This window comes from Hyperoodon ampullatus, assembly GCF_949752795.1.
Source record: "Hyperoodon ampullatus genome assembly, chromosome: 12".
Lineage (NCBI taxonomy): Eukaryota > Metazoa > Chordata > Mammalia > Artiodactyla > Ziphiidae > Hyperoodon > Hyperoodon ampullatus.
In genome coordinates, this window is record NC_136925.1 from 17,210,059 (window position 1) to 17,354,237 (window position 144,179).

General features: G+C 37.9%; 1 protein-coding gene across 2 annotated transcripts; it reads right to left on the reverse strand.

Annotated features, from left to right (window-relative positions):
- Positions 1 to 23,654: 23,654 nt before the first annotated feature.
- PHF3 (PHD finger protein 3) lies at positions 23,655 to 118,267 on the reverse strand (the record flags this gene model as incomplete). Of its 2 annotated transcripts, XM_079716665.1 has the most annotated exons (15): positions 23,655 to 26,514; positions 26,737 to 26,932; positions 28,934 to 29,023; positions 31,174 to 31,321; positions 31,830 to 32,025; positions 33,652 to 33,787; positions 34,672 to 34,803; positions 43,547 to 43,663; positions 44,904 to 45,060; positions 45,143 to 45,290; positions 48,156 to 48,339; positions 50,927 to 51,236; positions 56,885 to 58,637; positions 69,062 to 69,223; positions 118,003 to 118,267. In XM_079716665.1, the coding sequence occupies 15 exons, from the start codon at positions 118,244 to 118,246 to the stop codon at positions 24,395 to 24,397; spliced, it is 6,093 nt and encodes a 2,030-aa protein (XP_079572791.1). In that variant the 3' UTR covers positions 23,655 to 24,394. The 2 variants fall into 2 exon arrangements, with proteins under 2 accessions (XP_079572791.1, XP_079572790.1); XM_079716664.1 differs by lacking the exon at positions 69,062 to 69,223 and having other exon boundaries at positions 118,003 to 118,246.
- Between the last annotated feature and the right edge of the window lie 25,912 nt (positions 118,268 to 144,179).

A 144,179-nucleotide genomic window follows, 5' to 3' on the forward strand; every position in this document is an offset into this window, starting at 1 on the left:
AACCCTGAGATAAACTCAATTTGGTTATGACATATCTTTTTTACACAGGGAGTTGGATTCTGTTTGATAGAATTCTATGGCCATGTGTATAAGTGAGATCGCTCTATAATTTTATTTTCTCATACTGACCTTCACAGGGTTTTATATCAAGCTTATTCTATACTCAAAATATGAATCATAGTGTTATCTCCTTCTATATATGTAGACGAGTTTGTGTAAGATGGTAATTATTTTTCTTAAAATAATTTGTAGAACTTGCTAATATAATCATTTTGGCCTGGTGTGTCCTTGTGGGAAAATTTTGATAACTGATACAATTGCTTTTATTCTTATAGGCATATCTGTGTATTTTTAAAAATTCCTCCTTAATTCCATCTTTATAAGCTGTAATTCTTTAGGAATTCATTGATTTCTCTTAAATCTTCAAATTTATTGCTACTAAGCTGTCCATTAGAACCTCTGATTATCTTTTTAATATCTGTAGCATTTAATTTATAGTATAATTTATGTTTTCCTTGAAGAGTTGAATGCTGAAGCTTGGGTTTGGGAAGTTTGACAAATACCCTCAAAGCAAAATCTGGCTTTACCATAATATCTATTTAGCTTCTATTTCCCTTTTTTCACTTTGTTTTTTTTGTTTGTTTGTTTGTTTGGGTTTGGTTTTGTTTTGTTTGTTTTGTCTCTGAGTGTTCTTTCTTTCCACATCATCAATTTATTTAGAAAGATATTTTAAAATAATTTCTCCAAAATTTCTAGTTATTGACTAAAGTCAACAATTAGATTTATTTTAAAGAAACCTTCTGACAGGTATGAGCATAAAGCATTAAAAACTATAGAAGAGAGTTAAGAATGCTGTGATAGGACACTGAAAATGGGAACACAACTATTTGGGCCCCCCGATTTGAGAAGACAACACTGCTGGAGCCTGATCAGAGGTTTTGATGGTGGGGAAGGAACACTGATAAAGGAAAAGGTCTGTCTGCAGCAGTAGCAGTGCACCAACCTGTAACCCACCCACCCTCACTCCCATTAGAGTTTAGGAAATGTCCATGTTTTCCAGTAACTCATACAAACTCGTTCTGACAATCATTTTTAAGAGACTTTACTAATCAATGTCGGTTAATTAAGAGGAAAACACCAACACCCCTCTTTTTGAATAAAGAATTGAGGTTCTCAAAAAAAGGGGACTTCCCTGGTGGTCCAGTGGTTAAGGCTCTGTGCTTCAAATGCAGGGGGCAGGGGTTCGATCCCTGATTGGGGAACTAATATCCCATGTGCCTGATCCCAGGTGCCGTGTGGTGTGCCCCCCCCCCCAAAAAAAAAGAATTGAGGTTCCGGCCGACAGCCTCAGGGCTGGTCAGTGGGAGGGGCAGTTTCAGAAGGGATAGTTTTCTGAGATAAATAATAGCTAAAAATTCAGATGACTTCCAAATTACACAAGTTTCACTCTTGACCATCGCTTTTATGGCCTTATTTATTATAAATAGGACCCCCAAAGAAACGATTAATATTTATATTTACCACTGTTTAACAAACTTGGCATTGACTGGCACCAAACCAGTGGAATCTTGTGAAAAAGAAAGCAGAATGGGCTGATTAGTGAGGTGGAAACACTTGGATTGTAGTGATGCACTATCTGATTTAGGGAATCCATAGATTTCTAAAACAAGCAATATTTTAGTTTTATAAGAAACTGCAAAGCTATTTTCTAGAGTGTCTGTACCATATTACCTTCTCACCAGCATGTGTGAGAGATCACGTTTCTCCACATTCTCACCAGCATTTTGTGTTGTCTTTATTTTTTTTAACTTTAGTTTTTCTGGTAGGTGTATAGTGACATTTTATTGTCCATAAACTCTTTTTAGACTTGTGGGTATACATGACACCCATTGTTTTCAGTTTTGAGGCCTCAGCTGAAACTCTTAGACAACAGGAAACATAACACTGAGAAGTTTCCTGGATTACTTATCTCAAAGAAAGTCAGGCAGACAAGTTTACCTACTAATCAAGCCTCCTAGTTGTCAGATGGAAGGTCAGGGCAGAATCTGTGGGCCGGGTGATATTTTCTAATTGTGCCTATTTGTCTCCCAAGTTATATATCCCCAAATTCAGCATGGGAAAGTGGAGGAGGCTGCAATTAAAAATACTAGAAGAGTCATTTTTACTAAAGATTTTGGAAGACATTGAGGTTTGAAGAAGTACTGATTGGATACTCTTGAAACAAGCATAGAATAAAAAGGAAGAGACATCTCCACACTTCTTCAGAAAAGCCAGCAGTTGAGCTCCAGCCATGATGGGGGAGGTCCCCAGCAGGAAGGTTTTCTGGAGCAGCTGGAAGCCACTGGCTGCAGGCTGAGGCAGCTCTCGTGGGCAGGGTGTGGGGGGTGGTATGAACAGATCTGCATCAAACTTTGTCAACACGTCATCATTTTCTTACTTCAGGTTTTGAAAGTGGTAAAATGCTCTCAAATAGTGCACATCAAAGAAGGAAATATGATAATACCTGAATTACAAATACAGTATATTTCAGCAGCTGCTTTTTTCTTTTTTATTATATTTATTTTCCTTATATCCATACTCTGTATCTTGCTCAGGTTCAAGCATACTTTAATTTTAACTCATCAGTTGAGTTGTCTTTGAATTACCATGGACCTGGGCACATATTATCATTTTTTAATATCAAGTTCAGTTTTAAAGGGAAAAAAACAACCCCATTTCTCTCCTTGTCTTGCTGTTCTAATGTGAGTGAACATATTACCCACTGAATCAGAACACTTTGAAGTCCTATTTATGGCTTCTACCTGTCTCCGTGGGCAGACCCACTCACATCTAAAAGGCATCAAAACTTTTACTACTCTACTTGAGCTGTAAAAATTTAATGTACAAAATCATCGTAATTCAGCACTAAAAGGTATCAACTATTCATGGTTTCAAAAAAGCACAGTCATTTAAAAATAGATCTTCATCTGTCTTATCTATTTAAATAGATCCATCCCTTATCTAAGAACACAGGACATTGAAATTCTTGAACACACAGATTTGAGTTACCAGAATTTCAAGCCATTGAGAGAAATGGGAGGTGCAAGCCTATGTGCAGCACCTCAAGCAAGGTATTTTGAAAACAAAAAAGGCAAGGCCTCATATTAACATCCAGAACATAGAATTTTAACCTAATTAGGATTAGGCTTTGTTATAAACACTTATCTTTTTTGGAATTTTTGTGGTTCTGAAAGTGCTGAAAAATTTCCTATAATCTTCAGCACCAATAATCAGTGGGTTAAGAAATTTACTTCCTAATTCTTAAAGTAAACATAGTACCATAAAAAGCCAATGTTAAATCCTCTTGAAGTGGATGTTATGGTGCAAAATGCAGATTCCCATTCCCCTTTCAAAATGAAGGTACTCACTACCTCAACTGCTGGGAAAATTGCCTGCAGGTAGCTTAAAGCTGAGTCCCTCCCCAGAACTGAAGGGAACTGCCTTGTCCACCCCAGTGACAGCCTGAATCCAATGACTATTTGATGTGTAGGCAATGGGGAGAGGGGTGCCTCAAAGGCCTGGCCACCATGCCTCAATGTGAAGTAACTCTGAAGGGTCATCCCAGCTCCAGAGATCTCATGAAATCAGCTGCCAACTTCTCTCTCCTGCTGCCTTCACCCTCTCACAGGTGTTGTTTCCAAGAGCATTATCCAATAAAACTCCTGTACACAAATCTCCACCTCAGACTCTGTTTCCTAGGAAACCTTCAATCGAAAATGATGCAGGAACCAGCTTGAAGGGGCTCCAACTGGTCAAATGAGTAAGAGTTTGAGAAACAAATTAATTATAATTAATTAATTATATTAATTATAATATTAATGGATTACAACCCACTGAATAAAAATAATGAAACTATACTAATATAAAGGAAGGAAGGAAGGAGGGGAGGAAGGGAGGAAGGGAGGGGGGAAGGAAAGAGAGAAGGAAAGAGGAGAGATCTTCCTTAGGTTTATTTATTAGTAGAATTTCAATTAATCTGTAAAAGGAATGTTACAAATAGGGAATCAACATGTGACAACAATCTCTGGAATGCTGATTCCAGCTGGAGTAGTCAGTGAAGGTGGTAGTTGGCTGAGGAACAGAATCTTGATAAAATCTTGGAATACCTTCCCACAAAATACAAATTAATTGCAAATGGAAATTGAGAATTTAAAGTGAAGAAACCTGTCAAAGACAAATATGTGCAGGCAATCAAAATTAGCATTACCAATAAAAAGATGGGTCTACATTGTGTACCTCTTCATGTGCACAGCATCATTTTTTCGTATTTCCGCAAAGATCTGAATCTGGTCATGTAGAAACATCAGATGAATCTAAGTGGACAGGTATCCTAAGAATGTAAGACCTAGAAAACAGATAAGAACAGAGAAACTGTTCCAGATTGAAGGACTCTGAAGAGACATGACAACCAAGTGCAACACATATTCCTGGAGGGCATCCTGAATCAGCATGGAAATAGCCACTGTTGGGGCAATTGATGACAGTTGAATTGAGTCTGTAAGTTGGATGGTAGTATTGTACCAATGTTGATTTCCTGATTTTGAGGTTTGTGTGCTAATTATATGAGAGAATATCCTTGTTTGGGGAAAATAATCACTGGAATATTTAGAAAGGATGGGGCATCACATCTTTAGATTGCTCTTAAATGTTTCAGAAAAAAGACTAATAATGATAAATGGTGTGTGTGCATGTGTGTGTGTAACAGAGAAGAAAAAAATTCAATAAAATAGAAACAACTGCAGAATATGGGTGAAGGAGATATAGGTGTTCTTTTTATTATGGCCACTTTTCTATAAGTTTACAATTATTTCAAAATAAATTATTAAAAGTTATTTTCCTTTTTGTTTTCATTATATAACTGGGTTTTAAAAAAAAATTTTTTAGCACTTTCAGCACTTTAAGTGTCCTTGTTTCTATTGGACAAAATGATTTTTTAAACACCTCAAAAATAAGCTCAGACACAGCAAAGGTGGTATACACTAAAAAAAAAACAAACAAAAAAAAGCCTCAGAAGTGGAGATTAAACTGATCATCATAAGGCCTAGTGCTATCTGCTACTGATAGGGTTAGCTTGTTTTTCCTCTGAATCATAGCTTTGTACAAATCTATACGTGTGGATGTAATATCATTCCTTGGATATTTATTGAGACTTGTCTTATGGCCCAGTATATAATAAATAGTTGTAAGCGTTTCACATGTTTATTTTGACAAGAATGTGCATTGGGAAGTGCTGTGTTCTTCACATTCATTATATCAAACTAGTTGATTGTGCTGTTTAAATCTTCTATATTTCTTACTGATTTCTGTCACTTGACATTAACTACTGTTAAATACTGAATTCCAGGTCATAATCTCAGCCTAGTCGACTACCGCCTTGAAAGTTTAAAAGGCATCTCAGCTGTCCTGAGCTCCACATCTTCTCCAAAAGATTTGCTCCTCCCACAGTCCCCATCATTTTGGTTAACGGCAACATCATCCTTCCAGTTTCTCAGGGTAAAAAGCTTGCAGTTATCATTGATTCCTCTTCTTCTTCCTTCCCACATGTAATCTTTCAGTAAATCTTGTCAACTCTAACCTTAAAATAGATTTGAAATCTAAACACTTCTTACTACTTCCACTCTATTCTCTGATCCAAGCCACCATCATCTCATACCAGTATTATTGTAATCACTTCTTTGACAGGGAGACCCCTATTTTCACCCTTGCTTTTGTCACTTTCAGTGCAGCAACCAAAGTGATACGGTTAAACTTAAGTCAGATCATGGCACTCCTCTGTTCAAACCTTGCCAGTGATTTCCAATTTCATTCTGTCTAAGCCAAAGTCTTTATGATGGACTTTTGGGCCATCCATGTGTAGACAATTTCCTATGGGTCTCTCAGGTTTCTGCACAATTTTTGAGCACAGGCACTGCTGCTTTTGTTTTGGATTATCTTTCCTAGTATGTTTATGTAAAAAACATCCTTGGAAGATAGACATAGTGACTTCCTTCAGAGCACCACAGCATGCTCACTGCCCATTATAAAAAATTTGTGTCTCTGACCTCAGATTTCCTCTCTAAGTAAACAAAATTTCTGACACTCTGGCTATTGCTAATACTGTAAGGAATAAATTGTCCTTTGTTTCTGACCCAGGAGTTTCGTATTTTCTGCTATCATCCATGATAATTTGGCACACTAACTTATTAGCCTGCCAGCAGATAAAATCTCAGATACTTCACGGTTCTTTACAATGTGATCTGGTCCCCATAACCCCCCTGACCTTGTCCCTTTAAACTCTCCTCTTCTTTATTGCCCTTCAGTCACACCAACGCCTTCCTGTTCCTTGATCATGGCAAGAACCCTCCACGGGGCCTTGCCCTTTTTATTCCCTCCCTCCCCAGTGATCCTCATAGGCCTCTCCTTGAAGCTTTTATTCTAATATCACTTTCCTTGAGCCTACATACACATTCCCTAATTTTTCTTTCTAGGGTGTATCAACATCTAGCATAGTACATGTTTATTTAGTTTGCTCAATATCTCTACCCAAAAAGATGAAAGCACCAGGAATTTTTGTTTGTTTGTTTTACCGTTACACCTCTGACAGTCAGCCAAAATCCTTTAAGTCTACTTCTGGGAACCTAGTGGAAGTCTTAGCACAAACATTTGCCTGTGGTGGGATAAGGAGGGTTGTCAGTGGTTAGCAAGTCTAGAAGATGGAAATCAGGAAGTATTACATTTATGGTTCAAAATACATGTGGAATACCTTCACCATAAACTGATGATTTTCAGGAGTTAGTAGGCATACAAGAAATAATTGGAAATTACTCAATGACTCAGCAGCTGGTATGGCCCTGTCAATTTTCCCCTTCACTCTTTTTTAATCTGTAAAAGAAACAGTTGAGTCATATAGAACTTAGGTATTTTTCCTGTTCTACTCCCTCCTTGAAGCCTGGTAAATAAAAATGTACCTCTTTTTAAATATCTCACACCAATATTTTGAATGTGTGCCATTATTAGAAAATTTACTTCTCCCAGTACTTTCTAAATATGATTGAATGCTTAATTAAATAATAAGCTATTAGAGTCAAGAAAGTCTTCCTCATTATATAAAAAAAGAAATAAGTCTATATTAAGTACCTTTTCAAGACATACAATGCCAGAGCTACTAATAAAATCTATTTCTTTTGATTTTTAGTTCAGTGACCTTTACATATTGTTTCTTACCCGTCACTTTTTTGGAGAAGCACTGGGGGGGGCGATCAGTTGTCTTATCATGAGCTCACATGTGCATAGAGAATTCCTGGTTCTGGCGCTGACCCAGTATCAACAACAGGAGGTTTCAGGAGAAACCTCCTAAGACACAATTCCTGTCCTTGCTGTTTGGAAAGAGGGTGGTCCTCTGATCATGCTGCTCTTGACTGATCTCTCCCATTCCTGAGACCTCCCAGGTGCTCAGTCCAACCAAGGAAAAGTAGTAAAGCCAGATAGGTACCATCACAAAACCTAGTCTGATAGGTGTTTTCTATATATGTTCTTTATTTGGATCAATATTTCCCACAAACTCTTTCTCCAAAAGGAGACAGCAGAGAAAAGGTTATGCAAGATATTAATTTGAAGGTGATGAAAACATATGAAGACCTGGTGCCAATCATGGATCAAAAGGATGAACTATTCATTAATTTAAAAAAATTAGTTATCTGCTTATAAAATAAAGCCTTATCCCTGCTACAAACCATTCATAATAATAAGATCCTGCTAAGGAAATTATCCTACCTCCATTCTATAAAATATCATGCCCACACAAATACAGTCAATTAATCTTTGACAAAAGAGCAACAGCAATACAATGGAAAAAAAGATAGTCTTTCAAACAAGTGGTGTTGAAAAAGCTATATATGCATATGCAAAAAAAAAAGTCTAGACACAGACATTATCCTCTTCTCAAAAATTAACTCAAAATGGATCATATACCTAAATGTAAAATACAAAACTATAAAAGTAGAAGATAGGAGAAAAATCTAAATAACCTTGAAGTTTGGTGATGACTTTAGATGAAACACCACAGGCAGGACCCATGAGAGAAAGAATTAAGTTGGACTTCATTAAAATTAACAACTTCTGCTTTGCAGAGGACTTTCAAAATAATGAGAAGACAAGCCACAGACTGGGAGAAAATATTTGCAAAAACACGTCTGAGAGAGGACTGTTATCCAAATATGCAAAGAGCTTGTAAAACTCACCAACAAGAAAATGAAAAACCCAATTTAAAAATGGGCAAAGGATCTGAACATACACCTCACTAAAGAAGATATACAGATGGAAAATAAGCATAAGCAAAATGATTCGCATCATATGTCATTAAGGAACTGCAAATTAAAACAACTGTGAGATACCACACCTACTAAAACAGCAAAAATCCAAAACACTGACAACACCAAATGCTAGAAGTGGTGTAGAGCAACAGGGATGTTCATGCACTGCTGGCAGGAATTCAACATGATTCAGCTACTTTGGAAGACAGTGGGCAATTTTTACAAAACTAAACATACTCTTACCAATGATCCAGCAATGACACTCCTTGGTATTTAACCAAATGAGTTAAAAACTTATCTCCACACAAAAAACCTGTGCACGGTTGTTTATAGCAGCTTTGTTCATAATTGCTGAAACTTGGAAGCAATCAGGATGTCCTTAAGTCAGTGAATGGGTAAATAAGCTGTTGTTCTTACAGACAGTGGTATATTATTCATCGCTGAAAAGAAATGAGCTATCAAGCCATGAAGACATGGAGGAACCTTAAATACCTATTACTAATTGAAAAAAGCCAATCTGAAAAAGCTACAGACTGTATGATTCCAACTCTATGGCATGCTGGAAAAAGCAAAACTATGAGGACAATAAAAATATCAGTGGTTACCAGGGAGAGGGGAGAAGGGAAGGGTACATAAATGAAGCACAGTAGATTTTTAGGACAGTAAAACTATTCTTTATGATACTATAATGGTAGATACATGTCACTATACATTTGTCAAAATCCACAGAATGTATACTAAGAATGAACACTAAGTAAACCGTGGACTATTTTTAACCAAGTCTATTTTTTAAAATACTGTGCAAGTATTTAAAAGAACCAATAGGCAAAACACGCTAAGGTCAAAGTTTCGTGAAGACAGATTATTGAGTAAAAAAAGGCAAGTATATTACGTACAGTTTATATATAATATTGTTTCATTTATGTGAAATAAATCAGGTACTAGGTATACACACACACTAATTGTATGTGCACTGAAAAACAAGGCCTGGCTATATAATATTCAATAAACTGTTAATAGTGGTTCCTGGGAATTAAGAGAAGAGAAAGAACAATGAAATTTCATCTTTTCACTTTACATTCTTCCGTATTATTTAAATGACTTATAATAAATAGGTATTGCTTTAGTAATACTTAAAAAAATAATTTCAAGAGGACACACTTTTTAAACCTTCTCTGTATTCTTAATATAAACTTTAATTCAGTGTTTATGAAAATATGGTTCAAGTGACACCTAAGTCAGAAATACCTGGATGTTTATTAAAATATACTTCCTAGACCACATCTCAGTTTTAATAATTCAGATGCTCTAGCAATGAGGTACAGGACTTTGCATCCTTAGCAACTACCCCGGGTGATTCTAACCTCTGCCATTCTGAATTGCAATAAGTCAAAGTGAATGATGTATTTGCTTAAAAATCAGCAAATGCCTCTGGGGTAAACACTTACCAGATACCTATCAGCCTAAAAGGGAAAGACAACAGTTAGTACAGGCCTGACCCAGAGGGAGAAAAGACAAAATAACTAGATTAATGGCTCAAGGTAAGTGGTGAACCAGCACACACACTAAGAAGCACTGTCACATTATAAAATGAGAAAGAAAGAAGGAATATAGACTCCGTAAAGAGATAAAAACTGCCAAGTGTTCAGAACTTTCCTTCTTCATCTCATAATTCCCATCTGGTCAGTTATACACAGAAGCAACAAGTAATATCTCAGGGACTATAAATCTGTATAAATGATTCTACTTCAATTCATATTGAAATGAATTTTCTCATGCTTAACCTGAAGTAAAACCCAAGAGTTAGCACTTTCTGCAGAGGTATGGTCCTAAATTAATGCCAAGTAAACTGACATTTATTTCCATTTATATGATCACTTAGGGACTTCCCTGGTGGTCCAGTGGTAAAGAATCCACCTTCCAATTCAGGAAACTCGGGTTTGATCCCTGGTCAGGGAACTAAGATCTCTCATGCTGCAGGGCAACTAAGCCCACTCGCCACAACTATTGAGCTTGCGTACTTCAACGAGAGCTCACGTGCCGCAAACTACAGAGCCCATGCACTCTGGACCCCACACGCCCTGGAGTCCGTGCGCCACAACTAGAGAAGACCACAGGCCTCAACAAAGACCCTGCATGTTGCAACTAAGACCAGACGCAGCCCCAAAAAATAATAGTAATAATAAAGAAAAAATAAAAATTAAAAAAATATATATAATAACTTAAAATATCTCTTGACTTGATTACATTTATATTTTAATCAGATATATAGAAACTGAAGAATAATTCATATAGTGATGCCTTCTATCTTCCCCTATTTGAATCTATTTTAACGTAAGCATTTTTAATGAAAGACATTCCCTAGAATCTCACATTTTTGAGATACGAAAAAGATATTCTCAGAATCTATGCATCTGAAGCCTTTCTATAATGCAACCTGGAGCAGAGGATTTGTGTCACACAGTAAGAAACAAAAGGAGCACAGAAGGTTTTTTTAACTGGCCTCTAGTTAGTGGGATTAGAACAGTTACCAAGGTTCAATGTGTTCAGTTGGAAGCAACTCTTGGAAGGTAAGTTCTTAAATGACAAAACGATGTGAATGTATTGTATTTATGAGAAATACACTTTTGAAATTCAGGTCTTTGTTTTGTTTTGTTTTTTAAGCTTTGTCTATAAGTGATCCATCTTTCAAAAGCCACGAATTATCCTGGATGTCTTTTGCTTCCTTTCCTGTTCGAAAAAAGACACATATTCAATTGCAGTTCCAGCCTCTTACTGCAGATGGCATCCTATTCTATGTTGCCCAACGCTTAAAAGCAGAGTCAGGTAAAGTTGGCAAGATCTTTGCTGGGGAAAAAAAAATATTCTAATGAATTCCTAATAGGCTCTTAAGTGATGTGTCATAGAGTATTTTTTTAAGTCACTTAGTCTATAAAATATGTAAACATTTGATTTTTTTGTTCTATTGTCACTGCAGATGTATGCTTTGAATTGACTCCTAAATATGAAAGTTAGCAAAATAGCAAGAGCTTTGTTAGAATTACAGTTAGCAAAGTCCAAATATAGCATATGTTCAACTTTATAACAATTCCATCAAAAAAAGAGGTTGCCGCTATGCATAATAGTCCTATGTCAAAATGGACAAAATATGCATATAAAAGATAAAGGAAAGGAAGGCATGACTGATACATTCCCAGTAAATCCATCCACATTTATAACTCAAAAAAATCCCTTTAAGTTATTCAGTCATTTAAATAGTAAACCTGGGACCCATGTTCCAAAATAAGTTTATAAAAATGTTTTTTAACTATAAAAAATTGCATAAATTATCATAAAATAATATGAAATAAAAATATTTTAGTATGTTTCAGTTTGAAATTTTGATTTTTGAGTTTTTATTGCTAACTCTTGATTTCCATCTTCATAATATCTTTCTCCAGAACTTTGACAAAGACATTTGCCTATATAGTTACATTTCTACTGCCAAATATTTTTAAATGTTTACATTTGGATTTTCTTTCAACTTGTTTCTCAGAAAATGAAATTTTGGTAATGATAAATAAATCAGTTTATTTTGTTTCAACAGTGAACAAAAATGATGCTCTGATTTTCACAATCTAGTATAAGGAGTTCTTTTAAAGGTGTCTCAATATGCTGCTAAATAATGAGACTCTCAGGGAATTAGACAAAAGTGGTTCCATCTCAAGGCACTGGTAAAATACTTTCAAAATAATTTCAAGGAGAAAAGATGATAATTTCAAAGGAAAAAGATAAATCTCTTAGAAGAGTTTTGTTCTCCTGAGATTTGATATTTGGTTTTAAATGTATGATTGATTTAAATCTCCCCGTGAAAATGCCAAATGGGAGAATCATGTACAAACAGAAAATTTCTATTTTTAAATCAAGAGACATTAAAAGACAATCATATTAAGTTGTATTGCTCATAAAAACTCAAGTTTAACCTTTGTATGATAAGGGCAGAAAATCAAGAGATATTCAGGACTGTGACTGGCCAAGAACGTTGTGCTATCGTTTTATAATCAGTACACTGGATAGTTATATTTATGTATATAAAATAAAAAGCTCATTTACATTAACACACATAGGAGAGAGGGAGCACACTTTCTTACATCTAAATAGCTTTGTATTTCAGTTCATAACAGCCAAGATTTTCCTTTTTTATGCCCTTAGGCACTATTAACAGAGATGAAAATAGATTAGTTTCATGTCATAACTGGTGCTGCATTTGACAATTATTTAAGGAACTCATGAAAACTTTAAAATATTAAATCTATACTCTACATTCTCAGACTTGGATTAACCTGAAGGTAATTATCAGATGAAAGGCATAAACTTATTTATTAATAACCAGGTGGTAAAGTATGTTTCATTCATTTAAGGTTGCATAAAATACAGGTGACTGCCCCGTACTTTGAACTTCTCTAAGAGCTATGTCTGATATAAACATTAACCAAGTCTTCTAGCTGATCCTCTGCTAAGAGCAGCTATTAGTAAAAATGCCCAAATACTTAATACACAACGTCAAAACCCACAAATTTAGATATCAGCAGCCAGTTAGGTTTTCATATGTAGAAAAACAAATTCTCAATTAACAAGGTTTCTGTTTCTCTTTAGAGCTTAATAATTTGAATAATTTTAAATAGTGCAAAATTTAAAACAAAATAACCTAAAAATTATCTTAGTTGATTTTAGATCTCTGATTTTGGAAAGAAATTTTAAAGAGATAAACCTCGGCACTTGTTTATCTGTTTCTGCTAAATATTTAATACCTTAAAATGAGCTTTTTTGATACAAAATCAATTTTATGTTAAGCACCAATTAATCACAGATAGCCTGAATTCATCTTGATGTGGTTACAATCCTCACAGATAAATGTGTATTGAAAAAGCCTCGTCACCCACAATGTAAAGTTAAAGAATATTCAAACAACTGAACAATAAAAGAGAAATAAGACAAGAGCATACAAGCAAAGTCGCGTTAAGATTAGCCTTCCTTGGCTGAAGCTATTCTCCTTGATCTTTCTTCTGGTTGTCAACTTGGCCAGTAATATTACAGACCACAGCTTCAGCTTTCCTAATCAGTTTTTAGATATTTTTTATTCCAACGTAGCTCTTTATTGAGGATTATTTACTATAGAACATGCTACAAGTAGCAAGAGAAACTTCTTCTATGATCCTGTGAAAGAGGTTTGTGCCCACTTGCAGGCCATAAAGTATATTCGGAGTGTTATAAATTTTAAAACTTAATATCAATTATATTTCATTGTTCTAGGTTCTGTGGTATAAAAATTTAGATGATTCAATCTGTATTTAATTTTTTCATATATAACCTAAAATCTTATAATGCAGCTTCTCTCTTTCTTTAGGCTTAAAATGGTGTTTATGTTAGAAAATCCATGAATAAACTGAATTTCTTCCTTTTGTCGGGAAAATTTTTAAACTTATATATATTACAGGGAAAAGATGTTTTTGTTTTTTGCTTTCAGCCTAAAACTAGCTGTTGAGAAATACTGAGTCATCTCACCCCACAAGTATACAAAAGGAATTTCTTAGTTGAACAATTACTTATGAGCATCTTCTGTGCCAGACACTGTGCACGGTGCAGAGGATAAAGTGTTAAGCCAAAGAGGCACACATCCTATTCTCAGGAAACTTACAAGTTGGTGGATAAGGCAGCTGTCAGTCAAATAATCACGGATGTAATGATGTAGATTATATTCACTAGAAATTCTCTATGAGGAAAATGATTAAAAACAAGACAACCATATTTTGCATGGGCTCATACAGGTGGAAACAAGAGGTGCGTGACTTTAGAGCTGCTAGGTCTCCCAACCATCCTTGAATAGTCTGGTGTGGACCACAAAGGGGAGGAAAAAGAACAGACATTGGGTGCTGGAAGGAGGTGAGACAGTGTGGACCATGCATGTAGGAGAGTATCACTTGTCAAGAAATCTCCCTGGACGAGAAAAGGGAACATTTTATTGGTTGTGAAATGTTAGGGGGAAGGGAAAATACAGTCTCAAGGAAGATTTCTACATGGTTTGCTATGTTAAACACTTTGCTGCCCTTTGGAAGTAATCTTACCTTGCAGGGCTACATTCTTTTCCCAGGCATGGAGAGTTGCATTTGCTTTTCCTCTGAATGCCTCACTGCAACTTCATACACATGCTGGATCCTATGTATTCAGATTTGTTCAGACATGACTATAGAGTTATAAAATGAGATAAATATTGTGAAGGAGAGAAAACTAGTGCTGTTAAAGCAATAGTGGAATCCAGGAAGACTTCTCTGAGGAAGTGGCATTTGATCCGAGACCTGAAAGATGGGCAGGAGTCACCTAGAGTAGGTGGAGCGGGATGGGGGAGTGTTCCAAGTAAACAACGCACACAAAGGTTCTGTAAGAAAAGGGTAAACCCTAACAAGGTCAGTGGTGCTGGAGGAGAGGGGGGAGCACACTCCCGGTAAGGCTACTGGAGAGGGAGTCTCTATACCTTAAAGAATCTAGGTTCTTATCCCAACAGGGAATGCCATTAAAAGATAGCATAATGATCAGACTTTCATTTGCAAAGATCACTTGAGCTTCAGTGTAGATTAGAAAATCAACTGGAAAGCAAGAAGAGTGGAGCGGCTCTCCCAATAGATCAAGCTGGAGGACAGTAAATTTAACTAAGGTGGCAGGAGAGAAGTGGGCAGAATGAAGGTGTTTACAACGAACCAAAATGCTAGTAAAACCTGTTTGATTAGAGACCCAGGATCACACTTAAATATTTTATCTGATCACTGAATGGATGGAGTGACTTAACTGAGTTTGGAAAGGCTGAAGGAGACCAGGTGTATGGAAGGAAGTTCACAAACAGAGAAACTTTGGAGCTTGAGGTGCCTTTAAAACACCCAAGCAGGGAGCTCATAGAGATTTGCGTACTTGTAGATAGAGCTTGCTGCCAAGAGCACGGCTGAAACTTTGGAAAGCACACGATATGAGATAATCATAGCACCACCGCTAATCGCTCTTACTTCTGTGAAGGAGAAATGCTGCTGCTCTATCAGTAAACAAAGGATGTTGCAGCCATCAAGCCACCACATTGCAGCCTCCCCAGGTGATCCCTGGGGGAACGCAGGATGGAAACAGGATGCCCCACATCAAGCAGTCAGCTGCTGCAGCCACCCCCGACGGTGCATCCTGAGGAGACCCAGGATGAAAAAGCACAGGACACTGGCCCCAGGTAGCTGCGGTGCCATGTCAAAGGAATGATTTCAGTGAGTCCAGACTCCTGCATCTTCCCATACATAGAAAAGCACTAAATTCCTTACCTTGAGATGTCTGGTTTTCTTTAATTAACAGTAATCTTTTGATGTTCTGACCACCTGGTCTTTGTTGATTATATCCTGCTGTCATCCGTCTCCCCGCACCCCGGCCCCGCCCCGCCTCTTCAGGGCAGTCCCTCAGAGTGATTTGAGAGTCCTGTCCCCCAGGTCTTGAAGTCCTTAGAAAGTCCGCCAAATAAAACATAATTCTCAACTTGTAGATTGTGCATTTTTTCCAGTCAACACTTCTCTTATCTTCCCCCCACCACCAATGTCTGTCAAAAACAGCATCAGTGGCTCAGAGTAAAACATCCAACTTAATTTTTACACATTTATCCTTAACTTTAAACCATTAAAGAAAAACCTCACTTTAACTTGGTACCACAATACATTCATTCAGTGTGAAATATTTACAACCAGGGAAAACATGTGGCCAACTCCAGAACAAAAGAATACAGGATATAGGTATGAATGTATACAGATATATTTTGATCTGTAAATGGACACAAAACTCTCTAACTTAACTGTGATCAAGATTTGTAATCTTTTTTCTCCAAAAAGGGGCAAGAGTTTTTAATGAAGTGACATTTTACTGTTGCTTTTCTTTCTCCACAGGTGATTTTTTATGTATCTCTTTAGTAAACGGTTCCGTTCAACTCCGCTACAACCTTGGTGACAGAACTATCGTTCTAGAAACTCTCCAAAAAGTAACTATTAATAGAAGTACTTGGCATGTGATTAAAGCAGGAAGAGATGGTGCAGAAAGCTACCTGGTTTTGGATGGGATAAATGTAACAGAAAAGGCCAACGCTAAAATGAGCTCCCTGGACACAAATACCGACTTCTATATTGGAGGAGTGTCATCCTTACATCTTGTAAATCCCATGGCAACAGGGAAAGAACCTGTAGGTTTTCAAGGTTGTGTCCGAGAAGTTATTATAAATAATCAAGAATTACAATTAAACGAATTAGGAGCAAAAGGTGGTTCAAATGTAGGTGACTGTGATGGGACAGCCTGTGGGTACAATGTGTGCAAAAACAGGGGTGAATGTATAGTACATGGCGCAACTTTTTCTTGCAGCTGCTCGCCACACTGGGCAGGAAATACATGTGACCAGTCTGTGTACTGTTTGAATAATCTTTGCCTCCACCAATCTCTATGTATACCTGACCAATCATTTTCTTACAGTTGTTTGTGTACTTTGGGTTGGGTGGGAAGGTACTGTGAAAACAACACTTCATTTTCAACTGCAAAATTTATGGGTAATTCTTACATTAAATACACTGATCCAGATTACAGAATGAGAAATCTTCAGTTCACTACTATATCCTTAAATTTCAGTACTACTGAAACAGAAGGTTTAATTGTATGGGTAGGAAGAGCTCAAAATGAAGAAAATGATTTTCTGGCAATTGGTCTCCATAATCAGACCCTGAAAATTGCAGTTAACTTAGGAGAAAGCATCTCTGTACCTATGATTTACAGCAATGGTACATTCTGTTGCAATAAATGGCACCATTTGATTATAATTCAAAATCAGACTCTTATTAAGGCCTACCTAGATGACAATCTAATTCTCTCTGAGGATACTGATCCACATAAAAAGTTTGTTGCTCTAAACTATGATGGTATTTGTTATCTAGGGGGCTTTGAATATGGCCGAAAGGTAAATACTGTTACTCAAGAGATTTTTAAAAGAAGTTTTGTTGGCAAAATTAAAGATGTATTTTTTCAGGATTCAAAAAAAATTGACTTAATTAAATCAGAAGGATACAATGTTTATAATGGTGATGAACAAGATTAGGTTAACAAACTAGCAATTTAAATATATAAAATATATATGTAAATATAGTTGATAGTTATTTCTTTGGCATACTGTTTACTGAACATCAACTGTTTACTATTACCTGAAATAGTCTAAATGTTAACACTTTTTTTTTATAAGCTTATAAAATATAGCTGAAGAAAATATTTTGGTCATTTTTTCTACATCCAATTTCTCTGAGTCCTGAGTTTTCACTCCATTAGCTCATTTAGTGTTTATTCATCTGTGAACTGTTTCTTAAATAGAATTTAGGTGAAAATGAATTAGTGATACATACAAAGAAAAGTAAGAAAAAGGCAAAAGTATTAGCCAAGGAAAAATTAAAATTATTAACAAAGGAAATATCATAGTCTATTACATGGCTCAGCTATGAATAGTTATATGATTGAAATAATGTGAAATCTGAACACAGACTTAAACCAAAAATCACTGAATGAATGTGGGGAGGCAGAGATGGGGGAAAGGAGAGTTAGTTGGTGAAAGTTAAATCCTTGTCTTCCACAGTAAGTTATCAGTGGATATTATAGTTTTTTTTTTTTAACTTAAAAAGATAGCATATACATGTCATTCACAAATATCCTAAGAAATGTCTAAAAGAATTGGATGCGGTTATCTCCGGAGAGCAGTGCAGATACTGTTGGGTTTTGTTTATAAATGTTGTAGAATTCCTTGACTTTTTAAACCATGTACTTATATAACTGATCAAATTTTAAAATTAAACTGCATTTATAGTTAACCATTCAAGTCTACAGGTCTCCAAATTGCACATAAAACAGGTTCTGAATAATGTTATTGAACATTATTGTCCTGATAATATCTGTGCCATTAAAAGCATAACTTGAGAAAGTACATTTTGCCCAAACACCAGTTACTGGTGTAACTGTGAAGAGCATTTTCACCCTCCCACCGTTCAGATTGGGAGACAGTCATTGCTGCTGTTGTTACTTAACATTTTCAGAGTTTGGTATTTATGACAATTTTGCCACCAGGAAAGCAACTGACAACACATAACCGACATAAAGCTCTAACAGGTAGAACAGGACCGTGTGGAGGAAAAAATCTTGGTAATAGGAGCATGTGAAGTTGAAAAGGAAAAATCTATAATTACCTATTAAATGGAGAAATGACTTTACACATAGGATTGATGCACAGTTTAACTTGCCAATGCTATTAATAATCAAAATCTGCCTGTACAGATTCTGGTCTATACCAAGCAGCTAGATGAACAGTTTATCATTGCAGAACTTTACAGGTTTTTTTTTTTTACTTGTTATTTTTGCCACTCCATTGCAATCAGAAAGCTAGTCTTGCAAAGCCCCCAAACCAAAGTTAAGCACTTCGGCATTATTCGATGGGACACAAAGTGTCCCCATACTATTCCTGTCAACATTAGAAAGTGTGTGAGCAAAATATAATGTAAGGTAGAACTGCAGAATGTCTATGCATCAATTCAAAGGTTTTGTTTTTTAATAGAAACTACACAACTCCATCCAACCTATGCTGAAAAACTGTGACCTAAATTTGCTTTGGTCCATACCATTCCATTTAACTTTGGAGTTGAGATCACAGTGTTCTAAAAAAATTCCTTTTGATAGCTGACTTTTAAAGATACACATTTTATGCAAAAAGGCAAGAAAGCTGTTTTAGGAAGGCTACAAAAGCTTCAAGGAAACTTTACCTATTACCACACACCCATCACATTTGGCCACATGTTCTCATAATACAGTGTGCCTTTCTTTAAAGCAGCACTTCCCAAAGTAGAGTCGAAGGACCCGAGGGCCCCTAGATATTTTCAGGGGATCCAGACAGATTCTTCCTTTCCCAAGGACAAATGTGTGAAGCCAGATCTTCATGTATTTCAAACAAAATGACATACTGCCAAACATTAAATGCAGAAGCAGATAAGAGAATCCAGCTGTTTCTTAAGTCAGACACACTGGAGACGTACAAACACGAAAAAGACCCCTCTCTTAACTAAACTGACTTAGCTTGGAAGTTATGTTACATAAAATGTTATTAACATATAATGGGATTACTGTCAAACAACTATTTTTACAATTTAAAAAACTGTAATTTCTAATACGCTAAATAAGGATAGACACAATCCAAAAAAACTGTTAACAGTGTAAAGGGGCCTTGAAACCAGTAAGTTTGAGAATTGTTGCTTTAAAGCTGCTTCTCACAGCTGTAGTCTTACATTCAGATGTGACCACTGGCCTTTCTACACCACACTGCAAGCTCCAAGAGGTTGGAGGGTTAGGGTTTGCTCACCACTGAATTCTAAAAACGTAGCAAACGCCTGAAAAATAGGCACAAAAGAAGAACTGAACACTGCTACCTAGAGATTCTCCCGTAAGAATGACTTGGTTAAAATATTTTTTCACCTTAAAATCCAAAATTTCATGTGGTAAGTTATCAATATTATTTGTTTTTGCTTATCCTAGTGATGATGGCGTTGAAGATTTCCTATGTGATATGCTTTTCCATCACAAAATAAAAATAATTGCTAAGGACCTTTCAGATCATTTTACTATACTGTCATGATGCTTCTGAAACAAAGTGTTGAATGTAAACATGAGAACATTTTTTAAAGTAAGCTGAAATACCTTAGCCAAGAGATAGAAATATTTACCTATAAAACAGTGAACTCATTTTTTAGGACACTTCTAGCTACTGACCTAATATGTGTGTTTCAACTCACCCATTCATGTACCCTCTTGCTCTATACATGAATTAAAATGCTTTATGAAACAGAAGCCAAAGGATCAGGGTGGTTGGCACCTTCATAAGAGCAGTAACCAATTTTATTCATGATTTGCCTGGGGAGACAGAAGTGCTGACTATGTGAACTGCCTTTTGTGGTCATTACTAAGTGACAACCTGACCATTGTTTTAGAGGGATCTGAGGAGATGGGAATAATGCAACCAGCATGTTCGAACATTTAAATTAAACTATTTGCTTTAATAAGATCCTGTTCACCAGCAAGCTCTCACAATGCGCTTAAACTTGATTTATACACAGCCGCTATTAAAAACACTGAGAACAGCTGTATGCAAATTCACCAGCTGACAAGTAGTTTCATGTTATCGCACATACATAAACACGTTAATAATATCCAAGTGGCTTGTCACTCCACTTTCCTATTGTTGGTATTATTTTTCTTAACTTTTAAACATTTACTATGGCCTTAGATGTTTCATAACTCCAAATAACTTGTAACTAGGATTTGGTTCACCTAAAATTTAAGCTACAATTAGCAAGTTAAGAGCTACGGTAAATAATGACCCTCAAAGTTGTACATCTCAATCCCTGGAAACTGTAAATAGGCTAGGTTACACAGGAAAAGGGGAATTAAGGTCACAGATGGAATTTAGGTTGCTAATCAGTGGACCTTAAAATAAGATTATCTTGGATTATCTCTGTGGGTCCACTGTGCTCACAGGGTCCTTGGACGTGGAAGAGGAAATCAGAAGGGAGGGTCAGAGACGGCAGAAAGACTCAGCCCCATGTTGCTGACTCTGAAGATGAAGGAAGGGGCCATGAGGCATGGAAGGTGGGTGGCCTCCAGAAGATGGAAAACGCACAGAAATGGGTTCTTCCCAGAGCCTCCAGAAAAGGAGCGCACCCCCTGACAACACTGAGATCCCCATCAGACTTTGATCCACAGAAGCGTAAGACAAATCTGTGTGATTTCAAGCCACTAAATTTGTAATAATTTGTTACAGCAGCAATAGAAAACTAATAAAAGAGGACTGCAGAATTAGGATTTGAAATGAATATAAACTTTGCAAATCTGTACAGGAGAACCCAGACTTTGGGTTATGTCTTTTTGCTCACTCTGAGGAACGGGTGGCCCTGTGGCGTTTCAGACAGGTTGGTGTGATGGTGAGAGAAAAAGGGCTGTGAAAGGCGTGTGTCATCATCAGGCTTCTGTCCCTCTCCCTTTCTCCATTCTCAGAGCACAACCACCACACATTCAGACTTTGGAGAAAAGTAGAACTGAGCTAGGATTCCAGCTCTGACAACAGCAGTCTAACCTTGGATGAGTTTCCAACTTTTCTAAGTCCCAGTTGCCTCAGCTCTAAGGTAAGTCGTCACCTTGCAGGCTGACCGAGGTTCCCATAAAGCGCTCAACATGAGGCCCGACGTACGGAGTGTTCATGGAGGCTTTCTTACCGACACGAGGCTTCCGAAGGGCGGACTTGAAAAGTACTGAGACATCCCGGTACATTTTACCTAACCGGTGTGTATAAACTGTCTTAAGATGGCTCTAAATTTTTGAAAACATCCAACTGTTTTTAAAGAGCAAGCTTTTCTTAAAACAGGAGAAACTAGAAGATGAACTTCATATAAGGATGTGTAAGGATGCTTGGTAGGTGAAACTGAAAGAATGAGAATGGCTTTGGAGCTACTACTACTCATTTGAGAACTTTTCTCTTTTTCTTTCTTTCCTCACAAGTTAAAAGCCTCAAAATACTCAACACGTCCATACCTACTCTCCACAATGTTTCAGTCCCAGCGGTTAGGAGAGCTGGTTCCAGCATTTAGCAGCCCTGTAATACCAGATGGTCATTACCAACAAAGGGCTGTACGGGATCTACCGTGATTCTACGAGAAATGAAGGAAGAATTTTCAATTTCCCAACAACATGTATAAAAAACTGTTGGCCAAGAGGTAATCAAAACCTGACTTAAAGGCTTTCTTCAATTGGTTAATCCATTCTTCTTGTACCTTGCAAAAGAAATCTGGTGTCTCATCAACCCTCGACCAGATAGAGCAGTGAAAGCAGATTTACTGACACACATACAGTTGACCCTCCGTATCTGTGGGTTCTACATCCTTGAATTCAACCACCAGATAGGAAAAAAGAATTTCAGAAAGTTCCAAAAAGCAAAACTTGAATTTACTGTGCACCCGCAACTATTTACATAGCATTTGCATCACATTTACAACTATTTACATAGCATTTACATTGTATTAGGTTTATAAAATTGCAAGTAATCTAGAGATGATTTAAAGTATACAAGAGGATGTGCGTAGGCTATATGCAAATACTATGCCCTTTTATATAAGGGACTTGAGCATCCGCGGATTTTGGTACAGGTGGGGGATTCCTGGAACCAGTCCCCCAAAGGATACCAAGGGATTAGTGTATTTGAAAATAAAAAAGCTAATTTTTATTTTGGTTTGGGGGCTTTTTTTTTGGTAAAACCTTGAGAACAATTTCTTCATAATGGTGCAAAAGCTGACTGACCTTAGGTTTTTTTGTTGGCAGACTGACTTGTTTTCTAACAAGTCAGCTTGCAAAAGAAAAGTAGAGCAAATTTAAAAAAAAAACTTTATTTGAATACAAGTCCTCTGTTTTAGAACATATATGATGATAAATTTCAGAGGATATGGATGACAAAAAAAAGGGGGGGTCTCAAGTTGCTGCAAGTTAGACAAAATGGTTTGGTTTTGAATTTCCACTCATTTTCTCTCCAGTAAAAAGAGCAAGGCTGAATCAGTTTCAAAACCCATTTTTAACTCTATAATCTGTAGACTTTTTAGGAAAACAAACTTCATCTTCTTAATTTTGTGAAGTCATGTATATTTTTCTTCATTAATACAGGTAAGTTAAAATACTGGCCTTTCTTTCCCTCCTTCTGGTCTCAAGTGTTGGTATCATTTGGTAGCCACTGCTTTAAATTATAGCAATCAATACAGTATATGTAGTTAAGGGTGTAAATAAATTTAGGTTTGGATTAGCAATAGCCTCCCTGTGCTTTCAAGAAAAACGAGCATATGACACTGTAGTTATTTACCCCCCAAACAAATTAGAGTTAATTACACGTTTTACAGAAAGATTCACAATACGTTTCTCTTAAATAAAATTTCTGTGGTCTTACAATGATTAGTCAGTGTACCAAATTTTGACGGTGTACCAGTTTTCAGAAACATACCTACAAAGTGGGTTATAGCTGCACAGTTTTTCAGTGGCAGTTTTAAATTCTAGCCTCTTCAGAACTACACGATTTATCTTAATAGCCTACAATCTAAGATAAAGAAATCGTTTTTCTCCTCATCTTAAGCCTATATGCTCTTGGCTGAGTAAGAGAAGAACAATGTCTAAAGGTATTTAAAGTCTCAAAGAAATTATTTTACTACTGAATTTCAAATCACACACACAAAATAGGTGAGAAATTCTTTTATCATATTTAGAATCAAAATATTCCTTAAAATATTTACATTGTACAGTAAAAAGGATAGCAAAACACAAGATCATGTACAAGCTTAAGTATTCAAGTTTCTGAAGAGCCAAAAAGGAAAAGGAAAACAATGGACTACCACAAAGCTGTAGTACGGTAACAAACGCCTTCAATGAGTGCAGACTAAAGCGATAAATGTACTCCTTGGGTTTCTGATTCTTGGTCAAAAACTGCTCGACTGAATGATTAATATAATCCAATTACCAAGTTGCTTGGCTTTTTGTTGCTCCTCTACAGTTTCTTTAAAAACAGTGCAATTTAAAACAAACGTACAGAGTACACGTTACTCTCAAATTAGTCATTATATAAAGGACATTCACTAGAGGCAGTAAATAGATTCCGTAATTAACCATATTTACCGATTAAGGAATAAAACTAAACTTTCTAAGCCTTTATTGCATATTAATAAAACAAATCTTTGAATATACAGCAATGTAAAACTTTTAAAAATATTAAATTCCTATAACTAGGGCAGTTGGTATGAAGAGGGATGATGAGCACTGGCCCAGAGCACTCCGCACCGACACACAGAATGTACTGCTCTGCAAACCACCAATATTAAAAATGTAAAAGACGGCACAATCCTAGCAGGCAATCATACGAAGTTTTAAAGAGACGACGTTTAACAGCTATTTCAGTGTACCCCTGCGGCAGCCTGCCGGCTTCACCTTTTGCCTTTAGCTCTGTCGGTGTGGTCCCTGTCTCTGTGGTGCCTGTCTCGGTCCTTCTCGCCTTCTCTATGCTTACTCTTCTCCCGCTCTCTGTCCTTCTCCTGGTCTTCACCCTTAGGCGCGTCTGCCTTCCTGTCTACAGCCCTGCTGTCTCTGCTCGCTCTTCCGTCCACTCCTCGCTCCCCGTGTGGCAGCCGTGCCCTGTCCTGACCCTTGTGCCCTTCCTCCCTGCTCTTCCTGTCTCTGTCCTTGTCCTGGGCTCTGTCTCTGCGCCTGTGCCTTTCGGACTCCTGCTCCCACCCCTTCTCGTGGCGCTCTCTTTTCAGGTGGTGTGAATCACTGTAAAACCTCTGACGATCCCCCTTACCCCTGTTAAACGGTCTATCCAGTTGCTGTTGGTCTTGCCTACCCCAAGGGTCACTATGGCGCCTTTCTGGCCTCCGAACGTCTTTAATCTGGTAAAAATTTTGCGGGCCTAGATACCTTGACGCTTGTGAAAGGGGACCCATCATACGTTGCGGTTGGCCTGTCAGATGAACAACAGGTGGCCAGGGAACCATGGGATTCTGAGCAAAGCCAAAGCCTGGAGGGGGAAGCAACGGGGGTGGCAAATGTGGCGGAAATCCAAACATGCTTTGTGGGGGGAAATTTGGAGGTCCTGGAAATGGAAATCCAGGCGGGCTACACTTGAGATGCTGAAGGTTGGGCTGCTGTGACCTTATGGGTGAAAAGTTTGCACTTGTTCTGGGGCTGGTGCTTCTGGAAGTGAAGCTGATGCTTTTCGCAGGAAATTCAGAGGGACATGTGTTTCCAACCTCAAAATGAGATGTTGCTGCTACTGATCCTCTTCGAAATGGGTGCACAGTTTCAATATTTTGCATTAAAATCTCCTCCTGTAAGGGTTTTGCTTGTTCTGTTTGAGAACTGTGTACGTTTTCTACTGATGGCGAGTTCTGTACAACCCCGGAATCATCACTCTGCTGAATACATGAGTTCTTCTCTACAGAAGGCAACTTTTCCTCAACACTGCTTTGTTCGGTTAAGTGCTCCTTGTGCGACAGGCCAAGCAAGGGCTGCTTCTCTCCATTCCGGCAGCTATCTCCGTCCCTGCTTTCTGGAGCAGACGCCTGCTGACTTCGCCCTGCTGCTTGCCTAGGGTCCCTTTTCAGGTTGATAAACTGGGGGGCCCGTGTCGTGTTAGCAGCAAGGTTTTCACTGCAACTCCCATTACCATCTATGTTTCCTTTTCCTGCATTAGACCTGCAGGGAGAACTAGTGTTTGCAGTCCAATTATCTTGCAAGTTACTCTCTTGATCTGGTAGCTGCTGTCTTTTTAACGCTCTCTCTTTACTCTCCACCGTCTCCTCTTGTTTTGACTGCATCGATAAATTTGTTAGGAATGCTTCTGTAGAAACATCTGGTGGTTTACCTCTGAGACTAAGACTTGTCAAAGGCCCGGCAGAAACAGAAGAGGCCCCCATTCCGGACGCCTCTTCTCCTACTGAACTACCTGCCGACTCTGAAGGCTTATCTCCTTTAACCTTCACTTCCTTGGCTTCCCCATCAGTTGCTTCCACTGTATCTACCTTCTCTGCTTTCAGGTCGCCTTGCTCATTTATAAATGGAATTTCTTTAAGAGTGCTTTGTTCTGTCCCTGACTGAGCCTGTTCATATGCTTGACCAGTAGTGCCCAAAAGGCTCTGAAGGATATCATCCACAGGAAGAGGTTTATTTGCCAATTCCAGAGTAGAAGGTTGATTTTCCCAGCCAATCAAGACCCCAGGAAGGAATCTTAAAGGTTTTGGTGGCTCCTGTTTGGTGACTTCCACTAAAGGTTCAATGACCGTTGGAAGGTCTTCCTGAAGAGTTTGCTGAGGCTTATTTCTTTGCTTGTGCAACACAGTTGTAAAAGAATTAAAAAAGTCATTTTCTTCTTCTGCTGCTTCCTCTGTGGAAACTTCTACCTTACTTTTTTTATCAGGCGGCAATGTTACTGGTACACTTTCAGCCATCTCAGCTGTGTGACCAGCACCAGCACTGGCACTGTGCTGCCGTTTCAGTTTTTGACGAATAATTAAGCCCAACAATAGATTAGGTCTGTGCAGTTCAAGGCCTGTACAAAATCAAAAACATCAATTAATAGTCATTTTCAATCATTACAATAAAGAGTAAAATTTTGCATCTAGCTTATTACAGGCTCCTCAGTGGGTGCCTGTCCCTCTCACGGCAGATCTAAAGGGCTGGGCCCCAAGAAGGAAAGCAGACTCAGCTTTCCTGCTCCAGCCCTGCCTCTCACCTCACTTCATTCATATTCTATTATTAAACGAATACCTACCAGGTCCATCAAAGGGCACAAGAGGGTGTGGGATTTTATCCGTGGCCCCCAGAGGGATTAGGTACATGTCTTTAACCTGCTTCATGTTGTTAGCGGCCACTCCGTAGCGCTTCCTGCTACTGAAGTATGCAAACAGCAAAGTGTAAGAAATTTGATCTTCTTCAGTCACAGGTGTGAAGCGAACCACACAAATTTCCTATTCAAGCAAATAACAAATGGTTGTTTAAAACAATAACCTAAACAACAGCCTGGTTTTAAATACCATTCTCAATTAGTAATAATCTGTTGAATTTTATGACTGTTACCAAGTAACGTGGCTTACAACTTAAATGCAGATATGAATACTAAAAGGAAACAACTCTTAGGAAAAGATCCTGGCTGATCCACTGGTGATTTGTTTTATCTGAAACTGTCCCATAGAAACTGAGTCCCACGGTAATTAACCTGTGCAAGGTGACACAGCTGTCAGTGGCAGAGAAGACATTTAAGGCCACGTCTCCTGATGTCTATACTGTGTCCTCACTTCCAATGGAGTCACTTCTGCAGAGGGCTGCCTATATGCTCGGCACACTGCAAATTAACAGCAGCCACCACCAGCGCCCCACCACGTACACACACACACACAGAAACGCACAAATCCACGGATAATCCCAGTTAGAGGGACTGAATCTAGGAATAAAGGGGGCTGGCTAAAAGACCTCAAATACACACAGCCATAAATTCTGTAAAACCATTCGGCTTACTGAGGAACTTATTTGCTTGCCTCTGGGTTCTTGGCTTTGTTTCAGATAGAAAAGACAGTCCCAATTTGGTGTTAATTTGGTAGTGTGAAAAGTGGATGCTTCTTCATGAAACATGAAACGGGGAGAGCCAGATCTACTGCAAAGCCTAAACTGATGCAAGATCCTAGAGAAGACACGTGAATGAGCTGAACTACGGCTCTGCCTCTTCTAAGAGGTCTGTCATCCAGAGTGTCCTCCTTTGGGGCCACCAAGCCCAAATGGAAGCACACTGTGCAGTACCAGAGGGGCAGATCAAGAGCATTCCCAAAACATCCAAGAGTAACACCTCCCAGTACTTTCCTACGACTTTTGCTATCATGAGAAAGTGAAAGTAAATGTAGTAAATTTTTTTTATACTGCTTCAAAGTTTTATTTGTATTCTAATACAGTATCAGTTTAAATTCTAAAACCTATATTGGAAAAAATATTATTTTCAGCTGAAGATTATCCATTATGGAACACTACTAATCTTACTAAAGACTTCTGATCATAAAAGATAAAAAAGTTAATGTTCATTTATTCAAGATTTATTTTTTGAATGTCTATAATATGCTGGGTATTATCATCCTTGGAGGGAAAAATGACTTCTTCTAATGATTAAATATTCCTGTGTAGTTTACGTTCTTTGAGTTAAAGAAATGATAGAAGATATAGAGAGAGAAAAGAAAAAGAGAGACATTGCTATAGAGGCTACTAATTACCTCCCAGTATCCATCCTCCTCATTTCCTCCTATTACAAACAGAACCCTTAACTTTTAGCTGGGCACAGGGCCATCCAATAGAGATCACACTTCCCAGCCTCCTTAGTAGCCATGAGGTTTATGAGTAAGCTCTTGCCAGTGGAAGCTAGAGGAAGTGAAAAGATAACTGCAAGTTCTAGGTCTTGCTTCTAAAACAACTGGACAGACATTCTTTTTTTCCCACTTGGTGCTGCTAAGTCAGCTCTGACCCTGCTTGAATGATAAGGACAACAGTCTTGCAAACAGCAAAATGACAAGACAGAGGAGCCTCATCCCTGCTGAATCGAACGGCCTAAAGCCCTGAACTACTGACCCACCTAACATAGCAGGAAAATAAACAACTTTAGGGTCTCTTTGTCCCAACAGCTTAGCCTATGCCCCAACTAAAACACATGTCTACAATCAAAGCAAGGCAAAATTCCAGGATGAAATCTCAATACTTACTCTAAAACATTTCTTTCAAAACAATGACAGAAATCACTGAGAGAGCATACCACAAAAGGAATGCTGGGCTTTGAGCTCTAGCAAATGGCTACAGTTCAGCTTTGTCAGGCATACTATGTAGATTTAGTACTTGTACTGGCTCCCTCCCCAAGGGACCTTGCACAAGAACTCTCAGTGGTTTACTTTTCAAATACTCTCTAATATGGGTAGAGTGAAAAAAGTTCTCCTCACCTTGGTTCCTGAGGCTTTAATTTTTTCCACATAATCCCAAACTGTCTGAGGTGATATTCTACCACCGACTTGAATACTATCTGGTAGATCCTGTGGTAACGACATGAAGGTGATCAATGTATACAGATTGTATTTATTATAATGTCTATACTTCATACAAACTTAGCTCTAAGACTAATATGAAATAGTGATAAAAAAACAAGTAAGATTATAAAATGCATCAGAGAACATAAGAAAGTACAGGAAGAGCAATTAGGCTTTACCTCAAATGTCAACTCCAAGTGACTGAGGTGGATGCCCAAAACACAGTTAGGAAAGAATCTGAGATCAAGACAAAGCAGCAGTGCCAGCATCCCACTCTGACAAGCCGGGGAGAGTACAACAGATTCCAGAATATTAGGGGCCATTGTTTTTCCCCTTCCACCTCCCCTTCCTTTTTTTGGTGGTAGTGAGCTGGGGTATGCCTTTATCACTAACAGTTGGATTTCAGAAGTTATCAAGCTTAATTATAGAGTATATTTTTGCACAGAAGAGAATAACATTGTAATAATGCAAGGTTCTTTTTTTTTTTTAAAGGCATAATCTTTCTGAGAACAGATGACTATACATAAAATCAATCAAGAGCTGTACAATTAAGAATATTTGAAACTTTAATCAGTATATTTTTTTTTATGAAGAGAGAAAAATCATAAAAAAAATCAATATAAATTCAATTAAATTTAAATGATTAATTGCTTTATTTTATTTGGGATTTTAGTCCAAATCAAACTAAAAATAAGTAGAAAGCAGAGGTGGAGTTCTGGAAAGCAATCACACAGAAACTGGCTCAGAAAAGAGAATAATAGTTTTGTTTAAAATCAAAAGGGTCCTGTAGTTTAGGACTTAGTTATCCATTTAAAAGAAGAGTTATCTTCACCATGGACTAATCAAAGACTAAATTTCTAAACAGATTTGTTCAAAAAGAAAAGCACTGAATTTTTTTCTTATAAAATCAGTGTATCTAAAATATTACTTGCCAACCAAACTATATGTAAAATAATTAGGTCATTTATTAATCAAAAACACAACTAGACAAATAAGCTGATGGAGATTAGATAAGCAACACTACATTGAATCAAACTAATTTCATCCTAATACAAAGAAAAGTTTATATTAGTCTTAAAAAAGAACAGGCATATATATGATTTACGTTTTACAAAATGCTGAAATCATTTTTAAAAAAACTTTTGCCTTTATGGTCAGCAGACTGAGAATGAATGAAAAAATGTTAGATATGAACATAATAGCAAAATATAATCTCAACAAAAATACAGTACACATATACTGATTTATTTTCCTTCTGCATAAACACAGAGAAATACAAACTTGATTCAAAAAAGTTCAGAAAACATTGTACTTTCTCACTTATCATAATACTATAATACTACAGCTGCTTGTTTCCCATAAATACTGCACAGCAGTCCCTTCCTATTCCCTCAGGTATAAAACCAACCAAGGGCACCACTGCAGCAACCAAGGTCATTCCTCTCAGGACTGTCAACTAACTGGCGAGTCTCAACTAGACAGCTGACCCCTGAACAACATGGGGGTTAATTAAGGGTGCCCACCCTCTGTGCAGTTGATAATCCGAGTATAACCTACAGTTGCCCCTCCGTATACACGGTTCCACACCTGAGGATTCAACCAACTGCGGGTCATGTGGTACTGTGGTTTTCACTACTGAAAAAATCCGTGTGCAGTTCAAAACTGTGTTGCTCAAGGGTCAACTGGGTGTATATCTATATTCACAGAAATGGGCAGGTAAGAACCACAGTCATGAAGTTGGGGAAATTTAAGCAGTAGGGGAATTACAAGACTTGATAACAATGAAAAACTCTCCATGACAAGCTAACACTGAAGGCCATAAATATGTCCATCTTTTACGTAAGTCTGTACTTAAAGAAAAACTTAGATATCCACGCAGACTCTCATTAATCTTTAATTCTGACAGAGAATACATCTTGCAAAGAGTACAGGACATGTGGATTTAATACTTCAGGGCACAATTTTCTACAGTTCTAAAACTCCATTTGTGGACTCATAATTCCATTAATTGAATGGTTTAAGGATCACTGTCAATAAATATTTTTATCATGAATGAAAATTAAATATTTTTATTTTATTATGTTGTTTCTTTACCTTTTGGCTTCAGAAACATATATGTCAACCCAGGCATAGAAGGGTAGAAAAGTTCACAGTACCTCTGTCAAGTACTCAGGGGAACCAGACACTGGGTAGGCTTTGGTAACAAATTTTGCTACAGATGGCATGTTGATAAAACCTTTCCAGATGAAGTTCAATCGAGCCAGGAAGGTAGACTCAACTTCAACAGTTCCAGGCATCTCTGGACTAAAAAATGACATTAAGAAGTTTTCAGCCTAAAGATCTGCTCATGAATAAATGCATTTTCTATTTACTCATCAATCATTTCTATTTTAGCATGTCAAGAAAACCAAAATATGTAAAGGCTATGATTAAAGAGTTTATATTTTCACTTTAATGTACTTATATTTACATAGCCATGTTTTTATAAAGTCTTTCTTCTAGGCTGTCCTGTGGACTAATATGGTCCAGAGAAATGCAAGCAATTTTTCTTTAATGACTTATCTCCTGCCTCTTGGAGCTAATGCAATTAAAGAGAGTTTTAAAGTCAAGTCCCCACACACTCAAAATCTCTAAATTAACTTTTAGAGTCTTTTAAAAAATCTCAATTAGGGTACAGGAAGGTACAGTTACTGTCTCAAAAGAAAGGTTTCTTTCTTAAGAAACATGTCACTTTTCTAAAGTTTTTGAAGACTTCAAGTATAATATGGCAAAGAGCTATAAAGAATAGAAATTATAACTAACAGAAAATTACCGTGGAGCAGAAGACAATGCTGACTTCGGAGACTCTTGTTTCTCCTCTTCAAAGAATTCAGAGGCCAAGATATTTGAGGTTGAAGACAAAGCATCTGCTATACTTTCTGCTTCATTGTCTGAATGTTTACGAGATACTCCAACAACAACTTTCACCTTTTTTGGAGAAAGATCATCTACAGGCGGTGCCATTCGACCTGAAGCCAGAAAATACCAAAATATACCACTTTTGTAAACTGAAATTTCTGTAACTTCATCCATTTTCACTTCTAAAGTTATTCAGTTCCCCTGACTGCACTGTTGCATAACCATACATTTCCTGGGGTAATTTGTAACTATCATCATTTCTCACAATGAGTTCTAGAACAACCTCCCTTACTGATGTGAAAAACTAAAAAAAGAGCATGTTAAACAACTCAGACAAGCTTTTGAAAAGGAAACATTACAACCAGAACCTAAAAATGGTTTCCTGATTCCCTATCAAGCATTTTTTAAACTAAACTACAACAAATTCCCACAGTCTTGAGAGGTAACATGAGGAACTAAGTAAAACAAATCTGTATCCCTACTTCGTGTTACATATAGCAGCAGTCCATGACATATGCATACTACAATGCTACTTAGTTACTAAGCATGAAAAAACACTAGTAAAGTTTAGAAAATGACACTGATTTTCTCTATAGAATCAAGAAGAAAAACTCAAACTTTCTGAAAATAGGTCAAGTCCAGTAGTATTTAACAAATATTTTGTGTGCTACCATTAAATTTATTGAAATATGAGTATACTAAAAATACTAGTAAACCATGGATAGCTTTCTTCAGGGATAACAATGTCTAAAAACACCCTGCCCTTTAAGTCTTTAGCATTGTACCAACTGTGAACACACAATTTTGAGAAGATACGTCATTTTTATTATAAGAAAGCTGCCTAGTCTCTAAAACAATGATGGAGGGCAGCATGTTAACTAACCTAAAAAATTTTTCATCTTACTGAACAAAGTATGTATTAGTCCTTTAGCATACCATAGTAAAAAAATAAAAATCGAGAGCTACATCTCTAGAGTTTTAAAAAACTCTCGTCCTCCACCTTTACCAATAAACTGAATATAAACTTAAACTCTTGCTCAACACATCCCCATTTCTTATGCCCTAAACCCAGCCTCTAACATCTGTCAATATTACCTGAGTATCTCAAAGCCTCCCTTTAATTAAAAGCACCTGCATCTCCCTCTTGCACTAGTGCACAAACGCCTGCCACCTAGCCTCGCGCCTTCTTCTCTTGGCTTCTTTCATCATCATCTCTACTCAAAGTCAGAGAAATCTTCATAAAATTCCAAGCTGATCATATCATTCTCCTGCTAAAATCCCTTCAATCACTATCCACTGCTCTTAGACAGAAGACGAAAATCTTTCATATGGCCTACCCAAGCAGGTTTTCAGCGATTTTTATCATGATCTGTAAAGTAACATTTTATATCATGATCCATTACTTACATACACACACACTCCACATACCCGTGTCTGTGCACATGTGTGTGTATACATGTACGTATGCATGTGTGGGGTTTTTTTGTTATACATAAATAATTGGAACTAAAGTCTCTCAAAATCATACTTATCTTTATCAGTGCAATTCACCATGATATTCTCTATTCTGTTTTCGAAATGCTAGTGAACTACTTACTAAGTTGATTTCACTACTACTAAGTCACAATCTGACTCTGCACCAGTACTGGGAAAACAAAAACCTATTTAAATTACAATTTACATGTATTCCCCTTTCAAAATGGAAGCAACATTTAGGAAGAAATACTTCAAATTACCTATGCAAATTTTGCAGTTAAGATCAAAAAGATGTTGTCTGTGTTGACTAGTGGTATCTTTAGACAAGGAGTCAATCTCTTCTTTCGGTTTCTCAGATCCTTCTGTCTTCTCCACTGACTTATTAGCTGTAGGTTCCTAACAACAGTGAGAGTGAAAATAGGTTAACAGAAAAACTTTGGCCTCAATTATTTAAACCATCTGATATTTCATACTGATATTTTTCCAAAATGAAACTGCTCCATTCATAGGTTGTTTTTCACGCTTTAAAAAATAAATGCTAGATGTTAATTATGGCATAAAACAGAGCAAAAACTCAAATATTTCTCATTCTTCAAGGCCTCTAACAATATCTATTATTTTCTCATTGATATTTGAAAGTAAGAAAAGCCGCACCTGCTCTCAAACTAGTCTAAGAAGCACCTACAGATTTCGAGGCCTGTGATGCAGGTGGTCTGCACACTATGTACAGAAAAACAATGCTTTAAACACTCTCAAAACAACATTAAACCAATAATATAGACAACTCTAATAAATACACACTTTAAAAAATTCTTTTTTCTACTTTAAGAACAAGAGGAAGCAGTGGCTTCTCTTGTTGCAGAGCACGGGCTCTAGGCGTGTGGGCTTCAGTAGTTGTGGCTCGCGGGCTCTAGAGCGCAGGCTCAGCACTTGTGGCTCACAGGCTACAAAGCACAGGCTCAGTAGTTGTGGCACATGGGCTTAGCTGCTCTGTGGCATGTGGGATCTTCCCGGACCAGGGCTCAAACCCATGTCCCCTGCAATGGCAGGCAGATTCGCAACCACTGCGCCACCAGGGAAGTCTGCCCCCCTTTATTTTTATATTCCAAGTGAATCATTAATGTGAGTGAGGCTCAGTTTGATATTACCATAAGTATTAACAGAAGAAAATGGTTAAGTATAAACATTTTCCCTTCTATCAAAAACGGGCAAATAAATCTTTTCTGAATCTTCATGTTTTGAGCACTATAAAACATGCTATTTTTATTATCATAATTTACCTGAATTTCCATGGCTGCTTCCTGTTCTTTCATTGGAGCATCACTCTCAATTTCTATCTCACCTTTATGAGTTATCTTTGTGATTGGTCTTCTTTCCACTTCTCTCTGTTCTTTCTCAATCATCTCTATGGTCTAATAGGACATATTTTAAAGAAAACTTCACAGTTAAAATCACAGATAATTTTTAACCTTTAGGTAGTCTCTCAAGCAACAAACATATACTGAGTACTTGCAAATGTCAGTTTTGAGTGCTGGGGTTTTAAGAATTAGAGCTCATACGTCAGCCTGGAGAATTTTACATGTACAGTAACTGGAGGCAGCTGAAGTGTAATCTAATTTGCAAAGTGATGAAACATGATATTTACATTTAAAATCTGCTTTCTGACCTAGTATTTCAGCAGGTGCCACAAAGAAATAACAATCAAGTTCCTCTTAGATTCCTAACTTGATGTTCTAACATCTGCCACAGCAGCAGAAATTTAGTCAAACAACAGAAATGGGCAAATCCCCCATCAGAAGGCTCCTGACGGAACATACTTTGTGACAGTGAACAAGCTCAGCAACAAAGCATAATAAAAACGCAAGAGCAGACAGGATTAGTAAAAGGTAGCTGAGAGGGGAGTGGGTTAAGGAAGGTAAAGACGGATCCGGTCATTTGTCTTGTCACTGTTAAGTGCAAATCTTCCTTTAAAGAAAGAAATCACATACACAGCCCAAAGAAAGAAACAGCAGGTCTCCCATGCAGATGGCACCTGCAGCCACAGTTTCTAAGAAGAGAGGCACGTGCACATTTGGGATACGGAGGGAAAAAAGAGATGGTGATAATATTTGCAAAACACGAGAAACTATACAAGGGGAAAGTAAATAAATATGTGACTTAGTGTAATGTATCAAATTAAGGCCTCTTGCACATCAAACTAAATTTGGTAGAAGATCAACATGGAGGATTAATGCTTAAGATCAGGTAAATCGTGTAGACTTAATATATAAGAAACCACTATCTTCTAAAATAAAGAGCTAATACTCTAAGGCCATTATAATAAAAGCAGTGGATAATGTGGCTATCTTGCAGTCACAATAATTTGAAGTCACATATTCCCTTCACCTTCAAAGATATTTCAAGTTCACAAACCCCCAATAAAACTCTCAGCATTGGTAACTTTCAGAATTTTTTAGTTTTAAAAATGCAATACATAGAGAGAGGGGGGGAAGATGGCGGAAGAGTAAGACACGGAGATCACCTTCCTCCAAACAGATACATCAGAAATACATCTACACGTGGAACAACTCCTACAGAACACCCACTGAACGCTGGCAGAAGACCTCAGACCTCCCGAAAGGCAAGAAACTCCCCACGTACGTGGGGAGGGCAAAAGAAAAAGGAAACAACAGAGACAAAAGGATAGGGACGGGACCTGCACCAGTGGGAGGGAGCCGTGAAGGAGGAAAGGTTTCCACACACTAGGAGCCCCTTCGCGGGCGGAGACTGCGGGTGGCGGAGGGGGAAAGCTTCGGAGCCGCGGAGGAGAGCGCAGCCACAGGGGTGCGGAGGGCAAAGCGGAGAGATTCCCGCACAGAGGATCGGGGCCGACCGGCACTCACCAGCCCGAGAGGCTTCTGTGCTCGGCCGCCGGGGCGGGCGGGGCTGGGAGCTGAGGCTCGGCTCGGTCGGAGCGCAGGGAGGGTACTGGGGTTGGCGTGAACACAGCCTGAAGGGGTTAGTGCACCACTGCTGGTCGGTAGGGAGTCCAGGAAAAGTCTGGACCTGCCGAAGAGGCAAGAAACGTTTTCTTCCCTCTTTGTTTCCTGGTGCGCGAGGAGAGGGGATTCAGAGCACTGCTTAAAGGAGCTCCAGAGATGGGCGCGAGCCACGGCTAACAGCGCGGACCCCAGAGACGGGCAAGAGACGCTAAGGCTGCTGCCGCCACCAAGAAGCCTGTGTGTAAGCACAGGTCACTCTCCACACCTCCCCTCCCTGGGAGCCTGTGCAGCCCGCCACTGCCATGGCCCCGGGATCCAGGGACAACTTCCCCAGGAGAAGGCACGGCGTGCCTCACGCTGGCCTCTGCCACCGCAGGCTCCCCCCGGACTCCGCACCCCTCCCTCCCCCCGGGCTGAGTGAGCCAGAGCCCCCGAAGCAGCTGCTCCTTTAACCCTGTCCTGTGTGGGCGAAGCACAGACGCCCTCAGGCGACCTACACGCAGAGGCGGGGCCAAATCCAAAGCTGAGCCCCAGGAGCTGTGCGAACAAAGAAGAGAAAGGAAAATCTCTCCCAGCAGCCTCACGAGCAGCGGATTAAATCTCCACAATCAACTTGATGTACCTGCACCTGTGGAATACCTGTATAGAAAACGAGTCATCCCAAATTGAGGAGATGGACTTTGGGAGCAAGACTTATTATTTTTTCCCTTTTCCTCTTTTTGTGAGTGTGTATGTGTATGCTTCTGTGTGAGATTTTGTCTGTATAGCTTTGCTTTCACCATTTGTCCTAGGGTTCAATCCATAATTTTTTTTTCTTTAAAAAAATATTTTTTCTTAATAATCTCTTTTTATTTTAATAACTTTATTTTATCTTACTTTATTTTATTTTAGCCTCTTTCTTTATTCCTTTCTTTTTATTTTTTCTCCCTTTTAATTCTGAGCCATGTGGATGAAAGGCTCTTGGGGCTGCAGCCAGGACTCAGTGCTGTGCCTCTGAGATGGGAGAGCCAACTTCAAGACACTGGTCCACAAGAGACCTCCCGGCACCACATAATATAAAACAGGGAAAATCTCCCACAGATCTCCATCTCAACACCAGCACCCAGCTTCACTCAACGACCAGCAAGCTACAGTGCTGGACACCCTACGCCAAACAACTAGCAAGACAGGAACACATCCCCACCCATTAGCAGAGAGGCTGCCTAAAATCATCATAAGGCCACAGACCCCAAAACACACCACCAGACGTGGTCCTGCCCACCAGAAAGACAAGATCCAGCCTCATCCACCAAAACACAGGCATTAGTCCCCTCCACCAGAAAGCCTACACAACCCACTAAACCAACTTTAGCCACTGGGGACAGACATCAAAAACAACGGGAACTACGAACCTGCAGCCTGCAATAAGGAGACCCCAAACACAGTATAAGATAAGCAAAATGAGAAGACAGAAAAACACACAGCAGATGAAGGAGCAAGATAAAAACCCACCAGACCTAACAAATGAAGAGGAAATCGGCAGTCTACCTGAAAAAGAATTCAGAATAATGATAGTAAAGATGATCCATAATCTTGGAAATAGAGAAAATGCAAGAAACATTTAACAAGGACCTAGAAGAACTAAAGATGAAACAAGCAACGATGAACAACACAATAAATGAAATTAAAAATTCTCTAGACGGGATCAATAGCAGAATAACAGGCAGAAGAACGGATAAGTGACCTGGAAGATAAAATAGTGGAAATAACTACTGCAGAGCAGAATAAAGAAAAAAGAATGAAAAGAACTGAGGACAATCTCAGAGACCTCTGGGACAACATTAAACGCACCAACATTCGAATTATAGGGGTTCCAGAAGAAGAAAAGAAAAAGAAAGGGACTGAGAAAATATTTGAAGAGATTATAGTTGAAAACTTCCCTAATATGGAAAAGGAAAAAGTTAATCAAGTCCAGGAAGCACAGACACTCCCATAGAGAATAAATCCAAGGAGAAACACGCCAAGACACATATTAATCAAACTGTCAAGAATTAAATACAAAGAAAACATATTAAAAACAGCAAGGGAAAAACAACAAATAACACACAAGGGAATCCCCATAAGGTTAACAGCTGATCTTTCAGCAGAAACTCTGCAAGCCAGAAGGGACTGGCAGTACATATTTAAAGTGATGAAGGAGAAAAACCTACAACCAAGATTACTCTACCCGGCAAGGATCTCATTCAGATTTGATGGAGAAATTAAAACCTTTACAGACAAGCAAAAGCTGAGAGAATTCTGCACCACCAAACCAGCTTTACAACAAATGCTAAAGGAACTTCTCTAGGCAAGAAACACAACAGAAGGAAAAGACCTACAATATCAAACCAAAAACAATTAAGAAAATGGGAACAGGAACATACATATCGATAATTACCTTAAATGTAAATGGATTAAATGCTCCCACCAAAAGGCACAGACTGGTTGAATGGATACAAAAACAAAACCCATATATATGCTGTTTACAAGAGACCCACTTCAGACCTAGAGACACATACAGACTGAAAGTAAGGGGATGGAAAAAGATATTCCATGCAAATGGAAACCAAAAGAAAGCTGGAGTAGCAATTCTCATAGCTGACAAAATAGACTTTAAAATAAAGACTATTACAAGAGACAAAGAAGGATACTACATAATAAGGAAGAGATCAATCCAAGAAGAAGATATAACAATTATAAATATTTATGCACCCAACATAGGAGTACCTCAATACATAAGGCAAATACTACCAGCCATAAAAGGAGAAATCGACAGTAACACAATCATAGTAGGGGATTTTAACACCCCACATTCACCAATGGACAGATCATCCAAAATGAAAATAAATAAGGAAACAAAAGCTTTAAATAATACATTAAACAAGATGGACTTAATTGATATTTATAGGACATTCCATCCAAAAAAACCAGAATACATATTTTTCTCAAGTGCTCATGGAACATTCTCCAGGATAGATCATATCTTGGGTCACAAATCAAGCCTTGGTAAATTTAAGAAAATTGAAATTGTATCAAGTATCCTTTCCGACCACAATGCTATGAGACTAGATATCAATTACAGGAAAAGATCTGTAAAAAATACAAACACATGGAGGCTAAACAATACACTACTTAACAACGAAGGGATCACTGAAGAAATCAAAGAGGAAATAAAAAAATACCTAGAAACAAATGACAACAGAGACACGATGACCGAAAACCTATGGGATGCAGCAAAAGCAGTTCTAAGAGGGAAGTTTATAGCAATACAATCCTACCTTAAGAAACAGGAAACGTCTCCCATAAACAACCTAACCTTGCACCTAAAGCAATTAGAGAAAGAAAAACAAAAAAAAACTCCAAAGTTAGCAGAAGGGAAGAAATCATAAAGATCAGGTCAGAAATAAATGAAAAAGAAATGAAGGAAACGATAGCAAAGATCAATAAAACTAAACGCTAGTTCTTTGAGAAGATAAACAAAATTGATAAACCATTAGCCAGATTCATCAAGAAAAAAAGGGTGAAGACTCAAATCAATAGAATTAGAAATGAAAAAGAAGAAGTAACAACTGACACTGCAGAAATATGAAAGATCATGAGAGATTACTACAAGCAACTCTATGCCAATAAAATGGACAACCTGGAAGAAATGGAAAAATTATTAGAAATGCACAACCTGCCAAGACTGAATCAGGAAGAAATAGAAAATATGAACAGACCAATCACAAGCACTGAAATCGAAACTGTGATTAAAAATCTTCCAACAAACAAAATCCCAGGACCAGACGGCTTCACAGGCGAATTCTATCAAACATTTAGAGAAGAGCTAATACCTATCCTTCTCAAACTCTTCCAAAATCTAGCAGAGGGAGGAACACTCCCAAACTCATTCTACGAGGCCACCATCACCCTGATACCAAAACCAGACAAAGATGTGACAAAAAAAGAAAACTACAGACCAATATCACTGATGAACATAGATGCAAAAATCCTCAACAAAATACTAGCAAACAGAATCCAGCAGCACATTAAAAAGATCAGACACCATGATCAAATGGGGTTTATCGCAAGACTGCAAATATTCTTCAATATACGCAAATCAATCAATGTGATACACCATATTAACAAGTTGAAGGAGAAAAACCATATGATCATCTCAATAGATGCAGAGAAAGCTTTTGACAAAATTCAACACCCATTTATGATTAAAACCCTCTAGAAAGTAGGCATAGAGGGAACTTACCTCAACATAATAAAGGCCATATACGACTAACCCACAGCCAACATCGTTCTCAATGGTGAAAAACTGAAACCATTTCCACTAAGATCAGAAACAAGACAAGGTTGCTCACTCTCACCACTATCAGTCAACATAACTTTGGAAGTTTTAGCCACACCAATCAGAGAAGAAAAGGAAATAAAAGGAATCCAAATTGGAAAAGAAGATGTAAAACTGTCACTGTTTGCAGATGGCATGACACTATACATAGACAATCCCAAAGATGCTACCAGAAAACTACTAGAGCTAATCAACGAATCTGGTAAAGTAGCAGGATACAAAATTAAGGCACAGAAATCCCTTGCATTCCTATACACTAATGATGAAAAATCTGAAAGAGAAATTAAGGAAACATTCCCATTTACCACTGCAACAAAAGGAATAAAATACCTAGGAACAAATCTACCTATGGAGACAAAAGACCTGTATGCAGAAAACTATAAGACACTGATGAAAGAAATTAAAGATGATACAAACAGATGGAGAGATATACCATGTTCTTGGATTGGAAGAATCAACACTGTGAAAATGACTATACTACCAAAGCAATCTACAGATTCAATGCAGTCCTTATCAAACTACCAATGTCAGTTTTCACAGAACTAAAACCAAAAATTTCACAATTTGTATGGAAACACAGAAGACCCCGAATAGCCAAAGCAATCTTGAAAAAGAAAAATGGAGCTGGAGGAATCAGGCTTCCGGACTTCAGACTATACTACAAAGTAATCAAGACAAAATGGTACTGGCACAAAAACAGAAAGATAGATCAATGGAACAGAATAGAAAGCCCAGAGATAAACCCATGCACATATGGTCACCTCATATTTGATAAAGAAGGCAAGAATATACAACAGAGAAAAGACAGCCTCTTCAGTAAGTGGTGCTGGGAAAACCAGACAGCTATATGTAAAAGAGTAAAATTAGAACACTTCCTAACACCATACACAAAAATAAACCGAAAATGGATTAAAGACCTAAATGTAAGGCCAGAAACTATCAAACTCTTAGAGGAAAACATAGGCAGAACACTCTATGACATAAATCACAGCAAGATTCTTTTTGACCCACCTCCTAGAGTAATGGAAATAAAAATAAACAAATGGGACCTAATGAAACTTCAAAGCTTTTGCACAGCAAAGGAAACCATAAACAAGACCAAAAGACAACCCACAGAATGGGACAAAATATTTGCAAATGAAGCAACGGACAAAGGATTAATCTCCAAAATTTACAAGCAGCTCACGCAGGTCAATATCAAAAAAAAACCAAAAAACCCAATCCAAATATGGGCAGAAGACCTAAAGAGACATTTCTCCAAAGAAGATATACAGAATGCGAACAAGCACATGAAAGAATGCTCAACATCACTAATCATTAGAGAAATGCAAATCAAAACTACAATGAGGTATCACCCCACACCGGTCAGAATGGCCATCATCAAAAAATCTACAAACAGTAAATGCTGGAGAGGGTATGGAGAAAAGGAACCCTGTTGCACTGGTGGTGGGAATGTAAATTGATACAGCCACTATGGAGAACAGTATGGAGGTTCCTTAAAAAACTAAAAATAGAACTACCATACGACCCAGCAATCCCACTACTGGGAATATACCCTGAGAAAAACGTAATTTAAAAAGTCACATACCACAATGTTTACTGCAGCTCTATTTACAATAGCCAGGACATGGAAGCAACCTAAGTGTCCAATGACAGATGAATGGATAAAGAAGATGTGGCACATATATACAATGAAATATTACTCAGCCATAAAAAGAAACGAAATTGAGTTATCTGTAGTGAGGTGGATGGACCTAGAGTCTGTCATACAGAGTGAAGTAAGTCAGAAAGAGAAAAACAAATACCATACGCTAACACATATATATGGAATCTAAAAAAAGAAAGAAAATGGTTCTGAAGAACCTAGCAGCACGACAGGAATAAAGACGCAGATGTAGAGAATGGACTTGAGGACACGGGGAAGGGGAAGGGGAAGCTGGGACGAAGTGAGAGAGCGTCATGGACATATATACACTAGCAAATGTAAAACAGATAGCTAGTGGGAAGCAGCTGCATCGCACAAGGAGATCAGCTTGGTGCTCTGTGACCACCTAGATGGGTGGGATAGCAAGGGTGGGAGGGAGACGCAAGAGGGAGGAGATATGGGGATATATGTATACGTATAGCTGATTCACTTTGTTATACAGCAGAAACTAACACACCATTGTAAAGCAATTATACTCCAATAAAGATGTTAAAAAAAATGCAATACAGTGCACGTACTACATATGTTATATAACACATCAGTTAGGTCTGGGACAGCACTAGTTAACTATACACAAGGTATTCTGTGAATATAAACATTCATACATGATACTTCACATTTTATCAATAAATTGTTAACGAAAAAAAAACCTTATTCTTGAAATCTTTTGGCATTTGAAAATGAATATTAAAGGACTATAAACCTATAAAATTTTCATTCTGACTTAACCTGGCTCCACAAATTACCAATATTCATAAAACCTTCAAACTATGCTTTTGAAACATGCAAATGTAAGAAAAGATACACTTATTTTCCTATCCTTCTGATTTACAAAATATAAGGTAGTTATGTAAGTTGATAACTGGAGGAAATGAGAAAAAAGCAGAAGAGATCAGGAAAAATCAACAACAAAAAATTTAAGAATAGGCTAATGGAGGATCAGTAACAAAAAAATACAGAAGAACAAGTCTGCTGCTGTGCACTATGAGGTGAATTACTACCTCTGTGTATATCGTTTTTCTCTGTGGCTGAAAAAATATGTTTTGATATAGACAAACACATATTTGTAGATATTTTGATAGAGACAAACACATATTTACAGATAATCTTACATGTCTATTTTCTCTTCGTCTCCAAGCAGCTAACTCTTTAGAAGCTAGTTCTTCTGGACTCATTCTTATAAGGTGATCAGGGGTTACTTCTCCTTTTAGCACTTTTTTAAATAATATCTGGAGATATTTAAAAATGGGAAGGAAAGGAGAGGAAAACATTTTTAAAAGAACGAGGAGCTGCTATATAGAAACTTGTAATAAATGAAGATGAAATTTTGAAACCTAATTTACAAATGTTTAATGATTCATGTATTACACCTCCTGCAAAGAGAATAAATGACAGCTTGTTCTAGAAACTTACCATCTAAGGGAGCTAAATACACATTTTGTATAAAAACCAAGACATAATGGAGAAGCATGTATGGTGAAGTCATTATAACACCTTTGAAAAGTTGTATTAAGTCTTCCCAGGGACAGACACTGTCACAATAGCCAACCCATGACTGCATAAAAGATACTGCATAAAAGAACTTTACTGAATGTGATGTCTTTCATATTTTTAAGATTTCATATGTTTAAATCCTAACAGGCTTACAGTGGACTCCAGAGCAAAGAACCAACTGTAAGAATAAACCTGAAGGAAATAAATATTTACTTGAAGAAAAGCTTTCATATTACGTAATTCAAAAAGTAACTGATCCCCTGCACCATGATGGCAGATTGTACAATGTAGATTTTTCTTACGTAGCTGTTCGCATACTTCAGAAAATACCTCATATCACACACTACGGCAAATACCATTACACAAACTGACAAACTGATATCACTCGTGTGAAAACGTTGTAAAACTTAAACAAACGTGTAAGGAGTTTGCATCTATACCCACAGCTTTCAGATTTCCTCTAAGTCCCAGGAAAAGATTAAGGAGTCAATTAAAGTTTACTCCCCTGCTAAAAGATTCTTAGAACTAGTCATATTTAAATTAATAACAATATTCTAAAACAGCTTTCTTTTTTATCAAAATGTAAGTTATTTTCTTAAGCAGTGTAACTCTATTTTCAAATTTACATCAGAAGTATTAAATACATAGTGCTACAAATTTTGGTTTAACAGTGTTTTTGAAGAGTACATATGAATGAATTTTTTAATAAACTGGATTAAACAAGGGACATAAAGGAAAGAAAATTCACATCAATCGGGTTAAGATAGATTTAGTATTTTATATTTTAACAGACATTGCATAACACTAGTCACCACTGTTCAGAATTCATAACTCAGTTTCGTAGCAAAAGACTATTAAAATTACTGGTCTCACTTCAAGAAATAAATTATAGATCTATTGTATGAAAATCATAAATCCCTATGTATTAGGAAAGTTGGAAGCATAAAGATCCAGACATGAACAAAACATACTTACATTGTTTTTAGGATCTTTCAGATTGAACATCAAACTTCTATATTTGTTCTTATATTTAGCATCTGTGTCCCGAAAAAAAGAGAAAAGCTCTTTTTCAATTTTTGTGGCAACTTTTGCTGCCTTTTCCTCTGGTACCTTCAAATTTGAGTCTGTAAGTCTTAAAATTAGAATAATTCAATTATTTTCCAAATACATGAAGCGTATATTATTCAATCTTCTACAATAGCAACGCGTGTTACCTTTTCATAAGAATATCTTTGAGAGAATGCCGGACGCTCTGTCGGATCTGGTCTGTGGAAGGCTTGGAGGCAGGAGCCGCCGGAGGATGTGCACCAGGGGGGCCCTTTTCAGTTTTCTTCTTCTTTGTCTCTTGCTTCTCATAAGCACCTAATTTAAATAAATATCAAAACTCACTAAATTGCTTTTAAAAAGATATTTTCCTTTTTAATGCACAATGTAAGTTGACTGATTAAAAATCACCATTTTTAAATCATAAGATCAGACTCCATATTCCACACTGAAATATTCCTGACATTGAAATTCTAATCTATGTATGATGACAGATGATAACTAAAGTTATTGTAGTGGGTCACTGTGCAATATATACATATATCAAATCATTACATTGTACAACTGAAACTAATGTTATATGTCAATTATACCTCAATAAGAAAAAAAGTTCTAAATGAATTTTAATTAGAAATTAAGTGAGTAAACAGTGGCCCTAATGCTATAAAATGTATATACCCCTTTCCCATATTAGATAATGGTTTTTAGAGCTACTTTTCATATATATATATATATATATATACACACATATATATATGAAACACATATACCTGTAAAAAACTATTTAGAAAAATTGATCTCAACTTTTTAGGTGTGCAGATAATGTAATGTCCTTACTAATACCACAAAATTGATGAATCTCCTCTGGTTTTAAAACATTTGTGTTAATCTGAATGTTAAGCTTTTCAAATGATTTTTCATTCCATCATTACTAATTTATGCACATCTTCAGAATCTCAATGTCCTACAAACTCCTCATTCCAACAATTCTTAAATCGATCATTTTTTTGCCATTCATGTCCTCACTTTCCCACACAACCAACTTTGGCCAGGTAGCCCAACACCTACCATTCCGTTGCAGCCTGAACATCTTAATTCTCTCTCCTTTAAACATCAGCATTGGCAAAAACCACAACCTGGTGAAAGCTAACTTTTATCCTTCACCCAAATAGCCTACAAACAGCTGAAGGTACCTGGAGAAAGTAAGCACTGGTGCTGACAGATCTCACTTTAAATTTACAACCACAAATCTCAAGTAGAGAGCTCAATCTGCCACCCTAACCCTATTAAACTGTCCTAGTAAATTTGCTCTCCCACTTTCCAAAAATGTATTTTATGCTTTTTCTCCTTTCTTCTCAAACCAATGATACCTCCAACTTCGACCTCATTTGATTTTCTCACTTCATATTTCACTGAGGAAGCGAAGCAGTGTCAGCTACTTTCCCATCACCAAACCTACTAACGTACCTCATGTGTCCCCGGTGCTTCCACATGCAGCTTTCCCTACTGTTACAATGCATCAGCTGTCCTTTCCTATGACCAACCCCTCCAGGAGAATCCTATTCCCCTCTGATCTCTTCATGGATTTTGAACCTCAACAATAGCCTCTCTCTCTCGCCCACATCATCAAATTCTCTCGCTACTGGATCATTCCCATTAGTCTTACAAATATGCTATAATATCTCCTTAAAGAGAAATCCTGACCTCATATCCACCTCTAGCCACTACACCATTTCTGTTCCCTTTAACAGCAAAATGCCTTCAGAGAGTTATTCATAATCACTACTCCAGTTCCTCACCCTCCATACTTCCACACGCCATTGTAACTGGCTTCTGTCCCCACTGCTCCACCAAAACAGCTGTCTAGACAGCATCGGACACAACTGATCATTACCTCCTTCCTGGAACTTCACCTGGCTTCCAGGCCACCATGGTCTCTTAGTTCTCTTACCTCAACGGCCATCTCTTCGTCTCCTTTGCTGGATCCCTCTTCCTCCCACGTTCTAAATGCTGACGCACCCCAAGGCCTCTGCTTCTGCCCCTGCATTATGAAACTCTCTCTGTAGCTCTTTATACCTAAGTGCGTGATTTAAAATAACACCTATGCACTGATAGATCCCGAATTTATATACCATTGCCCAAAGTCCAGACTCAGCAGCCAAAAATTTACTCAAAACATCTCCACTTGGATCTCTAATACCCGTCTCAAAGTCAAAATACCCATAACATATTTTTCAATTTTCCTCCCCAATCTCTTTCTCAGCTCTGCAGACAGCACCAACACTGATCTAATCATCTCCTAAGACTCCTCTTCCCTTCACCTACCTACACCTAATCCAACAGCAAGTTCTGCCAAGTCTACTATAAAATATATATGAATCTGACCACTTCCCTCACTGTACCTCTGTTCCAAGCTACCACTCTTTCTTTCCTAGGATACGGCTAAAGACTCCTAACCAGTCTACTCTCCTTCTCTCCTATCCTCCTACAGTCCAGTCTCCACAGAAAACCACAGCGAGCCATCACTCTCTTGCACAAATTCCTCTAAAGGTTCCCCATTATATTGAGAACAAAAAAAATAAACTCCTGTCATGGTCTCAGAGTTCCTACATAATTTTGTCTAAACTCACCTTCCGCCAGCCACCATTCTATCCCTCGTGTATTACATTCTAATCATTCCACAGGGATTTTCTTGCTCCTCAAATGCAGAGACTATCTCCACCTCAAAGCCTTCAGCTTGGCTGTGCCCCCTTTGGATTCCTTCCTCCCAAACAACTCTGCATCCCTTTAGATCCCAGAGCACATTACCGCCTCCATTCTCTCTGAAACAAACCCCCCCACTCTCCTTGACCTTGACTTTCTATCCCATGACTCAACTTTTTCTTTATAGTGCCTAAATTCTCTAAAAATACCACACCATTTTATCTGTCTACCTGTTATCTACCTGTTATCTGCCATTTCCCATTGGTATTTAAGTGCCATGAGGGCAGGGGCCTTATCTTACTAAGTTCTTTAGTACTTCCCCAGAATTTGGACCAATAATTATTTCAATGATTATTTCAATCACCTAAACTATTTTTCTTGCCTTTAAAATGTAAAAGTTTTTAAATTTCCCTAAATATACTAACTGAAAGTGTATGAAATAAAATATAATTATATAATAATTTATATTATTCTTACTACCTGGTTTTGAAGCTTTTTCTCCTGTGCAAGTAACAGTTGTAGACTCTTTTGTTATTTTTTCACTTTTTTCTTCTGAGGATCTCCGAGGTAAAACTGGTTGTCCCATCTTTCGAAGAGGAGCTAGCTGCCATTTTTTTATTTCACTATCCCTACAGTCTGATGAGTTTTTGCCTTCACCAGACTCCTAGAAAAAATAGTATTTAATTAATTAGAATGAAAACTACTAAACTATCTTTAAATACAAAGCAAGCCTCCTGAGCATGTGGATTAAAAAAATTAGTATGACAACCTATTAAGATATCAAACATATTCCACTCTTTAGCCCAATAACTAATCAGCTGACAACCTATTAAGATATCAAACACATTCCACTCTTTAGCCCAATAACTGTTTTTTGAAGATATATAAAACTCAATTAACCGCAAAAAAGACCTTCACCATTTCATCCAAAATCCATTTGTTAAGCACCTATTTTCTGCAGAACACATAATAGTCTGTAATGGGGAACTAAAAAACATTGAGAAATAATGGCATTAGAAACAAAATTAGGTATAAGATAGTAAGAGTTCTCTTCGTCGGCTGCAGATATGAAAAAAAGGGGGGATTGTGGAGAAATCAATTATCTGTATTTCTTACTACTTTCTAGAACAAATGAAGTCACATTTACCTATAAATGTATCAAATTCTCAGTGTACCTATCGGCAATTTTAACTCCTATAAGGTAGAACAAACCTATTTTTGTCCTAATTATAACCCACAAAGAACTACAAATGAAACCAGAATTCTGAGACCCTTGGGAGTTAATTAATCACATCATACCAGACTTCCCTGGTGGGGAAGTGGTTAAAAATCCGCCTGCCAATATGCAGGGGACACGGGTTTGAGCTCTGGTCCGGGAAGATGCCACATGGAGCAGAGAAACTAAGCCCGTGCGCCACAACTACTGAAGCACGTGAGCCTAGAGCCTGTGCTCCACAACAAGAGAAGCCACCGCAATGAGAAGCCCACGCACCGCAATGAAGAGTAGCTCCCGCTCACTGCAACTAGAGAAAAGCCCGCGCACAGCAACGAAGACCCAACTCAGTCAAAAAAATAAATAAATTTATAAAAAAAAAAAAATCACATCATACCAGTGAGAATACTTGTGTATATATATATAATCATAGTTTTTAAGAAGATAAGAGTATATACAAAAAATCAATTTTCTCTAGACTGTGAATCCTATACTTTTTTATTTACTTGTTTATTTTCTACCTCTCCAACTAGACTTACTTGAGAGCAGGAACATTTTTCAATCAGTCATACATACTCAAATCTGGTACCATGCCTGGCACACAATAGGAACTCAATAAATGGTTCAACATAAAATCTAGGGATAAGAAGTGATATTTAAAAAGCAGATTCCATCAACTAAAATCAGACTAGTCAAATAAGATTCAACAGTTCAGTATCAAAAAGAAAAGAAAAGCAGTAATCACTTGGCTCATGTATTTATTTACAGTATCAGACTAACCTCGGTTCCTTTTCTGATACAGAGACTGGATAGAGGAGTTTCTCAAAACATTCACAATGTTAATGTTTTATAATGTCTTTTTAGACAAGATGGAGATAACTCAACTGAATGACTAAACAATGAGCTGTATTTCTGAATGGCCAAGAAATTGTACCCAAGAAATGATGATTAAAAGTTAACAGAACCTTTCCAAAGGCTTGCTATAAACTGTTTTCAATGACGCTCAGTTCTATATTATCAATTACTTTGGTGCCATCAAATCAACAGGAAAAGTAATAGTAAATATCAGAAGGACATAATCTGATTCTCACAAAGTCTTGGCAGACAGGAAACATTGGATGGCACAAGGATTTGGCAAACTGGAACTTAATCCAGATTTATCACATAAGGAGTGTCCCAAGAACTGAGTTTGTAAATAATGGAAACGGTTTTAGAGAAAACGTGCTTATGTTCTTCAATCTGAATGGTCGAATTAAAATATTTCCAAGGTTCCTAATTTATGTCCGTTGTGTTCTGGAATATTACACTTGACCATCCATATATATTTGTTGCCAGTGTTTCCTCCCTAGCACTAACTACAAGAATAACAAATCAATGATTAGAAAAATCACAGGAAATAAAAAAGTAGACAATGAAAATAAAATTTAATCAGATAAAGTGCTGTGTCCTTTGTACATTTCTCCTGTAATTGACTAATATCTTGAAATTTCTATTTAGAAAATACTTTAAGAAGGTAGTTGAAAATGTAAGATGAGGGAAAACTGACAACTTTTTAAAAGGCCACATTTTAAGAGAAACATTATGAGATACGGGTTCCAAGCAAATACTGGAACAAAAATCAAAAGAACTAAGATTACTTTTCCTTACAGAGAGAACTCTTTCACTTGAAAATAATGCCAAATGTGGTTTTATGGACTCATAGATATTTACGGACTGAAAAGCTTTTTAGAAAATCTTCTCAGCAAGCACAATTTATACCTACCACCACAAAATCTCACACACATTCTACCACAGAAAATGCAAGCACCAAACTACAGACTAGAAATAGCACAAAAGACTGTAAGAAATAAGATCTGAATATTTTGAAGATGTCACTACCTGGTTTCACCAAGCCTGACAAAACATTTTAAGTAAAAACCCATTTTTACGGAAAAATAAATGTGAAAACGTACACAACAGTGAAATCTAAAGAGAAATTTCAAATTCGCAGTCAGCCCGAAGTTCTTAAATAAAAATAATGCATTAATGAGAGGCTCACCCGTTTCAAAATTTTGACCTTGTGCTTCACTGTATCATCTATATATTTGGTTTTGTCATTTGTTGTAGTGTGCTTTGATAACCCAAGCTTTTCATATTCCATTGCTTTATCTTCACTATGGACTTCAACTTTAGCCTGGTTTCCCAAAATATCTGGATCTACTATTTCAGTCTTTTTATCTTCTTCGGCACAACATTTCACACACACATATTCTTTGTCTTCCTCTCCCATTTGCTGTGCTTGAGAAAGACTTAACCCAACACAATCACCATGAAACCAGTCATCACATCTCCCACAGCCAACCATAAACCTGGAAAGAAAAAAAAAAAAGAACACTTTGATTTGATACATTTTCTTAAAAACCAATGCTGAGTGAGCCTAAATTGAATTTTTAATATTTTTCCAGTATTTTGCAGGTTTTCTGTCTTTACCCATTCTATCAGTTCAACATGGAGAGAGTTTTCAAAGAATAATCTATGAAAATGGAACTTTTAAGAAGTCAAACATTTCCCCTCTGAGTGAGAAAATACTGGGGGGGGGGGGGACACATAAGGATAAAAATAAAGGGCAACTGACCTTTGTCAGCATACCGTATAGCGTAACAATGTATAGAATAACAGTATTTCTCCACTGAGAAGGGTGATAAACTGTGATAATCTGATCACAGACAACCCATCAAAGTTACAACTACATTTACCACATAGACCTGAAATCATACATAAAATTGGAGTCACTTTTCCAACTAATCATTTTAAATAACAAAGAGAAAAACCAGATGCAACAAAAATGCAACTCAAAACTAACAAAGTGGAGCCTCACAAATTGTTCCTTATTAACCACCTTAACTATATATATATATATATATATATATATATATATATATAACTATTCTTTGAGCTCAAAATATTCTGGTTCATAGTGTCACAATGATTTAGCTGAAGGATCTTTTTATGTACTTCTGAGCATGGGCTTCCTTACTACTTGACCTTGTACTTTAGATAATAAACTTGTTTTCCCAAATAATGACCAAATTATATCAACATGAAGATATTACTATTCAGTGTGAATTTTTTTTTAATTTCCAATCTCCTTATATTTTCCCTTTACTGCATTTTATCTAAGAAATAATTTCACTAACCAATGAAAAAGTCCAAGGACAGATTTATGACTCTAAAAAGTTTGTTTTTCTAACTTAGAAATATATGGAATTATTTTAAAAAAATAGCGAAACAGATATATAAACAGCAATTTGAGGGTGAAATTACCTTTTTCACATACTTTTCAACCCATTATTAAGAAAATGACAAAGCTCACTTAATCACGTTTAACATTTTCCTTTTTTCTTCTTCAGGTTAGTAATTCATGGTATGTTTGAAAGATTTAGGAGAATTTAAGTATATTCTTTAATGATTTAAAGACTTTGTGCTGATTTCGATAAGAACAGTGGCACCAGCAACAGTGACCAAAGTCCTTTTAAAAACCTATCGTCCAACAGGAAGATGTTAAAGGTAATATACTGGGTGATATGGCCAACCCTCTCTAAATATACCAGTGGTCCTGTTTTAATGTAGAAATTTTAAGAATCAGAACGCTGAGTTTCAAACCTTACAGGATGTCTTGAAAAAGACACGCCAAATACCCCACCCCCCAATTGCAGACCACTCTATTCTTCCTCTCTCATGTGCCTTTCCACTGTGGATCAACCACTGCCATGCACCAAGGAAACTTGAATTCTTCATGTCTACAATTCACCATTCTTTACCCTAACTGGCGATGCCTGTGCTATCTTTTTCAGATAAGTGGTCATTTCCTCAATGGTTCATTTTAAAAGTTAAAACAAATCCATTAAAAAAAAAAAAAAAAAAAAAAAAAACCTCATGCCTTAAGTAAAAATAAATAAAAATACAGAATATTTTGGATTCATAGCCCTAGTGAGAAAACCTTCCAACAATGTGGTATTTGTCTGCAAGACAGAAATTATTTCTCTAGGTTTGGGAGACTTTAGATGGGTCCATGCATGTTTCAGTGATACAGATCATACAGCCAACAGAAAAATACGAAGTTTGAAAAATACAGATATTTAAAAGTTCTTCTATTTCAGATTGCAAAGTTGTAAGAACTCCTATTTCTTGAAAGCAACTAAGCTGAATTCTTTTGAATTATTGAAGGAAAGCTAATGTGATTTCTCATCTCAGCTATATTAATAATTCCTTCAAAGCAAGCCTGGAATAGTTTCAATAGGACACATACTATGACCATGGCTCTGCTTTTGCCCCAAATCCAAATCTAACAAACCTATTAGGAAACTTCAAATCTTTATTCAACCAGGATAGAGTCATTTTATGATGTGGAATGTATTCATTATATCACCATGCCCCAAGTTTATTTATGGAAATATCTCCTCAAACTTGAGAAGCTCTGAAAAACAAATCTCAAAACTACAGTGCCATCCAGACGTTATCTTAATAATAATAATATTTTAGATTTTATATAAAAAATAATGCAGTTAAAATTTTGAGAAATCAGAACAAAAAATGACATTGATAAAAATAATTACATGTCCTAGGGGAAAATGTAATTGATTCACTTGAAAGTGAAACTGGAAAATTTCAAAATAGGAAATATTACCAGTACTATGAACTTTATTAAGTGGCCTATCACAAAAAGAGAAGATACACTGTCTTCCCTTTTCATATTACCCCTCATGGCTTAAAAAGGGAGAGGGAGTATGGATCAAATGGCTAACATAATTACCCTCCCATTTTCTGCTCTGTCCTTGGAAGTTCTCATTACCAAAAGGCAAAATCACTCAAAGATAAGACTATAACCCGGGTGTTAAATATTTCACTAAAAAAAATTAATGTGTGGTAAAAGATTAACTCTGAATTAACTGGACCAAGTCAGCATGAAATCAGTTAAACAGAAAAGTTCAGAAATATTTATATTTTGTTCTCCTACTGTTATACATTCAGACACAAAATTTTAAATCCTACTATAATTTAAACCTAATTTAAAATGTAATCTTAATTCTAATCTTTTTGGCACAAACCAAAATATATTCTTAGAAAATTTTCAAGTTTCTTCAAAGTAAACCACAAAAGCAACACTGAGAATTCCTGTTCTTAAAAAGTCATGTCACAAATTCACCAACAATGGAGCTGTTACAAGATGAGCCGTTAAGTTCTGATAAGTGGTTCCTTTAAGTAACAACTAAGACTGTATTACTGTGAATGTATATGGACTCACTCTTTTCTAGGGTAAAATGATTTTATTCCACATAAACATTAAAACATTGTTTTTGTCACTAACAATCTAATCTGCAGAGAAAAGTACTTTTCTATCAAACTCTTAAACTCCTGAGAAAAACCAGAATCACTTTCTCTAAGAGAAAATTTCCTTCTCAGAAAAAGGTTTCTTGTTTGAGTATAAAGCTATGACTCCATTAAGCTAAGGATATTTTTTTGTTTCTAAATTTCATCCAATGAACTAATCTTCTAGAACTGGGCAAGAAAGTGTAATACAAACTGAAGATACAAATGTCATCTGGAGAGGCAGGGAAATACTAAAAACTACAAGGTAGGTATTATGAAAAGACTAAGACTTCTTCCTTCCAAAATGCCAACTGGCTTATGTTTAAAAGACGTTCAAAGGTAAGTTTTTTAAAAAGTATTAAATAGTCTGGCTTTTAAAGTAATGAATATACCTTAGCTACAAGGCTGAATCAGGAAAATAAATGGAAGCCAAAACAACAGCATGAAGTGTAAACTGTGAGGCAGTCAATGACTACTGTCCTTAGGATACATACAGAAGTTTATGGTTGAATATTACGTTTGGCCATGGCATGAATGAATCCGTATTTAAAAATATAATTTCCAACTGGAAGCACATACAGGAAGCTAACCTCAGTTGCAACACGTAAAATGCTGAAGAGTTATAAAATAATCTTTACAGAAGTAAATTTGTCACAAGTGCTAAAAAAATGTCGTATTAACAAATAGCTTTCAATGAATGTAGCTGGCGCATGAGATCAAAGATATGGATGAAAGTTTTTTCCACATATGTCCTTCCTAATAAATTCATATTCTTACACATGGATTAAACTAGGAAAATTACATGCTGCATGACAGGTGCATTTTTTGAGTAACCTCTATATATACAAGCAGAGTGCATCAAAGAAGTAGTGAAGGCTAGTTAATATGTAAAGAAAAAAACAATCAGTTACTTAGGCTTCTTTATTCACAAAATTGAATGTGAAATGCTGCTTCCAAAATTGATAGTTTCCAGTATTATTACATATTATTCATGTCGATTACATAGGGTAAACTCAAAATCCCTACACATCTAATATTCTAAGTCATTTTCCAGACTGGGGCAAAGAAACTCTAGGTTTTATAGGTTAGATCCAAAAGGCAGCCTTAGGTAAAAAACAATGGGACTTATCAATCTTCATTTTAGGAAAATAACTGATATTGGTGAAGTGACAGTCATCATTCAAAAGCCTGGGCAAACTCCTGAGGACCACGCCATCATAACAGAAGTTTATCTCCAAAAAAGTTACATTATAACATGTCTTCCAACTCTAGGCCAAAGTTTCATTTCAGAAACTCATTCAGTTTAAGGCTCCTATTTCATACTCTGACAACATGTCAGTATGATGGTTTTTTAGAAGATGCTGGCAAAGAAAAAAGGGCTAACTTAAAAGAGCACTTACAAGGACCATCCAGCCCTTAATTCTCTTAGGCCCACTTGAGAATATTTGAATAAGGTGTTTTAAACAAAAAAGCATAAACAGCACAAAAGTGAGGGCAAATGTAGCACTACATTTAAACAAGTCACAAGTTTTAAAAACTGGAATATGCTGTTATAAAGTAACCACTGACACTAAAAATAGGCCATGGGCTGAATCACAAATGAAAAAACCCCTTGACCTAAAAGTTATTTTTTACAGAATAGCCTCAAGAACTCCCAACCACACCCTCCATACCAAAATAATGTGTTACACCGCACTGCACTAAACTGTCCCTCCCTAAAGAGTTTCATTTTCATGTAATCTAATTGTGCTGGGAAATCGTTCTAACATTTACTTTCATGAGTAAAGATAATATTACAATGTGCAAGTTACAATGTTCGTTTATCATATCAATGTTGATAGAAGTTCCAACAGCAATCTCAACACTTGAACAGGGTAATCTTGTAGCTGGAAACTCCACTTCACCTCTTGTTCTCTTTCTCTCAAAAAGCTAGCAAATAAAACATACATGGGCGGGGAGGGTGGCAGTGTCATAAAACTACAGAACACTGAATCCTAAGGAAGAATGACAACAGCAGTGCTATAAAATCATTTCCTGAAAGATGAGAATTCACAAGAAACCCAAATCACTAGAACATTCAAAAACAAAATACATGTTTCACTCCATTCCATGTTACATACAAAACTCCCCTGTGTCATTTAACAGTTGTTTTAGCTATCAAATTTCACTCTGAGGTCAAGTTTGATAGTTACGAAGTAGTGGTATTAAGTCAGAGTAAGTGTGCTTCATCTGAAAGTATATATACAGAATTGCCATTATGCCCTTCACAATGTATTACTAGTTCTTCTCAAGCCAAACAAAATAATATATAACTTACACACCCAAAGCACTATAACAATTTTCTCATTTTTTTTTAAGATGCAATGACTAAATTACAGTAACTGGTTACAATGATAAAACATTTCCATATATACCAGCTTTTGGTCAGACTGTGTGTTTTAAAGTTTCTAGGATGGCATATTTGTAAATTCAGTGGCTCCATCTTACTATCATATATCCGGGATTGATGAGGGGTTTCTGTTTGTGCAAAAGTCTTTGTATGTTAAATAATCTCTTTCTATAAAAAGTTCTCCCACTAATCCCACCCTAAAAAAAAGCAATTTCTCTTTAATGTACATATCACATACACACACACACACACACACACCTGTTGCCATGTGGTTTTTTGCAAAACCCACACTGCTTGCTGGGAGTCCAGATATATTTGCTTTCAAATGAAGAGCTATGGTCTGAGCCTTCCCGTTTTACAGTCGCTATATTATCTGGAATGAACAATGGTGGCTCATCCAAAGAAAAACTTTTGCTGCTTCTTCTTTGACGGGGTTGTAGGTTCTTCTCAGGTTTTTTTAATTTCAATTTATCCTCTTCCTTAAAATGTTCCACACCACCTGTGTGCTCAAGCTCTTCCTTCACATGACTATTGGTTCTCACTGCTGGAGCCGGCTGCTGGGGCTTATGGCACTGTTTCTGGCTGGAATGCAACAAATGTCCAGTTTGTGCAGGATGATGAGGTTCTTTTGAGCAACCAGGGTGACCGTGAGGCTTTTCACTCAAAGAATGAGTTAAGGGTTTGGAAATCTGGACTAAATTTTGATCTTGTGGTATCTTTCTGAATACAGAATGAGCCTGATTTTTCACAGATTTAACCCCAGAATTGCAACTCTGAATCTTTGAATCCTTATCAACTTGTTTCTTTCTCACTTTGACTGGCCTATGAAAATTTTGCTTAGATTCTGATTCATCAGCATTTCGCTTCACACTTTTGACATTAACTTTAGTTACGTTATGCATTAATTCACGCTTTGCTCCAACAACTTTTTTCCGAGTATCTGTGGCCATGGTTTGCTTAGAATGAATTACAGGTTTTGTATGTTTGGGTTTTATGTTTTTTGACCCTAAGCAAGAAACACTATTTGACTGGCTGTCTCTGTCATCCTGAAGGTTTGCTGTTTCATGAGACTCCATTTTCATACTTTCAACAATATTCAACTGTTTTGAATTTTGGTCAGGTGCATCACAAATAGCATTTTCTAAAATATTACTTTCTGGTTCAAAAGCACTAGTATTAACCACCTCTAAGTTTGACTTATTAAATCTGGTGCCCTCCAACTGCTTATCATTAGACTCTGGGTCTTTACAATAAGCCATTTCCATTTCAATTCTCTGAAGGGAGTTCTCAGATTTATCAGCAACTTCCACGCTATCTTTCAATTCCAAACTACATTCATTTACTTCATCCACAGAACCAGACAAACTGACAAGGTTCCTTTCTTTCTCATTCGGGTTTGTACAAGCAGCACTGCCAGAGAAAGCGACGGAAGATGCAGGTTCCTCACTGACACTGTCATTTTCGTGTGCTAATTTTATCGTCTCCTTCGATTCTTGTTCAACTTCTCCTTCTACCTTCATTTCTTCAACAACAGTCCCATCCATTTTACTTGAAATGGAATCGTTCCGTTCATGTTCTTCTTTACCTGAAAACTTAAACAATGGGCTAACAGTCTTGGCTTTACACTCCATCAGAGTTTCATTTTTCTTTCCTTCAATACTAACGCAAGTCTCTGAAAGGAGTGGACAGTTTAACTCATGAGATGGCACATTTGCTTCTCCCTGATTATTACATTTCTGCTCAGAGTCTAACCCAGCTTCACCCTTCGTTTCAAGACACGCTAGAACTGCTTCTTCGATCTGTCCACTGTGTCGGCTGCCCCTCCTGCTCTCTTTCTGGTGCTCGGGTTTCGGGGACGTACCAATTTCTTCTTTCATCTGACACCTTTCTTGTTGTTTCACCCCTGCTTTAGGGGCAGACACAGTCTTCCCTGATGCCTTTTTTGTGCTATTTAAAGGCGCTGCATTTGTACGCTTGGCAATAGTGCTTTGTCGCAAACTTCTTATTTGTTCTATCATAAGGGAAAAAAATAAATAAAAAAAAAGCTTAGTTATTTTGCCATGTGTTTTTATTTCAATGCAATTTAGAATACATCACTTCTTTATTCTGAGCCATAAAATTTATTTTCCCATTTCAAAGAAAATGTACTGACATCTACTCATGATGATGGTTACATTTTTTATACACTTATCAAAGTTCTATAATTCTGGGGTAGAAAATAACCTGTATAAAATTCAGACTGATATTATACTTTACAATAAGAAATATTTTCATCAAGCTTCTTTTCTATGAAAGTAAGCTGGGGGTAAAATCAATGAGGTTCCTTGATATCACTACCCATCTTAAAGCAAGGCTGTCATGCAGTTGTAAACATTAAATACCTTTAAGTATATAAAACCAAACAAATTCAGGTGCCAATAAAATCTGAACTAAACCACCTATCACAAACAGGATCTGTGTGAGTTTCAAAGCACAGCCTCAAAAGAACTCTAATGTCTTTATGAATGTGCTTCCCTTATATCTCCATTTTAGCATTCAAGCTATTCCTTGAATAGCTTGAATATTTTAAGAAATGAAATATACACTAGAGTACTAGACACAGATCCACAAAAAAAGAAGTTATAATTAAAGAGATTTAAACCAAGAAAATGTATCATAAGGGAAAATGCAGAAAGTATGAAAATAATTTAATAAAGCTTCCCACTTGTAACAATGCTCCTAACAAAGAATCCACTAACGGAGACTTTCCTCCTTTCCCTATCTGGATACATCCTCCAAGGGAAAAAGAAACACAAAGTGAAAAGAAATTGGAAAGAAAGATAAATAATTCACTAAGAAAAAATAATAATAATTCACTAAGTAAAAAAACAACCCACAAACTGAAATACAAAATAAGAAGCTATATCCAAGCCTATGCATATCTAATACCTCAGAATCAACTCTGTATGAAAATTGAACATCACTAATTTTTAAAAAGCCTCCTTCCTTTTTAATGCAAAATGCTACTATGCACCAGTATTTAGAACATTTCCCTAATTTGTCACATATCACTGAACCTGTGAAACTCTCACAGAAGGTGTCACAGGTCTTCCTCGTTTGTCTCTAACAGTCCTAGTTGATGTTTGTAGTCATGACACTCAAAAGTGTCCCCATTTGGACAATAAATTATATGGTCATCCTATCTTAGAGACCCTTTCTAATTCCCCAGGACTCGGCACAATATCTGGTCATCAGGTAAGTACCCAACAACTTCAAAAATTTACTTAGTGGGGGCTTCCCTGGTGGCGCAGGGGTTAAAAATCTGTCTGCCAATGCAGGGGACACAGGTTCAAGCCCTGGTCCAGGAAGATCCCACATGCCGCAGAGCAACTAAGCCCGTGTGCCACAACTACTGAGCCTGTACTCTAGAGCCCACGAGCCACAACTACTGAGCTGGCGTGCTGCAACTACTGAAGCCCGCGCTCCTAGAGCCCGTGTTCTGCAACAATACACTGTGATGAGAAGCCCTCACACTGCAATGAAGAGTAGCCCCTGCTCGCCACAACTAGAGAAAGCTCATATGCAGCAACAAAGACCCATGCAGCCAAAAATCAAAAATGAATTATATATAAAAAAAGGGGGGGCTTCCCTGGTGGTACAGTGGTTGAGAGTCCGTCCGCCTGCCGATGCGGGGGACACGGGTTCACACCCCAGTCTGGGAAGATCCCACATGCCACGGAGCGGCTGGGCCAGTGAGCCATGGCCGCTGAGCCTGCGCATCTGGAGCCTGTGCTCCGCAACAGGAGAGGCCACAACAGTGAGAGGCCCGCGTACCAAAAAAAAAAAAAAACTTACTTAGTGGATTATGAACCACTCACGCTCAGATATATAACATTTTAAAATAACTAAAATTTTAATGGTTTGTTATTAATATTTAGATAATTTTTAAAGCTCTGAGACAGCCTGTAATAATTTATAGCTCAACTATATTTATATGCCCTGAAATAAAATAAATGAAGAACTTTTAACACCCATTATGTAAGTGGTTGATAAATGCATAGCACATTCAACTGTGAAGGTATTCAGATAAAGAATTGTTTTCCAATAGTAACTGATTAGCTGACAAAGGATAAAGTAACTCTTTCTCCTCTAACTATAAACTGCCTTAGTTTGGAGCCAGGCGGTATAGGCCAAACATTACCATTATTTGTCTATAATGTTCATTCTACTCTTTTTGTTTCTCAAAGTCACAAATATATACCAAAAACCGATTTTCTAAAAAACTGAGAAAAAGATGATAAAGTAAAGATATGCATCTGAGCTAATAATCCACTTCTCAAAACCGCACATTAAAGCTATACAAAAGCTATGAATCTAAAAGTAAAGAAAGGACCAATGCCCTAAGAATTTAACAAACCATGCCTGTATAGTGAAGGCACCATTAAAATCCAAAAGAAGGGGTTTCAGAGAGCTTCTGAATGGTGAAGTAGAACGCCTCCACATGCCACATTGCTTGCTGGACTGAAGTTTCTTTGTTCTTGACCTCACCCTATGAATCTCTTCTTCTGGCTGTTGGTTCCTGTGTTTTAATATCCTCGTAATAAACCACTCATCTGAAAGTTTTGGGGTTTCTACTGTGACAGTTATTTTCCCTTGGCACGTGACAAATGAGAGTCAACTGTTTTCCGGCTTCCATTCTTGCTATTAATAAGGCACCTTTCAGAGTAACTGCCGTTCATTTTTTTGCCGTGTGGCTGACAGGGTCTCGGTGCTCCGGCCGGGTGTCAGGCCTGTGCCTCTAAGGTGGGAGAGCCAAGTTCAGAACACTGGTCCACCAGAGACCTCCAGGCTCCATGTAATATCAAATGGTGAAAGCTCTCCCAGAGACCTCCATTACAATGCTAAAACCCAGCTCCACTCATCAACCAGCAAGCTACAGTGCTGGACACCCTATGCCAAACAACTAGCGAGACAGGAACACAACCCCACCCATTAGCAGAGAGGCTGCCTAAAATCATATGAAGTTCACAGACACCCCAAAACACACCACCAGATGCAGTCCTGCCCAACAGAAAGACAAGATCTAGCCTCATCCACCAGAACACAGGCACGAGTACTCTCCACCAGGAAGCCTACACAACCCACTGAACCAACCATAGCCACTGGGGGCAGACACCAAAAACAACGGAAACCATGAACCTGCAGCCAGTAAAAACGAGACCCCCAAACACAGTAAGTTAGTCAAAATGAGAAGACAGAGAAACCCATGGCAGATGAAGGAACAAAGTAAAAACCCACCAGACCAAACAAATGAAGAGGAAATAGGCAGTCTACCTGAAAAAGAATTCAGAGTAATGATATTAAAGATGATCCAAAATCTTGGAAATAGAATGGAGAAAATACAAGAAAAGTTTGACAAGGAACTAGAAGAACTAAAGAGCAAACAAACAATGATGAACAACATAATAAATGAAATTTAAAATTCTCTAGAAGGAATCAATAGCAGAATAACTGAAGCTGAAGAACGGATAAGTGACCTGGAAGATAAAATAGCGGAAATAGCTACTGCAGAGCAAAATAAAGAAAAAAGAATGAAAAGAATTGATGACATTCTCAGAGACCTCTGGGACAACATTAAACGCACCAACATTCAAATTATAGGGGTCCCACAATGAAAAAGAGAAAAAGAAAGGGACTAAGAAAATATTTCAAGCGATTATACTTGAAAACTTCCCTTATGTGGGGAAAGGAAAGAGTCAATCAAGTCCAGGAAGCACAGAGAGTCCCATACAGGATAAACAAGGAGAAACACGCCAAGACACATATTAATGAAATTATCAAAAATTAAACACAAAGAAAAAAAATATTAAAAGCAGCAAGGGAAAAACAACAAATAACATACAAGGGACTCCCCATAAGTTTAACAGCTGATCTTTCAACCCAAATTCTGAAGGGAGTGGCAGGACATATTTAAAGTGATGAAAGGGAAAAATCTACAACCAAGATTACTCTACCCAGCAAGGATCTCATTCAGATTCGGCGGAGAAATTAAAACCTTTACAGACAAGCAAAACCTAAGAGAATTCAGCACCACCAAACCAGCTTTACAACAAATGCTAAAGGAACTGCTCTAGGCAGGAAACACAAGAGAAGGAAAAGACCTACAATAACAAACCAAAAACAATTAAGAAAATGGGAATAGGAACATACATACCGATAATTACCTTAAATGTAAATGGATTAAATGCTCCAACCAAAAGACACAGACTGGCTGAAAGGATACAAAAACAAGACCCAGATAATGCCATCTAAAAGAGACCCACTTCAGACCTAGGGACACATACAGACTGAAAGTGAGGGGATGGAAAAACATATTCCATGCAAATGGAAACCAAGAGAAAGCTGGAGTAGCAATTCTCACGTAACACAAAATAGACTTTAAGATAAAGACTATTACAAGAGATAAAGAAGGACACTACATAATGATCAAGGAATCAATCCAAGAAGAAGACATAACAATTGTAAATATTTATGCACCCAACATAGGAGCACCTCAATACATAAGGCAAATGCTAACAGCCATAAAAGGGGAAATTGACAGTAACACAATCATAGTAGGGGACTTTAACACCCCATTTTCACCAGTGGACAGATCATCCAAAATGAAAATAAATAAGGAAACACAAGCTTTAAATGATACATTAAACAAGGTGGACTTAATTGATGTTTAGAGGACATTCCATCCCAAAATAAAAGAATACACTTTCTTCTCAAGTGCTCATGGAATATTCTCCAGGACAGATCATTTCTTGGTTCACAAATCAAGCATTGGTAAATTTAAGAAAATTGAAATCGTATCAAGTATCTTCTCTGAACACAACACTATGAGACTAGATATCAATTACAGGAATAAATCTGTAAAAAGTACAAACACATGGAGGCTAAACAATATACTACTTAATAACCAAGAGATAACTGAAGAAATCAAAGAGGAAATAAAAAATGCCTAGAAACAAATGACAATGAAAACACAACGACCCAAAACCTATGGGATGCAGCAAAAGCAGTTCTACGAGGGAAGTTAAAAGCAATACAATCCTACCTCAAGAAACAAGAAACATCTCAAATAAACAACCTAAACCTTACACCTAAAGCAATTAGAGAAAGAAGAACAAAAAAACCACAGAGTTAGGAGAAGGAAAAATATCATAAAGATCAGATCAGAAGAAATGAAGGAAACAATAGCAAAGATCAATAAAACTAAAAGCTGGTTCTTTGAGAAGATAAACAAAACTGATAAACCATTAGCCAGACTCATCAAGAAAAAAAGGGAGAAGACTCAAATCAATAGAAGTAGAAATGAAAAAGGAGAGGAACAACCAATGCTGCAGAAATACAAAAGATCATGAGAGATTACTACAAGCAACTCTATGCCAATAAAATGGACAACGTGGAAAAAATGAGCAAATTCTTAGAAAAGCACAACCATCTGACACTGAACCAGGAAGAAATAGAAAACAGAAACAGACCAATCACAAGCACTGAAATTGAGACTGTGATTAAAAATCTTCCAACAAACAAAAGCCCAGGACCAGATGGTTTCACAGGGGAAGTCTATCAAACATTTAGAGAAGAGCTAACACCTAACCTTCTCAAACTCTTCCAAAATCTAGCAGAGGGAGGAACACTCCCAAACTCATTCTGCAAGGCCACCGTCACCCTGATACCAAAACCAGACAAGGATGTCACAGAAAAAAACTACAGACCAATATCACTGATGAACATAGATGAAAAATCCTCAACAAAATACCAGCAAACACAATCCAGCAGCACATTAAAAGGAACAGACACCAGGATCAAGTGGGATTTATCCCAGGAATGCAAGGATTCTTCAATATACATAAATCAATCAATGTGTTACACCATATTAACAAACTGAAGAATAAAAACCATATGATCATCTTAATAGATGCAGAAAGAGCGTTCAACAAAATTCAACACCTATTTATGATTAAAACCCTCCAGAATGTAGGCATAGAGGGAACTTACCTCAACATAATAAAGGCCATATATGAAAAACCCACAGCCAACATCGTCCTCAATGGTGAAAAACTGAAACCATTTCCGCTAAGATCAGGAACAAGACAAGGTTGCTCACTCTCACCACAATCATTCAACATAGTTTTGGAAGTTTTAGCCACAGCAATCAGAGAAGAAAAAGAAATAAAAGGAATTCAAATGGGAAAAGAAGATGTAAAACTGTCACTGTTTGCAGATGACATGATAGTATACATAAAGTATCACAAAGATGCTACCAGAAAACTACTAGAGCTAATCAATGAATTTCATAAAGTAGCAGGATAAAAAATGAATGCACAGAAATCTCTTGCATTCCTATATGCTAATGATGAGAAATCTGAAAGAGAAATTAAGGAAACACTCCCATTTACCACTGCCACAAAAGGAATAAAATACCTAGGAATAAACCTACCTAAAGAGACAAAAGACCTGTATGCAGAAAACTATAAGGCACTGATGAAAGAAATTAAAGATGATACAAATAGATGGAGAGATATACCATGTTCTTGGACTGAAGAATCAACATTGTGAAAATGACTCTACTACCCAAAGCAATCTACAGATTCAATGCAATCCCTATCAAACTACCAATGGCATTTTTCACAGAGCTAGAACAAAAAATTTCACAGTCTGTATGGAAACACAAAAGACCCCGAATAGCCAAAGCAAGCTTGAGAAAGAAAAATGGAGCTGGAGGAATCAGGCTCCCTGACTTCAGACTATACTAAAAAAGCACAGTAATCAAGACAGAATGGTACTGGCACAAAAACAGAAATATAGATCAATGGAATAGGACAGAAAGCCCAGAGATAAACCCACGCACATATGGTCACCTTATCTTTGATAAAGGAAGCAAGAATACACAGTGGAGAAAGGATAGTCTCTTCAATAAGTGGTGCTGGGAAAACTGGACTGCTATATGTAAAAGAGTGAAATTACAACACTTCCTAACACCATACACAAAAATAAACTCAAAATGGATTAAAGACCTAAATGTAACGCCAGACACTATAAAACTCTTAGAAGAAAACATAGGCAAAACACTATGACATAAATCACAGCAAAATCTTTTTTGACCCACCTCCTAGAGAAATGGAAATAAAAACAAAAATAAACAAATGGGACCTAATGAAATTTCAAAGCTTTTGCACAGCAAAGGAAACCATAATAAGATCAAAAGACAACCCTCAGAATGGGAGAAAATATTGGCAAATGAAGCAACTGACAAAGGATTAATCTCCAAAATTCACAAGCAGCTCATGCAGCTCAATACCAAAAAAAAAAAAAAAAAAACAACAACCCAATCCAAAAATGGGCAGAAGACCTAAATAGACATTTCTCCAAAGAAGACATACAGATTGCCAACAAACACATGAAAGGATGCTCAACATCACTAATCATTAGAGAAATGCAAATCAAAACTTCAATGAGGTATCACCTCACACCAGTCAGAATGGCCATCATCAAAACATCTACAATAAATGCTGGAGAGGGTGTGGAGAAAAGGGAACCCTCTTGCACTGTTGGTGGGAATGTGAATTGGTACAGCCACTATGGAGAACAGTATGCAGGTTCCTTAAAAAACTAAAAATAGAACTACCATACGACCCAGCAATCCCACTACTAAGCATATACCCTGAGAAAACCATAATTCAAAAAGAGCCACGTACCACAATGTTCACTGCAGCACTATTTCCAATAGCCAGGACATGGAAGCAACCTAAGTGTCCATCAACAGATGAACAGATAAAGAAGCTGGAATATTACTCAGCCATGAAAAGAAACGAAATTGAGTTATCTGTAGTGAGGTGGATGGACCTAGAATTTGTCATACAGAGTGAAGTAAGTCAAAAAGAGAAAAACAAATACTGTATGCTAACACATATATATGGAATCTAAAAAGAAAAAAAAAAGGAAGAACCTAGATTCAGGACAGGAATAAAGACGCAGATGTAGAGAACGGACTTGAGGACGTGGGGCTGCGTAAGGGTAAGCTGGGAGGAACTGAGAGAGTGGCATGCACATCTATACACTACCAAATGCAACACAGATAGCTAGTGGGAAGCAGCCGCATAGCACAGGGAGATCAGCTCGGTACTTTGTGACCACCTGGAGGGGTGGGATAGGGAGGGAGGGAGGGAGACGCAAGAGGGAGGAGGTATGGGGACATATGTATATGTATAGCTGATTCACTTTGTTATACAGCAGAAACTAACACACCATTGTAAAGCAATTATATTCCAATAAAGATGTTAAAAATATTTGTTTTAATTTAAAAAGTAAAATAAAGGAAAGAAAGGGCAGGAGAAGAGAAAACACTGATGATTTTGGAAGCCAAACAAAAGATGACCAAGAAGTAACTGATGCAGGACATCCAAAAGAAGATAAACAGTAATCTGGCACTGCTGGCCGAACCAATACGATTTACACCTCAAAAGGCTTAGGAACCGGTGATCCCAGAAAACTCTAAAGTAGGCAGGAAGGCAGGCAGTTAAAATGAGGATGAGTGGAAAGCTGTTTAAAAAGCAGTCGGACCCCGCGCTCCCTCTCCCCTACTCCATCCGCTGGGCAAGTGCCCTTCCCAGGTCCTAATCAAAGACTGAGGCTTACTCTTCGGGGAGTATAAAAACAGAGTTTCTAGACTAAGAAACATCCAGCGTAGATAAGAACAGCAGCAAAGTACACTGAAATCTCTAAGACTATGTGTATTTGTATATACTGAAAGATGAGATGCCCCCATCAGCTTCCCTCAAGGGCTCCCATAATATGCTAACAATCTAACAAGCCTAAAGTCTAACAACAGGAATTCCTCCAAAAAGTAACACAGCCAGATTACCATACAGTGATGCTCATAGCTGACAAAACGTTAAACATTGAGCAAGCTATCAATGATCAGACATTTAGCAGTGTCTTAATGTGAAAGACAGAACCAAAAAAAAAAAACCAAAAAAAACTAAAAAACCTTTGAAACACCGTAAGCATCTTATGAAAGACAACATAAGATACTGCATGCATGAAACAAGACCAGAATGCTACAAAAAGGACTATTCCCAGAACAAAAAAAGAACATTCAGAATTTGATGAAAAAGTCGAAGGATAAACATGAGAAAATTTCAGCACGTAGAGGAAGAATACAGAGGTGGAAAGATGAAGAAAATGGAAGAGCCAGTCCCCGCCATCTAATACTTGAATAACAGGAGTTCCAGGAAGCAAGAGTTGACAAAATAAAGCGGAAAATAATCAATGAAATAATTCAAGAGATTTTCCCAGAACTGAAAATGGAGCATCACTTTCAAATTTCTGAGGAAAAACAATTTCCAACCTTGAATTCTATGTTCAATCAGACCATGATTCCAATGTGAGAACATATTAAATACATTTGCAAACATACAAGGTTTCAAAAATATATATCCATATTCCTTTTTCTCACAAAAGTACTAGAAGAGGTATGTCACCAAAATGAACGAGCTACTTCAAAGCAAAGTAAACAGGAACTGCAATACAGAACACAATCCTCAGAAGAATAGTAAAGAGAGCTCTCTGGACAACAGCCATGCATCTGACTTATATAGAACTAACACAACAGTGCACACGGAAGCAGATCAGAAGGCCCCCAGAGACACTTCCTCAATAAGATGAAAATGACAGAACACCTGATACTCACAAATATCTTTAAGAAAGGTTCAGACAACTGGCAGAGTAGTTGGGGTGGAATTACTGATACGTACACTGAAAACTGTGTGTGCGAATGCATAAAACTATAAGCAAATGAACAACAAAATCAATTATTAAATCAGAAAGACAAAAAGTTGTATAGGAAAAGCGACTATAGTTCACTAAGTGGATCATCACTAACAGCACACTGAGTCACAATAACGTAAGTAATTACTACTGATCTTACAAAATTATGTATCAGAAAGATGAGAAAACGTTCTTTTGTGTGATGGGGGAGCAAGAGGAGAAAAGAATGCTACATTCACCCTCCAGAATGGGAAATCAATGAACACGTACATCAGAATAATCAAGTAGTAGCAATATACATGTGTTACTTAGAAACATGGAAGCAAATACCAAAAAATTAACAAAACCAGATGAAAGCGGTAATAGTAGTTTCCTCTGGGGAAAGGGAAATAAGTAGTAGGACAGCAAGTATTGGAAACTCATAGAACTAGTCAACTCTTTAAATCATGTGAATGTGTAATTTCAATAAAACTTTTTAAAAATCATACCAACAAACTGATACAATCTCAAAACTGATTATCAAAATGCTCAGATTAGCAAACACCAAGAAACTACTATCACTGCTCAGCAACTTTACAACCTATCACATCTGTCCCTACACTTGATTTTCTAGCTAGTCCTCTCTGGAAGGATTACCTTGTGCCATTAAACGAGGTGATTTTCTTGGTGATCTCACTGAATTTTCTTCTACTTTGTCCCTCAAATTCCTGTTAGGTAAAATCAGCTCTTCTTCATCAATGGTATCATTGCCACTTTCTTTTACAACTCCTTCATCCATAATATCGTCAAGACCAACAACTAGAAAGAAAAACAAAAAAAACAAAAATTTTTGAAAATATTGGTGATGTTAAGTATTTAAAGGCAGTACAGAAAACACTGTGAAACAGTTTAATGTAATACCAAGTAGTCCTGAAAATCTAGGTCTATTCCTAAAATGTGATAATGCCACTACCAAGCTCCCAGTTCGGTTTTACAAACTTCTACCGTATGAGGCAGCTAGTCAAAGAGGAGATTAGTTGTAATTCTTCTTGATTTGACCTCCACTATCACTCACTGTCACTTATCATTCACTGTACCTTTGTGAACATCATAAGCAGCTATACCTGGATACTTAATTATCCCAACTGGTTACAGTAGTACAAAAAAGAGTAAATACCCTGAAAAGCTTGTGATTCTAGGTTCACCAAAAGATTCTAGTTCTAACTGTAATCTATTCCTTGAAGACTTTATGCTACATGTGTGAGAGTAATGGAGATATACTCTTAAGTTGTAGAAAGCACACACACACGCACACACACAGAAATGAAAAACATAATGTAATTTCCCCTCCCCCAAATGCTAGGGAAAATAGGTGTTTAAATAGAACTATACAATTAAATTACCTTCCCCTAGTCAAAAGAGAGAGTCATTCATTTAACAGCAGGGGAGGGAGCATGGAAAAGGACTGGGGAACACTATTTATATTATCAACAGGCTTATTTCTGTATCTAACAAATGTCACTTAACTAGCTGACATACAGCAATTCTAAATGTGCAGTTGTATGAAATCTTGTAAAAAGAATGTGATTATTTAGATCATACGTCCTGGTTTCAAGTCTCTGCTAAAACATTTAAGTAAAACCTGACTAAGTCCCTTAACCTCTCTAGTTTATCTCTTAAATGAGAATAACAATACCTGTCCTACCTACCTCACAGGGCTGTTGTGAGGATCAAGTGAGATGATGTATGAGAACTCACTTTGTAAACTTTAGAGCACTACACAAATGTTAGTTATTATCTTCATCCTAGGGGTTAGAAGGAACCTCAAGAAGTTATCTAGTCCTCATCTTTGTATCCAAGTAGAACTTCATTTAAGAGTTCAACAAGATAGTGGTCTATCCTAAAATTTAAAGAGAACAAAATTCTTTATAAATATACTTTCAAATGGTACAATCTTTTCGAAGAGCAATTTGACAACAGACAGAATCACGAAACTGCTTATATACTTTGACCAATATATTATAAAGTATAGACGAGAGAATAAATTACGAAAAAAAAATTCTGGCTAGAAAACATAGTGTGATCCTTGTTAGTAACAGACAAATGAAATGTTGTATAGGTACATTTAGACAAAAATGATTAGCAGGAAATAGATGAAAATTATAACAATAGCTATTCTATAAAAGATCTATAAAAGATAAGTATTCTTTTTTCCTATCTTGCACACTTCCTGCTATATGCATGGAATTACTCTCAAAAACAGAGTCCATGCTTTTAATCACTACGCTATAGGCACTAAAAGCTTAGAGAAGAAGAACGTATCTTAGGAAAATTCGTCAGGACTCATTTAAGATATAATTAGGGGAAAACAGGTGGGGAGTTCAGTTAGACGGCTACTCCACCATGATGGAATACTTATGCTGCCACACATTCACACACATTCTCAAAGAATTTTTAACATTAGATTAATAGTTCCACCATGTTCATTTTAAAAAGCGAAAGTTATGCATTATATGCATTACAAGTATGCAGAGATAGAAATGGATGGGGGAAGGCACCACAGTGTTATCAATGACCACCTAGTGGTTAGGTGGGGTAAGGAACTGGGGGTTTTTTAATCACTGTTATACTGTCTCTGTGTTTTCTACAATAAACATAAGTTTTGTATTGTAATCAGGAGAGAAAGTAATAATTCAAAAAACAGTCCAGGAGAAAGGTAATTAAAATCTGATTAACAGTGTTCGCTGGCAGGGAGTAAAAAGGTATGTTATGAATTTTAGGGCTATATTGCAAAGCAGGATCAACAGGATTTAGCAAAGCCAAATCCAAAGGTCAATTATTAGATTCTGTCTTATTCCACTTGCTGGCAGCAGCTGACACAGCTGACCCGTCGCCCCTTCCTGCATCCCTTCTCCTCACTTCACCTCTGAACATCCCACGCCCCTCCCTCACGAGCTACTTCTGCTCAATACCCTCTACAGAGCTCTTCTTGCAGCTACCACACAGGACAGGACCTGAGGGCTCAGTACTCCCACCTACCCTTTATACGCACTCCGCCCTCCCTAAATGATCTCACCCAGTCAATCTACACTCGCGTGACCCCCCGAAGTTACCTTCCCCAGCCCCAAGCTCACGCTGGACCTCTGGAAGAGTGTAATTTGGCCTGTCCACTAGGTTGTCCACCAGGTATCTCAAGGTTAGCAAATAGAAAATAAACACTGACTCCACCCATTCCGCCTCCCCTCAGTAAAACTGTCCTCCTAAGACAGTCCCGGTAATGGAAACTCCATCCACCCAGCTGCTCAATCCTGAAGCTCCAGAACTATCCCCAGCTCCTCTCTCCTCATACCCCACATCCAAGCGGTCAGCTCAACCTGCCAGTTCTATCTACAGAACACAGCACCCACCTGATCACCACTGATCACCTCCACAGCTCACATTCTACTCCACGTCACCATCTTCTCCCATCAAAACTACTTTGTCTCCTAGTGTCCCACGTTCCTCTATGGCTACCTCCTACACACACACATGCACACACACAGTTTCTTTTCCACACAGTCATAACTATATTTTAGAGTCTTCTAAAATATACAGTTGTATCCCGTTACCATTCTTCTGACAAGACCCTCCAAACCCCAACGAACATACTTAGATGTATGTTAAAACCCTAGCCAGGGTCTCCAGAGTCCTAAGAAGGGCTTCCCCCACCAAACTCCCTGACTTCTCTCCTACCACTGACTCACTGTGCTCCAGTCACACTGGTCTCCCCGGAACACAGGGAAGCGAAAGGCCATCTCAGGGTTATTTCACTTGACCGTCCTCTCCTGGAGCGCCCTCCTCCCAGACAGCCACACGGCTCACTCTCCCGCTTCCTTCAGGTTTCACTCAAAATCGACCTTCTCACAGAAACCTTTCCTGAGGATCTAATCCAAAACAGCATTCTCTCACCACTGCCTCCTGACCCTTAGCATATTCTATCCTTTAAAATGTGTTTCACTATCCAATGAAACATGTAATTTTCCACTAGAATGTAATCTCTACAATCCAGGGACTTTGTCTCTTATTCACCACTGAAACTCCAGAACCCAGAGTCATCACCTGGTATATAGTGGCTACTCCAGAAACACTTGCTGAATAAAAGAATTAGGGGAAACAAGGGACCTGGAGAATTTAAACTTTGATGATCGAGAGAGAAATGTTTCAGTTAACTGAAAGAGAGAAGTTACAAAGAATAAATTTGAAAGTAAGGTAATGACTTAACTTTTTGAATGTTAGTGACATGAAAAAAAAGAGCAGGCAAAAGAAGTATCAAAGTTAACGCACCACCACAAAAGAAGGGTAAGGAGAATTTCAGGGATCGGGAAGGTTAACTGCTAGAGAGAGAACAAAGGAAGGAGAAAAATCCACTCATGTGAAACACAGAAGCAGAGGACCAGATGACAAGAGGTTAAAAGGTGACTAAGTGGAGAATGACAACGGCAGTTTCTTTCATTTAGTTTCGAGAAATTTAAGGGTAAAAGAAAATGAGGACAATGGGCTGAAGGAAGTTAAAGGGATGAAAGATGATTTTTCTGTGTAAGTAAAAGAAACGGGGGGGGGGGAGGGGAGGTGGTAGAGTCCCCTCCACACAAAAGAGGGAGTGAGGGAAGGAGAAGGGAGAGAGAATGGGCAAAGAGGGAAGAGGAGAGTGGGGACGGGGGAGGGAAGAAGCAAGAGATCTGAGCATCTTCCACTGCTGCAAAGAACTCTGGGAGCTGAGGGATGCCTGAGGCCCCGGTATCTTAAAACCTCTTAAGTCAACAACCTACAATTAGAATACTTAAGACTGCACGTGAGATGCTTCTCAGAAGTGAGGTTTCCAAGAATGTCACCTTTTTTGTACTCCTGCAGCTCCTGGCAATATGTTTCCTTCATCTCAAAAAGTCACCCTGACATTAAATCAAGCTCTAACACCGTCTCCAACATTTCCAGAGCTCTCAAGCAGAAGTAGGCCCCCAACAACCAAAGCAACTACTTAACCTAGCTGTGCCTCAAATTCTTCTATAAAATGGAGATCTTGCTAGCAGTCAGAGGGGCGCTGTGATGACTAAATCTGTGTGTGTGAAGGGCTTGGAACACAACCTGGCACTTAGAAAATGCTGGCTTCTGTTCACAGTCTCCCCCATCATGGACCCCACCATCAACATTTATGTATTCTTTTTCCCTTACTTTCTTCTCTCAACTCCCCCCAGAACAAATCAACCATTAAAAAAAGTACCTGAAATTTCTTTCTTCTAATCCATTTATCTGATAAAAGTAATTCAGAGTACAGAATGAATTATCTCTGGCAAAACCCTCCCAATTAGGTATTTACGTTTTAAATCGTTCAACTTCCACTTAACTTTCTTAGCTTCCACTAAGAAAATGAACAGAAGGAAGTGAAGGAGAATCTGTGTTCTTTTCAAAACACTGCTTATTCTCAGGGACCTCCCACATCTGCCCCTCCCACTGCTACAGGCAAACTAAGATTCAGTATTTGACTTCCAGTTTTTAAAAAGTGGCCAGTCCTACTCAACACATCCACTAAAAAGGGAATTTGGGGTTGTCAAAAAAAAAAAAAAACAACGGCCTGAATTATGCAGGAGGCAAGCGTGATAATGTGGGAAAACACTACGTTTTTCCTCCCTCCCGCATGTCAGAATTAGGTGTCATCCCCATTTTGAAATGCTGGCACAAAATCTGTAATCATACTCAAAATCTCCTTGAGCCTGAATTTAGATCACATTAAAATTCCTCCCATCCTCACCTACATATGGCCCTCCTTAAATCTGCTGAGTCAGGCCTACGTGAACTCCTCCTGACACAAATACTACTTTATTCAAATCCAGACTATTTAATTCACATCTATCTTCTTGAAGAGAGGAGGTAAATGAGGTAAAAAGAATAAAACTGAACTACTTAAAGCTAAATTTATTGAATTTCTCAAAACTGGGATCAGTTTACATCACCTTATACCATACAAAAGGGAGAACCATAGTACAGCAGGGACTCTTCACATTTGACATGCCTTAACTCACGCTGGCAATGCAGAGGCCAAACTCAACCGCTTCTAGGACACTTATCTCCTCTATTATGAAACTTGGCACTAAATGTCAGACTTGAGAAAAAACTAAAGAGCATGATCTCTTTCCAGTGTCACGACAATAAAGGTTAGGTGTGTACTTTACAGGGCCTGGAAGGAGAGTAAGAAGTCACACAGACACATCCCTGCAACAGAGTCCCCACAGCTTCCGCCTCGAACACCGCAGGAGACCACCACCCAGCCCATCCTCGGCCTCCCTTCAGTGAGCGTTCTTTCCTTTATGGACGATTCATACATCCTTCCAAAAAGAGGCCACGTCAGATACACACCATCAAGTTGTGTTACATACAATTAGTCATTTGTGGTGTTACACAAATGACAAACACAAACACATTTGTATGTGTTACAACTAGTCAAGTTGTGTAAACATACAATTAGTCAAATGAATTTATCATTTTAGATATTATGTTTCTAAGTTGAACAACACAAATAATGCTATCTTTTTTTCCCTCTTAAATTTCTTCTTTACAATAAACTTTAAAACACAGGTTTACTGAGTCAAAGAAGGCAAATTTATAGATTTTACCATTTTTAATCTCATCACATGGCTTTCGATAAAGAGTATAAACAATTTACAGTGCAAAATTTTTCACATTAAGTCTCAATTAAGAACTTACTAGCACTTTCAGATTTTTAAAAGAAACACGGTGACGAGAAAAGCCTGACATATATTACACTGCCTTTCTGTATTTCTTTAGCTTTGCCTACTCGCCTACTCAGGTCTTAATAAATGTGTTTCTCTCTCAGTAATTTATATGAACTCTTCATGTAATATCTGTGTTACCTACTTGATGCAAGTATTTTCCCTCGCTTACCTTATTTTAGTATTATCTGGTGTCAAGTTTTTTCTTCAGAATGCTGCCTTCAGTTACTCCAACACTATTAAATTATCCATCCTTTCTGCTGAAATATAACACATTCTAAAGTCTTATATTTAAACATGCACAAACATTCCAACTTTTGTCAAACTCAATTCATACTTTGGGAAAAAACTGGTTAGTATTTCACAGAAAGGGGTTTTCTATCAAACAAATCTAAAAGAAAGACACTAGGTTAAACGAAGTTAAAACAGTTTCTTCACTGCAGATCTACAGAGCCTTCAATATGCTAAATAAAGGCATTTTATGAGGGAAAAAAACTGCACATGATGAAACTGTTTCCCAAGTCTTATATTCTCACACACACACCAATAAAACATATACCAAAATGCTAATGATGGTTATTTCAGAAAGGATTTTTCCCTTCTTATTCACACTTCCTAAATCATCTCACATTAAAAATATTTTGTCAAAAAGAATTTTCCCCCAAAATGTGTAATACATGCGTGAATCCCTAGAAAAAGAAGCTGGAAAGGTTTTCCATGCAGAGGGAAGTAGTATCATTGGTGCCACTTTTTAAAGCTTTCCTTTTTAAGTTATACATGCACATTGTTTTAAAGAGCTGTGTCTGGTTCTCAAAAAGACAACCCTCAGAATGGGAGAAAATATTGGCAAATGAAGCAACTGACAAAGGATTAATCTCCAAAATTTACAAGCAGCTCATGCAGCTGAATACCAAAAAAACAAACAACCCAATCCAAAAATGGGCAGAAGACCTAAAGAGACATTTCTCCAAAGAAGACATACAGATTGCCAACAAACACGTGAAAGAACGCTCAACATCACTAATCATTAGAGAAATGCAAATCAAAACTAGAGTGAGGTATCACCTCACACCAGACAGAATGGCCATCATCAAAACATCTACAAACAATAAATCCTGGAGAGGGTGTGGAGAAAAGGGAAGCCTCTTGCACTGTTGGTGGGAATGTAAATTGACACAGCCACTATGGAAAACAGTATGGAGGTTCCTTATAAAACTAAAAATAGAACTACCACACGACCCAGCAATCCCACTACTGGGCATATACCCTGAGAAAACCATAGTTCAAAAAGAGACGTGTACCACAATGTTCATTGCAGCTCTACTTACAACAGCCAGGACATGGAAGCAACCTAAGTGTCCATCGACAGATGAATAGATAAAGAAGATGTGGCACATATATACAATGGAATATTATTCAGCCATAAAAAGTAACGAAATTGAGTTATTTATAGTGAGGTGGATGGACCTAGAGTCTGTCATACAGAGTGAAGTAAGTCAGAAAGAGAAAAACAAATACCGTATGCTAACACATATATATATATGGAATCTAAAAAAAAAAAAAAATGAAGAACCTAGGAACAGGACAGGAATAAAGACACAGACATAGAGAATGGACTTGAGGACACAGGGAGGGTGAAGGGTAAGCTGGGACAAAGTGAAAGAGTGGCATGGACATATATACACTACCAAATGTAAAATAGCTAGCTAGTGGGAAGCAGCCGCACAGCACAGGGAGACCAGCTCCGTGCTTTGTGACCACCTAGAGGGGGAAGATATGGGGATATATGTATATGTATAGCTGATTCACTTTGTTATACAGCAGAAACTAACACAACATTGTAAAGCAATTATACTCCAATAAGGATGTTAAAAAAAAAAGGTAGGTTTCCCTGGTGGCGCAGTGGTTGAGAGTCCGCCTGCCGATGCAGGGGACACGGGTTCGTGCCCTGGTCCAGGAAGACCCCACATGCCGCGGAGCGGCTGGGCCCGTGAGCCATGGCCGCTGAGCCTGCACGTCCGGAATCTGTGCTCCACAACGGCAGAGGCCCGCATACCGCCAAAAAAAAAACAAAAAACAAAAAAAAAACAACGTTGTGTCTGGTTCTATAAAGTTTATTAAGAAAAACATTAATGCTCAGCACACACATCCCCCTCCACTTCCGCCACTGAACCCCAATTACTTCACTGGGAAAATGTAGACATTACCACCCTCGCTGAAAGGTTTCTGTGAAAACTGAATAAACTATTGTAGTTTCCTACACAGTGCATGACATGCAAACCATAAGACTGTAGCCATTATTATATCCTGGCAGATTTTTTTCAAACAATTTTCTATAGCCCTAAGTGCCCTTCATTTGACCCCTTCCCAACTGTCAAAATAATTTTGCTTATTGCCAACATGACTCTATCAGGCTACTATAAGAGTAAGATGGTAATCATTCCCTAAATTTTTAACGTTTTCATTCCATTCTAAAATACCATAAGTTATGTACCTTTAAGGTAATTCCTTAAAAAATATTTGAGCACCTACTATGTGTCACACACTGGCCTAGATTATTCCATATACCAGTGATACAGAATTTGAAGACAAATGACCTGGTTTCATGTATGTGTGTGTGTATATATATATATATATATATATATATATATATATATATATATAAGGGGTGGCATTTACATAGGCTGAAATATAGTAAAGTTACACAGCAACCAAATGAACAGACTGACCTATTTCAATTCCAATTCAAACTGTAGAAAGAAAACAATGAGTGGGAACTGGGTAAATAACTGAACGCTGACTGCATATCTGGAAATAATAAAAACTATCCTTAATTGTTTTAGGCAGGATAATATTAGTGTTATTTTTTTTTAAATAAAGACTTCTTATATTTTAGAGATACATGCTGAAATAGTTACAGATAAATGATATGATTCCTGGGCTATGGTTGAAAATAATCTTGGTTGGGGGGAGGTAAGGAGAAGTGGGTGGGGTATAAATGAAAAAAGACCAACTATTAACTGTATGAGTAACAGGTAGATGAGGGTCATTATTCAAGTCTCGCTGCTTTGTTTGATGTTTTCCATAAAACAGCAAAGTTTTTAAAAACTGTTCCCATGAAGCTTCATTTTAACGAGGGAGGGTGAGACAAATACATAAGATACGGGGCATGTTAGCTGATAAGCCATAGGAACAAAAGGCAAGAGTAACAGGGAGTACAAGGAAGGGAACACAGTGTGGTCTGTAATTTTAAACCAAATGGCCAGGGAAAGCCAGGAGTACTGGTTCCAGCTGTCTCCTGCACAAGAGCTTCCAGGCCAAAAGAAAGGAGCTCGCTGTGCAGGCTGGAAGGAGTCTGGGGATGACAACGTTGAGGTGACTTCTCAGCCAAAGCTCAACAAGTTGAGGGAGTAGCCTTCTAGCTAGAAGGCACATCAAGTACCTAGACTCTGAGGCAGGAGTATGCCTAGGATGATGGAAGAACAGAATGGAGTCAGGTCTGTGAGGCCAGATTAGGGAAAAGGGGGAGAAGGGAGATAAAAATAGAGGTAAGGCAGCAAGCTCAAGTCATTCTTGCAGGCCATGAGGACTTCAACTTTTTCCTTTGCGTGAAATGGAAAGTTACCAGAGTGCTGTGAACACAAGGGTGATAGGATCTAACTTTTAACAAGATTACTCTTGGTGCTCTTTTTAGAATAGATGGGAGAGAATCCTCAGGGGTGGAAGCAGCGAAGCCACTTTCAAACTAATGCAATAATCCAGATGAGAAATGGTAACCGCTAAAACCACAGTGGCAGTGAAGAAAGTGAGACGTACAAGTTGCCAGATTCTGGATGTATTCTGAAAATAATACCAACAGGATCTGCTGATCAACTGAATACAGAACTTGAAAGAGAGTACGTAAAGAATGACTTCAAAGTTTTCTGCTGAACAGCTCGAAAGAAGTTGCCATTTCTAGAGATGAGGGAGACTGTAGGCATAAGAGGTACAAGCGGGGCTAGGAGGTGGGGAAGCAGGTACCAAGAATTCAGTGTTACATCTACAAACCCAGGACACCTGAGGTCACGAGAAGCTAGGAGAGAGGCCTGGAGCACACTGTTCGCCATAGCTTTCAGAAGGAACCAACCCTGTCGACACTGTGAACTTGGACTCTGGCCTCCGGACTGTGAGACAACACATTTCTGTTGTTAAGCTGGGGTGATGTGTTAGGGTGGCCCCAGGTCACTGACAGAGCACTGGTGTCCCTTTTATTTTTTTTTTAATTTTATTGAAGTATAGTTGATTTACAAAATAAAAAAATAATAAAAATTCAGTGTTAGACCTTAAGCTTAAGATGCCCAAGAGACACCCAAAGAAGTAAACGCAGGGGTCTGGAGTATATATATTTGGGAGCTGAATTATAAAGCATTTTTTAAGTCATAAAATTGTATAATATCACCATAAAAGTGAGTAGAAATAGAGAAGATGCCTAAAATCTGAACCCTGAGATACTCCGGTACCTAGAGGTCAGGAAGATGAAGAAGAGAATCAGAAGAAACTGAGAGGAAGAAGACAGCAAGGTGAGAGAATAACCGCCAAGTGGCGAACCAAAGATGGAACCTGGCAGAGTGACACTGCCTGCAACCCAGTGCAGCTGGTGAGAGCAAAATCAGAATTTGGAGGAGAGATACTGGGGATAGAGAGCATTAAAATTTCTTCCAGGAGTTTTCTGTAAACAGAGCAAAAAGAACAGGGCAAGACAAATACACTGATGAATAAATATAAAAGGTGATGTGTGGTTAACACTGAAATTCAATTGTAAGGACTTTGATAGAGACTCTTTCAGACTTCTTTTCAATTCTATCAAGCACAGAGAAAAAGTAGAGTAGATATCACATCATGGTAACTACAAACCATATCCATGAAAAACAGAGAATAGAAACCTAATCAGAAAACATGAAAATCTAATTTCATAAATATCTAAATATCTGATTTCATAAATATCTCAATATGTACCTAAATATAAGATATAAGGGCAAAAAATGTACCTAAGTTTTTTTTTTAATTACCAGGCAATATTTATTATGAAATTAAGGAAAATATCAAAATGTACATAACAAATTTTCAGTTGAATTAGCTCCGCTCCATATTTCTAAAAGCAAGCAGAGAGGAGGCACTTGGCCATCCACCAGCCAATTCTGGAAAACTTACAGTGACCAGGTAAACACCATTAATAAAAACTTGAGTGTTCAGGGGGTACTGTGGATTATTTAGTTGCTTAAGGATTTGCTTCTTGGTTGTTTAAATCCTTTTTTTATCTCTTAGGGTTTCTTCTCTTCTGGTGGGATAGTATATGGGGAAATTGTTGTCTTACAGTTCATTTACACAGTCCACCAACTACAGACTCAACTTGGGTGAAAAACTAAACGTGAATGTATTCCTATAAATACAACCCGAGGTGATACTACAGTTGACCCTTGAATAACATGCGTTTGAACTGTGGGGGTCCACTTATACACAGATTTTTTTCCATAGTAGATACTCAGCATCACATGATCCATTGTTGGCTGAATCTGTGGACGTGAAACGGCAGATATGGTGGAACTGTGGACAGGAAGGAACCTCTGATATGGAAGGCAGACTGTAAGTTATACTCAGATTTTTGACTGCACTGAGGGCCAACATCCCTAACGCCACAACTGTTCAACGGTCAACTGCAGAACTGTTTATTAACACTGGATTACTTTAATCTGACCAAAAAACTGACTAATCAACACTTAAATTAATGTATACTTTTCATTTGCTATTTCTCTACTGGGAGCGTACTTCCCTTACCCAGGAACCCAGGATCTTCAAAAGGCTGGCCACTACATGGGTCTAAACATGTTGCTACTCTTGTGTCACCTCCACACATAGACTTGCCCTGACCAGCCCAACTCAAATAGACGGTCTTGGCCACCAAACAACCAACCACATAGTCTTTATCACCTTACATTCTACTTGGAAGCTCTAGGAGGACAGGGACTTTTTCTCAAACACAACTGTATCCTCCAGCACTGGCATATGATGGGTACGCAACAAATGTTTGTTAAATGAGCAAACACTACCAACCACTTTTCACCAAAGCAAATCATTATACCTCACAACTGTGGAATCATGCGGTAAGCTGCTGATGCCTGCAATGCTATTTAAAGAGAATGTTACCATAAAACAGGAATTGGTTGAGAAAAATGTGACTAACCCTCTTACAATATGGATCTTACCATTATTTATTGAGTTTCACATTGCAATGAACCAGATCCCAACTAGGCACTTTGTTTCATAACATTTTGTTTCCTTTTACCCAAACAAGGCCAAGCAAAAAGTTCTTAGAGGATTACATATTTTTCAGTAGGTAAGACTGAAACAATTAACAATCTTAATCTTAAGCCCAGGACAAGACTTTTAATGGTATTATACACAACATTAAATAGAATATAAACTCCACGAGGGCAGGAATTTGTCATTGCTTTCTGATATCTGTAACTCCTATAACAGCAGCTGAAACATACAGTGAGTGTTCAGTCCTAAGCACAGCTTGGATGAAAAATGCGTGAATGTATACAAAAATTCAAGGTTCCCAAATTTTTATCTCAAGAGATTAGAACCACGCTGTTAAATTGGACTCCAACCAGGAGGTTAGCATTAGTAAACAAAAGAAACAGAATAACAAACCTCTACTCCATATCACAGTAGTGTTGACTGACCCCTTGCAGAACTCAGAGTAAGAATGCTAATAGATTAGAAGGAAATATCCGAAATATGAAAGGAAATACCCGAACATGAAACAACCAAACAGAAAAGCTACCCGCTCAGAAAGATACAATTAGTAATGCATCAGAACTAAAGCCTCTTTACAACAGATAAAAGTCTCTACCTAAATGGAACTTTGATCAAGTACATTAAATAGAGATTGAAAACATAACCTTAATTGCAACAAAAAGAATAAAATACCTAGCAATAAATTTAACAAAGGAGGTGAATGATCTGTACAATGAAAACTTTAAGACACTGATGAAAGAAACTGAAGACACAAATAAGTGGAAAGATATTCCATGTTCATGGATTAGAAGAATTAATGTTGTTAAAATATCTAACAAACCCAAAGCAACCTGTAGATTCAATGCAGTCCCTAACAAAATTCCAACAGATTTTTCACAGAAATAGAACAAGCAATCCTGAAATTTGTATGGAACCGCAAAAGACCCTGAATAGCCAAAGCAATCTTAAGAAAGAAGAACAAAGCTGGAGGCATCACACTCCCTGATTTCAAACTATACTACAAAGCTATAACCATCAGACACACTGATCAAAGGAACAGAATAGAGAGCGCAGAGACAAATCCATGCATATATGGTCATTAATTTATGACAATAGAGCCAAGAATATACAATCAGGGTAGTCTCTTCAATAAATGGTGTTGGGAAAACTGGATAGCTACATGTAAAAGAATGAAACTAGGGCTTCCTTGGCGGCGCAGTGTTTGAGAGTCCACCTGCCAATTCAGGGGACACAGGTTTGAGCCCTGGTCTGAGAAGATCCCACATGCCCGGAGCAACTGGGCCCATGTGCCACAACTGCTGAGCCTGGGCTCTGGAGCCCACAGGCCACAACTGCTGAGCCCACGTGGCATGACTGCTGAGACCCGCACGTCTAGAGCCCGTGCTCCACAGTGGGAGAGAACACCGCAATGAGAGGCCCGCACGCTGCAGCAAGGAGTGGCCCCTGCTCACAGCAACTGGAGAGAGCCCACACACAGCAATGAAGACCCAACACAGCCAAAAATTAATTAATTAAAAGAAAAAAATGAAACTAGACCACCATCTTACACCATACACAAAAATCAACACAAAATGAATTAAAGACATGAACGTAAGACATGACACCACAAAACCCCTAGAAGAAAACATAGAGAGTAAGCTCCTTGATACTGGTTTTGGCAATAATTTTTTGGATTTGACACCAAAAGCAAAGGCAACAAAAGCAAAAATAAACAAGTGTGACTACCTCAAACTAAAAAGCTTCTGCACAACGAAGGAAACCAGCAACAAAATGAAAAGGCAACCTACAGGACTGGAGGAAATATCTGCATATCATGTAGCTGATATGAGGTTAATATAGAAAATATATAAAAACTCACACAACTCAACAGCAAGAAAACAAACAATCCAATTAAAAAATGGGCAAGGAATTGAACAGACATTTTTCCAAAGAAGACATACAAATAAATGGCCAACAAGTATATGAAAAGGTGCTCAACAATCCCTAATCATCCGGAAAGGCAAATTAAAACCACAATGAAATATCACCTCATGCCTGTCAGAATGGTTATCTTCAAAAAAAACAAGAGAAACAAGTGCTGGCAAGGATGTGGAGAAAGAGAGCCCTCGCACACTGCTGGAAGGAATGTAAATTGCTGCAATTGCTATGGAAAACAATATGGAAGTTCCTCAAAATATTAAAAATAGAACTACCATACGATCCAGCAATTTCACTCCTGGGTGTATATCCAAAGGAGATGAAAACAGGATACTGGAAAGATATCTGCACTCCCATGTTCACTGCAGCATTAGTTACAACAGTCAAGATATGGAAACAAGCTAGTCCATCACTGGCTGACTAGATAAAGATGTGGTATATATAAATGGAATACTACTGACATGAGAAGGAAAAAATCTTGCCATTTGGGATTACATGGATGGACCCTGAGGGCATTACGGTAAGTGAAATAATCCAGACAAAGAAAAAAACAAATACTACATGGCTACCACTTATATGTGGAATCTAAAAAAATGTCAAACTTAGAGAAAAAGAGAGTAAAAAGGTAGTTTCCAAGGGGAAATAAGGAGAGGCTAAGATTGGTAAAAGCTTACAAACTTGCAGCTATAAAATGAATAAGGTCTGAGGAGCTAATGTAAAAACATGGTGACTATAGTTGAGACCACTGTACTGTATAACTGAAATTTGCAACAAGAATAGAACTTAAATGTTCTTACTACACACATACACAAAGATAAACATATGAGATGAAGAATGTATTAATTAACTAGATGGGGGGAATCCATCCACAATGTATATCAAATCACCATGATATATACTTTAAATATCGTATAACTTTATATGTCACTTATATGGCAAGACTGAAAATTTTAAAAGATTGATAGAAAAAGCATCAACTCTGCAATAAATTTAGAACACATAAGAGAATTGTAAGAACTTGGAGAATACAAGAAGAGAATTCTAATAAACAAACATACTGGATAAACTTTGAATATACCTAGGTAAGAGCCTTAATGAGTAAAAAATGAATATTTTATGTATTTAGCCTTTATCAACTATATATAGCAAAATGTATCTTGTTCCATTCCACAATGTAGGCTTAGAAGTCAGTAAGTACTTTCTGTTATCTTTAATAGTCTCTCTGGGTCCCTATGAGCAGTAATGGACCAGGTGATCCCTTACCAAGTTCATTTTAGTTAACATTTTAATTCTAGAGCCCTTCCTAACGAAAATCAAGTAAATAGCAGCCCTCAGAGAAAAACTAATTTAATAAAATTTATTTCCGCCATGTGTTACAAATGCACACACCATAATTCAAAAGCATGTACAACGTTAATTTTATTTCACATTTTTCTAATTATCTCAGTTTCCTGGCCTCTCAATTAGATGGATGGAATTATATCAGATGTTTGAGAAAGATACACTATTAGGTCTAAAGATATTATTATTAAAAAAAGAGAAAGAAACCATTTAAAAAATTTTTTCCAAGTGTATTTGTCTCAGGTCCAATTAATGTAGGGACCAAAAGCCCTAGTACTAAAACAGTACCTAAGGATATCACTAATAATGAGTAATAATTTATTTCCTAAGATAATCCAATCAACAGTTAAAAGTTAAATTATGTTCATTACATTGTTTTTAAAAAGGAAGAGCTTTCTAATTAATGTATTTTAGAAAATGACCCATCCAAAATGTTTAAAAAATGGTTTTAAAATTATGTGTTCCTTGGGAAATTTTTTTATATGAAATAACTATTTTCCTAAAATATCACATGAATATTTCCATATTAAAGACAACACTGCTTGTCCATTACTCAAGGTCATTAGTTTGACAATTTTCCTGTGACCAGTGTGTTATCAAACTTGATTTAAAGCACTTCTATCAATGTTAAACCTTAAACCCAGAAAAAAATTTTCTACCAAACCAATCAACAGATCAGCTACCAAAGTGACATCAGATGTACTTTTTGTGAAGTTGCATATCAGGAAATCTTTCATAAAGAAACTGTACAGGTGACCCTTGAACAACTCGGGGGATAGGGGTGGCGGCCTTCCATGCAGTCGAAAATCCATGCATAACTTATGGTCAGCCACCCACCATTCTGCATGAGCAAGTCGTGTAGCACTACAGTATTTACTATGGAAAAAAAATCCATGTGTAAGCGGACCCTCATACTTCAAACCCGTGTTGTTCAAGAGTCAACTGTAATTATACACATAAAACAGGAAATTATGGTTCTGAAGCCAAAATTAAAATATTTAATCTAAGAATGAGGAAAAAAATCAATAAGTACTTTAAGAAGCACTCTGCCTCTGCAACAATGGCAGTGTACATAATTCTCCCTATTAGAACTTACACAGTTGGACATCAACACACATTCATTGTATCTGGGATGAAAAATAAAAAGGAGTGTAACAAAACATATTTTTAAAATCCAAGAACTCATTATGACAACCTAAAAAGAAAAAAATAATTTGCCACTTCAGGCAATTAATGTGATCATTTTACCAACTCTTACTCTGGAAATTCATAACCAAATGTTAATCCCTTCCCTTTAATCTGCCTCTTCAGTAGGAACTATAGTTTAGAGCAGGGGTCCCCAACCCCCTGTTAGGAACCGGTCCGCACAGCAAGAGCTGAGCAGCGAGCAAGTGAAGCTTCATCTGTATTTACAGCCACTCCCCATCGCTCACATTACCGCCTAAGCTCCGCCTCCTGTCAGATCAGCAGTGGCATTAGACTTTCATAGGAGCGTGAACCCTACCATGAACTGCACATGCGAGGGATCTAGGTTGGGCGCTTCTTATGAAAATCTAATGCCTGATGATCTGAGGTGGAGCTGAGGCGGTGATGCTGGCGCTGGGGAGCGGCTGCAGATACAGATTATCATTAGCAGAGAGGTTTGACTGCACAGAGACAGTAAATCAACTGCTTGCTGACTCATATCAAAACTCTATTAAGCTGCATCTTACAGAGTAGACTGGACATGCGCAACATACTTTGGGCATCACTCTCTCCCATCAGCCCCAGATGGGGCCATCTAGTTGCTACAACTGATTCCACCAAGTATCATCAAGGGATGCACAAAACCATTAAAGGCTAATGAGGAACAAAACAGTCCCATGTTGCAGTTACACCCCTACAGATTACCTGCTAATAACTCAAGTATTTAGGAAGGACAGCTTTGGCTGCTGCCACCTTAATCCAGCAATCAAATCTAACATCAAAACCAGTGTAAGACTTCTAACATGATATAACTACACAGCTTCACCCATGAAAGAGTCTTGCCAAAATATGTTTAACTCGAATCTAATCAAGCTTATTTTAAACCTAACTTCCAATTTACAGGAAATTAAAGAAATAGAGGAATAAGCCAATGGACACCCAACACACAAAAAAATTAAAATCCAAAACTTGGGACAATCCTAAGAGACATTTGGCTTTATCTCTTCAAAAAGTCAGTATCATTGGGAAAGGGTGTGGGAGGCCTGAGAAATATAACTAAAGACAATACAAGGTCCTTGATTGCATCTTGATTTGAAAAAAATCAAGTGAAAATGATATTTTGGGGACAAATGGCAAATTTGAATATGGACAGGTATTATTAGATTTTAGGAAACTATTTGTTAGGTGTGATTATGGCATTGCTATGTAGAAATCCTTTGTTTGGAGATGTATGATGAAGTTAAACTAATTGGGTGGAAGAACTGGCAAATTGATAAATGGATGCAGCAAATACAGCAAAACATTAACTGGTGAATCTTGGTGATGTGTAAATGTGTGTATACTCTACCCTTCTTTGTTCCAGTATGTTTTAAGTTTTCAAAATACAAAATTAAACTTAGCAGAAAAAAAAAAAGGCCAAGATAGAAGTATATCCTTAATCAGGTATCTAAACAGCATATAATATAAATGATTTAAAATCCGTTTTATTCCAAAACAGATTTAAAGTGGCCTTTAAAAAGATATACAGGGCTTCCCTGGTGGCACAGTGGTTGAGAATCTGCCTGCCAATGCAGGGGACATGGGTTCGAGTCCTGGTCTGGGAAGATCCCACATGCCACGGAGCAACTAGGCCCGTGAGCTGCAACTACTGAGCCTGCACGTCTGGAGCCTGTGCTCCGCAACAACAGAGGCCACGATAGTGAGAGGCCCCCGCTTACCGCAACTAGAGAAAGCCCTCGCACAGAAACGAAGACCCAACACAGCCAAAAATAAATAAATATATTAATTAATTAATTAAAAAAAGATATACAGATTGGTTCAAGATGGTGCAGAAGAAGGACGTGCTCTCACTCCCTCTTGTGAGAGCACCGGTATCACAACTAACTGCTGAAAATCATCAACGGGAAGACACTGGAACTCACCAAAAAAAAAATACCCCACATCCAAAGACAAAGGAGAAGCCACAATGAGACGGCAGGAGGGGCGCAATCACAATAAAATCAAATCCCATAACTGCTGGGTGGGTGACTCACAAACTGGAGAACACTTATACCACAGAAGTCCACCCACTGGAGTGAAGGTTCTGAGCCCCACATCAGGCTTCCCAACCTGGGGGTCCGGCAACGAGAGGAGGAATTCCTAGAGAATCAGACTTTGAAGGCTAGTGGGATTTGATTGCAGGACTTAGACAGGACTGGGGGAAACAGAGAGTCCACTCTTGGAGGGCACACACAAAGCAGTGTGTGCATCGGGACCCAGGGGAAGGAGCAGTGACCCCACAGGAGACTGAACCAGACCTACCTGCTAGTGTTGGAGGGTCTCCTGCAGAAGCAGGAGGTGGCTGTGGCTCACCGTGGGGACACGGACACTGGCAGCAGAAGTTCTGGGTAGTACTCCTTGGCGTGAGCCCTCCCAGAGTCTGCCATTAGCACCACCAAAGAGCCCAGGTAGGCTCCAGGGTTGGGTTGCCTCAGGCCAAACATGCAACAGGGAGGGAACCCAGCCCCACCCATCAGCAGTCAAGTGGATTAAAGTTTTACTGAGCTCTGCCCACCAGAGCAACACCCAGCTCTACCCACCACCAGTACCTCCCATCAGGAAACTTGCCCAAGCCTCTTAGATAGCCTCATCCACCAGAGGGCAGAAAGCAGAAGCAAGAACTACAATCCTGCAGCCTGTGGAACAAAAACCACATTCAAAGAAAGACAAAATGAAAATAGGCAAGATAGACCATATATATGCTGTCTACAAGAGACCCACTTCAGACCTAGGGACACATACAGACTGAAAATGAGGGAATGGAAAAACATATTCCATGCAAATGGAAATCAAAACGAAGGTGGAGTAGCAATACTCATATCAGACAAAATAGACTTTAAAATAAAGAATGTTACAAGAGACAAGGAAGGACACTACATATGATCAAGGGATCAATCCAAGAAGATATAACAATTATAAATATATATGCACCCAACACAGGAGCACCTCAATACATAAGGCAACTGCTAACAGTTATAAAAGAGAAAATCGACAGGAACACAATAATAGTGGGGGACTTTAACACCCCACTTGCACCAATGGACAGATCATCCAAACAGAAAATTAATAAGAAAGCACAAGCTTTAAATGACACAATGGACCAGATAGATTTAATTGATACTTATAGGACATTCCAACCAAAAACAACAGATTACACTTTCTTCTCAAGTGCGTACGGAACATTCTCCAGGATAGATCACATCTTGGGTCACAAATCAAGCCTCAGTAAATTTAAGAAAACTGATATCATACCAAGCATCTTTTCTAACCACAACGCTATGAGGTTAGAAATCAATTACAGGGAAAAAAAACATAAGAAACACAAACACATGGAGGCTAAACAATACGTTACTAAATAACCAAGAGATCACTGAAGAAATCAAAGAGGAAATCAAAAAATACCTAGAGACAAATGACAATGAAAACACAACGATCCAAAACCTATGGGATGCAGCAAAAGCAGTTCTAAGAGGGAAGTTTATAGCAATACAAGCCTACCTCAAGAAACAAGAAAAAACTCAAATAAACAATCTAACCGAGAGCCGGAGGAAGATGGCGGAAGAGTAAGACGCGGAGATCACCTTCCTCCCCACAGATACATCAGAAATTCATCTACACGTGGAACAACTCCAACAGAACACCTACTGAACGCTGACAGAAGACCTCAGACCCCCCAAAAGGCAAGAAACTCCCCACATACCTGGGTAGGTCAAAAGAAAAAAAGAATAAACAGAGACAATAGGATATGGACGGGACCTGCACCAGTGGGAGGGAGCCGTGAAGGAGGGAAGGTTTCTACACACTACAAGCCCCTTCGAGGGCGGAGACTGCAGGTGGCGGAGGGGGAAAGCTTCGGAGTAGCGGAGGAGAGCACAGCAACAGGGGTGTGGAGGGCAAAGCAGAGAGATTTTGGCACAGAGGATCGGTGCCCTCAGGCACACACCAGCCCGAGAGACTTGTCTGCTCGGCCGCCAGGGCGGGCGGGGCTGGGAGCTGAGGCTCGGGTATCGGCTTTCAGGCTTTCAGTCGGAGCGCAGGGAGAGGTCTGGGGCTGGCGGCAGGAAGAGAGCCTGAGGGGGTTAGTGCTAGACCGGAGGGAGTCCGGGGAAAGGGTCTGGAGCTACCGGAGAGGCAAGAGACTTTTTTCCCTTTTGTTGCCTGGTGCGCGAGGAGAGGGCATTCCCCTCCCTCCCCTCTGCCTGAGTGAGCCAGAGCCCCCGAATCAGCGGCTCCTTTAAACCCATCCTGTCTGAGCGAAGAGGACGCCCTCCGGCGACCTACGCGCAGAGGCGGGGCCAGGTCCAAGGCTGAGACCCGGGAGCTGTGAGAGCAGAGACAGGGAAATCTCTCTGTGCAGCCTCCGAGGCAGCGGATTAAAGCTCCACGGTCCATTTGATGTGCCCTGCGTCTGTGGAGTGCATGAATGGACAGCGAATCATCCCAAATTGAGGAAGTGGACCTTGAGGACAAGATTTAAGACTTTCCCCCCTTTTTTTTCCCTCTTTTTACAACGAATTATCTCAAATTAAGGAGGTGGACTTAGCAAGATTTCAGACTTTTCGCCCTTTTCCTCTTTTTACAACGAATTATCCCAAATCGAGGAGGTGGACTTGGAGAGCAAGACTTTTGATTTTTCCCCCTGCTCTCTTTTTGTGAATGTGTATGTGTAATCTTCTGTGTAAGATTCTCTCTGTATAGCTTTGCTTCCACCATATGTCCCAGGGTTCTTTCGGTCCGTGTTTTTTTTCAATAATTACTTTTTAATTTTAATAACACTACTATATTTCATACTTTATTCTATTTTACTTTACCTGCTCTTTCTTTTTTTCCTCCCTTCCCTTCCTCCCTCCCTCCCTCCGCTCCTCCTTTCCTTCTTTCTTTTTCTTTCCTCCATCCCTCCCTCCCTCCCACCCTTCTTCTTTCCACTTTCTTTTTCTTTCCTTCCTCCCTCCCTCCCTCCCTCCTGTCTTTCTTTCTTTCTTTCCTTCCTCCCTCCCTCCCTCTCTTCTTCCATTCACTCTTCCTTTTGCTTTCATTCCTCCCTCCCTCCCTCCTTTCTTTCCTTTCTTTCCATCCTTCCTCCCTCCCTCCTTTCTTTCTTTCTTCCTTCCTTCCTTACTTACTTCCCTTCTTCCTTTCTTTCAATCTCTCTTTCTTTCTTCTACTAATTATTTCTTTCTACTTTTTCTCACTGTTATTCTGAGCCGGGTGGATGAAAGGCTCTTGGTGCTGCAGCCAGGAGTTAGTGCTGTGCCTCTGAAGTGGGAGAGCCAACTTCAGGACACGGGTCCACAAGAGACCTCCCAGCTCCACATAATATCAAGCAGCGAAAATCTCCCAGGGATCTCCATCTCAACACCAGCACCCAGCTTCAGTCAACGACCAGCAAGCTACAGTGCTGGTCACCCTATGCCAAGCAACTAGCAAGGCAGGAACACAACCCCACCCATTAGCAGAGAGGATACCTAAAAACATAATAAGGCCACAGGCACCCCAAAACACACCACCAGACGTGGACCTGTCCACCAGAAAGACAAGATCGAGCTTCAACCACCAGAACACAGGCATTAGTCCCCCCCACCAGGAAGCCTACACAACCTACTGAAACAACCTTAGCCACGGGGGACAGACACCAAAAACAACAGGAACTACGAATCTGCAGCCTGAAAAAAGGAGACCCCAAACACAGTAACATAAGCAAAATGAGAAAGCAGAAAAACACACAGCAGGTGAAGGAGCAAGATAAAAACCTACCAGATCTAACAAATGAAGAGGTAATAGGCAGTCTACCTGAAAAAGAATTCAGAATAATGATAGTAAAGCTGATCCAAGATTCTATTTCCCAGATCCAAAATCTTGGAAATAGAATAGACAATATGCAAGAAACAGTTAACAAGGACCTAGAAGAACTAAAGATGAATCAAGCATCGATTAAAAACACAATAAATGAAATGAAAAATACTCTAGATGGGATCAATAGCAGAATAACTGAGGCAGAAGAACGGATAAGTGAGGTGGAAGATAAAATAGTGGAAATAACTGATGCAGAGAAAAATAAAGAAAAAAGAATGAAAAGAACAGAGGACAGTCTCAGAGACCTCTGGGACAACATTAAACGCACCAACATTCGAATTATAGGGGTTCCAGAAGAAGAAGAGAAAAAGAAAGGGACTGAGAAAATATTTGAAGAGATTATAGTTGAAAACTTCCCTAATATGGGAAAGGAAATAGTTAATCAAGTCCAGGAGGCACAGAGAGTCCCATACAGAATAAATCCAAGAAGAAATACGCCAAGACACATATTAATCAAACTGTCAAAAATTAAACACAAAGAAATCATATTAAAAGCAGCAAGGCAAAAACAACAAATAACACACAAGGGAATCCCCATCAGGTTAACAGCTGATCTCTCAGCAGAAACTCTACAAGCCAGAAGGGAGTGGCAGGACATAATTAAAGTGATGAAGGAGAGAAACCTGCAACCAAGATTATTCTACCCAGCAAGGATCTCATTCAGATTTGATGGAGAAATTAAAACGTTTACAGACAAGCAAAAGCTGAGAGAGTTCAGCACCACCAAACCAGCTTTACAACAAATGCTAAAGGAACTTCTCTAGGCAAGAAACACAACAGAAGGACTATACCTACAATAACGAACCCAAAGCCATTAAGGAAATGGGAATAGGAACATACATATCAATAATTACCTTAAAAGTAAATGGACTAAATGCTCCCACCAAAAGACACAGAGTGGCTGAATGGATACAAAAACAAGACCCATATATATGCTGTCTACAAGAGACCCACTTCAGACCTAGAGACACATACAGATTGAAAGTAAGGGGATGGAAAAAGATATTCCATGCAAATGGAAATCAAAAGAAAGCTGGAGTAGCAATTCTTATATCAGACAAAATAGACTTTAAAATAAAGACTATTAGAAGAGACAAAGAAGGACACTACATAACGATAAAGGGATCGATCCAAAAAGAAGATATAACAATTGTAAATATTTATGCACCCAACATAGGAGCACCTCAATACATAAGGCAAATACTAACAGCCATAAAAGGGGAAATCGACAGTAACACAATCATAGTAGGGGACTTTAACACCCCACTTTCACCAATGGACAGATCATCCAAAATGAAAATAAATAAGGAAACACAAGCTTTAAATGATACATTAAACAAGATGGACTTAATTGATATTTATAGGACATTCCACCCAAAAACAACAGAATACACATTTTTCTCAAGTGCTCATGGAACATTCTCCAGGATAGATCATATCTTGGGTCACAAATCAAGCCTTGGTAAATTTACGAAAATTGAAATTGTATCAAGTATCTTTTCCGACCACAATGCTATGAGACTAGACATCAATTACAGGAAAAGATCTGTAAAAAATACAAACACATGGAGGCTAAACAATACACTACTCAATAATGAAGTGATCACTGAAGAAATCAAAGAGGAAATTAAGAAATACTTAGAAACAAATGACAATGGAGACACGACGACCCAAAACCTATGGGACGCAGCAAAAGCAGTTCTAAGGGGGAAGTTTATAGCAATACAAGCCCACCTTAAGAAACAGGAAACATTTCGAGTAAACAACCTGACCCTGCACCTAAAGCAATTAGAGAAAGAAGAACAAAAAACCCCCAAAGTTAGCAGAAAGAAAGAAATCATAAAGATCAGATCAGAAATAAATGAAAAAGAAATGAAGGAAACGATAGCAAAGATCAACCAAACTAAAAGCTGGTTCTTTGAGAAGATAAACAAAATTGACAAACCATTAGCCAGACTCATCAAGAAAAGAAGGGAGAAGACTCAAATCAGTAGAATTAGAAATGAAAAAGGAGAAGTAACAACTGACACTGCAGAAATACAAAAGATCATGAGAGATTACTATAAGCAACTCTATGCCAATAAAATGGACAACCTGGAAGAAATGGACAAATTCTTAGAAATGCACAACCTACCAAGACTGACTCAGGAAGAAATAGAAAATATGAATAGACCAATCACAAGCACTGAAATTGAAACTGTGATTAAAAATCTTCCATCAAACAAAAGCCCAGGACCAGATGGCTTCACAGGCGAATTCTATCAAACATTTAGAGAAGAGCTAACACCCATCCTTCTCAAACTCTTCCAAACAATATCAGAGGAAGGAACACTCCCAAACTCATTCTACGAGGCCACCATCACCTTGATACCAAAACCAGACAAGGATGTCACAAAGAAAGAAAACTACAGGCCAATATCACTGATGAACATAGATGCAAAAATCCTCAACAAAATACTAGCAAACAGAATCCAACAGCACATTAAAAGGATCATACACCATGATCAAGTGGGGTTTATTCCAGGAATGCAAGGATTCTTCAATATACGCAAATCAATCAATGTGATACACCATATTAACAAGTTGAAGGAGAAAAACCATATGATCATCTCAATAGATGCAGAGAAAGCTTTCGACAAAATTCAACACCCATTTATGATAAAAACCCTGCAGAAAGTAGGCATAGAGGGAACTTTCCTCAACATAATAAAGGCCATATATGACAAACCCACAGCCAACATTGTCCTCAATGGTGAAAAACTGAAACCATTTCCACTAAGATCAGGAACAAGACAAGGCTGCCCACTCTCACCACTCTTATTCAACATAGTTTTGGAAGTTTTAGCCACAGCAATCAGAGAAGAAAAGGAAATAAAAGGAATCCAAATTGGAAAAGAAGAAGTAAAGCTGTCACTGTTTGCAGATGACATGATACTATACATAGAGAATCCTAAAGATGCTACCGAAAAACTACTAGAGCTAATCAATGAATTTGGTAAAGTAGCAGGATACAAAATTAATGCACAGAAATCTCTGGCATTCCTGTACACTAATGATGAAAAATCTGAAAATGAAATCAAGAAAACACTCCCATTTACCATTGCAACAAAAAGAATAAAATATCTAGGAATAAACCTACCTAAGGAGACAAAAGACCTGTATGCAGAAAATTATAAGACACTGATGAAAGAAATTAAAGATGATATAAATAGATGGAGAGATATACCATGCTCCTGGATTGGAAGAATCAATATTGTGAAAATGACTCTACTACCCAAAGCAATCTACAGATTCAATGCAATCCCTATCAAACTACCACTGGCATTTTTCACAGAAGTAGAACAAAAAATTTCAAAATTTGTTTGGAAAAACAAAAGACCCCGAATAGCCAAAGCAATCTTGAGAACGAAAAACGGAGCTGGAGGAATCAGGCTCCCTGACTTCAGACTATACTACAAAGCTACAGTAATTAAGACAGTGTGGTACTGGCATAAAAACAGAAAGATAGATCAGTGGATCAGGATAGAAAGCCCAGAGATAAACCCACGCACATATGGCCAACTTATCTTTGATAAAGGAGGCAGGAATGTACAGTGGAGAAAGGACAGCCTCTTCAATAAGTGGTGCTGGGAAAACTGGACAGGGACATGTAAAAGTATGAGATTAGATCATTCCCTAACACCGTACACAAAAATAAGCTCAAAATGGATTAAAGACCTAAATGTAAGGCCAGAAACTATCAAACTCTTAGAGGAAAACATAGGTAGAACACTCTATGACATAAATCACAGCAAGATCCTTTTGGACCCACCTCCTAGAGAAATGGAACTAAAAACAAAGATAAACAAATGGGACCTAATGAAACTTCAAAGCTTTTGCACAGCAAAGGAAACCATAAACAAGACCAAAAGACAACCCTCAGAATGGGAGAAAATATTTGCAAATGAAGCAACTGACAAAGGATTAATCTCCAAAATTTATAAACAGCTCATGCAGCTCAATAGCAAAAAAACAAACAACCCAATCCAAAAATGGGCAGAAGACTTAAATAGGCATTTCTCCAAAGAAGATATACAGACTGCCAACAAACACATGAAAGAATGCTCAACATCATTAATCATTAGAGAAATGCAAATCAAAACTACAATGAGATATCATCTCACACCAGTCAGAATGGCCATCATCAAGAAATCTAGAAACAATAAATGCTGGAGAGGGTGTGGAGAAAAGGGAACACTCTTGCACTGCTGGTGGGAATGTGAATTGGTACAGCCACTATGGAGAACAGTATGGAGGTTCCTTAAAAAACTAAAAATAGAACTACCATATGACCCAGCAATCCCACTACTAGGCATATACCCTGAGAAAACCATAATTCAAAAAGAGACATGTACCAAAATGTTCATTGCAGCTCTATTCACAATAGCCCGGAGCTGGAAACAACCTAAGTGTCCATCATCGGATGAATGGATAAAGAAGATGTGGCACATATATACAATGGAATATTACTCAGCCATAAAAAGAAACGAAACTGAGCTATTTGTAATGAGGTGGATAGACCTAGAGTCTGTCATACAGAGTGAAGTAAGTCAGAAAGAGAAAGACAAATACCGTATGCTAACACATATATATGGAATTTAAAAAAAAAAAAAATGTCATGAAGAACCTAGGGGTAAAACGGGAATAAAGACACAGACCTACTTGAGAATGGACTTGAGGATATGGGGAAGGGGAAGGGTAAGCTGTGACAAAGGGAAAGAGAGGCATGGACATATATACACTACCAAACGTAGGTAGATAGATAGTGGGAAGCAGCCGCAGAGCACAGGTTGATCAGCTCGTTGCTTTGTGACCGCCTGGAGGGGTGGGATGGGGAGGGTGGGAGGGAGGGAGATGCATGAGGGAGGGGATGTGGGAACAGATGTATATGTATGACTGATTCACTTTGTTATAAAGCAGAAACTAATAAAAAAAATAAAAATAAAAAAATAAAATAAAAATAAATAAAAAAAATAAAAAAAAAGAAATTTAAGAGTCAAAAAAAAAAAAAAAAACAATCTAACCTTACACCTTAAGAAACTAGAGAAAGAAGAACAAACAAAACCCAAAGTTAGCAGAAGGAAAGAAATCATAAAGATCAGAGCAGAAATAAATGAAATAGAAACAAAGAAAATAGCAAAGATCAATAGAACTAAAAGCTGGTTCTTTGAGAAGATAAACAAAATTAATAAACCATTAGCCACACTCATCAAGAAAAAGAGGGAGGACTGAAATCAGTAAAATGATAAAGGAAAAGTTACAACAGACACCACAGAAATACAGAGCATCCTAAGAGACTACTACAAGCAACTCTATGCCAATAAAATGGACAACCTGGAAGAAATGGACAAATTCTTAGAAAGGTATAGCCTTCCAAGACTGAACCAGGAAGAAATAGAAAATATGAACAGACCAATCACAAGTAATGAAATTGAAACTGTGATGAAAAATCTTCCAACAAACAAAAGCCCAGGACCAGATGGCTTCACAGGTAAATTATACCAAACATTTAGAGAAGAGCTAACATCCATCCTTCTCAAACTCTTCCAAAAAACTGCAGAGGAAGGAACACTCCCAAACTCATTCTATGAGGCCACCATCACCCTGATACCAAAACCAGACACAGATACTACAAAAAAAGAAAACTACAGACCAATATCACTGATGAATATAGATGCAAAAATCTTCAACAAAATACTAGCAAACAGAATCCAACAATACAATAAAAGGATCATACACCATGATCAAGTGGGGTTTATCCCAGGAATGCAAGGAATCTTCAATATACGCAAATCAATCAATGTGATACACCATATTAACAAATTGAAGGAGAAAAACCATATGATCATCTCAATAGATGCAGAAAAAGCTTTCGACAAAATTCAACACCGATTTATAATTAAAACCCTCCAGAAAGTAGGCATAGAGGGAACTTACCTCAACATAATAAAGGCCATATATGACAAACCCATAGCCAACATCGTTCTCAATGGTGAAAAACTGAAACCATTTCCACTAAGATCAGGAACAAGACAAGGTTGCCCAGTCTCACCACTATCATTCAACATAGTTTTGGAAGTTTTAGCCACAGCAATCAGAGAAAAAAATCAAATAAAAGGAATCCAAATCAGAAAACAAGTAAAGCTGTCACTGTTGGCAGATGACATGATACTATAGAGAATCTTAAAGATGCCACCAGAAAACTACTACAGCTAATCAATGAATTTGGTAAAGCTGCAGGATACAAAATTAACACACAGAAATCTCTCGCTTTCCTATACACAAATGATGAAAAATCTGAAAGAGAAATTAGGGAAACACTCCCATTTACCACTGCAACAAAAAGAACAAAATACCTAGGAATAAACCTACCTAGGGAGACTAAAGACCTGTATGCAGAAAACTATAACACACTGATGAAAGAAATTAAAGATGATACAAACAGATAGAGAGATATACCGTGTTCTTGGATTGGAAGAATCAATATTGTGAAGGGCTTCCCTGGTGGCGCAGTGGTTGAGAGTCTGCCTGCTGATGCAGGGGACATGGGTTCGTGCCCAGGTCCGGGAAGATCCCACATGCCGCTGAGCAGCTAGGCCCGTGAGACATGGCCACTGAGCCTGCGCGTCCGGAGCCTGTGCTCCGCAAGGGGAGAGGCCACAACAGTGAGAGGCCCGTGTACCGCAAAAAAAAAAAAAAAAAAAAAAAAAAAAAATCAATATTGTGTAAATGACTGTACTACCCAAAGCAATCTACAGATTCAATGCAATCCCTGTTAAATTACCAATGGCATTCTTTACAGAGCTAAAACAAAAATATCTTAAAATTTGTATGGCAACACAAAAGACACTGAATAGCCAAAGCAGTCTTGAGGGAAAAAAACTAGCGGAATCAGACTCCCTGACTTCAGACTATACTACAAAGCTACAGTAATCAAGACAATATGGTACTGGCACAAAAACAAATTAGATCAATGGAACAGGACAGAAAGCCCAGAGCACCTATGGTCAACTAATCTAGCACAAAGGAGGCAAGGATATACAATGGAGAAAAGACAGTCTCTTCAATAAGTGGTGCTGGGAAAACTGGACAGCTACATGTAAAAGAATGAAATTAGAACACTCCCTAACACCATACACAAGAATAAACAAAAATAAACTAAAAATGGATTAGAGACCTAAATGTAAGACCAGACACTATAAAACTCTTAGAGGAAAACATAGGAAGAATACTCTTTGACATAAATCACAGAAAGATCTTTTTTGATCCACCTCCTAGAGTAATGGAAATAAAAGCAAAAATAAACAGATGGGACCTACTGAAACTTAAAACCTTTTGCAAAGCAAAGGAAACTACAAAGACGAAAAGACAACCCCCTTAATGGGAGAAAATATTTGCAAATGAATCAAAGGACAAAGGATTAATCTCCAAAATATATAAACAGCTCATGCAGCTCAGTATTAAAAAAACAAACAACCTAATCCAAAAATGGGCAGAAGACCTGAATAGACATTTCTCCAAAGAAGACATACAGATGGCCAAGAAGCACATAAAAAGCTGCTCAAGATCACTAATTATTAGAGAAATGCAAATCAAAACTACAATGAGGTATCCCCTCACACCAGTCAGAATGGGCATCATCAGAAAATCTACAAACAAATGCTGCAGAGGGTGTGGAGAAAAGGGAACCCTCTTGCACTGTTGGTGGGAATGTAAATTGACATAGCCACTATGGAGTGCAGTATGGATGTTCCTTAAAAAACTAAAAATAGAATTACCATAGGACCCAGCAATCTCACTACTGGGCATGTACCCAGAGAAAACAATAATTCAAAAAGACACATGTACCCCAATGTTCATTGCAGCACTATTTACAACAGCCAGGTCATGGAAGCAACCTAAATGTCCATCAACAGACGAATGGATAAAGAAGATGTGGTACATATATACAATGGAATATTGCTCAGCCATAAAAGGGAATGAAATTGGGTCATTTGTAGAGACATGGATGGATCTAGAGACTATCATACAGAGTGAAGTGAGTCAGAAAGAGAAAAACAAGTATCATATATTAACACATACATGTGGAACCTAGAAAAATGGTACAGATGAACCAGTTTGCAGGGCAGAAATAGAGAGACAGATGTAGAGAACAAACGTATGGACACCAAAGGGGGGAAGGCAGCGGGGGGGTGGGGGGGGTGGGATGAACTGGTAGACTGGGATTGATATATATACACTAATATGTATAAAATGTGTAACTAATAAGAAACTGCTGTATAAAAAAATAAATTAAATTTAAAAAATAATAATACATAACTACCACAGGAACATTAATAGCAAAATGGTTAATGAGAACTGTCAATTGGAAGAGCATTTAAGATGGGTCACTATTACAGTAACTGAGAATTACAGGAAACTTGAAAGGCCTGGAATCTTATAACTCATATAAAAAAAACTTGATAGAGGTTTTCCTAGATTTGGTAACAATCTTAAAAATTTATATCATGTTTCAACAGTGAACTGTACAGCTGCAAGAAGCTTTCTGAACCATCAACAAAAATCCAGATTTTAATACTGCCATGTTCCTGTAACTCTTAACATTGTTAGTGATAAAAAAAAATCCTCTCTCACAAAGTCTTCTGTTGGTCTAAGTTCAAAGCCATGGCTACCTTTACTATTGAGATTTTATAACAGAAAAGTTGTATAAAGGTTAAATTAGTCCATTTTTAATTACTCATCCTTTAATGAGCATTATATTCCACATGGGAGTTATGTTTGATAAACTCCCAGTTATACAGTTACCCTCAGACACACACTGATGCAGCCACACGTCTTTTTGAGAGTAGGTTCATCATAATGGTTCAGAATAACTTCAGTTTGCTTCAAACACAGATGTGTCTTTAACCTCTGTGATAACATATACCCTGCATTTAAACAGTAGCTCTTCAGTAAGCAGTGACACATAGCACAGTGACTGTAAAACTGAAGAAACAACTTGACTTACTTACTTCAATGCTGTTATTCTTAGTGCAAATCAATCTCTCATCTTTGCAGAGTTTACTTACTGGAACCAATGTTTCATGTGTTTTTCCCACATGTTAAAGAATACAGTAATGTTACTAAAAATATTAATCCATTACTTTTGTCCTTTTTGTACTGTAATGTATATTGTGGTTTTTAATATTTTTTTGTCATGAGTATATGAAGTCTAATAAAAGAAAATTTCAGTGAAAAAAAAATGTCAATTTACCATGCTAAAGACAAGACTAAATATTCTCTCTCTTCTCTGTATAGAAAAATGATTATACAAAATGTAATATGAAGAGGTAATCAAGAGGATGCACCCTCCTCCCCCCCGAAAAAAGCACTATAGAGATGTGTCAGGCAACTAACAAAAATAATTTTATTATTTTTCTGGATTTTGTAATGGTTGTGGTATTTGAAAGCTTCTTAAAATTTGCATTTTATTTTTTTCATTCTAAATAAATATTTACTTTCAAACCAAAAAATAAAATAAAATAAAAAGATATACAACATAAGGTAATATTTTAAAAGAAAAAAAGGAAGAAAAAGCAAAAGAAAAATACAGGTCAGAAACTAAGGTGAAGTCAAGTCAGTACCCAGAATGGGTTACAAATATTTACATTTTACTAAGAGTTCCCTGATTCTAATGAAGCTTAAAAGTCAAAGTTTGTCAGGCAGTTAGCAAAACACTTCAGGGGAAAAAACAGTCATTATATATTTAAAAAGTAATGCCTCTAAATAAAATACTTTACCATTTCAACAGACACCCACATAGGAGCTTTCATTAGACTTCAAGTATACATTAAGCCAGTGGTCTCCTAAGGATGTGAATATACCTAAAGGGATGCATACACAATCAATCTGTGTCCAGGAAGAAAATATTACTATGTATATTAAATGTTACCTAAAAACTAAAAAGAAATTAAACTTTACCAACAATCAATGAAACTGACACTAGTAATCTTTGCTGTATTCATGTTAGTCACAATTATCTAAAGAGAAAGAGCTGAGAAAAGAGTGAGAATTTCATAAAATGGAGGAGTTGACACCTTTAATGGCATGTTTGCCTTCAACCTTTTACAGTGTTTCAGGATGTCATCAATGTAGCTTATTTATATTTTTTAAAAAACTTCATAAACAGTAGATTGCTTACAGTAATTTTAATGAAATGGGAAATGACTATAAAATCTTTATATCACACAGGTTCTCCATTAACTCACAGCAAAGTCCTGAAAAACTGTTTTACCTAAGATTGAGTTATACATCTTTCTTTTTTTTTTTTTTTTTTTTTTTTTTTTTTGCGGTACGCGGGCCTCTCACTGTTGTGGCCTCTCCCGTTGCGGAGCACAGGCTCCGGATGCGCAGGCTCAGCGGCCATGGCTCACGGGCCCAGCCGCTCCGCAGCATATGGGATCCTCCCAGACCGGGGCACGAACCCGTATCCCCTGCATCAGCAGGCGGACTCTCAACCACTGCGCCACCAGGGAGGCCCTATACATCTTTCTTTCACACAAAATGAGACAAATACTTTACAAATGAGACACGTGCTACAAATACACGGCCTTTTTTATTATAAAGCAGCTGTAAATGATGTCATATGAAAAAATAAGCACCTCAGTCTGTCCCTTCTAGATAAAAGTGACGTTTTAGTAATGAGTAAGAAAAATTGCTTTTCTAAAAGAAACTCTGGCTAAGCAAATGCCCGTTTAAAAATGTTTCCATCATTATATAATTTGTGACTAAAAATGAAATGTGGCACCTATGAAAACTTTTATCTGGACACTTTAATAAACTCAACTTAGCATCTGATGTATAAAAGATTTTATCAGAATGACAAAGTGAAATTCTCAAAAATATATTCAATCATACTGCACTCCAAAAAAGTTCTTGTACAACTGAAAATTCTAATAATTTTAAAGTAGAAATATCATTTATGATATCTATAGCTCATTTAAAATATCTATTGTATGTGTTATATAATGGACATTAATATATTAGTAAAGTAGGACAAGTATATAAACACATATGCAAGTATGAATGAGTACTCGAAAATGTCTTACTGATAAACACGTACAGTCAAAAGGTTTGGACACCATTCCCTCGATGAAATGAAGCCTCTGATATACAAATAGTAATTCTGACACCCACCCCCTCTTTGGGATGAAACAACACAAGAATTCATTCTCCCTCTAAAATTTTTGATATGAGCAGATGATCATGACCTATGAACAAAGACCTAAATTTTACAAACTAAGATCTAAGTTCCATTAGTTAGGAGTGAAAAATACTCAGCCTAGAAAAATCTTTGACAAGTGAAGCAGGCTCACCTCTAAAAACAGGCCAAGTATTCAAACCCAGGTTGATCTGTGAGCTGGGACAGGCCTACCAAGAAGAAGGTCCTGATCTCAGCATCCCCAGAGTGAACTAAAAAACTGTGCCTGAGCCAGCTGACTAGCAGCTGCCCAATGTCCGTTCAGCCATCCTTCCTCATTCACCAGAATTCCTGTTATTTCACGTCGTCATCCAAATTAAGACTACACTTTTCAATCTACTTTACTGCCAGATGTGGTCAATGTCTAAGTAACGACCACCAGAATTAAAGGACGAATGGTACGTGCAACTCTCAGAAGATGAGCATAAAGAAAGGGGACATACCTTCCCCTTCCCTTTTCTCTTGTACTGGCTAGACTCCAACCTGATAGCTGGAAAAGCCATCTGAAACTATGAGGTGAATATGGAGGTAGGGATCATACTTGGTAGTGCAATGAAGAGGGAACTTAGGTCCCTGACATTGTGGAGCCCCACACCAGCTCTCAGTCACTTTCTTCTGAGCTATTATGTGATAAATTTCTATTTTTTATTTTCTCAAACTTCAGAAGATGTATTTATCTTACCGAACACATGTGGGGTGCTTAACTCTATGCCAGTACGCCAGAGGGAGGCGGGTTCAGAATGCATGCAGATTTATTAGAGTGCTCTTGGGAGGGAGGGAGGGGCAGATTGGAGTGAGGGAAAGGCTGGGATGTGGTGCAGCGGCAACAGAGGCCTCAACTCGGCCAACCCTTCGGGAGCTCGGAAGCTGGGGTGAATCTTCAGAGTCATCTTGAGTTGTGCTGATGGTACCAGGCTTTTGTACCCCCATGGCAACCAGTCACTGGATGCAGGTTGCCCTGGGAAGAGGGTGTGATTTTGGGTGAGGCAACGCTACCACCAAGGCAATTCTGAAGGGAGTTCTCAGCTGGCAGCATTTCTTTCTTTACACCACTGTTATTTGGGAGTTTTCCGTCACTCCCAGTTGAACCTAATCCTAGGCCAAAAGGCCAAAACTTTTTCATTAAGATGACCCAGTGAGTCACAATCCATGAGAACCAAATCCATGACAGCAACAGACTAAGAAAAGAACAGGAAGCCTTGAATAGGTAAAGGATTTCTGGTATCAGCCAGGAGACTGAGGATGCCTAGGTCTATGATTTGGGAAAATCCAGGTAACCAGACTTTCCTAATTCTCTAATAACAGCGATCTTCCAATGCCAAGGAATTATGAAATTCAACTCCTCTGGCTGCCAGGTACACCCATCTCTAGGATAGGTAGGGTGGGCCACGGATAGGGCCCTAAAACAAGCTAATCTCTCTCTTTGGCCACTAAGTCAAACAGGCTCCTCGAGATCTCATAAGAAGATTGCAGATGCAGCTCCTTTATCAGAATTCCTTTTTGGTCAATATCCTCAAAAGATGTCAAAGTACAGAGTTTAGAGATTTTATTATTCATTTTTCTCCCTGATGGGGAAAAAATGGTAAGAATAAAAATTATGGAGATTAATTAGACAAAGGAATAGAAAATCAAGATCAAGAAAGCAAGGATCCAGCTCGGTGCTTTGTGACCGCCTGGAGGGGTGGGATGGGGAGGGTGGGAGGGAGGGAGATGCATGAGGGAAGGGATGTGGGAACAGATATATATGTATGACTGATTCACTTTGTTATAAAGCAGAAACTAATGAAAAAAAATAAATTAAATTAAAAAAAAAAAAAAACTAAAAATAGAACTACCATATGACCCAGCAATCCCACTACTGGGCATATACCCTGAGAAAACCATAATTCAAAAAGAGTAATGTATCACAATGTTCATTGCAGCACTATTTACAATAGCCAGGACATGGAAGCAACCTCAGTGTCTGCCCGTTTTTTAATTGGGTCAATATTGAGTTGTATGAGTTTTTTGTATATTTTGGATATTAACCCCTTGTCAGATATATTGTTTGCAAATATCTTCTCGCATTCAGTAGGAGGCCTTTTCATTCTATTGATAGTTTCCTTCACTGTGCAAAAGTTTTTAATTTGATGCAGCTCCTTTTACTTATTTTTGCTTTTGTTTCTCTTGCTTGAGGAGATATATCCAATAAATATTGCTAAGACTGATAAAAAAAAAAAAAAAAGAAAGGATCCTTAGTTTTCTTTATATCAAAATTACAAAGTAGAATTCACTAAAGATTAAAAAGCTGTTCATAAACCATTCATAAATACCAACTGTTCAACAAACTTTTGCACATCTAGTATGTAACAATATTCTATGATCATGAGAAATAAGTATATTTGATCAGTTGGTACCACATTAAACAATTATGAAATTAAGAACCCTAGTCTTTCAAATTGCAAAATCATAGACTATTAGCCTTTCTGCCTGAAGAATACTACCTACTATCCACACATGGTACCATAAAACTTTTTTACTCCACTATGTTAAACTGTACAAACCTCAAGTAATTGCGAGATCACTTGCATTAGAAAACATTTAATAATGCAAATAGTTGTGGAACTGTTAGAGAGTTAACAATCATGTTTAAATTAACTATATACTAATGTGATAAGCCTACTTGCTTAAATTTGAGCTAAGATCACAGACAAGGTATAAAAATTAATTTTCATTATAGACAGAGTAACCAGTTAATTCTGGAGGGAAAAAAACATTTTAAACATTTTGCAGATAAAGAATGAGGTGGAGGGCTTCCCTGGTGGCGCAGTGGTTGAGAGTCCGCCTGCTGATGCAGGGGACACGGGTTCATGCCCCAGTCTGGGAAGATCCCACATGCCGTGGAGCAGCTAGGCCCATGAGCCATGGCCGCTAAGCCTGCGCGTCCGGAGCCTGTGCTCCGCAATGGGAGAGGCCACAGCGGTGAGAGGCCCACATACCGCAAAAAAAAAAAAAAAAAAAAAAAAAAAAAAAAAAAAAAAGAATGAGGTGGAAAGGAATTCAGCTGAAAAGAAAGGAAAGGGTAGATAGGTGAGCGAATTCAGAAAATAAAAGATGGTCAACAAGAAGCATAATACATGTTTTCAAAATGGTGTAGGACAAGGGGTTTAAAAACACTTCTCTTTCATACCTCTGCACAAAACCAGGACTCACAGGTCAGGCTCATTGTATTATTATTCTAAATCAACAAAGTTATGGGTTTAAAAAGCTTGTGAAAAGCTAATCTGAAAATATGCCCATTCATAACCTTCTTAAAGAGAAAAGTAAATTCAAATTTATACATCTTCAGAACTGACTCATATCTGTTATGTTCTTCTTGTATTTTAAATTGTATTTTAATACAATTTAAGATATCTTTAAAATCTCACAAGTAGGCTTCCCTGGTGGCGCAGTGGTTGAGAGTCCGCCTGCTGATGCAGGGGACACGGGTTCGTGCCCCAGTCCGGGAAGATCCCACATGCCGCGGAGCGGCTAGGCCCGTGAGCCATGGCCGCTGAGCCTGCGCGTCCGGAGCCTGTGCTCCGCAACGGGAGAGGCCACAACAGTGAGAGGCCCGCGTACCGCAAAAAAAAAAAAAAAAAAAAAAAAAAAAAAAAAAATCTCACAAGTATTCTCTTCAAAATATTGTACCAGCCATATTTTATGAATTCTACATTTTTAAATAACAAAAAAAAGAATATTTCCAGACAGTGACAAAAGCAATAAAATTATCAGATTATACTTTGTTCTGACAAGAGAAAAAAATACCTTGCCTTTCTGACTCAAAACACAGGTGATAGTTTTCTCTTTTCTTGCAATTAAAGTACACCACCACCAGGAGGTAGCAGTCCAATAATCACAGACAGAAATCAAGTTTTAGACTAGAGTTCCAAACCAGTGGTCTTACAGTGAGATTTGTCAGATGTGCTATTTCTCCTATTTAAGAAAACTTAAAACTATTTAAATTACCACAATGTAATCAAATAATTATCAGGCATCATTTTAAATTAAAATATCTAAAAATAGGGGCTTCCCTGGTGGCACAGTGGTTAAGAATCTGCCTGCCAATGCAGGGGACACAGGTTCGAGCCCTAGTCAAGGAAGATCCCACATGCTGCAGAGCAACTAAGCCAGTGCGTCACAACTACTGAGCCTGCGCTCTAGAGCCCACAAGTCACAACTACTGAGCCCGCGCGCCTGGAGCCCATGCTCCACAAGAGAAGACACCAGAATGAGAAGCCCGCGCACTGCAACAAAGACTAGCTCCCACTCGCTGCAACTAGAGAAAGTCCACACACAGCAACGAAGACCCAACACAGCCAAATAAATAAACTTATTTTTTTAATGTAAAATATCTAAAAATAAATTAATGTTCACTCCTTTAAACTATCCTAGGCTGCTATCCACTCAAGGGGGCATGATTCACACTGTATTCTCTGATTGGTACTCACTGGAGTTGTACAAACCAAGCAGTAAAATGCTCTCATCCTAATCTTAAACTGGTTACGGGAAAATATCTTTACCAGACAAAAGGCATAAAATCAATTGTGTTGGGCTTCCCTGGTGGTGCAGTGGTTGGGAGTCCGCCTGCCGATGCAGGGGACACGGGTTCATGCCCCGGTCCGGGAAGATCCCGCATGCCGCGGGCGGCTGGGCCCGTGAGCCATGGCCGCTGAGCCTGCGCGTCCGGAGCCTGTGCTCTGCAACAGGAGAGGCCACGGCAGTGAGAGGCCCACGTACCGCAAAAAAAAAAAGAAAAAAAAATCAATTGTGTTTAGAACAATGTCATCATTTTGGATTCCTGTTTTAGTAAACTTCTAATTAATCATCCCATGACAATTTACCTCTTTGCTATGTAATTACATTGAGTAACTGATTTATCATTCAAGATGGACTTAGAGACATAATCAAAAGTCTATGATAAAAGATCAAAATTAGAGAAAGAAGGTATTTTAGGGAAGAAGAGACCACAGAGGGCAGTACTAACAACAGTAGCTCCAGTTCAGAAATCTTTTCAGAACATTCTCAACTAAAGCAAACAAAATAAATATGGAAGAGAGAAAAGTACAAGGGGTAGAAGTACAAAGTACAGGCCTAAAGGGTTCTAACAGAATCTAGGCAATGATTATGGTGAAAATGGCAACAAGGGATGCTGCAGTCCTGCCACGACGGGAAGAAAACTGCAAGAATCATCAGTTGGAACTAAAGGGGATAGAAATCTATGAATTTTATTCAACAAGTTGCCACTTTAACCACGGCTATAAAACAAAAGTCACCTATGCCAGAATGATCTTCATTTGTGTCTGCAATTAGCTTTCTCCTGCCTATTTATGCATTACAGAGGGTCCCAAAATCATCTTCTGAGAAAAATCTTGGCTCCACCCAGGGAGGGCAGAGCAGCCTCCTATTCACACAGATGCCCCCATCAGTGCCTTTAAATTTTCATATCCCATCACAGCCCTGTTTGCTTATAAAGCTTGTCTATGCACTTAGCTGGCACACACACAAAAAAAAGGTGGTGGGGGGGGGGAATAATTGCATTCCCAACAGTTCTCAGACAGAACATTATATTTCTCAATATATTTAGAAATCTGGTGTTAAAAAATGATATCCAAGGTGAGTTGTTTGAAAAATAACCTAAAATCTAACAGGGGACTGGGTCAGACCATTCATTACATTAGTCCCTGTAATACTGCTTATACTGGGATACATAATGAGGGATATCATAAGAAAAAGCCCTATGTTCATTGAAAGTATGTTGTTAAGGATTATCTTTTATTATATCATATCACAATAAAACTGTGGATAAAATGTCTTCCTAGTTTTAGTATCAGAAATAGTCTTCCTTTTCCTGGGCACCAGATTTGTTTTTACCTGTTTTCCTCTTCCACAACTGCTAGAAATCTGAGAGCCAAAGTTGTACCCCACCTGCAGACAGCACTTTATTTACTATCTTAACCTCTGGTCCCACTACCCTACTTCTTTCTGTTCCTTGTATTCTTTTCCTTTTACTTTTTCTTTTCAGTTAAAAAATTTACTAAATACCTACTATCTCCTTTGTTCTTTTAAAAGAACTTAAAAAAAAGAAAACTTATCCCAATTTTTCTAGAGCCTTGATCTTAAGAGCACTCATGTATGTAAAGGCAAAACTTAAACTTCCTATTTCCTCCCATTTTAAACAACAAGCAACCAAAAATAATCATTTGGGGAAAGGTTGCAACATTATGGGAAACATCAAAATAAACAAATAGGAAAATGAATTCAGACTATAAAGAAACTCTTACATATATTTATGACACAGAACACTATTTTAAAATGGTATGAATAAAGAGAACAGAAGACTTCTTAGAAATAGTGACTGTCAAAATTAAATATTCAAAGAGATGGAAAATATGGCAGTGAATCTCTAAAAAGACACGGAGCAAAATGATGGTAAAGATGCAAGAAAGAGACATGAAACATGGGCAATTAATCCAGAAGGGCCAACATCTCCTAGGAGTTTGCAGAGAAAACACAGAAAATTTCCCAGAACTGATCACTCTCCAAATTGAAAAGGCCCACCAAGTGCCAGCAAAAATAAGTCAAAGACTAAACACCAAAAGATAAGAAGATCCTAAAATGGGGGTGCAGAAAAGGCCACCTGACAAAGCAACAAGCCTTATACAAACCCAGACAACCAACCCATCAGCAACATCAGACACAAAATCTTAAGAAAAGGTGATAATCAATTGTTTTCTCTATAAAGGCAAATTATTAGTCACGTGTAATAATATTCGAAAGGCACTAAGAATGGCATTAAGAGGGCAAAGATAGAGAGAGGAGATGAAATCCAGGACGACAACAGCTCCACTCAAGGAGGGCAGCGACGACACTAGGGACGACAGACGTGAGACAGGCCTGGAGAACGGCAAACCCAGATAGGGACAGGACAGCGACAGAGGGCGCTGGGAGGCAGGAGGACTGAGTAACTCCAGAAGCATGCCCAAGACCGTGGATAAAGAGGCCTGCTATACAACAGCACAGAAATGCAAGCTAAAAAATAGTAATACAGAGTGAACTGTAAATAACAGGCGAAAGGAAGAAATGGAAAGATATTAGGGGCATAGTGATGAAGACATGATTAATTTTATTCCACATTTTTAATTTAAAAGACAGAAAATTAAATGCTCAGTTAATGCAAGGTAAAATTAAAATACGTTCTGCTTTATACTATATCAAGCTAAGGAAAGCAAAAGTCAACTGAATCAAATAGAGGTAAAACAAAGAAAGGCCACAAAATATACAAACTAAAACCATAAACTGGAAAACTCTAGCCTTGTGCCAAAAATTCCCTCTCTCTGCATTTTCTGAATTTAGAAAGTGATATTTTAGTGTTGGTATTAAAGGGCTTATTTGTTTTATCTCTGAGTTCAATTCTGTTATTTTGGTAGTAAGGATCACTTGCAGCAGTGATTAATGAAAACTACCTGTTTGAGAAGAACTGACTATTTAAAATGTCTAAACTGAACATAGAGCAGAAGAAATAAGACGGAAAGAAACAGAGTGAATTAAGAGCAATGAAAGTTGCTTACATAAATATAGTTATTACTATGCTTTTCAAGTTGTATTAAGCAATAAAATACATTAAGCCTACAAATGAGATTTAGAATTAAAGCAAACAATCTAATTTCTAATAAAGAAAACAGAGACACTTTATGTTAGAACACACAATGACAGAGGACTCTAGGAGGACACTGACCATAAAAAGTCACCTAACAAAAACTATATGAGACATGAATCCCCAATGAAATACAATACCCTGGTCAAGGTGGTCATACCCAGCAGAAGTGTAAATCCCATGTCCCCTGGGAACCTATTACTCTATGTGAGGGAACCCCAAGTTCTTCCTTTTAGCCAATCAAACTCCGTCTCCCTCTAACTGCAACCTACTGGATCTAGCTCTTTCCCACTTTCCGTAAAGAAGTCAAGTCTCTTACCAATGGGACAAACTTCCAAGGATCTATGGCTGCTGTCATGTCCTACTCCTTCAACTTTCCAGCATTTTCTCTTCTCCGCTAATTCTACAAGGTGTTTTTGCCTCTCTTTTCTGGTTGCTCTCTTCTATACACACCCACTTGCACCAAAACCCCTCTAAGTATAACTCAAAATATATAATATTAATGATCAATCTTACAGAAATAAAGTTCTATTCTTAAAAGACTATGAATGTTCTTACAAGGCTAATCAGTTACACGCCACTAACATTCAAACTGAAGAGCATATGCTTTATCTTAACCAATGTATGTTCATCTCATTTGCATGACTACTTTACATGTACTAAATTTGTATCTTCTTGTTCAAATGCAACTCTCAAAAATAAGATCAATGGCAAAAAGATGTTCATTAGGCACATAAGTTTAAAAAAATCCATAAACACTACTACTCAGAGTAATAAAAACAGTGAAAAAAAGACCCCTGTGCAAATACGTAATGAATGTATATGTGTACCTGGATCGACAGGTGTAATAAATTTGCACAAAGAGTTTGCTGCCCCCACAAATAAAGTACAAATAAGGAAAACAATAATTAATATCTGACAACTGAATTTTATTGGACCAGGGGTCCACCGTGTTTAGCTCAATGTACTGACTTGAAATGTTGTCCAAGAGAAGCACGAAGCCATGAAAACTTATAAATACCTTTTAAAACAAATCTCAATGATGCAAAAGGACAACAATCATCTTTTCAGAACAAGTACCATAATTTTTAAAATATTACACAGATGAATTCTGCCTCTAATGATGAAGAAGCCCCAAACTACAGAGCTATGATTAAATTAAAAATCTGTGTGCTAAAAAAAGGACCCAATCACACTACTGCTAAAAAGCTTGTAAAACCAGTCTTAACATGCATTAACAATACTTTGCTCGGAAGAAAGGCAGCACAAGCTAAACTTCTTATTAAACAATGCTACTTGATGTTATATATTATCAATGGCATTCCTGATAGGAAACAACTATCACATATGCATGCTAGGAGAAATTTAAAATTGAAAAAACTAAACAATATGAATTTCTATACAACTGAAAAAACACTTAAATACACAATATGAATCAACTCTTAACAAATATGTAAGATACTGAATTCAATGACTGTTTGTTGTTTTTAATCTCCAAAAATCATGCTACAGGAGGGATTTTTTTTTTTTAGTGAATAATGGTTTTGTAAGCCATGATATAGCCTGGAAAGGACATCTTGGTTTCACTGAAGGATGCAGTAGCTACAAGCACTACGTAAATGACAGGCTGCTCTGAATATCCGTATTTATTATCTACAGTGCACCCATCTTCCTGGTCTTAAAGAACTAAATCAAATTACAGCCACTGAACATTTCTATTCAATATACCATGTAAAGAAATGGTTCATAAATACAAGATTTGTTTCACACTTATTAATCATAGCTGTCTACATAAAAGGGGCACACATTTGTTTGTAAAGTAAGAAAAAATTAACATTTCTTTAGGACACTGATAATGCCAGTTTTTCAAACACCATTTCAATGATTTTTAATACATTCCTCACATAGTATATAACCAATATAGTCAGCATCTTGAACCTATTACTTGGGGAAATGTTAGTTTTATTTTAAGGATAACAGGAATTTTTAAGAATACAAATAATTGGTTTGTTCATCAAGATCAAACACTTCCCAAACACTTAATGAATTTCCTCACTTACTGGAATTTTTTTTTAATGTATTACTGGGTAACATGTATGACAAAAACTCTCCAGAAAGTGGGCACAGAGAAAACATACCTCAACATACTAAAGGTCATATATGACAAACCCACAGCCTCATTCTCAATGGTGAAAAACTGAAAGCATTTCCTCTAAGATCAGGAACAAGACAAGGGTGCCCACTCTCACCACTATTATTCAACATAGTTTTGGAAGCTTTAGCCACGGCAATCAGAAAAGAAAAATAAAAGGAATCCAAATCGGAAAAGAAGTAGAACTGTCACTGTTTGCAGATGACATGATACTATACATAGAAAATCCTAAAGATGCCACCAGAAAACTGCTAGAGCTAATCAATGAATTTGGTAAAGTAGCAGGATACTAAATTAATGCACAGAAATCTCTTGCATTCCTATACACTAATGATGAAAAATCTGAAAGAAAAATTAAGGAAACACTCCCATTTACTATTGCAACAAAAAGGATAAAATACCTAGGAATAAACCTACCTAAGGAGACAAAACACCTGTATGCAGAAAACTATAAGGCACTGATGAAAGAAATTAAAGATGATACAAACAGATGGAGAGATTTACCATGTTTTTGGACTGGAAGACTCAATATTGTGAAAATGACTATACTACCCAAAGCAACCTACAGATTCAATGCAATCCCTATCAAATTACCAATGGCATTTTTCACAGAACTAGAGAAAACTATTTTACAATTTGTAGGGAAAAACAAAACACCCTGAATAGCTAAAGAAATCTTGAGAAAGGAAAACGGAGCTGGAGGAATCAGGCTGCCTGACTTCAGACTATACTACAGTAATCAAGACAGTATGGTAGTGGCACAAAAACAGAAATACAGATCAATGGAACAGGATAGAAAGCCCAGAGATAAACCCACGCACATATGGTCACCTTATCTTTGATAAAAGAGGCAAGAATACACAGTGGAGAAAAGACAGCCTCTTCAATAAGTGGTGCTGGGAAAACTGGACAGCTATATGTAAAAGAGTGAAATTACAACACTTCCTAACACCATACACAAAAATAAACTCAAAATGGATTAAAGACTTAAATGTAAGGCCAGACACCATAAAACTCATAGAGGAAAACATAGGCAAAACACTCTATGACATAAATAACAGCAAGATCCTTTTTGACCCACCTCCTAGAGTAATGGAAATAAAATCAAAAATAAACAAATGGGACATAATGAAACTTACAAGCTTTTGCACAGCAAAAGAAACCATAAACAAGACAAAAAGACAACCCTCAGAATGGGTGAAAATATTGGCAAATGAAGCAACTGACAAAGGATTAATCTCCAAAATACACAGGCAGCTCATGCAGCTCAATATCAAAAAAAGAAACAACTCAATCCAAAAATGGGCAGAAGACCTAAACAGACATTTCTCCAAAGAAGATATACAGACTGCCATCAAATACATGAAAAGATGTTCAACATCACTAATTATTACAGAAATGCAAATCAAAACCACAATGAGGTATCACCTCACACTGGTCAGAATGGCCATCATCAAAAAACCTACAAACAATAAATGCTGGAAAGGGTGTGGAGAAAAGGGAACCCTCTTGCACTGTTGGTGGGAATGTAAATTGATACAGCCACTATGGAGAACAGTACAGAGATTCCTTAAAAAACTAATAATAGTACTACCATACGACCCAGCAATCCCACTACTGGGCATATACCCTGACAAAATCATAATTCAAAAAGATTCATGTACCACAGTGTTTACTGCAGCACTATTTACAATAGCCAGGACATGGAAGTGACCTAAATGTCCATCGATAGATGAATGGATAAAGAAGATGTGGCACATATATACAATGGAATATTACTCAGCCATAAAAAGGAACAAAATTGAGTTATCTGTAATGAGGTGGATGGATCCAGAGTCTGTCATACAGAGTGAAATAAGTCAGAAAGAGAAAAACAAATACCATATGCTAATACATATATATGGAATCTAAAAAAAAAACGGTACTGATGAACCTAGTGGCAGGGCAGGAATAAAGACGCAGACGTAGAGAACGGACTTGAGGACACGGTGGGGGAAGGGGAAGCTGGGACGAAGTGAGAGAGTAGCATTGACATAATACACTACCAAATGTAAAATGGATGGCCAGTGGGAAGCTGTTGCATAGCACACGGAGGTCAACTCTATGCTTCATGACGACCTAGAGGGGTGGGATAGGGAGCATGGTAGGGAGACTGAAGACGGAGGGGATATTGGGATACACGTATACATAAAGCTGATTCACTTTGTTGTTCAGCAGAAACTAACACAAGATTGTAAAGCAATTATACTCCAATAAGGATATTTTTAAAAATAAATAAATAAATAAAATGTATTGCTGGGTAAATCTAAAAACCATATGCAAACACTGCATTTACATAAAGAAATACTTTATGGAGTCAAAAGCATTCAAAAAGAGGATCAGAAATCTATTTATTGTCTCTCAAAATGAAACAATAAGCATCCTAACTTTTGTGCACCTGCAGAGCGCTAAAAGGGATCTACCATTTTCTTTCCTATTTTTGTAATTGTTAAAGCTTCCCTATGATTTCTGGAGACAGCTGAAATATAATGCAAGACATTCAACAACTGGTCTTTAACAACTACAGCAAACCAACCTACATCAGAAGAGTAGAGAACAAGACAGCAGTTATTGTTTGCTACCTTTCGCACTGTTAAGACCAAGGTTACAATATAACCATAATCTATAGCTTTCAATGGCCTGAGGAATACCGACACAGCCATTTCCCTGCTATGCGTCAGTCAAGACAAGTAGTGAAAACGTATTGAGCCAAGTACAAACATCTGGGTAAGAACCATGTCATTTTTATTTTATAGCAAAAAGATGAAGCCGTTTGTGAATAGCGGAAACTTACAAAAGGTGTCCATGTATGGTTTTCACGAAATAGTTTACAACAGAATTTCTATTTCAAAACAATTTTTTTTAATTTTAATGTTTTCCAGTTTGCTATCATTAGAAAATATGCTGGCCTTTTACCAAAGCAAATATCCCAAAGGGCAAAAGGAACTTTGAAACAATCAAAATAAATCCCCTGCCTGATGGCACAATGAAATCTAAGCAATCCTATAAAGAGCTTTACAATTTTAAGTTTCCCCCACATATTCCCTTACATATCTTAAAAGTGTATAGATATATATCATATGTATTAACACAAATAGTTGTTTTAAAAGCAAGATAAATAATTGTAGCAAACAAACTTAAAATACGAGAATTGAGAAAATACTTCTACTTATAGATTCTTAAATAAAAAAGTTAGTTTACAATGAAATCGTACACAAATATTAATCAGGCCTCAAAAATATTTAAGTACTTCAATAAAGATGTTCTAAGTCTTCTATTAGCAAAAGAAATGTTCAACCAAAGAGACTTTTCATATGAAAAAAAACTTTTCACATCGACAGAAATTAAAAAAAAAAAAGACTGCAAGTAAGAATACCAGTATTTCTAAGGGGCTGTAATTTTATAAGAAAGTCTAAAAGGATGATACATTTGCCAGTTCCAGGCCCAATATAACATCCCTGAAACGGTTACTGTATTTCTAGTAATAAGCACATATGTATTCAATAAACGTTCTTCCTGAATTTAGACTAAACTGTGAAACTCTGTGCATATAACCAGCGTCAAAAGTGCTTCACAATAATTAGATATACTGTACTGACACAGGAACAGTGCATACATAAAACAAAATTTTAAAAGCTTTAAAACATTTAAGAATACAACAACAAAAACAATGTAAACCTATGCGATAACACAACACAATATATATAATTCAGAGATATACCATTATTAACAAACAATTCAAAAGACTTCAGTATTAAGGAGTCGTTAAAATGAAAAAATTCCTAGAAGCCAAAGTGTTGAGTCTTCAGGCAGAGAAATCTGACAAATCTGATGAATAGCAGGCCACCTAAACCAGACTTTAAGTATTATTATATCAAAATATTACGTAGAAAATATTAAAAGGAAATGAAAAATACTGGAAAACTGTAGTGCAGAAAAAGTCTAGAGTTATTGAAAAACTGAACATCGCCACGTAAACCTGAACTACTCTATGGAACGGAGAGGGGAAAAAAGCCTAACTTCTCCATGTGAAGCTGATTTTCCTTTGTCTAATTTTAGCTTACAGAATAGCTAATTGCTCCAAAGTTTGTCGTAATATCTTCTTTGCTTTATAAAGGAACACCTACATATTTTTTCCACATAGTAATGTATCTCTGAAGTAATCTCTTATTAAGAATTTGATTAGCCCTACAGAAAGTTGTTATCCTCTGAAAGTTACTATCTTTCAGTTACTTCAACTATAGATCCTAAAGCAGTGCTGTCCAATGGAAATATAATGCAAGCCACATAAGTAATTTTAAATGTTCAAGGAGCCACTTAAAAAAAAAAGGTAAAAACAACAGGTGAAATTAATTTTAATACAATATTTTATTTAACCAAAAATATCACCTCAACGTGAATCTACATTTTTAAAACTTGATGAAATATTTTACAATCTTTTTTTCACACTCAAATCAAATGTGCATTTTAGAGCACATCTCCAATTGGGGCCAGACTCATTTCATCTCCAATTAGGCCAACAGTTATAAGTGGCTAGTGGTTGCTATGTTGGACAGCAAAGGTCTACAGTTCTTTCTCTGGTTTTGAGATACAAGTAAATACTAAAAGATCTGAAATGGGAGCACACAATGTATTACATTTGAAGGGCAGGGAGGGGCATTGAAAAAGGTCAATTCAGCCATTCCCCTTGACTCCAATAGGCCTGGGATGACATCACGTCCCCATTGGCAAGGCAATCCCTATTTGATAGAGAGAGTCCCAATCATGACCTGTTGTCATGATGTAATTATTAACAGCACCCCCTATGCTTCTCAAAAAAGCATCCCATTCTGGACAACAAATTATATGATAACCCTATCTATATCCACAATATCCTTGAAGATAATTCCACATTCCTTAGAAGAAAATTTAAATTTTAAATTCTGATTGTGATGCCTAGAAAAGGAGCTCTAAATTCAAAGAAAAGAACCCTAAATGCACTACCCTCATCTAAAAAAAAAAAAATCTTTAAATTGCAGACTAAAAAAAAAAAAAAAAAAAAAAAGTAAGAATTACCTGTTGAACAAGGCATCTGGAAATTGGGATCATTGCTATCCAAAACAGGCAAACAGAACTGGTTACTTGCAGATCCTAGCATAGGATCCTTATCGCTGAGCATGTTCTTCAGCGAGTCCTCTAAGACATTTTGACTTGTACTAAAATCCTCACAGACTTCATTCTCCAGGTTGGATCCTAGAAATAGGGCATCATCTAAGTGTTCAGTAGGAATTAAATGATTAAATGTATCAACTATATCCATGAAGACTTCTGTGTGTCTTTCAGCCCTATAGAAAGACAAAAAAAATACCATAAGAAATAAAGCTATCAATTGATAATCACCTAAAACCAAATTATTTTAATAGTTTTGAGTCTAGAACACAGTTTGGTATTTCTGAATGGTTTAAAAAAAGATCCTCACTGCTTTTAGAATATACATTTGGACATGTAGAATGAATCTTTGCTACACAATGTTTCTTCATCATGCATGTAAAATTTCATTTTACCAGAGATCCTATTAAATGTTTACTTAATTCACTTTTTTAGGGAAAAAAAAAACTATATATATAATCCATTAATTTGACACATTTGAAAGAATTACATGGCTTAAACCATAAAAACCATATGTTTTTAACCATAATCTTTTCATAAATTAAGACTCAGACACTGATTAATAAAAATCCATATAAAAGAGCTAAAACCAAATCATTTAAATTATTGTCCCATACCTATTAAAACTGTAAAATAGCCTTGTCTTATTTACAATGCATTTAAATTATTTAAAGAAAGACAAAAAGGTTTTTTTGTAGGAGTAAGGAGAAAAAACGGAAAGAAACTATTAACTAAACCCAACAAATCAAAACTCAAAAAACTACATACACGCAGGCACAGACGTGCACATACACACATTGTGGGGGGGGGCACCACTTTTAAGATAAAATGAGATAAATGACAAACCAATATATCAGAGACTTACATTTATTTTAGTGAGTTATGTACTGTCTCTAAAGATATGGAGCTGATCTCCTATTTGAACTATACCTACAGTCCAGGCATTGCTCAGCAAAGGTCACTTCATGCTCCAGAAGAGCCTCAATTATCAAAAGTTGGTTTCAGAGACACTGAACCAATGTATTTTGGGTGGTGGGCAAGTCAACTAAATAAAATCTAGTAATATTCAGTTAGCTAGAAAATTCCACTAATTAACCCAGAAATTCTTGGATTCCAAAATTCTTAGCTCCAAATCTACCAAAATTTCCTCAAACTGTCCTTGAATTCTTTCCCCTATAAAAATGAGAGAATATGAAGTTCAAAAATATTATACAATTTACCAGGTATATATTATATGCTGCTGAACATTTCACCTACATTTTTAATTCATTTATGCCCAGTGATAATAAACAATACACTCTATTACTATCCTTGTTTTGTAGACAAAATGCATTTAAATAGTTTAAACGTCTTCCCCAAAGTCACAAAACAGGGCCAAAGATTCAAACCCAGGTTTCAAGGCTACATAGCCCAAGGTGGTAACTCTACCCTTTCACACTGAGCTACAAAGCTAGAAATTGACTAGATTTGACTCATTAAAGGTTCTTCTTTAAAAACATTTTCCAACTAATCAGTAGTTGCCTGGGGCCTTGGATAAGAGAGGGAACTGACTGCAAAGGAACAGGAATATATTTTGGAAGACGATGAAAATGTCCCAAATCTGGATTGTGGTAGTGGTTTATGAGTGTATATACCCACCAAAATTCACCAATCCGTTCATTTTAAATGGATGCAGTTCACTGCAACTCAATTTAAAATTTAAAGAAAAGGAAAGAAAATTTCCTCATTCTCACAAAAGTTAATCCTCTGCTAAATATAGGATTTCAGTATCTCTTCTCAAATTTTGAAACTTATTTATATTGAAATATTAATAAAGCACTGAAATAAAATGCTAACTGTTTAATTAGCTGATTATCTTACATGCATTCTTTATAACATTTAGAGAAAACTGTGAGCTACAATGGTGATGAAAAGTCAGGAAAAGTTTTAATTCCCTGAAACTATCTGATCTCAGTACCTAAGAAAGGCTCAATTATCATATATCACCAATACTTCCACTAATACGTTTTTAGGTTCCAAAGAAATTTTAGTATAATAGATTTCTGGTAATTAAAAATAACTTACAAAAACATTACTAAATATCTACAAAATTAATCAGCTAGAACTATCAACAAATTTGTTTATCTGAATATGCTGGAATCCAAAGTTTACCACAAGCCACAACAACCTCCTCTTCAGAGTTGCATCCCAGATGAAACAAAGAAAAAAGGCAATTCCAGCTCTAGAAACAAATGGTTGACTTTCCTCATAAAAACAATATGCTGAATCTACTGACAACACACTCATTCCCATAGCAACACAAGTCTGGGAAATTTTACAAACTTCACCTGAGGTTAGTCTTTCTGTTGCACCAACTTCTGCCTGTGTACGTTTAAGTGGTGGGGACATTCACAACATTCAGAAGGTACAGTTACACGGCTCGAAATCACCTAGCTATACCGAAAACCAGCCCATTCTAAAGGGTGATCTAAATGAGCAATATATTGTTTTTTCAATGATACTATTAGTGAATCATCCCAAACTCTTTTACTAAAACGTGCCTTCAGAGCTTGTGGCATACTTTTTAATCTCAGTAGCAGACAGACAATATTTAGTCTTTAAAGATCAATTTTTTTTAAAAAAAAAAGTAAAGCATACTGTAAATAAGATGGGTGAACCTCATTTTCCAGTATGGGGTGGGTTTTTTTTTCGGCCAAAACTAGTATGATTTATATAAAGTGTGTTGCCCTGGATTAAATAAACAGATTAGCATAAAAGCGTCAAATGTCGAGAAAGACTGGTATAACAAAGTTACGTTTCTTTAATACCTTTAATTTATTCAAAAAGTGTTCACTAACCAGCTACCACTGTGCAAGACACCTTTAATATGCCAATGCAACTGGGGATCTTACAAGACAAAATATGGTATAAAGCACCCCAAACTTATGGGTCCAAAGAAAACAATTTCTACAGAACTGTTTTGTGAAATTGTTATAAATTGGTAAGACTGAATTTTCTTAAGTCGTTCCAACAGGCTCTGGAGCCAATTCCAAAGGAAGAATGCTCAAAATCACAGTATACAGCCATATTGCAAGATTACCTTAGAAGTGACAATGAATGGAAATATAAAAGTCATTTATTTTAAAAAATCAGTTTTAGATATCAAGTGCTCAATGTATCAAAAATAAAATTAAAACTCTCCATGCTGAATTGTAAGACAAACGTTAGCCAACTGCAGAAATATGAACCTTGCTTCACACGAACACACTAATCTACTAAACGCAATGTGGTATCCTGACTTGGGTCATGGAACAGAAAAAGGACGGTAGTGGAAGAACAAAACTGGTGAAATCAGAATAAAGTCTGGAGTTCAGTTAACACTAATGTTAACCTCTAGTTCTGATAAAGACATTAGCATTATGTCAGATGGAACAATCAAGAAACCTAGAGAAAGGGTATATGGGAATTCGACACTGTTTGCAATTTTTCTATATATCTAAAACTACTCCAAAATAAGGTTTTAAAAAAAAAAAATGAACACTAACCTAAAATACAATGTCCTGAAATACCTAGCCATGTAGATAGACAAAGATAATCGATCTAATTGAGAAATTTAAGAGATGATTCAGTGTGTCTGTTAAACAAATTGCTTGATTTAAACAAATTCCTGGAGGTCCAGTGGTTAAGACTCTGCGCTTTCACTGCTGAGGGCCCGGTTTCAATTCCTGGTTGGGGTACTAAGATCCCACAGGCCGCGCAAAAGAGCCAAAAAATAAGTAAATAAATAAACTAACAAATTCCTGTTTCTTACACTGAAATTTTACTTAAATGCTTCCTTACATTTCGCATTACAAATTTAATAATTAAAACATAACAGAACATAACAAACCTATCTAGGATGTATTTCAAGAGGCTAATGATATGCATGTATGCAACTGAATTGATGCTATTAACTTGGGAATACATACATGCTAAAATCAGAAATTACTTATGGGTTCACAGTCACACCTCAAGTTTGCAGACAATAGGATGTATCCAGCTAAGTCAAATTGGATAATTTGCTTAATTCAAAATTACTCACTTATTCATGTATTTATCAAGTATCTACTATGAAGTACTATCAAAAAAGTACCATCATAAGTATACCAGTGAAACAAACCCCAGTCTCAAATTCAAGGAATTCATAATCCAAAATCAAGTATGGACATATAAACAAATACAACATATAAACATCACAACAAAATATGAAAGTGTCATACTGAAGGGCTCTCAGTACCACAGAGAAAGGTAAAATCCATGAGGCCAAGAAAGGCTAAGCAGGTGACATGTGAGATTGGTCCTAAAGGTCCAGAGGCTACTCCAGGCAAAAGAACAGCAAGTGCTAATTATGAATGCCAGAGTTTGGTCTTAATGGACCATTTAGAAAGACTCAGAATACAACTAAAAATAATTATCAGTACTAACACCCTGAATAAAATTTAATCTGAGTCCAGAGACATTTCCCACTTGCTTCATCTGTCACTCAGAGAACTATACTGCAGCCAAATTTCATTTACACTGATAAAACCAGTGTATATTGTTTTCTAAGTGTTTCGTGTATGAATAGAATGCAAAAAGATTTAAAAAACAGCAACAGGGGAAAAAAATTACACTTCTACCAAAATCCCCTTTAAATTAAGAGCAAACTAAAATTGACTACCTCAACTTCTCAAAAACATCCTGAAAGTAAAACTATGCATTTTATCATATCTTCCTTAAAAAACTGCACAGAACAAGCCTACCAATAAGTCACTAAAGCTATAGAAGGCAGGCGCACGCGCGCGCGCGTGTATGAGTATGTTGGTGGGGGAACAAATATATATCAGGAGATTATAAAATCTATGAAGAATAATTAAACACTGTAATAGTGATTGGAGAAGGAGAGTATTCTATGTAAGACAGTAAATGAAGGCCTTGCTAATAAGGGCAACATGTGAGCCAAAACCTGAAATGAGGGAGTGATCCATGCATAAATGGGGAACAGCAATTCAGGCAAAGACCTAAATGCAAAGGCACTGAGAATGGAACTGCTTGTTGCCTTCTGACCCCTACAACATAGATTAAATTAAGCTGTCAATTCATCAGGCATGCTCACTATTAGCAAATTTCTAACAGGCAATAGTAGGAGCAGTAGGAAAAAACAAGGTACCACTACTAAAACAATGATAATATATAAAACTTAATGTGCTCTAACTTCAGGCCAGGCAACGGTCGACATGCGTTACATTCGTTCTCCATCAGAGCATCAGAGGTGATTAAGCCTCTCCAGAGGACATCTGGCTTAATTCGAAAATGGAGACATTTTTGGTCATCAAAACTGGAGGGCATGCTACTGGCATCTAGTAAACATACTACAATGCACTAGGAAAGTCCCACCACAAAGAATTAGCCAGCCAAAAAACAGTGCTGAGGTTAAGAAACTCTGCTCTACATTTATTAATTTATTTCTCACAATAATGCTATATTATAATCTTGATTATACAAAAATAAATAAAACTGGAATCAGAGAGGTTAAATTACTTGCTATAGTAAGTGGTGGAGCTGAAATCTGAACGCAAAAATTTTCATTCAAAAGTCAATGCAGGGCTTCCCTGGTGGCGCAGTGGTTGAGAGTCTGCCTGCCAATGCAGGGGACGCGGGTTCGTGCCCCGGTCCGGGAAGATCCCACATGCCGCGGAGCGGCTGGGCCTGTGAGCCATGGCCGCTGAGCCTGCATGTCCAGCCTGTGTTCCGCAACGGGAGAGACTACAACAGTGAGAGGCCCGTGTACCGCAAAAAAAAAAAAAAAAAAAAAAAAAGTCAATGCACTTACCACTGCCCTGCATTATCTCTTCACACAGTTAAATTCACTATTTATTATGTGCCAGGCACCGTGCTAACTTAAATGTATAATGTCATTAAACTTCACAGCCACACAATTAAGCAGCTATTATTATTATTTTCAATTTATAAGAGAAAAGCTAAAGCTTAGCAAAGTTACACCCAATATTACAGAATAAATAAATGACAAAGCTAGAACTCAAATCCGCTGACACAAAGGTCAGTTCTTCACCACCATGATATAACAATGTTAAAGATGAGTAAGTTATCCTTCCAAGACAAAGTCAAGGAAAATCACTAAATGGTTAAGACGTGTGGTGTAACACATTTCTAAAAAGTACAATTCTAGAAGCAATGCAACCCCATCACCTGCTCTACACACCCATTTCAAATTCTGGTCCAGTTTCATTGGTTAGAATCTACTGGCAAGACTACATAAGAAAAAAACAAGGATCATTAACTGTGTTTCTGAATTTATCAGGTAAAAAGAATATATAAGAATCCAAGATGACTGCCATACTAAGACCAAAGCAGACCTAAAAACCTAGAAAAAGAACTATCGAGTACAAGTTGAGACTGGCAAAAGCAGAATTACTTAGCTATTAGTATGAAAATTACCTTCAAAGTTTACAACCATTCCCTATTGTCATTATGAGAGGCTCTAGCAGTTTGGATTAACCACAGAAACAGTACAAGTCATCAACACTATGGCCTAAGTAATAACAGACCAAGCTAACATGTACTGAGCATGTACTATGTGCCAGGCCCTGTGCTAACTATACTGTATGCGAATCTCATCAGTTTCTCACAACAACCCTGTGAGGTAGGTGCAATTATTACTTCTATTTTGCAGAGGAGCAAACTGAGGCCCAGACCATTGTGTAGGTCACACACCCAGGACAGATGTACCTCAAAGATACTGCAGTGTCGGTTCCAGACCACCACAATAGTGAATATTGCATGCAATAAAGCAAGTCACACCAATCTTTTGGTTTCCCAGCGCATATAAAAGCTATGTTTACAATATACTGTAGTCTATTAAGTATGCAATAGCATTATGTCTAAAAAAAACAATGTAAAAAACTTAGTTAAAAATACTTTATTGCTAAAAAATGCTAACCATCATCTGAGCCTTCAGCAAGCTGTAATCGTCTTGCTGGTGGAGGGTCCTGCCTCGATGCTGGTGGCGCTGACTGATCAGGGTGGTGGCTGCTCAAGGCTGGCACAGCTGTGGCAATTTCTTGAAACCAGAAGACAATGAAGTCTGCTGCAATGACTGACTCTTCCTTCCACAATGTCTCTACAGCATGACACACTGTTTGACAGCATGCTACCCACTGCAGTACTTCTTTCAAAATTGGAGTCAGTCTTCTCAAACCCTGTAGCTGCTTTATCAATTAAGTTTATGCAATATCTAAATCCTTTGCTGTCATTTCAACAGTCTTCACAGCATCTTCACCAGGAGTAGATTTCTTCTCAAGAAACCACTGTCTTTGCTCATCCGTAAGAAGCAACACCTCACCCATTCAAATTTTATCATGAGATTGCAGTAGTTCAGTCACGTCTTCAGGCTCCACTCCTAATTCTGGTTCTCTTGCTACTGCCACAACTACAATTACTTCTGCCACTGAAGCTCTGAAACCTTCAAAGTTATCCATGAGGACTGGAATCAACTTCTTCCAAACTCCTGTGTATCCTGATATTTTGACCTCTTCCCATGAATCACAATGTTTTTAATGGCATCTAGAATGGTGAATCCTTTCCAGAAGGTTTTCAACTAACTCTGCCCAGATCCCTCAGAGGAATCAGTATCTATGGCAGCTATAGCCTTACAAAATGTATTTCTTAAAAAATAAGACTTGAAAGTTGAAGTGACTCCTTGATCCATGGGCTGCAGAATGGATGTTGTGTGAGCAGGCATGAAAACCATTCATCCCACTGTCCATCTCCATCAGAGCTCTTGGGTGACCAGGTGCATTGTCAGTCAGCAGTAATATATATATATATATATATATATTTTTTTTTTTTTTTTTTTTTTTTTTGCGGGCCTCTCACTGTTGTGGCCTCTCCCGTTGCGGATCACAGGCTCCGGACGCACAGGCTCAGCGGCCATGGCTCACGGGCACAGCCGCTCCGGGGCACGTGGGATCTTCCCAGACCGGGGCACGAACCCGTGTCCCCTGCATCGGCAGGCGGACTCTCAACCACTGCGCCACCAGGGAAGCCCACCAGTGATATTTTGAAAGGAATCTTTTCTTCTGAGAGTAGGTCAACAGTGAGCTTAGAATATTCAGTAAACCATGTTGTAAAGAGATGTGCTGTCATGCAGGCTTTCTTGTTCCATTTACAGAGCACAGGCAGAGTAGATTTAGCATAATTTTTAAGGGCCCTAGCATTTTCAGAATGGTGAATGAGCACAGGCTTCAACTTGAAGTCACCAGCTGCAACAGCCCCTAACTGGAGAGCCAGCCTGTCCTTTGAAACGAGGCACTGACTTCTCCTCTCCACCTATGAACATCCTAGATGGCATCTTCTTCCAATAGAAGGCTGTTTTCACTAAATTGAAAACCTGTTGTTTAAGGTAGCCACCCTCATGAATTATCTCAGCTGGATCTTCTGGATAACTTGCTGCAGCTTCTACATCAGCACTTGCTGCTTCACCTTGCATTTCTATGTCACAGAAATGACTTCTTTCCTTAAACCTCATGAACCAACCTCTGCTAACTTCAAGCTTTCCTTCTGTATCTTCCCACCTCTCTCAACCTTCACAAGATTGAAGAGAGTTAATAAGGCCTTGCTCTGGATTAGACTTTGGGTTAAGAGAATGTTGTGGCTGCTTTGATCTTCTTTCCAGACTACTAAAACTTTCTCCGTAACAGCAGTAAGGCTGTTTCACTTTCTTCATTCATGTGTTCACTGCAATAGCATGTTTAATTTCCTTCAAGAACTTTTCATTTGCATCCACAACTTGGCTATCTGTTTGCCACAAGAGGCCGAGCTTTTGGCCTGTCTCGGCTTCCAACATGCCTTCCTCACTAAGCTTCATCATTTCTAACTTTTAATTTAAAGTGAGAGACACCGACTCTTCCTTTCACTTGGACACTTACTGGCCATTGTAGAGTTATTAATTGAGTTATTAATTGGCCTAATTTCAATATTGTTGCATCTCAAGGAACAGGGAGGCGCAAGGAGAGGGAGAGAGACAGGGAAAAGCTAGTCGGTGGAGCAGTCAGAACACACACAACATTTACAATTAAGTTCACCATCTTCAGAGCTGTGATTTGTGGTGCCCCAAAATAATGACAATAGCAACATCAACACCGATCACAAAACACCATAACAAATATAGTAATAATGCAAAAGTTTGAAATATAGTGAGAATAACCAAAATGTGACAGAGAAGACTCAAAGTGAGCAAATGCTGTTTAAAAAATGGGCGGCGGCAATAGATTTGCTCCATGCTTGATTGCCACAAACCTTCAATTTGTAAAAAACGCGGTATCTGCCAAGCACAATACAAGAGGTATGCCCGTATACCCAAACTGGAATCCAGGCAGTGAGATTCCTGAGCCTCCACTTCTAAACTACTATACTTTATGCAGTCTACATTCATAACACATATCAAAATACTGGAAACAAAGTGACATGCCCACTTCCAAAATAAATTGGGAAATATGCACTTAGCCACTCTCCACATTTAAAAATAAAATGGCTGTCCTCAGTGTGTATAGAAAAAAACATCAGTTTGGAAGTGATCGACCACAAACTTCACAATTTATTTTCAAAAACTACAGTTTTAGAATGGTTTCATGTGGCCATCTCACACAAATTATGAGTGAAATAAAACTTTAGCTTCTCTGTACAATCTACTATGCCATTCAAAATTTTCCTAATAAAGTTAGACTGTGCCAAAAGATAAAACTTCAGGATACTATTTTGAAGTTTTTGCTTAACTATTTCTCTCCATCCTCTCTCCATTATACAAACGATCATAAAAATTGTAATCCCGACCATTAAAAAATGATCTATATTAAATACACGATGCATGGCCATAATTGTCCAGTCTATACATTTGGCAATTCCTCACACAGTGTGTTTTGTAACTCTTGAAATATCTTCCTCTTTTAACTCTAATACAGTGATTTAACATCTCATGTCTGAATCTGGTTTCTCAACCTAGATTATGTTCCTTGAGCATACAAACAGCACCTGGGTCTCAAATATTTTGAATCAAATCAATACTGTCAATATCATTCGCTGTGTAATCAAAGGGCAACATTAAAAGAGAAGCTTTTTACTGTTCTTAAAAATGCAACAGCATCAGAAATGTGTTAACAATTTGCCAAGTCATTTTTTTGTAGTTAAAAAATAAATTGTCTATGCAATTTATGAAAGAAATATGAAAGAAATAGAATGAAAGAAATAGAGCCCAAAATGTACTGTTGCAGAAAAGAAATCCAGCAACCACATGTCCAAAAGAATTGATGAGATGTAGATGAACAAAAATATTTAGAAGTCAGCAGTCCAAGAACCTTGCACTCCCTGACACTGTGTGGTAGGAATCCACAAACCTGAAATGCTAATCAATAAACCTCATTTCTCCATTAAATATAATAAAGATCTTACCTCCAGACAAAAATTAAGTAAAAAAGGTTTTGTGAGAAATCTGTGTAAAGAAAAAAATAATAAAAATAGCACATTTAAGAAAGCAAAATGTATCAAAAAGGCAAGCACCAAGTTACCATGTCAAGGAAGATAACCATTATCTATATTTTAGTACCCCCAAACTAACTTTTATCAAAAACAGTTTTATTAACATGCTATTATATGTCAAAAATTATCAACCTTCCCTGATTTCAATACTCAATACAATCCAAATTTTAATATTATGGTCTTAAATGATTAATATAAAGACAAGTTCCTTTCCATTTTTCTATCCTGAAAGTTGCTTTGGACCAAAGTTATTTTTCACCTACATTTACACAAACCACTTCTCATAGATTTGACTTATCTGAACATGTAACAGATGAGTATATCACAGGATCAGCTAGACAGTTATCTGAGGTCTATCCCAACAGCAGAGAATGCATAACTAATTCAGTGTGATCGATAAGGAAGTTCACTATCCTCCCAAAGGATGCAAAAGCAGTATAATAAATTATATTTTCAAGCTCTTCAGTAAATGGACCTACAAAACATGCACGGAACAGGGGGAAACTTGTCCCATCACTAACTCATGTGTTATCCTTCTCACAAGTCTCCCATACAGCTACCAAACAAAGCTTAAACTCTAAGGCTGTAGTTCTGCATACTTAACAACTGGCTCACTTCAGTTGAGTGGATGTCTTTCTGCTGCTAAGGAACTGACTGAACTGTGTGTGGCTTCATCAGCGCAATGATAGCTATTAAAAGTACTTCCTTAAATTCTGTTACTATCATGGGGAAATGGAGTATATATTTTAAAGTAGTGATGATGAAGATGGTGATGGAGAGAAAATTCATTATCATAATATATGGCCAGTAAAGAGAACTGGGGAGAAATAATAATAAATTAAGAAACGTCTAAGTGGTAATGACGGTTAAGTAATCACTATCTGAAACAATAATCTTCACAAGACAACACCTTTTATGCTCTGGAATGAAGAGACAAATTCAAAAACAAGAATGCTGCAAAGATTTCCTGGTTCTTTGACTAGTGTCTCTACCACAGAAACACATCTACCAACATTTTCACAATCCCAAACACTTCATTCAAGAATCAAAAAATGGTAGGTAATGAATAAGTAATGGAGACACAGTTTTGGAAGATCTCAAACAACCAGTTTAGAAAAGCGAAGACGAGTTAAAACCCAAAACAGTAACTAACTATAACAATGTACTATTTAAGCACTCCCTAAGTAGCTGACTGTATCTCCACCCCCCCATCCCAAAATAACGTGGTAAAGTTCGTATTTGCTAAGGCTCAGCTACCGATGTTTCATTTTAAATTAAGCATCTCTACATGTGATGAAGATCAAGATGAGGAAGATATTAAGTCGTTGTTGTCCCTTAAATTAATGACTATTCACGACCATGTTCTGCAGACGATTCCTGAGCAGCACCAATAATCACACACTCAAATTACTTCGAATCACGGTCTTCGAGAAACAGCATTTAAAAACTCAAAGATGGGGAAAAAGTAATCGGACCCGGCAACACACAGGTGGGGAAAAGAAGGGGCACTGGACTGTGCGCGGTACCAACATTCCCTCCCTTTCTCCCTCCTCCCCGCCCCCCGGGTCAGGTGATCAGTTATTTAGCACCATGAACACCCACGTATCGACAAGTGGCTCATTAAATTACACGTATTATCGAAGGCCAGATTCCTGGCTTCTCATTTCAAACTATGCAAAAGGAGTCGACAGTTTGGGTCCCGAGCACAAAAGCGCGCGGTCGCAGGAGGGTGGATGGAGCGCCGACTCCTCGTCCCCACCAGCGGGCACCCGGCTCGGCTTCGCGGCCAAGGCCAGCGCCGGCTGACGGGCCGGGGCCCAAAGCTCGATGCCGAAGGGCCGGGTCGGGGCCTGCGGGCTGGGCCTCCCCGGCAGCGCCCGCCGTGCCGCCCGGCCTGCGCGCCCGCGCGGCGGCGCACTCACCCCGAGGCCCGGGCGCGGAGCCGGCGGGGAGGCCGCGGCCCCGACCCTCCGCCCGGCGGCCCCGCCACAGCGGCCCAAACGGTCCCGGGCGGCAGAGGTGGCGCGGGCGGGCCGAGGGCGGCGCGCGAGAAGCCGAGAGGCGCCTTCCCGCTGCTTCCCGCTGCGCGGGAGGAAGGCGCGGAGTGCGGCCGCGGGAGGGCGGGAGGCCGCGGAGGCGCGGGGCTGGGGTTGGGGGAGGGGAGGGCCGCCCATTGCCCGGCCGCGGCCGCGCCGCAACTCACCAGCTCCGCCGACGAGCGCTACCACTGGCAGCGAGAGGAAGATGGTGGCCGCGCCGCCGCGGAGGAGGGGGCCGGCTGCGCCGAGAGGGGGTACGCGCAGGACGCAGGCGTCGCTGCCACAACCTCTGCTTCCTCCCAACCCGGGCGGCCACTGCGGACCACGCCGTCCCGTCTTCCGCGCCGCCCTCCCTATTCTCGTTGCAGCCGCCGCCGCCCAGGGCCCGAGGGTCGCTCGCCTCGTGGGGACCGTGCGGTGGCGCGAGACCCCACAGCCATCGGCGTGCGGCGACGGCGCGGGGGCTGGAGCGGGGTCGCGTCACGTGACCGCACTGTTTACCGTTCCGGGGCCGCGCCGCGCCTGCGCGCTGCGAGCCTCCCGGGCTTCCGAGGGCGCGGCACCGCCCGCGGGCCAGGGCTAAGGCTACACACAGTTGCTTTTTCTCGGTTGTAGTAACAGCTAAAGCTTCCTGCTTAATGTGAAATTGATGGGCAGATCTGCTCCCCCTTCGGTGCTTTTTACGAATTGGGTGTGTGTTCCAGAATGGCGGGCGATGGTGGCGCGGACTGAGCCCCTTGCCCAGGAATCCCTGCGGGCTTTGCACCGCAGTCCCGTCGTGAATCGCCTAGCCCTCGTCGTTCCCCTGTTAGCAAGCCGGTCTGCGTTCAGGACTCAAGCTGCCTCCTCCAAGAAATGTTCCCGATCTAAGTCAGCAGTTCTCAAATGTGGCCAGAGGATCTCCGGAGGGGCCCCCAAGCCCTTTCAGAGGGTCTCCAGTTCTTTTGCAATTGCATGTGTATAAGGCCCAATTTTCTTCATCTCCCTCAACCGAAACAACGTGTAGCAACCGATTTAAGGCAGAAGCAGAAAGGAGAATCCAGCCATCCTCCGTGAAGCCCGACAAATGCAGATATTTGCAAAAATTTTAAACAATGCCACTCTTTCATTAAATTTTGTTGGTAAATGTATTTTTCATAATAAATATTTATGGTAACAATGAATTTCGGGGTTTTTTATTGTTCTTAGGTTTAATTTCTAAGACGGTAAATATCAATACATATCACTAACCCATATAAACAAAAACTCTTGGAAGTCCCTCAGTAATTTTTAAGAGCGAAGAGGGGTTCTGAGACCAAAAAGTTTGAAAACCACTGGTTTAGGTTATGTGCCTCCACAGCAGCTTGGGCAGACCTCTATCTCAGCCCTTAACAAGCACTGTCGGGTAATTGTTGCTAGTCATTCCCCAGAACAAGATGAGCCCCTTAAGGACCAGGAATGTCTCCTAACTGCAGGGACCATGACAGTACCCACTAAAAAATGATAGCCAGCCAACACCTGCCGTGCTCTTCTAAAACCTTTACTTGTTGATTTAAGCCTCAAGCCAGCAGCAGGCCACATTGTAGGATGCAGTGCCAAGTAGAATAATAGCTCACAGGCATGTGGTGAAGATCTGTTCTTTACTCTCTCTGGTCTTGTGGCATTTCAAGCACTCTCCAAACCAAATGCTCTTCCACAAAGGAGGTTTAGATTTTCCTAATTCTGGAATCCTAGAATTCAACCCCCTGTCTTGATTCATCAATCCCTCAGAACCTTGTTTTACAATCTCTCTTTTTTAAAGTGTTTTTCTGAGAAAGGAGAATAGAAATGAATAGTCAAGGGTTTTTTTCACTTGCAATGTCTAGGATGAATTGCAAAACTAAATCTATCTTTATCTTTACTCTTCTCCTGGACCTCAATGTAAAATTTGCAAAAGTCATTAGAAAAGAATAAGATTATTGTCAGAAACAAAATTCCACCCTAAAGGAATTCAATACAGTAGAGCTTGAATGGAAAATCATTAGACGGAAAATCCCCTTAGAGGAGCTGGGGGAAAACTTATCTTGTTAGAGAAATTTTCATAAATTTATGAAAAAACAAAATGGAAGTAAAAAATATAGGAACCATAAGCCTGTCACATTTACAAAAAAAATTCTATCCTTAAAAAGCCAACCAGCTTGCCACAGAGCATGATGTTTTAACTCTGTTATTTTGAACCAGCCAAGAACCCAGGTTCACATTTGTCTTGCTTTTTGCATCCAGATGTAAACACAAACTATGTCTCTTTTACCCAATCCATAGAAAGGTTACTAGAAGAAAGGACCAGCATAATAATACTGGGAACAGCTCTAACTTAATGCAGGATGCTGTTTTAGTTAAAAGACGTTTTGAAAAATCAGATTGTATTGGTAATATTGAAAACTACAAATTAATTTAGGAAAATTAAATATGATAGAAAACAAGACAACTAACAATAGCAAAAACTGACAGTACATTTATAATTGACTATAAAGAAATGAAAGAATGAAAACTGACAAAATTTGGGTCTTGCAAAATTGAGCCTGGCAGAAAGTGCGGCCATGGAAGACAGCTCACGATGCAGATATGAAGGTTAATTTTGGCATAAAAAATGCTTGTCATCACTAAAACACTGATCCCTACAGTATCATCAGAGTAAAGATGGGGAAAAATTGAAAGAGTTAATTGCAATGAACAGAAAATCAGTAAAAATATTAAATTTATTTAATGGGGTTTTCTCTGGAAAATACTTTCTATACACCAGACACACTTTCAAGTTAGTTTAAGAGAGATGTAAATGTTTTCATTCCTAAACATGGGATCAAAACAGTGGGGTTAAAATATCCTGAACTCATTTTACTGAGATCATAATGGAATTTAGAGGCTTCGTCCAGAACACCGTGCACCTCATGATTGACGGGCTTGCTCCCTTCCCACACTTTCTCTGCCTGCTTTATTCAGAAAGATGGCTCCCAGCCACTCAGGCTTTCAGCAGCAAACAATGGGTGAAGAGGAATTGCATGCCTCATCCCAGGGTGAATAATTTGCACAGCATACCAGAGTTCAGGGAGATCTAGAGACCATGGGTCAAAAAATACCATAAAGCTTTTCCATGCACCAGGACTGCACAAGGTATAAAAGAAGCTTTGCACACTTCAGTAACTCTAAGGTACAAGGAAGGAGCAAAGAGAGACGTGAGACACCAGTTTTCTAACCAGTTGTGTCCTTAACGATCCATATGACTTACCTCTCCCAACCCCTCTACAATACTCTCCCTGCCAACCCACAGCTATTACATTTATTTGGTCCTTTTTTTAATCCATTCCATTATGCACCCCCAGTGGGTTTCAGAAATAAAAAGCTTTCTTCCTGGCCTCAAGGAACTCAGAAGAGTGAGAAAGATGGGCCAGTGGACAATTACACTGCAATCTGGTAAATGTTTTGACAGCAGGTGGCACGTAAGAATGTATTCGTGCTCTACCTGGCCCGGAGTGGGCAGGGGGCATTTCTGACAGAGGGGATGCCTTCCAGGGCAAGAAAGTACCAGCGAATCTGCTGCGTTTCAGGAGCTGCAAATGATTCATTACCCGGTTGGACATATTGTAGCCATGAATATAATTAAAATTCTTTTAACAAAGAAGGTGTGATAATGTCCCTCAGTGACAATGTCACCTCCCTACTTGAAATCTTTCCATGGTTCTCCGAAATAAAAAGAATAAAATTCAATATGGCCATCAAGATCCTGTAGGATTGGTCCTTCTCCAGCTCCTCAACCTCCTCTCTCCCTATTCTCTGCTTTTATAATTTATGATACAGCAACATATAATTTCTTGCTGTTTCCTACATACACCCATACTGTCCCTCAACCTGAAGTCTTTGCTCCTGCTGTTACCTCTGACAAGAATGCCCTCCTCCCAACTGACCCCAAACATCCCCACAATTCCTCCCACCACTTTATCTAGATTGCTTCTTCATCCTTTTAAGATGCAGTTCAATGATAATTGTCCGAATCCATCACACTTAATGGTGAAACATAAGAAGCATCCTCACTCAAGCCAGGGATGAGCAAGGCTCCTACTATGACCACTGTTATTCAATATTAGCCAATACAAAAATGCCAGAAAAGAAAGAATACATAGATATAGGAAAAGAAAAGACACAATGACAGGTATTTGTATATGATATAACTGCCTACCAAAGAGAATCAATTAAATGACTACTAGCAAAAAGGAGTTGCCTGACTACTAGGCCAGTTATTAAAAAATCAGTAAAAAATATTAATAGCTTTCCCATTAACGCAAATGCCAATTATAATACAATTGGGAAAATAAATTCCAACAAAAATATATAACACTTAACCTAACGAGAAAAAAATGTGCATTTTTTTCATGTATGCAGAAAAAGAAAAACTATACTTAAAAGGAAACTTGACCCAGAGTAGCCAAAACTATATTGAAAAAAGAAGAAGAAAGTGGGAAGACACACACTTCCCAACTTTAGAACTTACTATGAAGCAACAGTAATCAAGATAGTGTGATACTGACATAGGATATACATATTAATCAACAGTATAGAACTGAGAGTCCAGAAATAAACCCATGGGTAATGGTCAAGTGATGTTGAACAAAGATCTCAATATCATTCAATGGGAAAGAATAGTCTTTTCAACAAATAGTACTGGAATAACTAGATAGACATGTGCAAAAAAATGGAGTTGCACCCTTACCTCACACCATACACAAAAAGAAACTCAAAATGGATCAAAGACCTAAGTGAAGGGCAAAAATTATAAAACTCCTAGAAGAAATCATGATGGTAAATCTTCAAGACCTCATATTTGGTAAGAGTTTCCTAGATATGACACCAAAGCACAAGCAACAACAACAACAAAAATAGATAAATTGGATTTCATCAAAATTAAAAACTTCTGTGCTCCAAAGGACACTATCAAGAAAGTGAAAAGACAACTCATAATGTGAGAAAATATTTGCAAATCATAAATCTGAAGAGATACTTGTAACCAAAATATATAAAGAACCCTTACAACTGAACAATAAAAGACAAATAACCCAATTTAAAATGGACAAAGTATCTATATATGCATTTCTCAAGAAGATATACAAATAGCCAATAAACATAAGAAAAAATGCTCAACATTAGTCTTTAGGGAACTGTAAATCAAAACCACAGTGAGGATGGACCTAGAGAATATTATGCTTAGTGAAATAAGTATACTGTATGATATCACTTATATGTGGAATCTAAAAAATAATACAAATAAATGTATGCAAAACATAAACAGACTCACAGATATAGAAAACAAACCAATGATTACCAAAGGGAAGAGGGAAAGGGAAGGAACAAAGTAGGGATAGGGAATTAAGAGATACAAACTACTATGCAAAAAATAGATGAGCAACAAGGATATATTGTACATCGCAGGGGAATACAGCCATTATCTTGTAATAACGTTAAATGGAGTATAATCTGTAAAATTCCTGAATCATTATGCTGTACACCTGAAACTAATATAATATTGTAAATCAACTCTCCTTCAATTAAAAAAAAAAACAGTGAGATACTACTTCACACACCCAAGGATTTCTATAACCAAAAAGATAGATAAGGGCTTCCCTTGTGGCGCAGTGGTTGAGAGTCCGCCTGCCAATGCAGGGGACACGGGTTCGTGCCCCGGTCCAGGAAGATCCCACATGCCACAGAGTGGCTGGGCCCATGAGCCATGGCAGCTGAGCCTGCACGTCCAGAGCCTGTGCTCCGCAACAGGAGAGGCCACAACAGTGAGAGGCCCGCGTACTGCAAAAAAAAAGATAGATAATAACAATTATTGGTGAGGATGTGGAAAATCAGAACACTTGTACACTGCTGGTAGGAATGTAAAATGGTGCAGCTGCTTTGGAAAACAGTTTGCAGTTCTTAAACTTAAACATAGAGTTACCATATGACCCAGTAATTCCATTCCTAGGTTTATACACAAGAGATATGAAAACATGTCCATGCCAAACCTTGTACATGAATGTTCATAGCAGCATTATTCATAATATCAAAAGGTGGAAACAAAGTAAACGTATGAATAAACAAAATGTGGCATCCATACAATGGAATATGATATGGTAATTTTAAAAAGTACCAATGTGTGCTACAACATGGATGAACCTTGAAAACATTATGCTAAATGAAAGAAGCCAGTCACAAAATACAAAATTTATTTTATGAAAAGGTCAGAATAGGTAAATCTATAGAGTCAGAAAGTAGATTAATGGTTGCTTAGCACTAAGAGGGGAACGGGTGAGAGAGGGGTGATGGCTGAATGTTTAGAGTTTCATTTCAAGATGATGAAAATGTTCCAAAATTGACTGTCATAATGGTCACACCTGTCTGTGCATCTCCTAAAAACAATTGAATTATACACTTTAAATGGGTGACATATGGTATGTAAATTTTATCTCAATAAAACTGTTACTTTTTAAAAAAGGAAACTTGAATAGATGAAAACATATACTATGTCATAGGTAGAGAAAAACAATATAATAAAGATGCCAATTCTCCCCAAAATCACCCATGAAAGTATTACCATTCCTTTTTTAATTCGGCAAGAGAATTTTGAAGTTAATCTAGGAGAATGGAAGAGCTAATATAACTATCACAGTCAAAAAAAAAAAAAAGAGGCATGAGACTGTCTGGGGAACAGAGAGATGGTCAATTAACAGAATAAACACAGGAATGGGAGACTGGGGATTTGCTACTTAATGGTTACATGTCTGAGCTTTCTATTCTATTCCATTGATCTAGGATTATGGTTTTGTGCCAGCACCATACTGTTTTAATTACTATAGCTTTGTACTATAGTTTTGTAGAAGCAGGGAGCATGATATCTCCAGCTTTGTTCTTTTTTTATTTTCTTGAGATTGCTTTGGAAATTTGGGATTTTTTGTGGTTTCATACAAATTTTAAGATTGTTTGTTCTAGTTCTGCAAAACATGTCATGGGTATTTTGATAGAGATTGCATTAAATCTGTAGTTTGCTTTCAGTAGTATGGACATTTTAACAATATTAATTCTTCTAATCTCAAACACGGGATATCTTTCCATTTAATGTATCAATGAAAGGATTTTTATTGTGTGTCATCATCATCCTTTACTCTGTCCTTACCCACTGATGCCCCAATCAACCCACCTCAGCACCCCCCCAGGCACCAGGCATCAAAGGGAGTGGAGACTGAACAGCCAGTCTCATGAGACTGAACACCTCCCATGAGCCAGGTCCAGTATAGTTTTGTCCCAATGCTTCTGTAGACAGAAGCCAAGAGAGCTGTGTTCAATAAAGGAATCTGAGAGATGTGAAGGTACAAAGCTCAGGTCCATTGGTACCAGAAGACCAAGTGTGGTGTACAAGGGTTGGAGTCATTTCATCCATTTCTGGAGCAGAACACAGATGGCTTTAGCACCTACTAGACTTCAGGGGATGTGGTGCTTTGTTGGTAACTTAAGGGTCCACAGTTTTGGAGGCTCTGAGAGACGTGACCTTAGTCCAGCCATCACCATTGTTGCAATGCCTCCCTCTCCCCAAATACAATAGTAGTGACCTAGTAGGTAATGAACGTGAGGAAAGTGGGGGCAAGATAATAGCAGAAGATTGAGCTCATGTGCAGATTGAGTCAAATACGTTTAAACTAAAAACCTTAGCCATTGACATTTGTTATGGAATAGCGTGACTCTTGCCTCCCCAGCCTCTTCCCACTAAAGGTGGCAGGAGGGATATTTGGCTCAAATATGTTATCACTGCCTAGAGGATGAGGATGTCAAATACCTGTACATTAAAGATGGGCTGGGGGCTTCCCCGGTGGCGCAGTGGTTGAGAGTCTGCCTGCTAATGCAGGGGACACGGGTTCGAGCCCTGATCCGGGAAGATCCCACATGCCGCGGAGCAACTAGCCCTGTGAGCCACAATTACTGAGCCTGCGCGTCTGGAGCCTGTGCTCCGCAACGAGAGACCGCGATAGTGAGAGGCCCGCGCACCGCGATGAGGAGTGGCCCCCACTTGCCGCAACTAGAGAAAGCCCTCACACAGAAACGAAGAGCCAACACAGCCATAAATAAATAAATAAATAAATAAATAAAATAAAAAAAAAAAAAAGATGGGCTGGAGCACCCCAGCTCCAGCTTCTGCTGGGGTAGGAGGAAGTGGGCATCACTGTCATGCTATAATGAAGTATTTAGACATGCACAGATTAACATTTTAGGCAAACAACAAATGGCTGAATGGTAAAGTTAATATTCAGCAAAACTGGATGCCAAACCAAATGATACCATAAAAGAATAAACTTCTACAAAACAGTAATTAATCTGACATTTAAAAACTTTTCATTGTTATTAAGTTTATTATTAGTTCAATTTTAACAGTTTGATATTACAGTGCAGGAAAAATCATGACTCAACCACATCCACGATGTTGCTCTTATGGTCACTCTATGTGCATTTGTGAGATAACGTATCAAATGGGGGTTTTGTGATAATTTACTTCCACCTGAGATCATTAGAAGAGCTACATATGTTTATGGCCAGGTCTGTCAGAGTAGGTACTGCTGACTCTGCTGCTGCTGCTGGTGGGATTGTGCTTTCCTCCCTCTCCAGTAGTAACTGACTAAAGAAAAGATTTTGTTTTACTTCTGGGCTTGAAGATTTGGTTGATGCTTTCAATATGTGTATATTTTTAAGACCATCCTATGATATGAAGCTTTGTGAACTATCTCAAAAAGATGTTTCTGATTATTTTCAGAAGCAGTCTGAAGATTGTTGTTCCCTTCACTACAAAGATACAATAGGCAAATCAAAAATGTGGAAAATTCTACAAGTCAAATTACAGAGTTTCTTCAACAAATTAATAACATTTTTTCAAAAAAACTAAAAATGGTGCAAATGAACCGGTTTGCAGGGCAGAAATTGAGACACAAATGTAGAGAACAAACGTATGGACACCAAGGGGGGAAAGTGGCAGGCGTGGTGGTGGTGGTGGGATGAATTGGGAGATTGGGATTGACATGTATACACTAATATGTATAAAATAGATAACTGATTAGGACCTGCTGTATAAAAAATAAATAAAATTAAATTTAAAAATTTTTTAAAAAGAACTAAAAAGGAAGAAATATTATTGATTAAAAGAAATTTTAAAAACACACAAAACAAATACAAGGTGTGGGGCTTCCCTGGTGGTGCGGTGGTTGAGAGTCCGCCTGCTGATGCAGGGGACTCGGGTTCGTGCCCCGGTCCGGGAGGATCCCACATGCCGCGGAGCAGCTGGGCTCGTGAGCCATGGCCCCTGAGCCTGCACATCCGGAGCCTGTGCTCCGCAACGGGAGAGGCCACAACTGTGAGAGGCCCACGTACCCCCCAAAATAAACAAAACAAAACCAAAAAACAAATACAAGGTGTGAATCTTCTTTGGATTCTTATTTGAACAAACTAATAATCAATTGAATAAACTAATACCTGGACAAACATAACTAAACTATAAAAACGCTTTTAAAGTAATCAGGGAAAATTGAACATAGACTAGGTATTTAAGGCATTTTAAAAATTTGTTTGTGATAATGGTATTTTTTTCTTGTTTTAACACTTTTATTTTATCTTGGAGTATAGTTGATTTACAATGTTGTGTTACTTTCAGGTGTACAGCAAAGTGATTCTGTTATACATATAACTATCCTTTTTCAGATTATTTTCCCGTATAGGTTATTACAGAATATTGAGTAGTGTTCCCTGTTCTATACAATAGGTCCATGTTGATTATTTTTTATATAGTAGTGTGTATATGTTAATTCCAAACTCCTAATTTACCCCTTCCTCCCATATTTGCCTTTTGGTAACCATAAGTTTGATTTCAAAGTCTGTTGATTCTGTTTCTGTTTTGTAATAAGTTCATTTGTATCATTATTTTAGATTCCACATATAGGTGATATCATATGATATTTGTCTTTCTCTGTCAGAGTTACTTCACTTAGTATGATAATCCACAAATGGTATTATTTCATTCTTTTTTATGACTAATATTCCATCATATATATATGAACCATATTTTCCCTATCTATTCATCTGTTGATGGACATTTAGGTTGCTTCCACATCTTGGCTATTGTAAATAGTACTGCAATGAACATTGGGGTTCATGTACTTTTTCAAAGTATGGTTTGCTCCAGATACATGCCTAGGAATGGGATTGTTGGATCATATGGTAGCTCTATTTTTAATTAATTATTTTTTTATTTCTTAAATTTTTGGCTGTGTTGGGTCTTCGTTACTGTGTGCAGGCTTTCTTTAGTTGCAGCAAGCAGGGGCTACTCTTCGTTGTGGTGCGTGGGCTTCTCCATGTGGTGGCTTCTCTTGTTCTGGAGCACGGGCTCAAGATGCATGGGCTTCAGTAGTTGTGGTACGTGGGCTCAGTAGTTGTGGCTCATGGGCTCCAGAGCACAGGCTCAGTAGTTGTGGCACATGGGCTTAGTTGCTCTGCAGCATGTGGGATCTTCCTGGATCAGGGCTCAAACCCATGTCCCCTGCCTTGGCAGGTGGATTCTCAACCACTGCGCCACCGGGGAAGCCCACTATTTTTAGATTTCTAAGGAAACTCCATACTGTTCTCCATAGTGGTTGTACCAATTTATATTCCCACCAGAAGTGTAGGAGACTTCCCTTTTCTCCACATCCTCTCCAGCATTTATTTTTTGGAGACTTTTTGATGATAGCCATTCTGACTGATGTGAAGTGATACTTCATTGGAGTTTTGATTTGCATTTCTCTAATAATTAGCTATGTTGAGCATTTTTTATGTGCTTTTTAGCCATCTTTTTATGTCTTCTTTGGAGAAATGTCTATTTTGATCTTCTGCCCATTTTTTGATTGGGTTGTTTGTTTTTTTGATATTGAGTGGCATGAGCTGTTTGTATATCTTGGAAATTAATCCCTTGTGGGTCACTTCGTTTGCAAATATTTTCTCCCATTCTGTGGGTTGTCTTTTTGTTTTGTTTATAGTTTCCATTGCTGTGCAGAAGCTTTTAAGTTTAATTAGGTCCCATTTGTTTGTTTTTTTATTTTCATTACCCTAGGAGGTGGATCCAAAAAGATATTGCTGCAATTTTTGTCAAAGGGTGTTCTGCCTATGTTTTCCTCTGAAAGTGTTATAGTATCTGGTCTTATATTAAGAACTTTAAAGCATTTTGAGTTTATTTTTGTGTCTGGTGTTAGAGAATGTTCTAATTTTATCTTTTTACTTATGGCTGTCCAGTTTTCCCAGCACCAGTTATAGAAGAGACGGTCTTTTCTCCATAATATATTCTTGCCTCCTTTGCCATAGATTAATTTACCATAGGTGCGTGGGTTTATTTCTGGGCATTCCATTCTGTTCCATTGATCTGTAAGTCTGTCTTTGTGCCACTACCATACTGTTTTGATTACTATAGCTTTATATTATAGTCTGAGGTCAGGGAACTTGATTCCTCCTGCCCCATTTTTCTTTCTCAAGATTGCTTTGGCTATTCAGGGTCTTTTATGTTTTCATACAACTTTTAAGATTTTTTGTTCTAGATTTGCGAAAAATGCCATTGGTAATTTGATAGGGATTGTATTGAATCTGTAGATTACCTTGGGTGGATAGTCATTTTGACAATATTGATTCTTACAATCCAAGAACATGGTATATCTTTCCATCGGTTTGTGTCATTTTTTATTGCTTTCATCAGCATCTTATAGTTTTCAGAGTACAGGTCTTTTGCCTCCGTAGGTAGGTTTATTCCTGGGTGTTTTATTCTTTTTGATGTGATGGTAAAAGGGACTGTTTACTTAATATCTCTTTCTGATCTTTCATTGTTATTGTACAGAAATGCAACAGATTTCTCTGTATTAATTTTGTATCATGCAACTTTACCAAATTCATTGATTAGCTCTAGTAGTTTTCTGGTAGCATCTTTAGGATATTCTATGTATAGTATCATGTCATCTGCAAACAGTGATAGTTTTACTTCTTACTTTCCAATTTGGATTCCTTTTATTTCTTCTTCTCCTCTGATTGCCATAACTAGGACTTCCAAAATTATGTTGAATCAAAGTGGCAAGAGTGGACATACTTGTCTTGTTCCTGATTGTAGGGGAAATGCTTCAAGGTTTCAGCATTGAGTATGAGGTTGGCAGTAGGCTTGTCATATATGGCCTTTAGTATGTTGAGGTATGTTCCCTCTATGCCCACTTTCTGGAGAGATTTTATCATAAATTGGTGTTGAATTTTGTCAAAAGCTTTTTCTGCATCTACTGAGATGATCATAGGGTTTTTATTCTCCAATTTATTAATGTGGTGTATCACATTGATTGATTTGTGGATATTGAAGAATCCTTGCATTCCTGGGATAAATCCCACTTGATCCTTTTAATGTATTGCTGGATTCAGTTTGCTAGTATTTTGTTGAGGATTTTTGTGTCTATGTTATCAGTGATATTGGCCTGTAATTTTCTTTCTTTGTGTATCTTTCTCTGGTTTTGGTATCAGGGTAATGGTGGCCTTATAGAATGAATCTGGGAGTGTGTCTTCCTCTGCAACTTTTTGGAAGAGTTTCAGAAGGATAGGTGTTAACTCTTTTCTAAATATTTGATAGAATTCACCTGTGAAGTCTTCTTGTCCTGGACTTTTGTTTGTTGGAAGTTTTTTAATCACAGTTTCAATTTCAGTACTTGTGATTGGTCTGTTCATATTTTCTGTTTCTTCCTGGTACAGTCATGGAGGATTGTACCTTTCTAAGAATTTGTCCATTTCTTCTAGGTTGTCCATTTTATTGGCATATAGTTGCTTGTAGTAGTCTCTTATGATCCTTTGTATTTCTGTGGTGTCCATTGTAACTTCTCCTTTTTCTTTTCTAATTTTATTGATTCAAGTCCTCTCCTTTTTTTCTTGATGAGTCTGGCTAAAGGTTTATCATTTTGTTTATCAGTTTCATTGGCCTTTGCTACTGTTTCCTTCATCTCTGTTTCATTAATTTCTGCTCTGATCTTTATGATTTCTTTCCTTCTACTAACTTTGGGTTTTGTTTGTTCTTCTTTCTCTAGTTGCTTAGGTGTAAGGTTAGCTTGTTTCTTTTATATTTTTCTTGTTTCCTGATGTAAGATTGTATTGCTATAAACTTCCCCTTAGAACTGCTTTTTTTGATCATTGTGATTTCTTTGTCATTTGTCTCAAGGTATTTTTCTGAGTTCCTTTTTGATTTCTTCAGTGATCCATAGGTTATTTAGTAACATATTGTTTAGTCTCCACGTGTTTGTGTTTTTTACATCTTTTTTTTCCCTGTAATTGATTTCTAGTCTCATAGCACTGTGGTTGGAAAAGATGCTTGATATGATTTCAATTTTCTTAAATTTACTGAGGCTTGATTTGTGACCCAAAATGTGATCTATCCTGGAGAATGTTCCATATGCACTTGAGAAGAATGTGTATTCTGCT